The sequence below is a fragment of the Salvelinus namaycush genome, chromosome 16 (genome assembly GCF_016432855.1).
Source record: "Salvelinus namaycush isolate Seneca chromosome 16, SaNama_1.0, whole genome shotgun sequence".
Classification (NCBI taxonomy): Eukaryota; Metazoa; Chordata; class Actinopteri; order Salmoniformes; family Salmonidae; genus Salvelinus; species Salvelinus namaycush.
In genome coordinates, this window is record NC_052322.1 from 33858511 (window position 1) to 34002689 (window position 144179).

Here is a 144179-nt window from a genome sequence, read left to right on the forward strand (position 1 = left end):
GGAATTTAGCTGCACTTTGTCTCCATAAAGGTACTGTAGCAGCAAAAGGAAGAGGGCATACGCGTGCATATCCTTTTGAGGAAAACAGTCAACTCAAAAATCCGCCTCAGACTGACTTATTTATAGATTCAGCACTAGAGTCTGGCAAAGCTGGAAAGGGAATTAAAGACCCCAGTATTTTATCTTGGCTTGGAACATTTTGTTTGTTCATCCAAACCACCAAGCTGAAGATTTATTACATATTTTTTTGAAGTGTGAATAGATGTCAAGTCTTACTGGACCTTCTCACAAAAAAAGTCAAGAAGAAGCCACTGTATCTAGCATAGGATATAGAATATGTACATGAAAAAGGTCTTTACACAAAAACATAAAAGTATGGAATATGAATAGTTGTTAATAGTTCTTTATTTATTTATTTTTTAAATTGTACATTTAATTAAAGAAGAAGCCAGTGTATCTATATAGCATGGCATTTGAACATGGAATAATATTAGGCTATGTCATGTTAATGGACAAGTGTAAATACTATACGTGTGAAATTGTCTGTTGCAAGAGATGGTCCAGTGAAACTTGACAAAAAAGTAGGCTATCTAAAGAAGCCACTGTATCTACCATGGAATATGTACATGGAATATGTCATGAGACAAGAACATGAATGTATAGAATATGAAAACTTAAAAAAAAAAAACATTTACGCCTACATTGATGTGTGAAATTAAATGCTTATTAATGTGAACCTTGTCATAAAAATAGCTTGAAATTTGAAATTGATTATTGTTTCTCCTTTGTGTGTATTACATTATTCTGTTATAATATTAACAATCTGGTCACCTTGTAGACTATATGTCAACGCCAAGTATTTACACGCATTTCTGGAATACATTGTCAGGCATACGCATTATTTACATGCATTTCTGGAATACATTGTCAGACATACACATTATTTACATGCATCTCTGGAATACATTGTCAGACATATACATTATTTACATGCATCTCTGGAATACATTTTAAAGCATTACATGTATTTGAGAAAAAATGCAAATGTATCTACATGTATTTGAAATGTATTTGAAATACTCACACAAAATCTGAATAAGACCAGGGGCCATATGTGTATCAAGCCTCTTAGAGTAGGGGTGCTGGTCTAGGATCAGGTACCTTCTGTCAATGTAATCGTATTTATAGTGATCTAAAAGGCTAAACTGATCTTAAATCAGCAGCACTGCTACTTTGAGATATTTGATATGCCTACATACGCCCCCCAGCTCTTGACTCTCACAGACGCAAATGTACCCAATGCCTCCATGATACTCCTCTCCTCATGACTTCAAACGGATCCCCCCAGGTAAAATTGATCCAAAACAACGACAATAAACGAATCTAGGGATTTCTTAGTTTCCATCACAACTTTACTTATTTTGTTTCCTTTCTTTTTCATGACTGTAGGCCACTCATTCTCACTCTCTGTACACTCAACTTAACATGTCCCGCCATCAGTTTCGAACAGAACATACAGTTGAAGTCAGAAGTTTACATACACTTAGGTTGGAGTCATTAAAACTAGTTTTTCAACCACTCCATGAATTTCTTGTTAACAAACTATAGTTTTGGCAAGTCGGTTAGGACATCTACTTTGTGCATGACACAAGTAATTTTTCCAACAATTGTTTACAGACAGAATATTTCACTTAAAATTCACTGTATCACAATTCCAGTGGGTCAGAAGTTGACATACACTAAGTTGACTGTGCCTTTAAACAGCTTGGAAAATTCCAGAAAATTATGTCATGGCTTTAGAAGCTTCTGATAGGATAATTGACATAATTTGAGTCAATTGGAGGTGTATCTGTGCATGTATTTCAAGGCCTACCTTCAAACTCAGTGCCTCTTTGCTTGACATCATGGGAAAATCAAAAGAAATCAGCCAAGACCTCCACAAGTCTGGTTCATCATTGGGAGCAATATCCAAACGCCTGAAGGTACCACATTCATCTGTACAAACAATAGTATGCAAGTATAAACACCATGGGACCGCGCAGCCGTCATACCGCTCAGGAAGGAGACGAGTTCTGTTTCCTAGAGATGAATGTACTTTGGTGCGAAAAGTGCAAATCAATCCCAGAACAACAGCAAAGGACCTTGTGAAGATGCTGGAGGAAACAGGTATTTATATCCACAGTAAAACAATTCCTATATCGACATCACCTGAAAGGCCGCTCAGCAAGGAAGAAGCCACTGCTCCAAAACCGCCATAAAAAAGCCAGACTACGGTTTGCAACTGCACATGGGGACAAAGATCGTACTTTTTGGAGAAATGTCCTCTGGTCTGATGAAACAAAAATAGAACTGTTTGGCCATAATGACCATCGTTATGTTTGGAGGAAAAAGGGGGAGGCTTGCAAGCCGAAGAACACCATCCCAACCGTGACGCACGGGGGTGGCAGCATCATGTTGTGGGGTTGCGTTGCTGCAGGAGGGACTGGTACACTTCACAAAATAGATGGCATCATGAGGGAGAACAATTATGTGGATATATTGAAGCAACATCTCAAGACATCAGTCAGGAAGTTAAAGCTTGGTAACAAATGGGTCTTCCAAATGGACAATGATCCCAAGCATACTTCCAAAGTTGTGGCAAAATGGCTTAAGGACAACAAAGTCAAGGTATTAGAGTGGCACTCACAAAGCCCTGACCTCAAACCTATAGAAAACCTGTGGGCAGAACTGAATAAATGTTTGAGCAAGGAGGCCTACAAACCTGACTCAGTTACACCAGCTCTGTCAGGAGGAATGGGCCAAAATTCACCCAACTTATTGTGGGAAGCTTGTGGAAGGCTACCCAAAACATTTGACGTTGAACAATTTTAAAGGCAATGCTACCAAATACTAATTGAGTGTATGTAAACTTCTGACCCACTGGGAATGTGATGAAAGAAATAAAAGCTGAAATTAATCATTCTCTCTACTATTATTCTGACATTTCACATTCTTAAAATAAAGTGGTAATCCTAATTGACCTAAAACAGGGAATTTTCTACTAGGATTAAATGTCAGGAATTGTGAAAAACTGAGTTTAAATGTATTTGGCTAAGGTGTATGTAAACTTCAGACTTCAACTGTACGTTTCCGCCATCTATTTTTTAATTTAATTTTATTCAACAGTAAAATGCAAAACACAAAATACAGAATAGCCAGAGGGATTACACAAAGAAATAAGGAAGATAAAAATATTGAAAATCAAATACAGACATGTAACGGATACATTTTTTAAACTTTTTTTTTTGCATACGTTTTAATGATTCTAAATAGTTTTCCAAATCAGATTTTTTTTTTAAATAAACGGCTTTTTCTTCATAAAATGTGATTTTTTTGTGTGAAATGTTTTCCTAATAAAATAAAGAGATTTATGACATACTGACGTTTAATTGTGGAATCGGTGTAGTACAATGTCAAACTTAGATATTTCTATGGTTGTATGCATTTTGTTGCCAATATATAGTTTCACATCAATCCAGAACACCTCACTATTTAAACATTTACAAAATAAGTGTTCAATAGATTCAGTTTCTAGTTCACAAAAACTATATTCACTGGTAAAATCAGGTATATATTTAGAAATCAAGCTATAACACGGAACCCAAACCGGCTGCGACATCGTGCATACATTTATTTTGTCCCTCTACACCAAACGCGATCACGACACACAGGTTAAAATATCAAAACAAACTCTGAACCAATTACATTAATTTGGGGACAGGTCGAAAAGCATTAAACATTTATGGCAATTTAGCTAGTTAGCTTGCACTTGCTAGCTAATTTGTCCTATTTAGCTAGCTTGCTGTTGCTAGCTAATTTGTCCAGGGATATAAACATTAGGTTGTTATTTTACCTGAAATGCACAAGGTCCTCTACTCCGACAATTAATCCACACATAAAACGGTCAACCGAATCATTTCTAGTCATCTCTCCTCCTTCCAGGCTTTTTCATCTTTGAACTTATATGGTGATTGGCATCTAAACTTTCATAGTATTACCACGACAACCGGCAACACAATTCGTCTTTCAATCACCCACGTGGGTATAACCAATGAGGAGATGGCACGTGGGTACCTGCTCCTATAAACCAATGAGGAGATGGGAGAGGCAGGACTTGCAGCACGATCTATAAACAACTCAATGTTTATATCCCAGGACAAATTAGCTAGCAACAGCAAGCTAGCTAAATAGGAAAAATTAGCTATCAAGTGCAAGCTAACTAGCTAAATTTCCATACATGTTTAATGCTTTTCGAACTGTCACCTAATTAATGTCATTGGTTCAGAGTTTGTTTTGATATTTTAACCTGCATGTAGTGATTGCATTTGATGTAGAGGGACAAAATAAATGTATGCACGATGGCACACGCGCGCAGCTGGTTTGGGTTCCGTGTTATTAGCCCTTGGTAACGCAGATGCTCGTTGACGAGCGCGAGCAGTGTGGGTGCAATAATTGAATAACAGATTTCTAAATTTATTTTGCAATGCTGGCGCACGCGACGAGAGCGGTGTGGTCAGCCTATATTACACGGGTAGAATCTATGGATAATCTTAAAGGTGATCTCCTTTACTTTATTGGTCACCATACATTTGTGTGGAGTGAGTCAAGCACCGCGCCAGTTTAAATGAAACGATTGAAATCCCCCCCAAAATATATATCCCTTATTAAACTATTGTTTAATTTCTTATCTAGTAAACCTATGCCATTCACCTGGATATTGCTTACATTAGATGTTCCAAAATATGCATTATTCTGAAGTAAGATTTTATCCCACTAGGTATAGCTTTTATAACAGTGTCATATTCCTTGCTTGAAACCTCGAAGTTGTATATTTCTATAAATTCTCTCTGCTTAAATAGATTCCCACGAATACTAACTAATTGGCTGACAAGGACAATCTTTTACGAGAACCAATTACGGTAAAATAACATCTTGTTTCTATGTAATATCGACCCATTATTCCATATAAAACATTTATGAGGTGAAAAGTTCTGTTTATACAGCAAAGACCAGCACATTAAAGCCTGTTTGTGAAAAGCCACCAATTTCACAGGAAGTTTACCCATGTGAGGGATTTGTCTGTGGTACTACATTTCCCATCAACCACCATTTGTATCTTGTACTCTCAGCTGAGTGATCTGACAGCGACCGACCGCTTCTTCCCCAATCGCTCAGCAGCCGGGGAGAGGCGAAGGGCAAAGGAACAGCAATCATGGAGCAGTTGTAGGGGATAATGGACAAGCCTCCCCTTTCGGAAGAAAGCAAAGAAACCAAAGCTACATGACCGAAAACGTAATTCCCAAAGCGGCAACGAGAAACACTAGAGTATCAATCATGCAGTTCAAATACAGAAGAATCGAATAATCTATTCCAACGAAAGGGTTCTCCGTGATCCTTCAAGGTTGGAACCGCTTCAAGCCGTCCGGTCCCCACATTGTAAGTCGCTGGCGCTTCGGCCGCGGTTGATCGATCACCATCGTCCATAGTATGTCCGTGGAGGACCAGCGCTATTCCGACGCGATGCGGGTGCTAGAGGCCGGACCGGAGTGGCTACGAGCCGAGATCGAGCGCCTTTCCCGGGAGCTGAGTGAGACTACCCATGAGAAGATCCAAGCGGCGGAGTACGGGCTGGCGGTGCTGGAGGAGAAGCAGCAGCTGAAACAGCAGTATGACGACCTGGAGATCGAATACGAGACCGTGCGCCAGGAATTGGACATGCTCAAAGAGGTAGGCATATAAGTAGTAGTCTTTTACTGGTGTCTATTTACTGCATTAAATGTACAGTGCTATAAAATACAATCGATTTTATGTTTGCATGAATGATGCTTATTTATTATTGGCAGCTGTAGGCCTAGCCTATGATATGTCCTGAAATGCCGTTTTTTTAAACATTCTATTCTGACCAGTACTCCCCACCCCACAAGGTCAACTGTAAGGGGTGAGGAGATGATGACGTATTTGTAACCTTGCCTCATGCTCTATCAGTGATTCCCCTGGCCTCTGTGGGTGCATTGATATTCTTGCCATACTGCCTCTTCTCTCTAGCTCCGTGCTTAGTAATATTTGCATGCCCATACAGTGTTTGCTGTGTATAGTCATTTTCTGTGGGATTTGAAATGTGAACTCTAATACATTGCACCGCTGAAATAGTACTCTGATGAAGATGAGTTATCTGACCAATGCTGAAAGTTTTATCATCACAAATGTATTTGAGTAATGGTTATCCACTGACACCCTGCTTATTAAGTGCTTTGATAGTCTATGAAAAGCGCTGTAGAATTGTAATAAATGATTATTATTAATGTGTAACTAATTAAAAAGTGGACATTCACTCCATTGCTTTTGGTTGATATGGTTTCATTTCTAATTTACACACACATGAAAGCTTTCAAATGCTCATTAAGACAGTACTCTTACTAAAGCAGTCTCCCAAACCAGAGGACCTGAATGATCTGGTATTTCCAGTACGGTTTGAAAGAGGCGGGCATGTGGTTTTTGAATTTTGAAAGTTCCCGCCTGAAAAGAGGAAGGATGAGTAACTTATTAATGGAGGAAACTAAAGGAGTTCCGACCATTCAGGAATGGGAGGAATGCTGACTGTTCGTCAGGGCAGGGAGACAGGATAAAGGACTGTCCTGTGTTTCCAAACTGTGAAAACCCCTTTTCCCACTTAAATTTCACATGCCAGTCCTAGATCTCTCTTCCCTTTCCTGGCAGAGGTTTCAGCAGCCTTGTGATTTTGATTAGTAGAGAGAGAGCAGGGTAAGAAGTGGGTTAGGGAGTAAGAGAGTCAGAGGGAACCGCTGCAGCGGCTGAACAGCTCACGTGTCCCAGGGCAGTTTGGTAGAAAAAGGGGATGCCCTTTTTAGCACTGAGGAGATTTCTTCCCAGAGCGTCACTTCATGGCCTGGATGAGTCGCTTCCTGCTATGTGGAATCCATTTCTGAGGGGTTCCACTAGTTAGCACAGCCACAAAGTCAGATTCCACAGCCAAAAAGTCCACATTGGCTACAAACATGATCTTTTTGGTTTAAGGTTAGGGTTACATTTGACATTTATATTTTAGACATTTATCACGACTTACAGTGGTGATTACATACATTTTGATACTTATTTTAAGGTTTAGAAATACAATTGTAATAAGATTAATTCTGGAAATTGGTGGGGTTTATGACTTTGTGGGTATAGAAGCTAGTGACGACTCAGATCTTACATCCCTCTTTCGTCCCACATGACTAGAATAGACCAATTATTCGTGCTCAGTGGGCCAGGTACCCCATGATGCTGCACTCCTCCTTGCCTTGCTTAACATGTGCACAGCTCCCTTGGGTGTGTGAATATGTGAGTGGGATGAGGATTGAGATGGAAAGAGAAAGAGAAAGGGAGGGAGGCAGAGAAAGAGAGAGGCAGAGAAAGAGATAGAGGTACCCTTGGCTGAACAGATATGACGCAGTAAAATCTGAAGGAAATTAGCTCATTGTTTCTCTCTATCCCCCCTCTCCTCAGTCTTCTCTCCCATTTTCTTTCCTTCCCTATTGCATGTCTCTCTTTCTCTCCCCCTCTCTCTCCCCTTCTTCCTCTGTGCATAGTGGCTGGGTTTTAGAGAGGTTTTCTTGGGGCTGTCTCAGAAGCCTCTCTTCTGTGTTCCCATGCATTCCCCTGGCCAGAATCTCAGAATAACAACATGAAACCTCTGAATAGAGGAAACAGACTGGAAACAAGCAAGAATGGTAACCATGGCAGTAAAAGAGAGAGAATGGGATAAACTGGTTGCTCCTAGATACAGATGGAGTGCTTTTGTTTTTCTTCTGCTTTCTTGATTATTTTCCAAGCCAATAATTGTTTCAAAAAGCAGTCTGAATCACTGCATTTTTGTCTGACTTATGAAGTTAGTGACCCGTTGACTTAGTCACTGATATGGTGTAATGAACAAATGTCCAATATCCACTGTTTGTGCAGTGATTCTGGTTTGATGATCAGTCAAACTTTGTCCATTTGGAAATCAGTTCATTGTTTGTCTGGCTGCCATGTGTGGGCCTATTGTAGATATTGATATTTTTTTAAACCTTTTATTTAAGTAGGCAAGTCAGTCAAGAACAAATTCTTATTTACAATGACGGCCTAGGAAAAGTGGGTTAACTGCCTTGTTCAGGGGTAGAACAACAGATTTTTACCTTGTCAGCTTGAGGATTTGATCTAGCAACCTTTTGGTTACTGGCCCAACGCTCTAACCACTAGGCTACCTGCCACCACATTTGCATTGAGTCATGCCTGGATCCGAATGGTGTGTCGAAATTGAATTGATATTTTGCCATTTTAGTGACTACCCTCGATGTAGCCTAGCTAAGGAGATGACATCATTGCCATGATAAATGTGTTTCTTCCTCTCCGCTTGGTAGATGAAACAATGGTTTTATTACTGCCAGTGTTAGATGTATGGTCAAGTCCTGGCTGATACTAGCCTTCTGTCCAACACTACTTTTTTAGTATTAGAAATCCCAGAGTGCAAAGAACCTTGGTGTGACCTTGGAAAACACCCTGTCATTCTCTGCGAACATCAAAGCAGTGACTCGCTCCTGCAGGTTCATGCTCTACAACGTCTGTAGAGTACGACCTTTCCTCACACAGGAAGCAGCACAGATCCTGATCCAGGCACTTGTCATCTCCCGTCTAGACTACCGCAACTCTCTGTTGGCTGGGCTCCCCGCTTGTGCCATCAAACCCCTGCACCTTATCCAGAATGCCGCAGCCCACCGGATGTTCAACCTTCCTAAATTCTCCCATGTCACCCTGCTCCTCCGCACACTCCACTGTCTTCCAGTCGAAGCTTGCATCATCTTCCAGACCATGGTGCTTACCTACGGAGCAGCAAGAGGAACTGCACCTCCTTACCTTCAGGCTATACTCAAACCCTACATCCCAACCTGAGCACTCCGTTCCACCACCTCTGGTCTCTTGGCCGTCCCACCCTTACGAGAGGTCAGCTCCCACTCAGCCCAGTCAAAGCTCTTCTCTGTCCTGATGGAACAAGCTTCCCCCTAAAGTCAGGACAGCAGACAGCAGAGTCTCTACCATCTTTGGAAAACGTCTGAAACCCTACCTCTTTGAAGAGCCCAGCTCGACGCCCCCGACGCCCCCCTCCCTACTTCTCTTTTCCCACTAGCACGGACTTTGCTGATAAATACTTTGCTGAGGGAAAATGTACATGATACGATTGCAATGTGTTGTTGTTTCACCTAGCTATCTTAAGATAAATCCATTAATTTTAAGTCGCTCTTGATAAGTGTCTACTACATGACTAAAATGTAAAAATGTTTAATGTAAGAAATGTCCCATCTGTGTAGCCATTAACCACAATAATAACCAGAGGGCAGTGATATCCGGGGATTGTTGTGTTGTCTGGTCTTGTACCTTTAGGGTTAAACGTTGGCCGTAGGTCATTGGTCAAGGTTTATTGTAAAAGGTGACTCTAAAAGGAAAAACATTTCCCCTCCCCCTCCTCCATCTTCCCCCTCCCCCATCCGCCCTACGCTTTCTCTCCCAGCCCTCCTCTCCCTCTGTGGTGGTGTGTGGAGGCAGGAAGCTCTGTTATCAGGAAAGAGGACGGGGAAAAAACAGATCCCTTTCCACTCTGACTTCCTTTAGTTCGCTGTGGGATAGCAGCTGGATACCTGGTTAACATGGTCAGAGACAAGAGAGGCCTGTCTGACTGGTGTCTAAAAATACACCTTATCTATATCTGTGGGAAATATAATAATCATTCAAAATGTCTTCATATTTCATATTATACAGGAAGCCTGAATTGAATTATCTGTAACAGAAGAGACGAGTTGTTCTGTTGAAACAAACTCTTAGCTCACATGGCCTCTAGAAGTACAGTGCACTAATGCAATTATAGGTCTTCAGTCACAATGGGTTGTCTGAATTCAAATAGCTCATTTATTTTTGCCTGCCACTGTGTGTTGAGTTAGGGCAGTGCTATTAGTAGCAATTCTGGTTTACTGCTATTAGTTTTCTTTAGCGACTGCAAACGGTCTAGCTGACCTCTACAAACAGAATGTTGGCTGTCCTTTGTCTCTAGGGGTATTTAAGACTGTTGGACTACTGTCTAGTCAGGTAAATGTCATGTTGAATGACCATTTTCTCTGGAGATGGTTGTACCTGGTTACTATTTACCCTGCTGAATACCATGTTTGGTTTTCCTTTCTCTTTGGCGGTCCTCTCTGAGGACTTAGACAGGTCGGAATAAAAGACCTGGAAGATTTATACCGTACTGTCTGTCCAACACTGAACCCTGTCCAGATGACACACACACTCAGCCTGTGTGTATGTCTCTGTGTGTGCACGTAGTTAATATTTGTTGCGTGTTTAAAATGTTTTTTTTTTACTCTTTTGTTCCAATCTGGGTGGAACAAGCAGGTCAGAAGTCATCTTTGGCAGTGAGCAAAGTCCAGCTGCAATGGTGTACAGTAGGTCAAACCCCGGGGGCAGTCAACGACAGACCTGAAGAAGAGGACACACACACTAGTCAACACGACTTGGGAGGCAGTGTGCCTGTGAATAAGTGTGACTGAGGCTGCTGCTGCAGAATGGCATATAATGGAACATGAGAGACCATCCATGAGGCTATAACTATGGATGGATTTGATATAGTATATTTTGAGGATATTTTCTGTTTTTCTATAGGTCCATCCACTGAATACTTACATGTTTTCCCCCTCATGTTGTTTTCACGTTTTCTAGTAGACAGTGTTCTAGGAATCCTCCTGCCCTCCTAATTGCTAGTCGCCCTGACTTACTGTTCCCATCCTATTCCATAGGACTCATAGCTATAACATAAGGTTGCGATCTCTCTGTTTGGCTTTGCTTTTGACTCTTGTCATTGTTTGTGAGTGAGTGGACTGGTGGCAAGCTAACTTTCCCTCCCTAATCTTACACCCACCTCACAGGGGTAGAGGGTGCTTACTGCTTGGTGACTGTTGCTAGCTACCCATTGATAGCCCATAGCGAGGGGAAGTGGGTGGCAGTCTGAGCTAGCCGCTACGGCTACGCTGGATTAGAGTGTCCATCTGTTGTCCAGTGTGACCTACATCCTGGGTCACTTGGCTCCCAGCCCCTGTGAGGTGTTTTGGGGTGTTTCTCAGTAGTTTAAAGTGGATTCCTCTCCTCATCTCCTTTCCGTCATCTCCTTCGTCTTCAATGATCAGATCGTATCAAAACACAACATGCATTTTTTTTCATATTGTAGGTTTATAAGAGGAGGTTTAGTACTTCCTTTAGTTCTATAAAGTAATAAAGGAACTCACCACCCTGTGATGTGAAGACTGTGGACTTTCACCTCTTACATTAACCATTTACACTCGTGGGAATTAGCCTATATGGATAGAAATGTTTCTTACTGAAGAAATATGAAAAGCATATGCCCAACAATGGTAGCCATTGAAAGGGAACAGTTTGGATATTATGGGGAAATGATTAGACCAAAAGGTGAGGACAACAGTTCACTGGACACAAGACTGAATCCAATCATTACACTATTGATTTTATGTGCATTGTACATTTAATTTGTTGATATCGAAATCTGAAAATACTCAGGAAATATTCAGTAACATGATAAGACTATTCTGTGGGGTAGGTGCAACATAGGACAAAAACACTACAAGGCTTTGAGTGACAGGACTAGCTGGTGTCTCCAAGTGGACACAAACCTCCAAAGTGTGCACAACTCCTAAGCAATTTCAATTCACTTTTATGACGTAAAGAAGAGTTTTCAACTATAAGGTACTTTTTTGAGCTCCTAGCTGTGCCGTTGAGGAACTAGAGCAAGCACACCTGTAGTTGTTTCATTTGGAACACAACCCTGCATCCCCGCCATCACACAATTATTGTTGTTGTTTATGGAATCCAAGAACGGTCCATTAGAAATCGCAATCTGGGTTAGGTGGGAAAGATTTAAAAGCTTCTTCTGTTGCCAACATGATTAGCTAAGTTATAAAATACGATCTTAGTGTTAGACTTTCACAAGGCAATTTAGAGAAACAGATGGTCATTTTGGTGCACATAGAAAATAGTCATGAGTGCATTGAGGTGCATGTGCCCCGGCAAATTTTCTGCACAATGAACAAACAGGCTCATTCTGTTCAGGCCAATCCAGGGTATGACGCCATGTCATCTTGTAACTGTACATCAAACATAGTGATCATAAGCGTTGACATTTGATATGACTTGAGTTTTATGATTTGAAAATGTAAAGTACACATTTGGACTCACAGGTGTTTGACTTGGTTGTATGACGTCAAAGCACTATTTATTATAATCTTCAATGTCTTACTTTCAAAATACATCAAGCCATCTTAATTTACAGCATATCCCTCACTCAGACAACAAAAAAATCGCAAATGTTACCCAATTAGCCCAAAACTGAAATGTAGATTTCCTCAACCCCAATCTTAATCATGACTATTACAGGGATGAGTGGTCAGGGGAAACTTCACTGATTGTGGCATGTTTGTCTTGTGGTGAAGTTGAGGCATGATGTGACATTATCTCAAGCAACTGTTGCTGTTACATGTAGTATCTCTAAATCACCCAGAATGTCACAAGGTTGACCGAGTGGCCATAAAGATGTCAGCATTCTCTAATTATTATGGGACCAGACAGCAGACCCATAGCCTTCTCTTTCCTTCTTTTTCCTTCTCTTTCTGGCTCTTTCTTACAGACCTCTCTGTAAGTCAACACACAGTTGTCATAACAAAGGCAAGTGTTCTCTGGGTTCTTGTGGCATTGCGGGGGGTGTCATTCAGCCATTCTCACTCACTCACTCACTCACTCACTCACTCACTCACTCACTCACTCACTCACTCACTCACTCACTCACTCACTCACTCACTCACTCACTCACTCACTCAGCTGTGGAATTCTCCCTGACAATCGGAGTCCAAGACAGGGTTAAGTTTAATAAAAACTGTCCGCTCTGTCCTTGACTCGCTGGTCTTTGTGTGCCTGAGCTCGATGGGGTTAACAGGTCTTGGGTGTCACAGACGAAGGGAGAGTGAAACGCTCACAGAGGAGAACAAAATACAGATTGAGAGAGGCGTCCCTTTGTGGCCATATTTGAAAGGACAGGTCACTTTTAAATGCCAATTCACTAACATACAAATGTCCTTCAACAAAGATGTTTGGTGTGACTTTAAATTCTTCCACTGTGTTTGACCTAGGATCCCCATTGGATCAATTTTAAAAATAGGAGGAGGATAACACAGTCCCATCTGCTGCCTTATAAGGGAAGAAATGTCGGAAAGTTTGATTGTAGTCCAACGGTTGGATTGGGCTCTGGTAGTAGGGAGTGTTTGTCTGGTGTGTTTGCCCCAGTATGGAACCCTGATGGTGGGGTTGGTCAGAGATGGACAGGGCCTCCCTCCCTGGAGCCATCAAACCGTGTGTGTTTGATGGGGATTCTTCTCTAAACTATGTCCCTCCTCCTGCCCTCTCCCCGTATTGTAGAGGGTATTTTAACAGGCCCTTTCATCTGTGGCGGCCCTGCGCCGGACATCCACTCCGCAATTAAGGGGTAATCTTTTCTAAATGGCACTAAATAAAGTCCCAAATCCCCTCCCTTCTGGGCCTAAGAGGATGAATCCCAGCCACTGTGCTCAGGGCTTACGGAGGTCTGGGAGCCAGGCCAGAGCCCAGCGACACTCCACGCTCAGCCCAGGGAAGGGAGGGCCTGTCTGGGTGCTGCTGCCTGACACTCCCCTGCCCTCCCCTGCCTGGTGCTCTCCTGCCCCCCCTGTGTGGAGCTGTGTTTGTCTCTTCTTCAGTTATGAGGTTTGGTGTAGGTGCGTCTCTGGTGGGAGGGTTAGTCAGGTGAACTGTTGCTGTTTGCTTTGGGAGACAGCAGCCATGACATCAGCAAGAGTAAAGGTTTAGAATTTCAGGTGCCTGGTATTATGTTTCAAGTGCCTGGTATTTCCAGGGTATAACTGTCTGTTAGATCACTTCTCTGGGTTTTACTGTAGTGCAACACACATGATGGACAGCATGTGGAGACTGACTGCCCCCTTGCCTAGCTAAGTATATAGTACCCAGGATGATGTCATTACTGACTGCAGTGGAAGCTCTCTCGCCACGATCAGATATCAAGTAGCTTACCTGTGTCTCGTCAATATCCCTCTCACTGGCCAAGTCTCAGTCTTATCAGACTTGGTGTGGTAGAAGTTCATGTTCATGGGGATTTTGACTCACTTCAGCCACTGTTTCTAAACACATGCCCTGTTGAGTCCGCCACCTCTCTGTTGTGGTGGGAGCCATGGTGGGGCCATGCCCCCCGCCCCCAGGATGCCACCCTAGAGCGGGTTAAATCCCAGACCCCCATCTGCCCTCTCTAGTGCAGTATGGACCCCAGATTACAGTATCGGGCCATATTAGCTGTATTTAGCTTTCGGAGGGTATTAGACTGAGGATAACGGCAATTTGGGTATTTCCTCAACCACCCGGAGTACCCCTGGAATTCAGGAGGGCATAAAGAGATGTGATCTGATTGACTGTTTGTGTGTGTGTTTGTGTGTGTGTGTGGACTGGTGATTGTTTCTTTGGACATTGGATCGAGGCAGCTCTGAATTAATGATTCCAGTCACAGTGCATTGAGAGTAGCAGTACAGTGGCCCAGCAGGGTCATTCTTCCACTAGTGTAATCCTATTAGTGGAGCACTATGGCCAGATCAGGCTATAAGTAGAGGATGAGGTCATCATGGCGGGCCTGAGATCCTCTGTCACAATGTTAGGGTTTAAACAGAAGAGCTCTGGTCTCTGTGTACGACTGACATTCTCCTGCCTCCTCCACTCATCGCCTTCATAAATCCCTCAACACAAAGAACCCAATGTGTGTGAATGGGCCATCTGAGACCATGTGTGCATGCCTGTGTCCGTGTATGTTACAGAGTTGGTGCTGTAAACTGACGGAGGGGAGCCTCTCATTCCTCTCCTTCCCCACTTCTCCCCACTTCTCCCCTCTCTCCTGTCCTCCTCCTCTTTCTGTTGTTCTTTATCTCTCTGTCATCACATTCTGTCCGTTCCTCAACTAGCTGATTAGGCTAGACGTTTTGTCTTCACCACAGAATGTACTCTTCAGCACATTTTTTATCTAACTTGTGTCTCTTAATTGTCTCTCTCAAATGTGTCCTATATCAATGATTGTGCTGATGATTATTATTACACATATTCTGAGAGTGAAAGGCTTGTTAGTCCCATGATTTTCACTGGTGTTCAGCTAGACACTGGTTACTATCACTGGTGTTCAGCTAGACACTGGTTACTGTCACTGGTGTTCAGCTAGACACTGGGTACTGTCACTGGTGTTCAGCTAGACACTGGGTACTGTCACTGGTGTTCAGCTAGACACTGGGTACTGTCACTGGTGTTCACTTAGACACTGGGTACTGCCACTGGTGTTCAGCTAGACACTGGGTACTGTCACTGGTGTTCACCTAGACACTGGGTACTGTCACTGGTGTTCACCTAGACACTGGGTACTGTCACTGGTGTTCAGCTAGACACTGGGTACTGTCACTGGTGTTCAGCTAGACACTGGGTACTGTCACTGGTGTTCAGCTAGACACTGGGTACTGTCACTGGTGTTCAGCTAGACACTGGGTACTGTCACTGGTGTTCAGCTAGACACTGGGTACTGTCACTGGTGTTCAGCTAGACACTGGGTACTGCCACTGGTGTTCAGCTAGACACTGGGTACTGTCACTGGTGTTCACCTAGACACTGGGTACTGTCACTGGTGTTCAGCTAGACACTGGGTACTGCCAGTGGTGTTCACTTAGACACTGGGTACTGTCACTGGTGTTCAGCTAGACACTGGGTACTGTCACTGGTGTTCAGCTAAACACTGGGTACTGCCAGTGGTGTTCAGCTAGACACTGGGTACTGCCAGTGGTGTTCAGCTAGACACTGGGTACTGTCACTGGTGTTCAGCTAGACACTGGGTACTGTCATTGGTGTTCACTTAGACACTGGGTACTGTCAGTGGTGTTCACCTAGACACTGGGTACTGTCAGTGGTGTTCACCTAGACACTGGGTACTGTCAGTGGTGTTCACCTAGACACTGGGTACTGTCACTGGTGTTCACCTAGACACTGGGTACTGTCACTGGTGTTCACCTAGACACTGGTTACTGTCACTGGTGTTCGGCTTAGATTCACTTAACCATACATACTATTTGTACTTGCACTGACCCTCACCTGGTTATGTAGTGTTTCTGGAGATAGGCTCTCTATTCTCTGCCTGGTCAAGAGTAAATGCCTGTCAGTGTCAGGGTGGTTATGTGATGCTGTTTCTGCAAGTATACTGTATGTTATATAAATGGATCAGATGTGTGTGTGTGTGTGTGTGTGTGTGTTTACTTGACTCCCGCCTGCATAGTTCCTTTTATGAAAGTGTATGGATTAACTCTATTATCGGATCGCCATCAAACCCTGTTTATGCTCTCTGCCTTGCCAAGCGCTCCAGGCGACCTGAGATACAGTAGTTTAGTTTACACCCACACACCCTTAACGGATCCAGGGAAACAGCCTTACCACCCTACCCCGCTCCTCCCTGCTTGTTGTGAGCAACACTGTACCTTCCCTCTCCCCATTTTCTGATTTAAGGCCTACAGTGCATTCTGAAAGTATTCAGACTCCTTGACTTTCTCAAAATGCAGTTACGTTACAGCCTTATTCTAAAATCGATTAAATACAAAAAAATCCTCATCAATCTAAACACAATAACTCATAATGACAAAGCGAAAACAGGTTTTTAGAAATGTTTGTAAATGTATAAAAAAAATAAAAAACAGAAATACCTTATTTACATAAGTATTCAGACCTTTTGCTATGATACTTGAAATTGAGCTCCGATGCAACCTGTTTCCATTGATTATCCTTGATATGTCACTACAACTTGATTGGAGTCCACCTGTGGTAAATTCAATTGATTGGACATGATTTGGAAAGGCACACACCTGTCTATATAAGGTCCCACAGTTGACAGTGCATGTCAGAGCAAAAAACAAGCCATGAGGTCGAATGAATTGTCCGTAGGGCTCCAAGACAGGATTGTGTCAAGGCACAAATCTGGGGAAGGGTACCAAAAGATTTCTGCAGCATTGAAGGTCCCCAAGAACACAGTGGCCTCCATCATTCTTAAATGGAAGACGTTTGGAACCCCCAAGACCCTTCCTAGAGCTGGCCGCCCGGCCAAACATTGAACTCGTTGGCCTAAATGCCAAGCGTGACGTCTGGAGGAAACCTGGCACCATCCCTACGGTGAAGCATGGTGGTGGCAGCATCATGCTGTGGGGATGTTTTTCAGCAGCAGGGACTGGGAGACTAGTCAGGATTGAGGGAAAGATGAACGGAGAAAAGTACAGAGAGATCCTTGATGAAATCCTGCTCCAGAGCGCTCAGGACCTCAGACTGGGGCGAAGGTTCACCTTCCAATAGGACAACAACCCTAAGCACACAAGATAATGCCAAGATAATGCAGGAGTGGCTTCAAGACACGTCTCTGAATGTCCTTGAGTGGGCCAGCCAGAGCCCAGACTTGAACCCGATCGAACATCTCTGGAGAGACCTGAAAATAGCTGTGCAGCGACGCTCTCCATCCAACCTGACAGAGCTTCAGAGGATCTGCAGAGGAGAATGGAAGAAATTCCCCAAATACAGGTGTTCCAAGCTTGTAGCATCATACACAAGAAGACTTGACGCTGTAATCGCTGCCAAAGGTGCTTCAACAAAGTACTGAGTAAAGGGACTGAATACTTATGTAAATGTGATATTTCAGTTTTTCATTTGTAATAAATGTGCAAACATTTCTAAAAACCTATTTTAGATTTCTCATTATGGGGTATTGTGTGTAGATTGATGAGGGACAAAACGACTTAATCAATTTTAGAATAAGGCTGTAACGTAACAAAATGTGGAAAAAGTCTTTATCAAATGTCATGTCTCTGCTTCAGAGCCCGACAACAAGACATCTTTCTTGCCCCCAGCCCTCCTCAGAGGTTAAGATAAGAGAGATAAGGCCATACTTCAAGGGCATCTCTAGAGGCATCAAGTCTCAACCCTGCTTGGCCTCCTCACTCCTAACCCATGGCGTCTTGACTCCCTCCGTCCGCTCTCTCTCAGCTACCTCCCTGTTGCTCCTCACAGCTCCTTCCCTCTATTGAATTACAGTCCAACCATGCATCCTGTTTACCTCAACACAGCCCTAGCTGGTTAATTATAGGAGTACGGAAGCAGCTGAAATATGGCTCTATGGACCAGACCGGACATCTTTGAGAGAATAGGAGGTACAGAGCAGAGGCATAGAGTTCATTAAAATCCCTGTCCACCCCCTTTATGTTTTGAATACTGAAGATGGTAGCCTGGCTACCCATACACATTGCTCCGTCCAAACGCCACACCCACAAACGTTTCATCCCCAAAATGAATGTATTGCGATAGACAGAGCAGGGGAATTCAATACCGTATGAGTCGTCAGACAATGAAGATGAGTGTTTGTGGAAACAATGTGTTGGTTTTCTCTCAGTGGGGTGTTTAAATACACTGTTTCCTGTTCTGACTATCGCCAAGGAAACGGAGGATACCTACCACTCTGAGCTGATGCTGTGATGTGGTCCTTAACCAGCATCTACTAATGTGTTCTAATTTAACACACATATACTCACGCTCTAGTATGTGGATGAATGTGCTAATGACCTGGCTATTACACACGTGCTCAGTGCTGTATGAGAGATTGGATCCGCCTCCCCTCCTGAGCCTCTCCCCCAGGAGAACACCCTCAGGGCATATAGGGGGAGAATTGGCCCTGATGGTGTATAAGAGGTCCCCTTGGGGTACGGGAACATGCCCAAAAACAAAAGAGGGGCACGGGGGGAGGGGGTATTATTAGCATAATACATAGCGCAGGGATAATTATGTTTATTGCATTAGTTGACACATACACACACACACACACACACACACACACACACACACACACACACAGGTGTGACCAACCCCACCCCTATCTTCAATCGAGGGGCTCAGACATGGAAAGGAGAGCTTATATTGGGATGAGGTGTCAGACTCAGTGATGAAATACCTCCGTTAATTTATGCATCCATCCATCCATCCATCTTACACTGCAGTCTGCGGCTCACTGTTTGAATGACCATGTTGAAGAGCTTGGGGGCACTGTGTGTATAGTGTATCTGGGTGGGTCCATGGTTTGCCTTCTGAGTCCCACCACACTACCAGACCCAGCTCCACTGGGCCACCCTCTCATTCCAGGCTATGGCCCCAGGCCTTCTGTTAACACCCCCCCCCACCATCCCTCTCCCCCGTCTTCCACCAGGCCCTCAGTGAAAGTAGGCCAGTCAATTTGGGTCCTTTCTCACTCCCTGAATATCTCCCCCAGTATCCTCCTTTCTCCGCCTGGGTGGGTGTGGAGCTTGGGTGGGTGTGGAGCCTGGGTGGGTGTGGAGCCTGGGTGGGTGTGGAGCCTGGGTGTGTGTGGAGCCTGTGTGTGTGTGTGTGGAGCCTGTGTGTGTGTGTGGAGCCTGGGTGGGTATGGAGCCTGGGTGGGTGTGGAGCCTGGGTGGGTGTGGAGCCTGGGTGGGTGTGGAGGAGAGCGGACCATAGTCAGGGAAACCCAACTGGAACACTGCTATATGTGCTATTGTATGTCAGACATGTAGGAGGGGAGGCAGGGAGGGATGGTGCTAGAAAATGGGTGAAGCAGGAGGGGTGGATCAAGACCGATCACAAGGGACTAGGAAGGGGTAAGGGGATTGTGTGTGTTTTGGAAAGGAGGGTAGGTATGGGGAGATTGTAATTGAATGTGTGCCAGTCTCTCAGGGGTCCTTGAGAACTGGGACTAAGAGATGCAGTGATGGAGAGTGGGAGAGGGGGTGGGGTGGCAAGGCCCAGTGCCAGGCTTTCCTGTGGGAACCAGCCTGCTCTCTTTTAGGTGTGAATAGAAGAGAGCAAAACCCTGCTCGGTTACACCAGAAGTCTTCCTAATGAGTTTAAAGAGCCACGACTCAGAAGGGAAGTGCTTAACCATTGTTAGGCTGTGTTAGGAGGGATATGTGGCCTGCATTTGCACTGTATTTCTCTCCCAAGTATTTCACTGCATTGTGTATGTTAGAGTTAAAGTATATTAAGGTAGACTAATGATGAGATATCCATCATTTGACAGAAAGTCAATGCAGTTCTTGGAAGTGAACATCCATGCATTTCGCTTGGACTAATTTCTCACTCAAAGGATAGTGTGCATATGAAACCCAGCAATTTGTCATTGTAATGCAGAATGGTTAATGCATGTGACATTGTGTCTGTCTGTGTCTGTCTGTCTGTCTGTATGATGGATTGGGTCTCATATGGCAGGGCTGTACCTTCCTGACCTGACAATTAACCCCACTGGGAGAGAGGGCAGGAGTGACTAGCCCCCCACACCCAGAGACCAATTACTGCTAGTGGGAAAGGGGTCATTATTCTCTGTCTGTGGTGGGGGGGGGCTAGCCAAGAGACTGGGTTGGTTGGGTGGGTGGGTTAGCAGATAGGAATTGGGGTGGATCGGTGTGGAATCGAGGGTGAGGGGTTGATGGGTGTGGAATCGAGGGTGAGGGGTTGATGGGTGTGGATTATTTATTTTTTCACCTTTATTTAACCAGGTAGGCAAGTTGAGAACAAGTTCTCATTTACAATTGTGACCTGGCCAAGATAAAGCAAAGCAGTTGGACACATACAACAACACAGAGTTACACATGGAGTAAAACTAACATACAGTCAATGATACAGTAGAAAAATAAGTCTATATACAATGTGAGCAAATGAGGTGAGATAAGGGAGGTAAAGGCAAAAAGGCCATGGTGGCGAGGTAAATACAATATAGCAAGTAAAACACTGGAATGGTAGATTTGCAGTGGAAGAATGTGCAAAGTAGAAATATAAATAAAGGGGTGCAAAGGAGCAAAATAAATAAATACAGTAGGGGAAGAGGTAGTTGTTTGGGCTAAATTATAGATTGGCTATGTACAGGTGCAGTAATCTGTGAGCTGCTCTGACAGCTGGTGCTTAAAGCTAGTGAGGGAGATAAGTGTTTCCAGTTTCAGAGATTTTTGTAGTTCGTTCCAGTCATTGGCAGCAGAGAACTGGAAGGAGAGGGGGCCAAAGTAGGAATTGGCTTTGGGGGTGACCAGAGAGATATACCTGCTGGAGCGCGTGCTACAGGTGGGTGCTGCTATGGTGACCAGCGAGCTGAGATAAGGGGGGACTTACCTAGCAGGGTCTTGTAGATGACCTGGAGCCAGTGGGTTTGGCGTCGAGTATGAAGCGAGGGCCAGCCAACGAGAGCGTACAGGTCGCATTGGTGGGTAGTATATGGGGCTTTGGTGACAAAACGGATGGCACTGTGATAGACTGCATCCAATTTATTGAGTAGGATATTGGAGGCTATTTTGTAAATGACATTGCCGAAGTCGAGGATCGGTAGGATGGTCAGTTTTACGAGGGTTTGTTTGGCAGCATGAGTGAAGGATGCTTTGTTGCGAAATAGGAAGCCAATTCTAGATTTAACTTTGGATTGGAGATGTTTGATGTGAGTCTGGAAGGAGAGTTTACAGTCTAACCAGACACCTAGGTATTTGTAGTTGTCCACATATTCTAAGTCAGAACCGTCCAGAGTAGTGATGCTGGACGGGCGGGCGGGCAGGTGCAGGCAGCGATCGGTTGAAGAGCATGCATTTAGTTTTACTTGTATTTAAGAGCAGTTGGAGGCCACGGAAGGACAGTTGTATGGCATTGAAGCTCGTCTGGAGGTTAGTTAACACAGTGTTCAAAGAAGGGCCAGAAGTATACAGAATGGTGTCGTCTGCGTAGAGGTGGATCAGAGACTCACCAGCAGCAAGAGCGACATCATTGATGTATACAGAGAAGAGAGTCGGCCCAAGAATTGAACCCTGTTGCACCCCCATAGAGACTGCCAGAGGCCCGGACAACAGGCCCTCCGATTTGACACACTGAACTCTATCAGAGAAGTAGTTGGTAAACCAGGCGAGGCAATCATTTGAGAAACCAAGGCTATCGAGTCTGCCGATGAGGATGTGGTGATTGACAGAGTCGAAAGCCTTGGCCAGGTCAATGAATACGGCTGCACAGTATTGTTTCTTATTGATGGCGGTTAAGATATCGTTTAGGATCTTGAGCGTAGCTGAGGTGCACCCATGACCAGCTCTGAAACCAGATTGCATAGCGGAGAAGGTGCGGTGGGATTCGAAATGGTCGGTAATCTGTTTGTTGACTTGGCTTTCGAAGACCTTAGAAAGCCAGGGTAGGATAGATATAGGTCTGTAGCAGTTTGGGTCAAGAGTGTCCCCCCCTTTGAAGAGGGGGATGACCGCAGCTGCTTTCCAATCGTAGGGAATCTCAGATGACACAAAAGAGAGGTTGAACAGGCTAGTAATAGAGGTTGCAACAATTTCGGCAGATCATTTTAGAAAGAAAGGGTCCAGATTGTCTAGCCCGGCTGATTTGTAGAGGTCCAGATTTTGCAGCTCTTTCAGAACATCAGCTGACTGGATTTGGGAGAAGGAGAAATGGGGAAGGCTTGGTCGAGTTGCTGTGGGGGGTGCAGTGCTGTTGACCGGGGCAGGGGTAGCCAGGTGGAAAGCATGGCCAGCCGTAGAAAAATGTTATAGAAATTCTCAATTATAGTGGATTTATCTGTGGTGACAGTTTCCTATCCTCAGTGCAGTTGGCAGCTAGGAGGAGCTGTTCATATTCTCCATGGACTTTACAGTGTCCCAGAACCTTTTGGAGTTCGTGTTGCAGGAAGCAAATTTCTGCTTGAAAAAGCTAGCCTTGGCTTTTCTAACTGTCTGTGTATATTGGTTTCTAACTTCCCTGAAAAGTTGCATATCACAGGGGCTGTTCGATGCTAATGCAGAACGCCACAGGATGTTTTTGTGTTGGCTAAGGGCAGTCAGGTCTGGAGAGAACCATGGGCTATATCTGTTCCTGGTTCTAAATTTCTTGAATGGGGCATGCTTATTTAAGATGGTGAGGAAGGCATTTAAAAAAAATAACCAGGCATCCTATACTGACGGGATGAGGTCAATATCCTTCCAGGATACCCGGGCCAGGTCGATTAGAAAGGCCTGCTAAGGGCCTCCCGGGTGGCGCAGTGGTCTAGGGCACTGCATCGCAGTGTTAACTGCGCCACCAGAGTCTCTGGGTTCGCGCCCAGGCTCTGTCGCAGCCGGCCGCGACCGGGAGGTCCGTGGGGCGACGCACAATTGGGCTAGCGTCGTCCGGGTTAGGGTGGGTTTGGCCGGTAGGGATATCCTTGTCTCATCGCGCTCCAGCGACTCCTGTGGCGGGCCGGGCGAAGTGCGCGCTAACCAAGGGGGCCAGGTGCACGGTGTTTCCTCCGACACATTGGTGCGGCTGGCTTCCGGGTTGGAGGCGCGCTGTGTTAAAGAAGCAGTGCGGCTTGGTTGGGTTGTGCTTCGGAGGACGCATGGCTTTCGACCTTCGTCTCTCCCGAGCCCGTACGGGAGTTGTAGCGATGAGACAAGATAGTAATTACTAGCGATTGGATACCACGAAAATTGGGGAGAAAAGGGGATTTTTTTTTTTTTTTTAAAGACACAAAAAAAAAAAAAAAAGGCCTGCTCGCTGAAGTGTTTCGGGGAGCGTTTGACAGTGATGAGTGGAGGTCGTTTGACCGCTGACCCATTACGGATGCAGGCAATGAGGCAGTGATCACTGAGATCTTGGTTGAAAACAGCAAAGGTGTATTTGGAGGGCAAATTGGTTTAGATGATATCTATGAGGGTGCCCGTGTTTACGGCTTTGGGGTGGTACCTGGTAGGTTCATTGATAATTTATGTGAGATTGAGGGCATCAAGCTTAGATTGTAGGATGGCTGGGGTGTTAAGCATGTCCCAGTTTAGGTCACCTAGCAGCACGAGCTCTGAAGATAGATGGGGGGCAATCACTTCACATATGGTGTCCAGAGCACAGCTGGAGGCAGAGGGTGGTCTATAGCAGGCGGCAACGGTGAGAGACTTGTTTTTAGAGAGGTGGATTTTTAAAAGAGAAGTTCAAATTATTTGGGTACAAATGTATTTATATAGCCCTTCTTACATCAGCTGATATTTCAAAGTGCTGTACAGAAACCCAGCCTAAATCCCCAAACAGCAAGCAATGCAGGTGTAGAAGCACGGTGGCTAGGAAAAACTCCCTAGAAAGGCCAAAACCTAGGAAGAAACCTAGAGAGGAACCAGGCTATGAGGGGTGGCCAGTCCTCTTCTGGCTGTGCCGGGTGGAGATTATAACAGAACATGGCCAAGATGTTCAAATGTTCATAAATGACCAGCATGGTCAAATAATAATAATCACAGTAGTTGTCGAGGGTGCAGCAAGTCAGCACCTCAGGAGTAAATGTCAGTTGGCTATTCATAGCCGATCATTAAGAGTATCTCTACCACTCCTGCTGCCTCTAGAGAGTTGAAAACAGCAGGTCTGGGACAGGTAGCACGTCCGGTGAACAGGTCAGGGTTCCATAGCCGCAGGCAGAACAGTTGAAACTGGAGCAGCAGCACGGCCAGGTGGACTGGGGACAGCAAGGAGTCATCATGCCAGGTAGTCCTGAGGCATGGTCCTAGGGCTCAGGTTCTCCGAGAGAGAGAAAGAGAGAATTAGAGAGAGCATACTTAAATTCACACAGGACACCGGATAAGACAGGAGAAGTACTCCAGATATAACAGACTGACCCTAGCCCCCCGACACATAAACTACTGCAGACCTGGATAGTAGGACAGAACTTTGCAGGCTATCTCTGCAGTAGATTGCAACACCGCCCCCTTTGGCCGTTCTATCTTGTCTGAAAATGTTGTAGTTAGGGATGGAGATTTCAGAGTTTTTGGTGGTCTTCCTAAGCCAGGATTCAGACACGGCTAGGACATCCGGGTTGGCAGAGTGTGCTAAAGCAGTGAATAAAACAAACTTAGTGAGGAGGCTTCTAATGTTAACATGCATGAAACCAAGGCTATTACCGTTACAGGGTATAGGAGTGGAGCTAGGCACTGCAGGGCCTGGATTCACCTCTACATCGCCAGAGGAACAGAGGAGGGGTAGGATACGGGTACGGCTAAAAGCTATGAGAATTGGTCGTCTAGGACGTCCGGAACAGAGAGTAAAAGGAGCCGGTTTCTGGGGGCGATAAAATAGCTTCAAGGCATAATGTACAGACAAAGGTATGGTAGGATGTGAATACAGTGGCCAAGGCATATTGGCATTATACAGTGGACAAGGCATATTGGCATTAAGGAGAGGCATGCTTTGCCGAGTGATCATAAGGGTCGAGTGAGTAGTGAGGTTGGTTGGGGTCACGGCGATTCAGACAGCTAGCCGGGCCATGGGTAGCAAGCTGGCAGAGGATGGAGGTCTGTTTTTAGCCACCTCGTGCGTTTCCGTCGGTAGATTAGTGGGGTTCCGTGTGGTAGAGGGGACCAATCCAATTGGAATAGAGGGTGAGGGGTGGATGGGTGTGGAATAGAGGGTGAGGGGTGGATGGATGTGGAATAGAGGGTGAGGGTTTTGGGCCATAAGCGGGCAGAGAGAGGGAAGGAAGGGATTTGGAATGAGGGATACATCGGGTGAGTGAATAAATGAGTTAGGAGGTGGGGATGCACAGGAAGGAGGCAAATCTGGTATATCGTTTACCCCTCTCCCCTCCCTCCCTCCCTCCCTCCCTCCCTCCCTCCCTCCCTCCCTCCCTCCCTCCCTCACCCTACTCCCTTCATCACCTCCTAATTGATTAGACATGTCTGAGTAGTGATATATGGGGCTGTGATGATGAAGGAGAGGTCTCGTATACAGTATTCATCTAATGTAAGATAATGCAGATTAAATGACAGCTCTGGTTTGATTTTTAAATGATATCTGTTAAGTACCAGCTCAACCCCCCCCCCCCCCCCCCTGAATGAGCCTGTGCTGCACTGAGCGTCTCTGATATGAGTCATGATATCAACACCAGAGACAGGCTCTGATATGAGTCATGGTATCAACACCAGAGACAGGCTCTGATATGAGTCATGGTATCAACACCAGAGACAGGCTCTGATATGAGTCATGGTATCAACACCAGAGACAGGCTCTGATATGAGTCATGGTATCAACACCAGAGACAGGCTCTGATATGAGTCATGGTATCAACACCAGAGACAGGCTCTGATATGAGTCATGGTATCAACACCAGAGACAGGCTCTGATATGAGTCATGGTATCAACACCAGAGACAGGCTCTGATATGAGTCATGGTATCAACACCAGAGACAGGCTCTGATATGAGTCATGATATCAACACCAGAGAAAGGCTCTGATATGAGTCATGGTATCAACACCAGAGACAGGCTCTGATATGAGTCATGGTATCAACACCAGAGACAGGCTCTGATATGAGTCATGGTATCAACACCAGAGACAGGCTCTGATATGAGTCATGGTATCAACACCAGAGACAGGCTCTGATATGAGTCATGGTATCAACACCAGAGACAGGCTCTGATATGAGTCATGGTATCAACACCAGAGACAGGCTCTGATATGAGTCATGGTATCAACACCAGAGACAGGCTCTGATATGAGTCATGATATCAACACCAGAGACAGGCTCTGATATGAGTCATGATATCAACACCAGAGACGGGCTCTGATATGAGTCATGGTATCAACACCAGAGACGGGCTCTGATATGAGTCATGGTATCAAAACCAGAGACAGGATCTGATATGAGTCATGATATCAACACCAGAGACAGGCTCTGATATGAGTCATGATATCAACACCAGAGACAGGCTCTGATATGAGTCATGATATCAACACCAGAGACAGGCTCTGATATGAGTCATGATATCAACACCAGAGACAGGCTCTGATATGAGTCATGATATCAACACCAGAGACAGGCTCTGATATGAGTCATGGTATCAACACCAGAGACAGGCTCTGATATGAGTCATGATATCAACACCAGAGACAGGCTCTGATATGAGTCATGATATCAACACCAGAGACAGGCTCTGATATGAGTCATGATATCAACACCAGAGACGGGCTCTGATATGAGTCATGGTATCAACACCAGAGACAGGCTCTGATATGAGTCATGATATCAACACCAGAGACGGGCTCTGATAGGTGCGCCTGATGTATGCAGCTTTAGAATCAGTGCCCTCCCTTGAGAGAGTTTCCTTTCCTCATGGTCAATTGTAGATTTAGCAGCCAGACAATAGACTGCATAAATAACCTCTAGAGGACAGGCCCCTACAGCTGCTTGCCTTATTTTCTATAGACTGCTACATATAAATATCCTCTAATATATTATACAGATGATTCCTTACTATTCAATAGACTGGATTAAAACCACTACTAGAAAAAAACATGCCCCTCCCTTATTATTCAATAGACTGTATGTATTACTAGTTTAACCCATCCGTTACATACATTTCTGTTGAGACCGGAGGCAAACAAGCAGAGAAAATTGCTTGGAGATATTTGGGTTCCCTCCTTTGCGTTGCGAAACAGCACCCTGGCAGAATAACTGCTTTTTCTCTGGTAGGGAGAAATAACACAAATGTTTTTCTGGAGACTTTTAACTTCCAGTGTTTTTTCTATGTAAATAAACCACTAACTCAGTTCAGGTCGAACCTGTTCAGAAAACTACCCTACCTCCTCACCTCACATACAGTGCATCAATCTACACACAATACTCCATAATGACAAAGCAAAAACAGTTTTTTTTTAATGTTTGCACAATAAAAAATTCACTGAAATATCACATTTACATAAGTATTCAGACCCTTTACTCAGTACTTTGTTGAAGAACCTTTGGCTGAGATTACAGCCTTGAGTCTTCTTGGGTATAACGCGACAAGTTTGGCACACCTGTATTTGGGGAGTTTCTCCCATTCTTCTCTGCAGATCCTCTAAGCTCTGTCAGGTTGGATGGGGAGCGTCGCTGCACAGCTATTTTCAGGTCTATCCAGAGATGTTGGAGAGAGGCTGGGCCACTCAAGGACATTCAGAGACTTGTCTCGAAGCCACTCCTGCGTTGTCTTTGCGGTTTGCTTAGGTTCGTTGTCCTGTTGGAAGGTGAACCTACGCCCCATTCTGAGGTCCTGAGCGCTCTGGAGCATTTAAAAAAAATCAAGGATCTCTCTGTACTTTGCTCCGTTCATCTTTCCCTTGATTCTGACTAGTCTCCCAGTCTGTGCCGCTGAAAAACATACCCACATCATGATGTTGCCACCACCGTGCTTCACAGTAGGGATGGTGCCAGGTTTCCTGCCGTTTGGCAGGAGGGCTGTTATGTGCCTTTTACTGAGTAGTGGCTTCCGTCTGGCCACCCTACCATAAAGGCAAGAAGTTGTTTGTGCTGATGTTAAAGTGAGGGCCGTTGTACAAAACATGTAATCAGCAATTGGATCATCTCTAATGAATCAGAGTATCAAAGCCAATTAGTATTTCCTAAACGCTGCTTTGCACACATGTTCAGGCTCTGGCCCAACCCATCAGTTTCTGGGACCAATCAGAACTCTTTGATTGGGTTTGCATTCGAGAAGTCATCGGGAATGAGATTAAATCCAGACTCATCGTGGAGAAGAAACGTTAGTGGGCGTGGTATTAGGCTGGAGCAATGTAAATGGGTAGACAGGCAGGGCTAATAGGCCCCGCTGCTAAGATCCACCCACAGATAACAACGTATTAAAAAAAGAAAAACGTGTTTTAATGCAGAGCTCTGTTGGTTAGTGCCACGGCAAAGTCCATAATGAGTGCTTTTACCCTGTAATAACACAGTACTACTGACATACTGAGGCCCAGCCCGATACAGATGCAGACACTGTCTCTCTCTATCATCTAGTACAATAACAGTGCAAGGTTCTAGGTCCTTCCATTGCAGGTGTTTCACTAAACTTCCAATTGACACATTTAACCTTTCTCCTCTTCCCTTTGTTGTTGCTGTAAAATAGAATGTGTTCTCAGCTTACTAACCTGGCAATATAAGGGTTAAACATGAAGATAGCACACTGACAGAATCGCTAACACAGCTACTAGTAGTACATTCATTGAATAAGAAATTAGGCCTTGGTGATTCTCTCCAATCACATCTGATTATAGCACTAATCAGACTTAAGTGGATTGCCTGAGAGCCACAGTAGTCTATTCCCTTTGTTGAGAGGAGGCACATAGATATATACTGTTCTGTCAGCTGTGTAAAGGGCCTCCTGAGTCTGATTCTAGTACAGAGACACTGTATTGTGTGTGTGTGCGTGTGTGAGCGAGTGAGTGAGGGGGTTTCATTCCTCCAGCCTCTCTCTCTGCGTCTGGCATTCTCCATCTAACGTGACCCTCCAGCCCTTCTATTATAGAGAAATTATGGGGGGGGAAATCAATACAGTTACGTATCGCAATATTATATTGATATTTGACTCCAAGTATCGATTTGTAAAAATAAAGACATTTAAAAAATAAATATATATATGTTATACTGTAGGCAGTGCTAGTTGGCTGTACCTGCGCCAAAACTCCTGTATTTTTCATCCTATAGCTTGTTCTTCATCAATAGTGAGCCAACATGTTTTCAACACTTCTATTTCCCTGACTGATCAAAACTTCTCTCATGGCTCTCTCTTTTCTTTCCGTGAGCAATATGTTTGGAACATCAAATCGCAACACAATTGCAGTATCGTATCGATAAGAATCGCACCTTACTATCGTGATAATATTGTATTGTGAGGTCCGTGGCAATTCCCAGCACTACTCTGGAGGTGTGCACACTCCCGGGCCTGCAGTAGTAGCTGTTTTTAGGGAATGAAGTTCAGATGTCTCAGCCCCCTCATCTTCTGGCAGTTTAATCTCATGATGAGGAGAGGAAAACACAAAAACACTTTGATCCCCAGCCAGATAAAACACTTTGATCCCCAGCCAGATAAAACACTTTGATCCCCAGCAAGATAAAACACTTTGATCCCCAGCCAGATAAAACACTTTGATCCCCAGCCAGATAAAACACTTTGATGATCCCCAGCCAGATAAAACACTTTGATGATCCCCAGCCAGATAAAACACTTTGATGATCCCCAGCCAGATAAAACACTTTGATGATCCCCAGCCAGATAAAACACTTTGATGATCCCCAGCCAGATAAAACACTTTGATGATCCCCAGCCAGATAAAACACTGCTGATCCCCAGCCAGATAAAACAATTTGATGATCCCCAGCCAGATAAAACAATTTGATGATCCCCAGCCAGATAAAACAATTTGATCCCCAGCCAGATAAAACACTTTGATCCCCAGCCAGATAAAACACTTTGCTGATCCCCAGCCAGATAAAACACTTTGATGATCCCCGGCCAGATAAAACAATTTGATCACCAGCCAGATAAAACACTTTGATGATCCCCAGCCAGATAAAACACTTTGATGATCCCCAGCCAGATAAAACAATTTGATCCGCAGCCAGATAAAACACTTTGATGATCCCCAGCCAGATAAAACAATTTGATCCCCAGCCAGATAAAACACTTTGATCCCCAGCTAGATAAAACACTTTGATTATCCCCAGCCAGATAAAACAATTTGATCCCCAGCTAGATAAAACACTTTGCTGATCCCCAGCCAGATAAAACAATTTGATCCCCAGCCAGATAAAACACTTTGATCCCCAGCCAGATAAAACCCAATTCTGCTGTTTGTCTGTGAGTTTCAAAGCTTTAGTGTGCGTTTGCCTGTTGTGTCTAACCTCTCACACACTGCTTCCCTAGGCTCTTTGGTATAGTTTTTCTTCCCATCACTGTGTGTTTCGAAACCCCAGCAGTACTGAGAACTCTAAACACTGTCTGGAGGAAGAGCGAGCCCCAACATGGAGCACCAGGTGCTGGAGTACACCTGACTGCAAGGCAAATAGGACAAATGAAAATGCGCAATAGCAAGTGTGTAAAAAGTGTGTGCGCGCATGTGCATGAATAATAGCCCAATGGCTCTTTTCAGTGCAGAGAATCAATGTGGCTTTCTGCCAGACAATAGCTAATGTCTTTGCATCCGTTTATCTCGTTTTCTCTCTCTCTCCTTTCCCCTTTCTCTCTCTCTCACTTTTCTCTCTCCCTTTTCTCTCTCTCTCCCTTCCCTCTCTCTCATTTTCCTGTCTCTCCCTTCCCTCTGTCTCCTTCTCTCTCACTCTTGGAAATTATGATTCTCTCATTCTGAAACAGGTCCGTACAATGAAGGACCTCGTCGTTAATCAGATCATCATCGTTTTATCTCCTGATAGATGACTCATGTCTGGATCTGCTGAGAGTTGGAGGGAAAATATGTTACTTGATTTCTATCTGTAGAATTGTATGTACTATAGAACAGGCCCAGTTGTCACGGTAACATAGCCCAGATCACATGTTTTCCATGTGACATGATGAAAGCCTACTGAAGGTGTTCCATGATGAAGGAGATGAGGTTTGAACTATAGGGAATGAACAGCGTTAACCATGTTGTGATGTGAGGAATCTACTTTCTGCATTTCTCTCTTTCTCTCTCTCTCTCTCGCTGGTGAGGAGGCTCATTCAGACAGAAGTGATAATTAGCTCTCTGTCACTCATTAACACGTTGCCATTGGCTTTGAGATCACTGTAGCACATCAACCACCAGTGCCACTGCTCTCTGGGTACATGAGTAGCAGAACCACACATATCCATGTGAAAGGCTTAACATTCCTCACCAAGGCTTTATAGGAGTAGCATGCAGATGAGGGAAAAACAGGGTCAGCTCTTTTGTTTAGCAATAGAAATGACCTCAGATGCTGTCAGAGGGAATGAGGGAATGTGAGAGAACCTTAAGTGCCAGGGTCAGTGTGTGTATGTCCATTATGAAGAACACACTTGTAGAAATCCATAATTGTAAGCATTTGGCAATGGGCACTAAATATAGAAACTGCAGACACACCTCGAAGCTGTGAGAGGTAGAGAAAAAACTGTCTGTGCAGTGCTCCGGGAATGACAGAGAGAGGCAGAGAGGAAGGAAGAGAAAGAGCGAGAGCGAGAAAGAGGGAGGATGTTTCTGTTTGTGAATTGTGATTCACGAAGCAGGAAGAACCACTGAGTTGCACTGTTTTTCTCTTTAACCTTGTCTCGTATGAATCATCCTGAACCATCCGCTGGTGAAACAGAATGTAAGCTTGTGAGATCAGGATGGTTTGTACGAGGCTAGCTATAACCTCCCCTCTCCACTGCTCTGTTCTGAAGACACTCATAACCCTGAAAAAATGTTGCCTTTAGCCAATGTGTGATTTGGTTTTGTGTATTAGAGGGCCCACTCTATGTATGGGCCACGCATGCGTATCAGGGGCCCCTTTTGCGAATAAGCAGATTACTGCTAACATGCGCTAATTGAGTGACTGTCAGTGACTGACATAACAAGTGGAAAACTGCTGATACACAACCACATTCTGAGGGCCCTAGTTGCCGTGGGGCCCTACGCACAACGCATAGTCTGCGTATACGTGCACTGAAACACAGAGCAGTCTTCAGGGAGCTGAGGCACTGCAGAGGCATGCAGGGTCAAGTCACTGATTATTATCAACTGCTATGTGACTGACTGCCTGTCTGAGTAACCAGTACAGGCCCTCTCTCTCTCTCATTATATAACACTACTACCTCTGTGTGTGTGTGTGTGTGTGTGTGTGTGTGTGTGTGTGTGTGTGTGTGTGTGTGTGTGTGTGTGTGTGTGTGTGTGTGTGTGTGTGTGTGTGTGTGTGTTACTGTATAAACTGGTTAGTGTGTGTGTGTGTTAAATACAGTATTTAACTGGTTTAAACCTGGTTGTCAGTATTTTTGTTTCCATAATCAATCTAGTTGAAGCTATGTTTATCTTCAAATCTCTCTGTCTCACTCTGTTGCTGGTCCAAAGGTCTTGGTGCCTACTGTACCTTCTCTCTCACGTTTCTGGGCTGTACTGTGGGTGGTGGTGGTGGCCTGATGGGTGTGTTGTGTGTTGTGCCCTGCCAGCGTGGTATTGCCCTGTGAGCGTACCCAAAGGTGTCTTATCGGATACAGCCAGGGTGTGTACCATTCGTTTAGCTATCAGAATCTGGCATAGAGATACTGTCATAGTGAACAGTCCTGGGTTTGTTGTTAAGCTCATTTGGCAATTTCTGTGTTATTTTTCTGCAGTACAGCAGTGTGTTTGTGTTGTGTGTTGTGTGTTGTGTGTTGTGTGTTGTGTGTGCTGACTGACCAGTCACTAGGTCAGTGTGCTACTCACATTCATCCAGCCCCTGTGGAGACTGCAATGTAGGGGCCAGAAAACACTTAGATCGTCCTTCCTTTACTCTGTCTCTGTCTCTCAGAGACAGAGACAGAGACAGAGACAGAGACAGAGACAGAGACAGAGACAGAGACAGACAGAGACAGACAGACAGACAAGGGGAAATAGAACAAGAGAGAGAGTCTCTCTCTCTCTCTCTCTCTCTCTCTCTCTCTCTCTCTCTCTCTCTCTCTCTCTCTCTCTCTCTCTCTCTCTCTCTCTCTCTCTCTCTCTCTCTCTCTCTCTCTCTCTCAATTCAATTCAATTCAATTCAATTCAATTCAATTTGCTTTATTGGCATGACGTAATAATGTACATATTGCCAAAGCTTATTTTGGATATTTACAATATAAAAATAAAAATGAGAATCAAAATTGACTACAGTAACAACAATAACCAAGTGTCAAAATAACCATACATTCAACAATAACAATAAGCATACAGTAACCCTGAAAACATGTGCAGGTTGATTGGTTTGTCAGACACTGTCCCTCAACTTATCTCTCTCTCTCTCTCTCTCTCTCTCTCTCTCTCTCTCTCTCTCTCTCTCTATCAATAACATTTTAATCTCTTTCCCCTTGCTAGCTTCCTTTGATGTCAATATTGTATTTTATTTGATTAATTAACTTTTTCCAGATCTGGGTTCTCTTTCTTGCTTTTTGTACTCTCTCTCTTGTTCTATTTCCCCTTGTTGTTTATCTCGGTCTGTCTGTCTCTTCACCAGTATTGTTCAGGGACAGTACATGGTCAGTACAATCACCATGGGTCAGTGAGTTCCGAAGGCTTACAGCATAGCCAAGGTCAGCCGCCTGACCTCTGGGGCACCATGAGAGTTATTTAAGATACTCCTCAAATAGGCAGGGTTTAAGACGTTTTCAGAAGATGGGCAGGGAATCTACTGTCCTGACTTTAGGGGGAAGATGGGCAGGGAATCTACTGTCCTGACTTTAGGGGGAAGATGGACAGGGAATCTAATGTCCTAACTTTAGGGGGAAGATGGGCAGGGAATCTACTGTCCTGACTTTAGGGGGAAGATGGGCAGGGAATCTACTGTCCTGACTTTAGGGGGAAGATGGGCAGGGAATCTACTGTCCTGACTTTAGGGGGAAGATGGGCAGGGAATCTACTGTCCTGACTTTAGAGGGAAGATGGGCAGGGAATCTATTGTCCTGACTTTAGGGGGAAGATGGGCAGGGAATCTACTGTCCTGACTTTAGGGGGAAGATGGGCAGGGAATCTACTGTCCTGACTTTAGGGGGAAGATGGGCAGGGAATCTATTGTCCTGACTTTAGGGGGAAGATGGGCAGGGAATCTACTGTCCTGACTTTAGGGGGAAGATGGGCAGGGAATCTACTGTCCTGACTTTAGGGGGAAGATGGGCAGGGAATCTACTGTCCTGACTTTAGGGGGAAGATGGGCAGGGAATCTACTGTCCTGACTTTAGGGGGAAGATGGGCAGGGAATCTACTGTCCTGACTTTAGGGGGAAGATGGGCCGGGAATCTACTGTCCTGACTTTAGGGGGAAGCTTGTTCCATCAGGACAGAGAAGAGCTTTGACTGGGATGAGTGGGAGCTGACCTCTCGTAAGGGTGGGACGGCCAAGAGACCAGAGGTGGTGGAACGGAGTGCTCAGGTTGGAATGTAGGGTTTGAGTATAGCCTGAAGGTAAGGAGGTGCAGTTCCTCTTGCTGCTCCGTAGGTAAGCACCATGGTCTGGAAGATGATGCAAGCTTCGACTGGAAGACAGTGGAGTGTGCGGAGAAGCAGGAGGACATGGGAGAATTTAGGAAGGTTGAACATCCGGTGGGTTGCGGCATTCTGGATAAGGTGCAGGGGTTTGATGGCACAAGCGGGGAGCCCAGCCAACAGAGAGTTGCGGTAGTCTAGACGGGAGATGACAAGTGCCTGGATCAGGATCTGTGCTGCTTCCTTTGTGAGGAAAGGTCGTACTCTACAGACGTTGTAGAGCAGTGTTTCTCAAACTTGGTCCTCAGGACCCCAAGCGGTGCACATTTACTTTTTTGCCCTAGCACTAAACAGGTGATTCAAATAATTAGGGCTAGGGCAAAAAACTAAATGTGCACCGAGATTGAGAAACACTGTTTTTGAGCGTGAACCTGCAGGAGCAAATCACTGCCTTGGTGTTTGGAGAGAACGACAGGGGTTGTCATTCAGGGCCATTTTGTTGTTGTATGTTTGTTTGTGATGGAAGATGGAGGGGATAGCAGTGTGGGGTTAAACAGGAGTTTAAGGATCATCACAAGGTCAGAGATTGGAGAAGCTGATCCAAATCTGAATAGCATTGATCCGGATAGTGTGGGCTCCAACAGGGTTTGGCCCTGAGGCAATGTTTGTTAAAAGAACTGGAATCGATTAGTTCACCACAGGCCTTTCTCAGTGGACTGCAGCAGTGCATACACATGTAGAGAGAGAACAGATAAGAGGCTTAACTTAGTCTTCTGCTAGTTTGATCTTCTGCTTCTGAAGGTCTTGCTGTATCTCTGGAGGATCTCTCCCTTCTTCCAACCGCAGTGTTGGCCCTGATCAACCCCCTCTAACAAGAAGCCTGCTTCTCTCCCATTGGAACATGAGGGAAAAAATAGAATATCTCAGACAGCTGGAGTTTAGTTTGACACCACAGGCTCTGCTTCTTAAAGGTTTAAAATATTGATTTGTTTAAACCTGGTAGAGAGCATGAAGAGCAACCCGTTCCCTTTCTACTCTGCTCTATAGTTACAGGTTTAGAGGAAGGTGGTGTGTTTGTGAGTGCGAGGGATGAGGGATGAGGGGATGATGGTTGTTGGAGTAGAAGATTGAACTCTTTGACCCTGCCCTCCCTAGTACCCTACTCTAACCTGCCCTCCCTAGTACCCTACTCTAACCTGCCCTCCCTAGTACCCTGCTCTAACCTGCCCTCCCTAGTACCCTACTCTAACCTGCCCTCCCTAGTACCCTGCTCTAACCTGCCCTCCCTAGTACCCTGCTCTAACCTGCCCTCCTTAGTACCCTGCTTTAACCTGCCCTCCCTAGTACCCTACTCTAACCTGCCCTCCCTAGTACCCTACTCTAACCTGCCCTCCCTAGTACCCTACTCTAACCTGCCCTCCCTAGTACCCTGCTCTAACCTGCCCTCCCTAGTACCCTACTCTAACCTGCCCTCCCTAGTACCCTGCTCTAACCTGCCCTCCCTAGTACCCTACTCTAACCTGCCCTCCCTAGTACCCTACTCTAACCTGCCCTCCCTAGTACCCTACTCTAACCTGCCCTCCCTAGTACCCTGCTCTAACCTGCCCTCCCTAGTACCCTACTCTAACCTGCCCTCCCTAGTACCCTGCTCTAACCTGCCCTCCCTAGTACCCTGCTCTAACCTGCCCTCCCTAGTACCCTACTCTAACCTGCCCTCCCTAGTACCCTACTCTAACCTGCCCTCCCTAGTACCCTACTCTAACCTGCCCTCCCTAGTACCCTGCTCTAACCTGCCCTCCCTAGTACCCTACTCTAACCTGCCCTCCCTAGTACCCTGCTCTAACCTGCCCTCCCTAGTACCCTGCTCTAACCTGCCCTCCTTAGTACCCTGCTTTAACCTGCCCTCCCTAGTACCCTACTCTAACCTGCCCTCCCTAGTACCCTACTCTAACCTGCCCTCCCTAGTACCCTACTCTAACCTGCCCTCCCTAGTACCCTACTCTAACCTGCCCTCCCTAGTACCCTACTCTAACCTGCCCTCCCTAGTACCCTGCTCTAACCTGCCCTCCTTAGTACCCTGCTTTAACCTGCCCTCCCTAGTACCCTGCTCTAACCTGCCCTCCCTAGTACCCTACTCTAACCTGCCCTCCCTAGTACCCTACTCTAACCTGCCCTCCCTAGTACCCTACTCTAACCTGCCCTCCCTAGTACCCTACTCTAACCTGCCCTCCCTAGTACCCTACTCTAACCTGCCCTCCCTAGTACCCTACTCTAACCTGCCCTCCCTAGTACCCTACTCTAACCTGCCCTCCCTAGTACCCTGCTCTAACCTGCCCTCCCTAGTACCCTACTCTAACCTGCCCTCCCTAGTACCCTACTCTAACCTGCCCTCCCTAGTACCCTACTCTAACCTTCCCTCCCTAGTACCCTACTCTAACCTGCCCTCCCTAGTACCCTACTCTAACCTGCCCTCCCTAGTACCCTACTCTAACCTGCCCTCCCTAGTACCCTACTCTAACCTGCCCTCCCTAGTACCCTACTCTAACCTGCCCTCCCTAGTACCCTACTCTAACCTGCCCTCCCTAGTACCCTACTCTAACCTGCCCTCCCTAGTACCCTGCTTTAACCTGCCCTCCCTAGTACCCTGCTCTAACCTGCCCTCCCTAGTACCCTGCTCTAACCTGCCCTCCTTAGTACCCTGCTCTAACCTGCCCTCCCTAGTACCCTGCTCTAACCTGCCCTCCCTAGTACCCTACTCTAACCTTCCCTCCCTAGTACCCTACTCTAACCTGCCCTCCCTAGTACCCTACTCTAACCTGCCCTCCCTAGTACCCTACTCTAACCTGCCCTCCCTAGTACCCTACTCTAACCTGCCCTCCCTAGTACCCTACTCTAACCTGCCCTCCCTAATACCCTACTCTAACCTGCCCTCCCTAGTACCCTACTCTAACCTGCCCTCCCTAATACCCTACTCTAACCTGCCCTCCCTAGTACCCTACTCTAACCTGCCCTCCCTAGTACCCTACTCTAACCTGCCCTCCCTAGTACCCTACTCTAACCTGCCCTCCCTAGTACCCTGCTCTAACCTGCCCTCCCTAGTACCCTACTCTAACCTGCCCTCCCTAGTACCCTACTCTAACCTGCCCTCCCTAGTACCCTACTCTAACCTGCCCTCCCTAGTACCCTACTCTAACCTGCCCTCCCTAGTACCCTACTCTAACCTGCCCTCCCTAGTACCCTACTCTAACCTGCCCTCCCTAGTACCCTGCTCTAACCTGCCCTCCCTAGTACCCTACTCTAACCTGCCCTCCCTAGTACCCTACTCTAACCTGCCCTCCCTAGTACCCTACTCTAACCTGCCCTCCCTAGTACCCTGCTCTAACCTGCCCTCCCTAGTACCCTACTCTAACCTGCCCTCCCTAGTACCCTACTCTAACCTGCCCTCCCTAGTACCCTGCTCTAACCTGCCCTCCCTAGTACCCTACTCTAACCTGCCCTCCCTAGTACCCTGCTCTAACCTGCCCTCCCTAGTACCCTGCTCTAACCTGCCCTCCCTAGTACCCTGCTCTAACCTGCCCTCCCTAGTACCCTACTCTAACCTGCCCTCCCTAGTACCCTACTCTAACCTTCTCTCTGAGCTGATGTATAGCTTTAAATCAGGTGGTCTTTGGGCTTAAATAGTTAGTAGTCAGTCATCCTGACCAGGAACTGTGTCTAGGATCATAAATGATCTGACTAACAAAAGAGTCTGTCTTAACTATTGAACAATGGAGGATTTGTTTGCTGATCTGTTGGCCAATCAAATTCTCCAATTTCCTGGTTGTCATACTCAGTCCACATTTTTAGGAACCTGCTAGTTGATACCAAACACAGGCCTCTGTCTGCACCAGATCTTTATTTCCAGTAACTAGAGTTTCAAGTTTGTGTGATTAATTAATTAGAAATCTTACTCATGAGAGTCCAAACAGAAATCATTAGCCGTACGAATCTCCTACCCTTTGAAGATTAGTCACAAGTTTCTCTCTCATTAGACGAGTAATCATATCCCCTGTGATTCTGTCTGTTATAGAAAGGGATGGAACAAGAGATGGTGAGAAAGAGAAGCAGACAGATGGAGAGGAAGGTTAGAGATGACACCACATCTGCCTCCTCAGAACATCACATGATGATGAAGCTAACTGTGATGATGTGCCTTGCGGACTGCCTGGGGTCCTATAGGGATCAGAACCCAGCAGGAAGTCTGGTTAGATCCATCCCATAATATATGAGTTAATGTGGAATCAGACCCTGTACACTGCAGAGGGCCAAACCTCCTGAGGCTTCTGTCTTCTCCCATTCAGCATGCTGGAGCTTGTATCTTGTTTTCACATGGTACCACATAAATCTGACTGATTCTTTCTCTTAAGTGTCAGTTGTCACGTACCATACAGATATTTGTGTGGTATCATGTATGCCCATTTTATTGGCCATATCACAATGTGCTAATTCCCACTCACATCCTCTCACAGTTAACTAAAACATATGGTGCTGTATTGAGGTGTCTGGGATTCCGCATTAAGATTTGGATTGCGTGTGCACCTACCTCCCCACCCCCCCTAAAAAAAGTTACCAAACACGTAGGGGTTGAGATTAAGGGGCTTGGATCAGCAGAATTTGGCTGGGTGCCCCCCGTTTGAAGCCTGCCTGCCTGTCCCCCCGGTCAGTGTCCCCCCCCCAATCCCCACCACAAACACCCAGATTATAGTGATAGGATTCCCCTACTTTCTGATTTGGTTAATCCCTACTTTTAATGACAATCTAATCAAAGATGGTTGATGAGGTTTGGGTGGAGAGGGGGGCTAGATTTGGGGCACACTGTATGGTGTGTGTGGTAGAACTCATAACGTATGGATACATTATGTAGACGGACTATAAATCTGGTCATTTATCATCTATTATGGTATCCCAAGGTCTATGAGCTCAGTGTTGAGTCTGTGTGGACACCTAACGCAATGCTGGCCTTCAGAGGGGCATGTAGGGACATGTTCATAAGAGACCTCCAGTTCCATGAGGCCTGTGTTTACATTCTTCTAAACCATAAGCCTCTCCAGGCCTGTGGGTATGTGTGCTAGCTAAGGTGTAGGTGGCCTGAGCTCCTTGACTTCTTGTTCCATGCTACAGCCAGAACCATTCAACCCTTCTAGAGTCATTCCAGGCTTCCATTGAAAGCATACCGTTGTTCTCAACCAAAATGTTTATCTGATCAACGATGCCATCTACTTTCCTGCACCCTCTATCTCTCCCCAACACGTGAGATGTCCATCATGCACTAGACATGATGTCATTGTCATGTCTGGCTGTAACCGCTGAACTAGTTCTACACAGGGTTTTTTCGTCTTTAACTAGGTCAATTTCATAATTGTAATTTTAAAGTGCAGATTTCCTTTTTTCTCTATAGGAAGGAATTACTGGGATTATTATAGAACGCAGTAAAACTAGAAAATCCATCCACAGTCACGTGCGCATGTGTACTGTAGAGTGAATGTGTAGAGTGTGTGTACTGTAGAGTGTATGTGTAGAGTGTGTGTACTGTAGAGTGTATGTGTAGAGTGTGTGTACTGTAGAGTGAATGTGTAGAGTGTGTGTACTGTAGAGTGTATGTGTAGAGTGTGTGTACTGTAGAGTGTGTGTACTGTAGAGTGAATGTGTAGAGTGTGTAGTGTAGAGTGTGTTTAGTGTAGAGTGTAGAGTGTGTGTGTAGTGTAGAGTGAATGTGTAGAGTGTGTGTAGTGTAGAGTGTATGTGTAGAGTGTATGTGTAGAGTGTGTGTAGTGTAGAGTGTAGAGTGTGTGTGTAGTGTAGAGTGTATGTGTAGAGTGTGTGTAGTGTAGAGTGTGTGTGTAGAGTGTGTGTAGTGTAGAGTGTATGTGTAGAGTGTGTGTAGTGTAGAGTGTAGAGTGTGTGTGTAGTGTAGAGTGAATGTGTAGAGTGTGTGTAGTGTAGAGTGTATGTGTAGTGTAGAGTGTGTGTAGTGTAGAGTGTGTGTGTAGTGTAGAGTGAATGTGTAGAGTGTGTGTAGTGTAGAGTGAATGTGTAGAGTGTGTGTGTAGTGTAGAGTGTATGTGTAGAGCGTGTGTAGTGTAGAGTGTAGAGTGTGTGTGTAGTGTAGAGTGAATGTGTAGAGTGTGTGTACTGTAGAGTGAATGTGTAGAGTGTGGGTAGTGTAGAGTGAATGTGTAGAGTGTGTGTGTAGTGTAGAGTGTATGTGTAGAGCGTGTGTAGTGTAGAGTGAATGTGTAGAGTGTGTGTAGTGTAGAGTGAATGTGTAGAGTGTGTGTAGTGTAGAGTGAATGTGTAGAGTGTGTGTAGTGTAGAGTGTATGTGTAGTGTAGAGTGTATGTGTAGAGTGTGTGTACTGTAGAGTGTATGTGTAGAGTGTGTGTAGTGTAGAGTGTATGTGTAGAGTGTGTGTAGTGTAGAGTGTAGAGTGTGTGTGTAGTGTAGAGTGAATGTGTAGAGTGTGTGTACTGTAGAGTGAATGTGTAGAGTGTGTGTAGTGTAGAGTGAATGTGTAGAGTGTGTGTAGTGTAGAGTGTAGAGTGTGTGTGTAGTGTAGAGTGAATGTGTAGAGTGTATGTGTAGTGTAGAGTGTATGTGTAGTGTAGAGTGTGTGTAGTGTAGAGTGTAGAGTGTGTGTGTAGTGTAGAGTGAATGTGTAGAGTGTGTGTACTGTAGAGTGAATGTGTAGAGTGTGGGTAGTGTAGAGTGAATGTGTAGAGTGTGTGTGTAGTGTAGAGTGTATGTGTAGAGCGTGTGTAGTGTAGAGTGAATGTGTAGAGTGTGTGTAGTGTAGAGTGAATGTGTAGAGTGTGTGTAGTGTAGAGTGAATGTGTAGAGTGTGTGTAGTGGAGAGTGAATGTGTAGAGTGAATGTGTAGAGTGTGTGTAGTGTAGAGTGAATGTGTAGAGTGAATGTGTAGAGTGAATGTGTAGAGTGTGTGTAGTGTAGAGTAAATGTGTAGAGTGTGTGTAGTGTAGAGTGTATGTGTAGTGTAGAGTGTATGTGTAGAGTGTGTGTAGTGTAGAGTGTATGTGTAGAGTGTGTGTAGTGTAGAGTGTAGAGTGTGTGTGTAGTGTAGAGTGAATGTGTAGAGTGTGTGTACTGTAGAGTGAATGTGTAGAGTGTGTGTAGTGTAGAGTGAATGTGTAGAGTGTGTGTAGTGTAGAGTGTAGAGTGTGTGTGTAGTGTAGAGTGAATGTGTAGAGTGTATGTGTAGTGTAGAGTGTATGTGTAGTGTAGAGTGTGTGTAGTGTAGAGTGTAGAGTGTGTGTGTAGTGTAGAGTGAATGTGTAGAGTGTGTGTACTGTAGAGTGAATGTGTAGAGTGTGGGTAGTGTAGAGTGAATGTGTAGAGTGTGTGTGTAGTGTAGAGTGTATGTGTAGAGTGTGTGTAGTGTAGAGTGAATGTGTAGAGTGTGTGTAGTGTAGAGTGAATGTGTAGAGTGTGTGTAGTGGAGAGTGAATGTGTAGAGTGAATGTGTAGAGTGTGTGTAGTGTAGAGTGAATGTGTAGAGTGAATGTGTAGAGTGTGTGTAGTGTAGAGTAAATGTGTAGAGTGTGTGTAGTGTAGAGTGTATGTGTAGTGTAGAGTGTATGTGTAGAGTGTGTGTAGTGTAGAGTGAATGTGTAGAGTGTGTGTACTGTAGAGTGAATGTGTAGAGTGTGTGTATGTGTAGAGTGTGTGTAGAGTGTGTGTAGTGTAGAGTGAATGTGTAGAGTGTGTGTACTGTAGAGTGTATGTGTAGAGTGTGTGTACTGTAGAGTGAATGTGTAGAGTGTGTGTAGAGTGTGTGTACTGTAGAGTGAATGTGTAGAGTGTGTGTGTGTGTAGAGTGTGTGTAGTGTAGAGTGAATGTGTGTAGTGTAGAGTGTAGAGTGTGTGTGTAGTGTAGAGTGAATGTGTAGAGTGTGTGTACTGTAGAGTGAATGTGTAGAGTGTGTGTAGTGTAGAGTGTATGTGTAGAGTGTGGGTAGTGTAGAGTGAATGTGTAGAGTGTGTGTGTAGTGTAGAGTGTATGTGTAGAGTGTGTGTATGTGTAGAGTTAATGTGTAGAGTGTGTGTACTGTAGAGTGAATGTGTAGAGTGTGTGTAGTGTAGAGTGAATGTGTAGAGTGAATGTGTAGAGTGTGTAGTGTAGAGTGAATGTGTAGGGTGAATGTGTAGAGTGTGTGTAGTGTAGAGTGAATGTGTAGAGCGTGTGTAGTGTAGAGTGAATGTGTAGAGTGAATGTGTAGAGTGTGTGTAGTGTAGAGTGAATGTGTAGAGTGTGTGTAGAGTGAATGTGTAGAGTGTGTGTGTAGTGTAGAGTGAATGTGTAGAGTGTGTGTAGTGTAGAGTGAATGTGTAGGGTGAATGTGTAGAGTGAATGTGTAGAGTGTGTGTAGTGTAGAGTTAATGTGTAGAGTGTGTGTAGTGTAGAGTGAATGTGTAGAGTGTGTGTAGTGTAGAGTGTATGTGTAGAGTGTGTGTAGTGTAGAGTGTGTGTAGTGTATCTGTAGGGTGAATGTGTAGTGTGTGTGTAGTGTAGAGTGAATGTGTAGAGTGTGTGTAGTGTAGAGTGAATGTGTAGAGTGTGTGTAGTGTAGAGTGAATGTGTAGAGTGTGTGTAGTGTAGAGTGAATGTGTAGGGTGAATGTGTAGAGTGTGTGTAGTGTAGAGGGAATGTGTAGAGTGTGTGTAGTGTAGAGGGAATGTGTAGAGTGTGTGTAGTGTAGAGTGAATGCGTAGAGTGTGTGTAGTGTAGAGTGAATGTGTAGAGTGTGTGTAGTGTAGAGTGTAGAGTGTGTGTAGTGTAGAGTGAATGCGTAGAGTGTGTGTAGTGTAGAGTGTAGAGTGTGTGTAGTGTAGAGTGTAGAGTGTGTGTAGTGTAGAGTGTAGAGTGTGTGTAGTGTAGAGTGTGTGTAGTGTAGAGTGAATGCGTAGTGTGTGTAGTGTAGAGTGAATGCGTAGAGTGTGTGTAGTGTAGAGTGAATGCGTAGAGTGTGTGTAGTGTAGAGTGAATGTGTAGAGTGTGTGTAGTGTAGAGTGAATGTGTAGAGTGTGTGTAGTGTAGAGTGAATGTGTAGAGTGTGTGTAGTGTAGAGTGAATGTGTAGAGTGTGTGTAGTGTAGAGTGAATGTGTAGTGTAGAGTGAATGTGTAGAGTGAATGTGTAGTGTAGAGTGAATGTGTAGAGTGTGTGTAGTGTAGAGTGAATGTGTAGAGTGTGTGTAGTGTAGAGTGAATGTGTAGAGTGTGTGTAGTGTAGAGTGAATGTGTGGAGTGTGTGTAGTGTAGAGTGAATGTGTGGAGTGTGTGGAGTGTGTGTAGAGTGAATGTGTGGAGTGTGTGTAGTGTAGAGTGAATGTGTGGAGTGTGTGGAGTGTGTGTAGAGTGAATGTGTAGAGTGTGGGTCGGGGTCAGAGAGGAGAGTAAAGGGAAAGGGGGATACCTAGTCAGTTGAACAACTGAATGCCTTCAACTGAAATGTGGGGGGCTGCCATAATCGACATCCACATCTTCGGCGCCCGGGGAACAGGCTTAAAGCAAGGTCAAATGTCTGATTGACTCAGGCGAATCCAGACATGGGGATTGTAGTCCAGCTGAGAAATTTAAATCTCTGTCGGATAAATCACTGCTGTTGGGCATTGGAAATTAAATATGTAATGGAAGGATGAGTATTATTTTTAGAGCGAGAGAGACACAGGGAGCGAGAGAGAGAGAGACACACAGGGAGCGAGAGAGAGAGAGAGACACAGGGAGCGAGAGAGCGAGAGAGACACAGGGAGCGAGAGAGCGAGAGAGACACAGGGAGCGAGAGAGCGAGAGAGACACAGGGAGCGAGAGAGAGAGAGAGACACAGGGAGCGAGAGAGAGAGAGACACAGGGAGCGAGAGAGAGAGAGACACAGGGAGCGAGAGAGAGAGAGACACAGGGAGCGAGAGAGAGAGAGAGACACAGGGAGCGAGAGAGAGAGAGAGACACAGGGAGCGAGAGAGAGAGAGAGACACAGGGAGCGAGAGAGAGAGAGAGACAGAGAGAGAGACACAGGGAGCGAGAGAGAGAGAGAGACAAAGGGAGCGAGAGAGAGAGAGAGACACAGGGAGCGAGAGAGAGAGAGAGACACAGGGAGCGAGAGAGAGAGAGAGACACAGGGAGCGAGAGAGAGAGAGAGACACAGGGAGCGAGAGAGAGAGAGAGAGAGAGACAGGGAGCGAGAGAGAGAGAGAGACACAGGGAGCGAGAGAGAGAGAGACACAGGGAGCGAGAGAGAGAGAGACACAGGGAGCGAGAGAGCGAGAGAGACAGAGAGAGCGAGAGCGACACAGGGAGCGAGAGAGAGAGAGAGACACAGGGAGCGAGAGAGAGACACAGGGAGCGAGAGAGAGAGAGAGACACAGGGAGCGAGAGAGAGAGAGAGAGACACAGGGAGCGAGAGAGAGAGAGAGACACAGGGAGCGAGAGAGAGAGAGAGACACAGGGAGCGAGAGAGAGAGAGAGACACAGGGAGAGAGAGAGAGAGAGAGAGAGAGACACATGGAGCGAGAGAGAGAGAGAGAGAGACACATGGAGCGAGAGAGAGAGACACAGGGAGCGAGAGAGAGCGACACAGGGAACGAGAGAGAGAGAGAGACACAGGGAGCGAGAGAGAGAGAGAGAGACACATGGAGCGAGAGAGAGAGAGAGAGACACATGGAGCGAGAGAGAGAGAGAGAGAGACACATGGAGCGAGAGAGAGAGACACAGGGAGCGAGAGACACAGGGAGCGAGAGACACAGGGAGCGAGAGACACAGGGAGCGAGAGACACAGGGAGCGAGAGACACAGGGAGCGAGAGACACAGGGAGCGAGAGACACAGGGAGCGAGAGAGAGAGACACAGGGAGCGAGAGAGAGAGACACAGGGAGCGAGAGATGGAGACACAGGGAGCGAGAGATGGAGACACAGGGAGCGAGAGATGGAGACACAGGGAGCGAGAGATGGAGACACAGGGAGCGAGAGATGGAGACACAGGGAGCGAGAGACTCCTAACCTAGAGTCTCTCTGTGTAGTTGGACATTTCTGAACGGGCACTGTAAAAGGGCTGCCTCGTGGTCTATTAAGAAATTAAGGCCAAAGTCCAGAGAGCGGCAACCATTAATAGTGAATAAACACTCCGTCACCCACCCCAAGCCACTAAAGACCAATAGAATCAGTGAAACAAAACAGACTAGTGAATACAAGCCGTCTTACACTGTCACACTCTACACTATGCAGGTTGACGTTTATTGGGATTAATCTTGTCCTGGAGGCAGAGCTGAAGGAGTTCCACTAGATGGCCCATATACAAAGTCAAAATTATATATCGTAAAAAATCATGAAACAAAAATGTAAGGTTAGCAGTGTGGTTAGGGTTAAGGTTAATTTTAGGTTTAAAATCAGATTTTCTGACTTTGTGGCTATGCCAGCTAGTGACTACCCTGAAGAGCTACCTCCAGTACATGAGTCATCCCAATAATGTCCAACCTGCTGACACTCCAGCCTCGTGTCCCTGAGGTAGTAGTCATCTTCCCTTTCTAAACTCCATCTGCTACTTTCAATCTGGGGAATTTGGATGATTTCCTCATTTGATATGCCTGTACTCCTAAATGACCTTAAGAGCATTAGACTAAATTCTATAATCAGAGAGGGATGGTGGTATTTGTCCAGGGGGTTTCCTACAGCCTAAATCTTCTGTTTTATTAGAACTGCCTTCTTCTAAGTCTCTGGTGAGCATGTGGAGCGGGGAGGAAGGGGGAGGGAGAGCAGTGAGGTCGGTAGGGGCAGGAGAGGAGAATGATGGCGGGATAGAGGCGGGACAGGGCGATGACGGCGTCCAGATGGAAACTGCTATGACTGAGTGGTTCTCTCTCCAGGGTAGACTATTTTAGGAGGCAGGGTTATTGGTGCAACACTTCTCTCTCCTCTGTTCTGTCCCCAGCTGAACCTCAGCTGTAAAAGTAGGCTCATTTCGAAATGGCAGAAATTCCAAATGGGAAAAATAGCTCATTCATCAAACCCTGACCTCTCTCTCTCTCCAGGCGTTTGGGCAAGTCTACTCCAACCATAAGAAGGTGGCTGCAGATGGGGAAAGCAGGGAGGAGTCTCTGATCCAGGAGGCGGTGTGTAAGGAGGCCTATTACGAGCAGCGGGTCCTGGAGCTGCAGACGGAGCTCCGCCAGGCCCGTAATGTCCTCACCAACACCCAGTCAGAGAACGAACGCCTGGCCTCCATCACCCAGGAGATGAGAGAGGTGAGACGAGAAGAAGAGGGAGAAAGAATAGATTCAGTTGCCACAATCTACTGTAGATACAAGTTTGCATACAGACTAATATACCCCATCTGCACCTGGTATTAAAAATGCTTCCTGATATCTGGATGGGTGTAGCCTCGATGCACAAAAGACATATTGGCTGCGTTCACACTGGCAGCCCAATTCTTATCTTTTTCCACTAATTGGTCTTTTGACCAATCACATCAGATCTTTTCACATCAGATCTTTTTCAGAGCTGATCTGATTGGTCAAAAGACCAATTAGTGAAAAAAAGATCAGAATTGCGCTGCCTGTCTAAACTCAGTATATGTAATCATAACTTGATTGAATCTAGATTTTAGTTAACCATCACTAACCATGACTGGATTAGTTTGTTGGACCATTTGTGATTGGATTTGATAATAGGTATAGACTGGGTATATGAGATCAGATCCTTACAATATGTGCATGAATGCAATCAAAATTACACTCGCACATGCTCAACTACACAATCGCTGGCACACACACACTCTTTCACCTTCACAAATAAAATCAAAGTTGATTTGTCACGTGCACAGGATACAGCAAGTGTAAACAGTAGTTAAATGCTTGCTTGCAAGCTCATCAAGCTCTTCAATTTCTTCCTCAACAATGCAGTTCTATTGCACATCGGAAAAAAATAAATACACAAGAATATACACTGAGTGTACAAAACATTATGAACACCTGCTCTTTACATGAAATAGACTGATCAGGTGAATCCAGGTGAAAGCTAGCTAGCTAAACAATGAACCAGCCCCAGCTAGCAATGAGGAATGAGCCCTGAAGCGGCCCTCTTCCAGGGGGCCAGAACTGATTGAATCGGCCCGGTGTCGGACTCGGCCCAAGTACTCAATGACTGCCCAGAATCGGCCCAAGTACTCAATGACTGCCCAGAATCGGCCCAAGTACTCAATGACTGCCCAGAATCGGCCCAAGTACTCAATGACTGCCCAGAATCGGCCCAAGTACTCAATGACTGCCCAGAATCGGCCCAAGTACTCAATGACTGCCCAGAATCGGCCCAAGTACTCAATGACTGCCCAGAATCGGCCCAAGTACTCAATGACTGCCCAGAATCGGCCCAAGTACTCAATGACTGCCCAGAATCGGCCCAAGTACTCAATGACTGCCCAGAATCGGCCCAAGTACTCAATGACTGCCCAGAATCGGCCCAAGTACTCAATGACTGCCCAGAATCGGCCCAAGTACTCAATGACTGCCCAGAATCGGCCCAAGTACTCAATGACTGCCCAGAATCGGCCCAAGTACTCAATGACTGCCCAGAATCGGCCCAAGTACTCAATGACTGCCCAGAATCGGCCCAAGTACTCAATGACTGCCCAGAATCGGCCCAAGTACTCAATGACTGCCCAGAATCGGCCCAAGTACTCAATGACTGCCCAGAATCGGCCCAAGTACTCAATGACTGCCCAGAATCGGCCCAAGTACTCAATGACTGCCCAGAATCGGCCCAAGTACTCAATGACTGCCCAGAATCGGCCCAAGTACTCAATGACTGCCCAGAATCGGCCCAAGTACTCAATGACTGCCCAGAATCGGCCCAAGTACTCAATGACTGCCCAGAATCGGCCCAAGTACTCAATGACTGCCCAGAATCGGCCCAAGTACTCAATGACTGCCCAGAATCGGCCCAAGTACTCAATGACTGCCCAGAATCGGCCCAAGTACTCAATGACTGCCCAGAATCGGCCCAAGTACTCAATGACTGCCCAGAATCGGCCCAAGTACTCAATGACTGCCCAGAATCGGCCCAAGTACTCAATGACTGCCCAGAATCGGCCCAAGTACATCGGACCTTTTTCGTCTACCGGAATTCAGCCGACTTTGACCGGCATCTTACCAGAATCCCCCCAGAAGCAGCCCGATGCAAATGTAAATAAATGTATACAAAATTACCAGATTAAGTCATTTTAAATATTACTATTATAAATTTTATACATGCAAATTATACCCATCCACAAAAAAACATTTTGTCGGAAAAAACACCATACACCTGGTGACCGTGTCAGCGTGCATGCGCCTGGCCCGCCACAGGAGTCGCTACAGCATGATGGGACAAGGACATCCCGGCCGGCCAAACCCTCCTCTAACTCATGTGCGTCGCCTCATGGGTCTCCCGGGCGCGGCTGGCATGGGTCTCGAACCAGCATCTGTAGCAACATGCAGTGTCTTAGACCGCTGCGCCACTCGGGAGGCTCCATCCACAAAGTTTTTAATGCTTATCAATTGCCTTGCATAAAGTATCAAAATACTAAAATACTACACAGGACTCTTAAAGAATTTCATTTAAATGTTGATTGTATTTTTTGTTCACAGAAACAATGAGAAAATATGGAAAAATAAATATTGAAATGCTAATTATAAAAAGCAGCCCATGTAATCATCTGCCAGAGAGTAGCCCCAATCGGCTCGAGACCCGAGTAATATATTTGAGCCAGATAACTATCACCGGAATCGGCCCGAGCCTCAAGTAATATATTCATTTGGGCCAGATAACTCTCACCGGAATCGTCCCGAGCCCCAAGTAATACATTTGGGCCAGATGACTCACACCGGAATCAGCCCGAGCTCAATCCCCACATCCTAGCCATAAGTAATACTGCCGAAGGCGGCCCAGACACCCACATGAAGTCGGCCCGAGTGCCCCGACTCTCAGCCGGAATCGGCCCAGATCCACTGTGCTAGCTGGGACATAACCCCAACTCATACTACTACCAATACAAACATTGTCATAGCTGTAGTATGAGGACTGTCAACACATACTGAACCGCTCATGTTATAGACAGAAGCGAGCTACATGGCAGACCAATCCAAACTCATCTCCCGGCATTTCTGCCCATCCATTATCTCAGCCAATTATGGCTAGTGGGAAGGTTCCTGTCTTTTTACATGTATAAACCAACAAGGCTTGTAATTTAACAATGGTATACAAGTTTGTTAATAAGGCACATGAAATTTCACATGTTCCAGAAGGTATTTCTGCCCCAAAATAAATGTTTACGTTCAAATGCCTCTCCTGTGAAGTAGCGACGTGTGACATGTGCCTAGTTTCATGAAACGAGTCACATGTATAGTAAATTAAATACTGCAGTAGCTGTTTTCAAAGTATTTCTGTAATTTTCTTTTCATAGCTGGTGAAATAATCGCACAAAGTCAAAGGGAATCCTATATATCCCACCTTGCGCTGCAACACTGCCTGGTTGGGGGCTGTACGCACCTGAAGAGCTGAGTGAAAGATTTATTTTTAGAAACGCTGTGCACAGGCATAAAAGTTGGTTTAATTTACTTACATTGTTAGTAGGTTACATTGTTAGCAGGTTACATTGTTAGTAGGTTCATTTTAGAAAACACTGTACACATGCATAAAAGTTGGTCTAATTTACTTATTGTTAGTAGGTTACATGGCTGGTAAAAATTCTGAGTGGCTTGTACATTTTTAAATCTACCTGCCACAGTGGCTGGAGTACCAAAAATATAATTTTAGGCCAAGATCATTATCAGTAGTGATAAATTAGAGGGATACTGGTGGCAGATGTGTAATCAGGGTTAAAGTGAGTGAGCAGCAGGATAAGTATAATAAATTGTAGCAGCAGATACACATACCTGTACTAGCATTGAAGTGTTCCCAATTAATCAAACTTGCCCTCACTTGCACAATGTACACACCCATATATATTTGCTATACATCCAGATACTGTTTACTGTGGCTACTACACCACAGTTTCAGACTTGCGTGACTGCAGTGCTACCGATAGAACTCTGCTTGGCGTGTCCAGGCAGGACTAATCACACCCTGATGGTTTCAGCCCCTGTGGTGAACTGGCACAGATCAGGCTGATTTAACTAGCGCCATCTTGGCTGTCATATTGATGTGGTCCTGTGACTGCAACCCTGGGGATCTGGGCAGGCCTGAAATGACAGAGGGAGAGAGCAGGGAGTGCTCTGCTGGTGAGTGCTCTGCTGTGGTGTGATGGAGGGAAAGGTTAACAACCACTGCTGGTGAAAGGCAGATCATACTTGAGTATACATTTTTGCCTCAAGGCAAATATATCAGACATTGGCTATAGTACATTTACTGTGGTTACAGGTTACTTGTTGCTTTAGTAATGGGTGAAATTTATGCTGCTGCACTGGGACTCATTACACAGGGTACAGGCACTAGGTCCTGAGACTGGCAGCACGTGCCCATCATCCAGCTCTGGCGTCAGTGGCGTGACTCTCCTCTCACATCAGATCTGGCATTCCTCCCTTGCCTGAGAGCGCCAGCCGTGCCATCCGCCTGCCCTCTTGTCTGCGGAGGGACAGATAAGAGCCAATTATCGAGGAATGTGTATACAGTGAGTGTGTGTGTGCACATGCATGGATTTGCCTGTGTGTACTGTGGGTGTGTCAAGGTTGAGCCAGAGGTGAAGAGATTGAAATAACAAGAGGGGCAGGCAGGTTGAAAGGGGGCCCAGCCCCCCTCGGCAAGGTGGGGAGCTCTGTCTGACACAAAGAGAGGGAGACAGAAAGAGAGGGAGAGAAAGAAAGATAGAGGGACCTTTAGATTGAAGAATTGTGTTCCCTTGGCAGGAGGGATGAAGGGTAGAATAATGAGGAGCGATTTCTGATTCACTGGCTGTTGAGGAGGAACAGGAGAAGGCCAGAGTGTAGCCCTACTGCAATCCAGGAGGGGACAACTTATCCAGAACGCTGCAGGCCGCCTGGTTTTCAACCTTCCCAAGTTCTCCCATGTCACCCCGCTCCTTCGCACACTCCACTGGCTTCCAGTTGAAGCTCGCATCCACTACAAGACCATGGTGCTTACCTACAAAACAGCAAGAGGAACTGCCCCTCCCTACCTTCAGGCTATGCTCAAACCCTACACCCCAACCCGAGCACTCTGTTCTGCCACCTCGGGTCTCTTGGCCTATGGGAGGGCAGCTCCCGCTAAGCACAGTCCAAGCTTTTTTCTGTCCTGGCACCCCAATGGTGGAACCAGCTTCCTCCTGAAGCTAGGACAGCAGAGTCCCTGCCCATCTCCGAAAGCACCTGAAACGCTCAAAGAGTATCGTAAATAATCCTCCTCCTCACCTCACCTCGACCGACCAACCCCCGCCCCCCCCTCCTCTGAACCAACAGACTTTGCTGATAGCTACTTTATTGAGGAAAAGTGTACTTACTATGCCTGAGACCCTAGTTGTCCCACCTAGCTATCTTAAGATGAATGCACTAACTGTCAGTCACTCTAGATAAGAGTGTTTGCTAAATGACTCAAATGCAAATGTAAAATGGGCAGTGTGTAGCCCTAGCGCAGTACAAGAGGGGAATATACAATAGTACACGCTTAGTAAGGTTATTATAGTTTTGTGTTTTTCCATGAATGGCTTTCTACCCCTCCCCACCACCAGCCCAAAACTGCTCCTGTCTCTCTCTCCTGTCCTATTTCTGTAGTTTCTCAAAGTCTTATTTTGTCAACAGAAAATCAGAAAGCATGCTATGAGTTCCCATCGCTCTCTCTCTCTCTCTCTCTCTCAATTCAATTCATATTTGTTTTTACATTACCAAGACAAGTGCAATAGATAAATAACAAAAGTGAAATAAAAAATCCGAAATGAAGAATTAACATTACACTCACAAACGTTTCAAAGGAATAGAATGTCATTTTAAGGCGATGTAACGATGTGCAAATACTTAAAGTACAAAAGGGAAAATTAAATTAAATTAAATTAAATTAATTAATATGGGTTGTATTTACAATGGTGTTTGTTCTTCACTTGTTGCCTTATTCTTGTGGCAACAGGTCACAATATTGCTGCTGTGATGTATTTCACCTAATATACAGTTGAAGTCGGAAGTTTACATAAACCTTAGCCAAATACATTTAAACTCAGTTTTTCACAATTCCTGACATTTAATCCTAGTAAAAATTCCCTGTCTTAGGTCAGTTAGGATCACCAGTTATTTTAAGAATGTGAAATGTCAGAATTATTATATAGAGAATTATTTATTTCAGCTTTTATTTCTTTCATCACATTCCCAGTGGGTCAGAAGTTTACATACACTCAATTGGTATTTGGTAGCGTGGCCTTTAAATTGTTTAACTTGGGTCAAATGTTTCGGGAAGCCTTCCGCAAGCTTCCCACAATAAGTTGGGTGAATTTTGGCCCATTCCTCCTGACAGAGCTGGTGTAACAGAGTCAGGTTTGTAGGCCTCCTTGCTTGCACATGCTTTTTCAGTTCTACCCACACATTTTCTATATGATTGAGGTCAGGGCTTTATGATGTCCACTCGAATACCTTGACTTTGTTGTCCTTAAGCCATTTTGCCACAACTTTGGAAATATGCTTAGGGTCATTGTCCATTTGGAAGACCCATTTGCAACCAAGCTTTAACTTCCTGACTGATGTCTTGAGATGTTGCTTAAATATATCCACATATTTTTCTTTCCTCATAATGCCATCTATTTTGTGAAGTGCACCAGTCCCTGCTGCAGCAAAGCACCCCCACAACATGATGCTGCCACCCCCGTGCTTCACGGTTGGGATGGTGTTTTTCGGCTTGCAAGCCTCTCCCTTTTTCCTCCAAACATAACGATGGTCATTATGGCCAAACAGTTCTATTTTTGTTTAATCAGACCAGAGGACATTTCTCCAAAAAGTACGATCTTTGTCCCCATGTGCAGTTGCAAACCGTAGTCTGGCTTTTTTATGGCGGTTTTGGAGCAGTGGCTTCTTCCTTGCTGAGCGGCCTTTCAGGTGATGTCGATATAGGAATTGTTTTACTGTGGATATAAATACCTGTTTCCTCCAGCATCTTCACAAGGTCCTTTGCTGTTGTTCTGGGATTGATTTGCACTTTTTGCACCAAAGTACGTTCATCTCTAGGGGACAGAATGTTTCGACTTCCTGAGCGGTATGGCGGCTGCGTGGTCCCATGGTGTTATACTTGCGTACTATTGTTTGTACAGATGAACATGGTACCTTCAGGCCTTTGGAAATTGCTCCCAAGGATGAACCAGACTTGTGGAGGTCTAGAATATTTTTTCTGAGGTCTTGACTGATTTCTTTTGATTTTTCCATGATGTCAACTGTGTATAGGAGTTTATCGAAGTTTGATTTGTTTTCGAATTCTTTGTGGGTCTGTGTAATTTGATGAAAATATGTTTCTCTATTATGGTCATACATTTGGCAGAAGTTCAGGAAGTGCAGCTCAGTTTTCACCTAATTTTGTGGGCGGTGTGCACATAGGCAGACCTACCTCTCAAGAGTAGACAGGCTATCTCAATAGCAAGGCTAACCTCACTGAGTCTGTACACAGTCAAAGCTTTTCTTAATCTTGGGTCAGTCACAGTGGTCAGGTATTCTGCCACTGTGTACTCTCTGTTTCGGGCCAAATAGCATTCTAGTTTGCTGTAATTATCTTTTTGTTTTCTCATGATTTGGTTGGGTCTAATTGTGTTGCTGTGATGGGGCTCTATGGGGTCTGTTTGTGTTTGTGAACAGAGCCCCAGGACCAGCTTGCTTAGGGGAGTCTTCTCCAGGTTCATCTCTCTATAGTTGATGGCTTTGTTATGGAAGGTTTGGGAATCGCTTCCTTTTAGGTGGTTGTAGAATTTAACGTCTCTTTCTGGATTTGGATAATTAGCGAGTATTGTCCTTATTCTGCTCTGCATTAATTATTTGGTGTTTTACGTTGTACATGGAGGATGTTTTTGCAGAATTCTGCATGCAGTCTCTCAATTTGGTGTTTGTCCCATTTTGTCTCTCTCTTTCATTCTTTCTCTCTCCTTTTGTCTCCCCCCCTCTCTCTCACCCTTCCTTGTTTAACCCCTCTCCTCAAATCCCTCCATGTTGGGATTCAGCAGATTTGGTTAAACTCTGCGACAGCGTTTTGCTGCTCAAGTATAGCGATTACTCCAGTTCTGGGAGGGGAGAGGGTCTGAAGACCTCCGTCTCTGAGTGAGTTTGACACCCCGTCTGTTTGACCCCCCCGTCTGTTTGGAAAAACGTCTGTTGAGAGCTTAATGAATCCCAACACTTTGCTTTGAGCCAGCTAAAGACTGGTGTTTATTACGGAGATTTGGGCAAAGAAGTCCTTAAGATGACATATACTTCACATGGACTTACGATTTTCGACAGATCCCGGATTCCTCCATTATATAGGCCAGTTGCTACTTGGCTCTGGGACTGAAATTAGTCTTAAGATTGGCTTTCTGGAAACCAGATGTCCTTCTCCAAAATGTAGCTCACATGTTTTTATACTTAGGCTGTGTGATTGAGGTCTAAAATAGGAGGCCCTTCTGAGTAAACACATGAAAACCTCCTGTCTGCAGGAACACAAGAATCAGCCCCCACTTAATGAACACATGAATCCACGTATTCCTATGTACTTACCCCACTTACATCGCTCTTTCGCTGTGAATACAGAGAAGCTGATTTTAGAGCCATATTAATGCTGGGAGCAAGTCTTCAGTAACAAAGTGCTGTTACTGGTGCTCGACTGGTGTCCTTGTGTGTGGCTCTGCCTGCCTGAAGGAGCCAACTCCATTGTGAACACACACACACACACACACACACACACACACACACACACACACACACACACACACACACACACACACACACACACACACACACACACACACACACACACACACACACACACACACACAGGGACTGGTGCAGTGGCATGGTGGGTGGCCAGGGCTAATTGGCTAGATGGAGGGGGTTGGAGTGTAAATCTCACTATGTGCAGGAGATAGTGACACCCCTCCACTGGCACTTTATGGGCACCGGGAGGGGAGGTGAGGTAGCGGGCGGAAGGCGGACAGCGGGTGGATCCAGGGCACTGAGGCTGGCATTGTGATGGGGACTGAGGACTCTGAAAGGAACCTTTGTCAGCTAGCTTTAAAATTAGGCAGCTAGGGAAGGAGGGAGAAAGGGAGAGGGTGGCAAGAGGACCTGGAGAGTGTGAAAGAGAGGAGAATAGGAGAGGGAAATCTGAGAGAGGTTTAATGAGAATAAACAGAGCCCCTAATCGTGATGTGTTTGTTTCTTTTTCTGGGAAATGCTTGGCAAACCTGCTTTAGTCAGGGGGGTGATTTTATCCAAACCTCTGTCAGTTGATCTGTCATGAGACTGGTCACTGTTTGCTTTGCCCCGTGACTGTTGATCTTCTTTATCTATGAGAGATTTGAAATAGAAAAATAGGTAGTCTCTAGACAGCCTTAACAACCCTTGATATAGTACCTGTCTGCTATATCGGATGCAGACATTTTTATGATACATAATTGTGTCAGAAAGGTTCAGGCACCATGTGAGAGGTAATTTTCATGATGTCCCATAGACATTAATGACCAGTGCTGTCAAAATTCTGTTTTTCCTTTGTTTTATATAATATTGTCACAGATGACGAAACTAACATTGTAAAAGTGTGACAAAATGTTATCCATGTTATTTCCTGATTGTATTTTCAACCAGAAACTATCTACACAGGCCCTTCTAATCAACAGGTTTGCATGGGCAGGAGTTACTGCTTTCCATGGTGACATCACCATGCAGTAAATTGGTTATTCTACAAAGGGTTGGTCAAAACAAACATTGTGATTGGTTGAGACGCGTTCTAAGCCATACTAAAAAACCTGTTTAGCACGGGTCAGCCTATGACAAAATGGGAATCTTGTTTTCTGTTACATCTGAAAAATCCCTGTGCATCCACTGTCCCATCAGCCCAGCCAGCCAATTCATTAACTTGATCTCCACTGTAAAAAGCATCTAGACATTATTTCCCAAATGCTTCAAGTCTAACATTTGCTGTCTGTATCTGCACATTTGCAACATTGTTTCAATATTGAAATTCGATCTCCACTGTCCTATTGGGAATTAACCTGACAGTCAAAATTATGAATAAGTATAATTTTTATGGATATATACAAATAAATGAAATACAGCTACGTTGCTGTTATTCTTGCTGCAGTTTGACGTGACTGTGTAAGCCGTAGTTGGCTAGCTAGCAAGCAAGGGAGGAGAGCTGGCCACGGAACATTTAGAACAAACGACTGGGTCACGTTCATAGATATGGAACAAAAAGACTTAACGTCCGGGTCGGGTCTCTGGCAACCTAACCAATAGAATTAACGGCCAGCCGGCTTGGCTAGCAACCGTAGATGTGTCCGGACTAGGCCTATATTTTTGTTGAGGGATGAAATAGTAGCCTATGAATACATTTATCAAAATAATGTTTTTTATTTAATTGGTAACCTGTTGTAGAAAAGCAATTGTACACTCACTTTTTTATCATGGCTGCAGATCTACGGTACGAGGCGGACCACTGCACAGCCGTGCTAAAAAAGTTGTTTGGGACTCCCTCTCGTGTACAATTGCTTTAATAGACCAATAACGAAGACAGTTCCAAATCTCTCTGCCAATAACAGCTAGTTTTCCCTCCCCACTCAGACCACTCCCAGACAGTCCTAGCAAAAATATTGCTTGAAGAATAGTTTTTTGCTAAAAAGTTATTTTTGCCCATTTTAATGGAAATCTATTACTGTAAGGTACTTAATTGTTACCCAGAAATGATTTAATATTGATATAAAAACGTCTGCATTCAGCCTTTGATCACCCACCCTACTGAAACTCTGTGACCTTCTCTGCTCCATAACCATCAATCACAGTTAACCTACTGCTATATTGGTATACTAGTAGTGGCACATGCACTGCTCAGACGTATAAAGCATCTAAAACAGCAGCTGTCTATTACTAGAACTATCTGAGAAAGCCTAGGAACGCCTCCTCCCTCCCCCTCTCTTTCTATTGATCATGTTGAGCATACTGCTAGTATGCAGCATTCATACGTCACATTTAGAAGCGTCTGCCGTCTGTGAGGCCCATCGACACCCAGCCAGTTAGTTGGAGCAGGACGGAATGGGACCCAGAGCCTTGGGCAGTGAAAAGCCACATTTATCTGCCACGGTGCAAGCTACAGTACAGGATTAGAGCCACACAATGGGGCAGTAACACAGATAGGCGGTGCACTGTAATGGCCATGACTCCATTAGACTCTACCTTTAAATAATTCACTCAGAGCCACAGAAATACTTATTCCTTATCACTACACTATTTAGTGTCTGCGGACATGATAGCATAAATCCGTTTACAGTTACCCTGTAGAGGATGGGGATAGACAGTCTTAGTCGTGTAGCCAGCACCTTCCTAATATTGCAATGCAACCCCCCAACGCTCAACACGGGAAACTGTTGAGCGTGAAAAACCCAGAAGCGTTGCTGTTCTGGACACACTCAAACCGGTGCGCCTGGCACCTACTACCATACCCCGTTCAAAGCTTGAATATTTTGTCTTGCCCATTCACCATCTAAATTGCCACATACACAATCCATGTCTCAATTCTCAAGGCTTAAAAAACCTTCTTTAACCCGTCTCCTCCCCTTCATCTACACCTCGTAGACGTTCCATTTCACAAGCTTGTTTATAACTCTTAAATTAGCTGGATTATCGACCAAATGGAAGAGAAGGAGTGAGATAAAAGGATAAGAGCAGGAAGGAGAGGGCATGAGATACTCTGGAGGAGAGAATTGTTCATTCTGATGTGTCATTTTGATATGTTATGTTACCTCTTATTAGGCTGCTATATGTTTAGACTGTAGAATGGCTGCAGCTTTTGAAACTTTTTAACATCCTCAAGGCCAAGAAAGAATGAAGGTTCTAGAATGACAGAAGTTACACTGATGGAGGGTTTTATAATAGAGGAGTAGCTCTTTATAGGAGATGGTGTATGGAGGTAGAAGGATGATGGGGGGGCGGTTCTTTCTTCCCCCTAAATATTAGCTGACATGAGCCCAATATAATAAAGCTCCCAGAAGGCCCTGGGGTATAGGTGTCTTCTACGTTATTGTCTCTCTTCCAGAACTGTCACCATTAATGATCTCCTCCTGGACTATGATAGCGAGAGGAGGGAGGGAGAGAGTGAGGAGGACAAGAGGGGTAAATCAAATCAATATCTAATCAAATCTAATTTTATTTGTCACATGCGCCGAATACAACAGGTGTAGACCTTACAGTGAAATGCTTACTTACAAGCCCTTTACCAACAATGCAGTTTTAAGAAAAATACCTACAAAAATAAAGAGTAACAAATAATTAAAGGGGGGAAGAGAAGGAGAGAGCGAGATGAGAAGGGAATAGAGAGAAAATGTGTGTGAAGGGTAGAAAGAGAAAAAAAGAGGAAGAGTGAAGGGGAGAGTTAGACGGGTGGATGTGGTAAAGAGACCGATACAGATTCTCCCCATTACAGAACAGCTCTAGCTTTGACCTAATGCCATTGACCTTGTGGTAATAGATCAGTTTACAAGGATCAGTCTACCCTGGTGTGAAACCAGGGGCACTAAGCCCTCCAGATGTTCCCTGGGTAATCTTCCCACCCCGCCCCACATACCTCATCCCCCCCCCATTCCCCCCTCTGCCCAGTTCCGTATGTCTCTCAGACTGATGGCTATTTACTGTATAGTCACGAACATTTTAAAAGACCTGTCAGCGATTTTTCTTTTTTTAACTAGGCAAGTCAGTTAAGAACAAATTCTTATTTACAATGACGGCCTACCAGAGAACAGTGGGTTAACTGCCTTGTTCAGGGGCAGAACGACAGATTTTTACCTTGTCAGCTCAGGGATTCGATACAACAACCTTTCGGTTACTGGCCCAACGCTCTAACCACTAGGCTACCTGCCGCCCCGAATGATTTGTAATGATGTTTGTCTTTTCGTATCAGGTTTAAAGGGCCGGACTCTGAAAGTGTGTCACTGATTTAAGCAGTTACTGGCCCAACGCTCTAACCACTAGGCTACCTGCCGCCCCGAATGATTCGTAATGATGTTTGTCTTTTCGTATCAGGTTTAAAGGGCCGGACTCTGAAAGTGTGTCACTGATTTAAGCCGTTACTGGCCCAACGCTCTAACCACTAGGCTACCTGCCGCCCCGAATGATTCGTAAATGATGTTTGTCTTTTCGTATCAGGTTTAAAGGGCCGGACTCTGAAAGTGTGTCACTGATTTAAGCCGTTACTGGCCCAACGCTCTAACCACTAGGCTAACTGCCTCCCCGAATGATTTGTAATGATGTTTGTCTTTTCGTATCAGGTTTAAAGGGCCGGACTCTGAAAGTGTGTCACTGATTTAAGCCGTTACTGGCCCAACGCTCTAACCACTAGGCTACCTGCCACCCCGAATGATTCGTAATAATGTTTGTCTTTTCGTATCAGGTTTAAAGGGCCGGACTCTGAAAGTGTGTCACTGATTTAAGCCACCGGTCCAGCAACACCAAAGTGATTGTTCATGCTGGATCGATTGGGCTGATAGTAAGTCTGCACAACAGCTGTCAGGCTTGCAGCCACGCACTACAGTACATGCTCCAGTACACACACACACACACACACACACACACAAATGTACACTCATACGAATGCACATACATGCTCACGTGCCTATGCATTTTCACACTAACATGACCCCTGGACTCACACCGAAACACTAATTCACATTTATGTGCATTCATGCACGATATCACCCCTCTAGACTTACACACAAACACGACCACACACAAAGGGAAGACTAGAGAGATCAGAGCAACACACCCACCCACACAGTAAAATATATATATTTTTTTTTTATGTGAACTTGAGTGTGTTCGCCCCACTAATGGTTTCTGGGTGTTGAATAGAATGACAATCGCTCCCAGCAATAAGCAGGATGAAAGAATATCTATTTTCTCCCAGATTCTGACTGTAGAATGGGGCTACAGACCTACAGTATTCCTATGGAGCCATAGAATTCTCTGTTTACAGAATCTGTGACGTGGGGGTTGTGATGGTATGTTTGATTCCTTTCCTCTTTCCTCCTGGGGTTAATCCAGCTCTGTACTGGGCTGTTTCAGATTCAACATGGGCTGATGTAGTGACCTTCGCTCTGCAAAGCCTCGCTGTCTCGGGGCATTTCCATTGTCCTCATCTGCTCTCTAGGCTCCTATACAGCTTCTACAGCTTTGAGCAACACTGTTTCACTAGAGATCTGTCTGTAAACAGAGCTGGACAAGGCTGCTCCTTTTATCTCCTCTCCATGTGACAGATAGGCCTAGATCTAATTATAGTCGTGCGGTTGGCTCAGTGTTAAATTCCAATCTCCCTACCATCACATCTAAGTCAATATGACACCAATGCTGATGAAAATTGGCAAATCATCTTGATTGGAGGTGCACAACACACTCCCTGCCTGTCGTCATGATCTGTCAGACCGTTACAGAGAATCCCTATACCAGATTTTTGACAGGGTTGTTAGCATTAGGGTTCTCAGAGTCAAAAGAAAATGGTCAACCTTTACATTTACTACTACTCCAGTAATCACTTCTTTCAATGAAAACAGTTCACATTTCTTGCCCCCATTCGTTTAACGCCTAATGCCTTCTCGCCTTCTGACCAGCAGAAACACAAACAATTATTACAAGACCACTTCTGGTTACCCTCACCGATTCCACAGTACCGAACTCTGTTTTCACCCACCCTGAAACCACAAATGGATCAGCCAAAAGGCAAGGGTCCACTTTTTCCATAAACTTCACTCCTACTGTCACAGACTCATCTTTATCCTGACCCTCGGTGCAAGCCTAGGGCTCTGAGAACTTCACCACCGATACTTCGCCCTCATTCACTTCCATTTCTCCTGTCTTCAGCTCACTCTGCTTACACTTCCTACCATTCTTGTTTAACAAATCATCTCCCATTTTTAACTGACTCAAGCTCACCGTCTTCCTCCCTCTCTCTCTTAGACCCCCTCTGCCTCTCTTTTTCCCTCCATTCCTCCTCCGTATTCCAAGTATACGTTTCCTTATGATAATACTGCACTTCTCCTGACATACATCTTGTTCTTGCTTTCTCAAGGGACGCCATTTAACCGGCTGTCACAATCTCCGTACAATCAGCACGAACACCTCGGGATGTAGCGCTCAACAGTGCATCCCACTTATAAAGCAGCTGCTTCATCTTGATGTTCTTCTTTATCAAAAGCTACCGCAACATTTTTATATTTAAAACAAGCGCGCTCTTCCAACCACCATCCCTGTGTCGATAGCTCACCACATGTGATTCGTGGTGATCTGTGTCCTCCAGCTTGCTGTCATCACCAGACTGTCCATTTACAAATCAATCAATCAAATGTATTTATAAAGCCCTTCTTACATTAGCTGATGCCACAAAGTGCTGTACAGAAACCCAGCCTAAAACCCCAAACAGCAAGCAATGCCGGTGTAGAAGCACAGTGGCTAGGAGAAACTCCCTAGAAAGGCTGGAACCTAGTAAGAAACCTACAGAGGAACGAGGCTATGAGGGCTAGTCAGTCCTCTTCTGGCTATGCCGGGTGGAGATTTTAACAGAACATGGCCAAGATGTTCATAGATGACCAGCAGGGTCAAATGATAATAATCACAGGGGTTGTAGAGGGTGTAACAGGTCAGCACCTCAGGAGTAAATGTCAGTTGGCTTTTCATAGCCCATCATTCAGAGTATCTCTACCACTCCTGCTGTCTCTAGAGAGTTGAAAACAGCAGGTCTGGGACAAGGTAGCATGTCCGGTGAACAGGTCAGGGTTCCATAGCCGCAGGCAGAACAGTTGAAACTGGAGCAGCAGCACGACCAGGTGGACTGGGGACAGCAAGGAGTCATCAGGCCAGGTAGTCCTGAAGCATGGTCCTAGGGCTCAGGTCCTCCGAGAGAGAGAGAGAAAAAATAGAGAGAATTAGAGAGAGCATACTTAAATTCACACAGGACACCGGATAAGACAGGAGAAATACTCCAGATATAACAGACTGACTCTAGCACCCCAACACATAAACTATTGCAGTATAAATACTGGAGGCTGAGACAGGAGGGGTCAGGAGACACTGTGGCCCTGTCCGATGATACCCCGGACAGGGCCAAACAGGCAGGATATAACCCCACCCACTTTGCCAATGCACAGCCCCCACACCACTAGAGGGATACCTTCAACCACCAACTTACCATCCTGAGACAAGGCCGAGTATAGCCCACGAAGATCTCCCCCATGGCACAAACCCAAGGGGGGCGCCATCCCGGACAGGAAGATCACGTCAGTGACTCAACCCACTCAAGTGGCGCTCCCCTCCTAGGGACGGCATGGAAGAGCACCAATAAGCCAGTGACTCTGCCCCTGTAATAGGGTTTGAGGCAGAGAATCCCAGTGGAGAGAGGGGAACCGGCCAGGCAGAGACAACAAGGGCGGTTCGTTGCTCCAGTGCCTTTCTGTTCACCTTCACACCCCTGGGCCAGACTACACTCAATCATAGGACCTACTGAAGAGATGAGTCTTCAATAAAGACTTAAAGGTTGAGACCGAGTCTGCGTCTCTCACATGGATAGGCAGACCATTCCATAAAAATGGAGCTCTATAGGAGAAAGCCCTGCCTCCAGCTGTTTGCTTAGAAATTCTAGGGACAGTAAGGAGGCCTGCGTCTTGTGACCGTAGCTTACGGGTAGGTATGTACGGCAGGACCAAATCGGAAAGGTAGGTAGGAGCAAGCCCATGTATTGCTTTGTAGGTTAGCAGTAAAACCTTGAAATCAGCCCTAGCCTTAACAGGAAGCCAGTATCGAGAGGCTAGCACTGGAGTAATATGATCTATTTTTTTGGTTCTAGTCAATATTCTAGCAGCCGTGTTTAGCACTAACTTATTTATTGCTTTATCCGTGTTGCCGGAAAGTAGAGCATTGCAGTAGTCTAACCTAGAAAAATCATGGATTAATTTTTCTGCATCATTTTTGGACAAAGTTTCTGATTTTTGCAATATTACGTAGATCGAAAAAAGCTGTCCTTGAAACAGTCTAGATATGTTTGTCAAAAGAGAGATCAGGGTCAAGAGTATGTCGAGGTCCTTTACAGTTTTATTTGAGACGACTGTACAACCATCAACATTAATTGTCAGATTCAACAGAAGATCTCTTGGTTTCTTGGGAACTAGAACTAGCATCTCTGTTTTGTCCCAGTTTAAAAGTAGAACATTTGCAGCTATCCACTTCCTTATGTCTGAAACGCAGGCTTCCAGGGAGGGCAATTTTGGGGCTTCACCATGTTTTATCGAAATGTACAGCTGTGTGTCGTCTGCATAGCAGTGGAAGTTAACATTATGTTTCCCGAATGACATCACCAAGAGATAAAATATATAGTGAAAACAATAGTGGTCCTAAAACGGAGCCTTGAGGAACACCGAAATTTACAGTTGATTTGTCAGAGGACAGAACTTGTCCATGTAGACAATCTCTCCAAAAGAATGTGGTGATCGATGTTATCAAAAGCAGCTCTAAGGTCTAGGAGCACGAGGACAGATGCAGAGCCTCGGTCTGACGCCATTAAAAGGTAATTTACCACCTTCACAAGTGTAATCTCAGTGCTATGATGGGGTCTTAAACCAGACTGAAGTGTTTTGTATACATTGGTTGTCTTCAGGAAGGCAGTGAGTTGCTGTGCAACAGCTTTTTCTAACATTTTTGAGAGGAATGGGAGATTCGATATAGGCCGATAGTTTTTTATATTTTCTGGGTCAAGGTTTGGCTTTTTCAGGAGAGGCTTTATTACTGCCACTTTTAGTGAGTTTGGTACACATCCGGTGGATAGAGAGCCGTTTATTATGTTCAACATAGGAGGGCCAAGCACAGGAAGTAGCTCTTTCAGTAGTTTAGTTGGAATAGGGTCGAGTATGCAGCTTGAAAGTTTAGTGGCCATGATTATGTTCATCAATGTGTCAAGAGATATAGTATTAAAATGTGAGTGTCTCCCTTGATCCTAGGTCCTGGCAGTGTTGTGCAGACTCAGGACAACTGAGTTTTGGAGGAATACGCAGATTTAAAGAGGAGTCAGTAATTTGCTTTATAATGATCATGATCTTTTCCTCAAAGAAGTTCATGAATTTATCACTGCTGAAGTGAAAGCCATCCTCTCTTGGGGAATGCTGCTTTTTAGTTCACTTTGCGACAGTATCAAAAATACATTATGGATTGTTCTTATTTTCCTCAATTAAGTTAGAAAAATAGGATGATCGAGCAGCAGTGAGGGCTCTTCGATACTGCACGGTACTGTCTTTCCAAGCTAGTCGAAAGACTTCCAGTTTGGTTTATTAAAAAATATATATATATATTTCACCTTTATTTAACCATGTAGGCTAGTTGAGAACAAGTTCTCATTTACAACTGCGGCCTGGCCAAGATAAAGCAAAGCAGTGTGACAGAGACAACAGCACAGAGTTACACATGGAATAACACAATAAACAAGTCAATGACACAGTAGGAAAAAAAGAAAGTCTATATACAGTGTGTGCAAAAGGCATGAGGAGGTATGCAATAAATAGGCCATAGTAGCGAATAATTACAATTTAGCAGAGTGATAAATAGAGTGATAAATGAGCAGATGATGATGTGCAAGTAGAAATACTGGTGTGCAAAAGAGCAGAAAAGTAAATAAAAACAGTATGGGGATGAAGTAGGTAGATTGGGTGGGTGGGCAATTTACAGATGGACTATGTACAGCTGCAGCGATCGGTTAGCTGCTCAGATAGCTGATGTTTAAAGTTGGTGAGGGAAATAAAAGTCTCCAGCTTCAGCGATTTTTGCAATTCGTTCCAGTCACTGGCAGCAGAGAACTGGAAGGAAAGGCGGCCAAATGAGATGTTGGCTTTGGGGATGATCAGTGAGATATACCTGCTGGAACGTGCGCTACGGGTGGGTGTTGTTATCGTGACCAGTGAACTGAGATAAGGCGGAGCTTTGCCTAGCATAGACTTAGAGATGACCTGGAGCCAGTGGGTCTGGTGCCGAATATGTAGCGAGGGCCAGCCAACTAGAGCATACAGGTCGCAGTGGTGGGTGGTATAAGGTGATTGGTAACAAAACGGATGGCACTGTGGTAGACTGCATCCAGTTTGCTGAGTAGAGTTTTGGAAGCTATTTTGTAGATGACATCGCCGAAGTCTAGGATTTGCAGGATAGTCAGTTTTAATAGGGTAAGTTGGCGGCATGAGTGAAGGAGGCTTTGTTGCGAAATAGAAAGCCGATTCTAGATTTTATTTTGGATTGGAGATGTTTAATATGAGTCTGGAAGGAGAGTTTACAGTCTAACCAGACACCTAGGTATTTATAGTTCTCCACATATTCTAGGTCAGAACCATCCAGGGTGGTGATGCTAGTCGGGCGTGCGGGTGCGGGCAGCAAACGGTTGAAAAGCATGCATTTGGTTTTACTAGCGTTTAAGAGCAGTTGGAGGCCACGGAAGGAGTGTTGTATGGCATTGAAGCTCGTTTGGAGGTTAGTTAGCACAGTGTCCAAGGAAGGGCCAGAAGTATACAGAATGGTGTCGTCTGCGTAGAGGTGGATCAGGGAATCGCACACAGCAAGAGCGACATCATTGATGTATACAGAGAAAAGAGTCGGCCCGAGAATTGAACCCTGTGGTACCCCCATAGAGACTGCCAGAGGTCCGGACAACATGCCCTCCGATTTGACACACTGAACTCTATCGGAGAAGTAGTTGGTGAACCAGGCGAGGCAGTCATTAGAGAAAAACTATTGAGTCTGCCGATAAGAATACGGTGATTGACAGAGTCGAAAGCCTTGGCCAGGTCGATGAAGACGGCTGCACAATACTGTCTTTTATCGATGGCGGTTATAATATCGTTTAGTACCTTGAGCGTGGCTGAGGTGCACCCATGACCGGCTCGGAAACCGGATTGCACAGCGGAGAAGGTACGGTGGGATTCAAAATGGTCAGTGATCTGTTTATTAACTTGGCTTTCGAAGACTTAAGAGAGGCAGGGCAGGATAGATATAGGTCTATAGCAGTTTGGGTCTAGAGTGTCACCCCCTTTGAAGAGGGGGATGACCGCGGCAGCTTTCCAATTTTTAGGGATCTCGGACGATACGAAAGAGAGGTTGAACAGGCTGATAATAGGGGTTGCAACAATGGTGGCGGATAGTTTTAGAAAGAGAGGGTCCAGATTGTCTAGCCCAGCTGATTTGTACGGGTTCAGGTTTTACAGCTCTTTCAGAACATTTGCTATCTGGATTTGGGTGAAGGAAAAGCTGGGGAGGCTCGGGCGAGTAGCTGCGGGGGGGGCTGTTGGCCGGGGTTGGAGTAGCCAGGAGGAAGGCATGGCCAGCCATAGAGAGATGCTTATTGAAATTTTGGATTATCATGGATTTATCGGTGGTGACTGTGTTACCTAGCCTCAGTGCAGTGGGCAGCTGGGAGGAGGTGCTCTTGTTCTCCGTGGACTTTACAGTGTCCCAAAACTTTTTGGTGTTAGAGCTACAAGATGCACATTTCTGCTTGAAAAAGCTAGCCTTTGCTTTCCTGACTGACTGCGTATATTGGTTCCTGAATTCCCTGAACAGTTGCATATCGCGGGGACTATTCAATGCTATTGCAGTCCGCCACAGAATGTTTTTGTGCTGGTCAAGTGCAGTCAGGTCTGGAGTGAACCAAGGGCTATATCTGTTCTTAGTTCTCCATTTTTTGAAAGGGGCATGCTTATCTAAGATGGTGAGGAAATTACTTTTAAAGAACGACCAGGCATCCTCCACTGACTGGATGAGGTCAATATCTTTCCAGGATACCCGGGCCAGGTCGATTAGAAAGGCCTGCTCGCGGAAGTGTTTTAGAGAGCGTTTGACAGTGATGAGGGGTGGTCGTTTGACCGCGGACCCATAGCGGATACAGGCAATGAGGCAGGTGTAGTGCCATTTCCGTTCCAATTTTCTGGAAGCTTGCTTCAGAGCTCAGTTTTTTTTCTGTATACCAGGGAGCTAGTTTCTTATGACAATTTTGTTTTGTTTTTAGGGGTGCGACTGCATCTAGGGTATTACGCAAGGTTAAATTGAGGTCCTCAGTTAGGTGGTTAACAGATTTTTGTACTCTGACGTCCTTGGGTAGGTGGAGGGAGTCTGGAAGGGCATCTAGGACTCTTTGGGTTGTCCGAGAATTTATAGCACAGCTTTTGATGATCCTTGTTTGGGGTCTGAGCAGATTATTTGTTGCGATTGCAAACGTAATAAAATGGTGGTCCGATAGTCCAGGATTATGAGGAAAAACATTAAGATCCACAACATTTATTCCATGGGACAAAACTAAGTCCAGAGTATGACTGTGGCAGTGAGTTGGTCCAGAGACATGTTGGACAAAACCCACTGAGTCGATAATGGCCCCGAAAGCCTTTTGGAGTGGGTCTGTGGACTTCCGTGTGAATGTTAAAGTCACCAAAAATGTGAATATTATCTGCCATGACTACAAGGTCTGATAGGAATTCAGGGCACTCAGTGAGGAATGATGTATATGGCCTAGGAGGCCTGTAAACAGTAGCTATATAAAGTGATTGAGTAGGCTGCATAGATTTCATGACTAGAAGCTCAAAAGACAAAAACGCAGTTGTTTTTTAAAATGTTTAATTTGCTATCATGAATGTTAGCCACACCTCCACGGGATATGGTCACTAGTGTAACCAGGAGGCGAGGCCTTATTTTAAACATTTATTTAACTGTACAAGTCAGTTAAGAACAAATTCTTATTTTCAGTGACGGCCTAGGAGGGTTAACTGCCTTGTTCAGGGGCAGAATGACAGATTTTTACCTTGTCAGCTCGGGGATTCGATCTTGCAACCTTTCGGTTACTAATCCAACGCTCTAACCACTAGTTTACCTGCCGCCTCATTTAACACAGTACATTCATCAGGCTTAAGCCATGTTTCAGTCAGGCCAATCATATCAAGATTATGATCAGTGATTAGTTCATTGACTATAACTGCCTTGGAAGTGGTGGATCTAACATTAAGTAGCCCTATTTTGAGATGTGAGATATCACAATCTCTTTCAATAATGGCAGGAATGGAGGAGGTCTTTATTCCAGTGAGATTGCTAAGGCGAACACCGCCTTGTTTAGATTTGCCCAACCAAGATTGAGACACAGACACGGTCTCAATGGGGATAGCTGAGCTGACTACACTGACTGTGCTAGTGGCAGACTCCACTAAACTGTCAGGCTGACTAACAGCCTGCTGCCTGACCTGCACCCTATCTCATTATGGAGCTAGGGGAGTTAGAGCCCTGTCTATGTTCGTAGATAAGATGAGAGCACCCCTCCAGCTAGGATGGAGTCCGTCACTCCTCAGCAGGCCTGGCTTGGTCCTGTTTGTGGGTGTCCCAGAAAGAGGGCCAATTATTTACAAATTCTATCTTTTGGGAGGGGCAGAAAACAGTTTTCAACCAGTGATTGAGTTGTGAGACTCTGCCGTAGAGCTCATCACTCCCCCTAACAGGGAGGGGGCCAGAGACAATTACTCGATGCCGACACATCTTTCTAGCTGATTTACACGCTGAAGCTATGTTGCGCTTGGTGACCTCTGACTGTTTCATCCTAACATCGTTGGTGACGACGTGGATAACAATATCCCTATACTCTCTACACTCGCCAGTTTTAGCCTTAGCCAGCACCATCTTCAGATTAGCCTTAACGTTGGTAGCCCTGCTCCCTGGTAAACAGTGTATGATTGCTGAATGATTCGTTTTAAGTCTAATACTGCGGGTAGTGGAGTCGCCAATGACTAGGGTCTTCAATTTGTCTGCGCTATTGTTGTGAGGCTTCGGCGTCTCAGACCCCGTAACAGGAGGAGGAGAGACCAGAGAAGGCTCGGCCTCTGACTCCAACCCGTTGCTTAATGGGGAGAACCGGTTGAAAGTTTCTGTCGGCTGAATGAGCGACACCGGTTGAGCATTCCTACAGCATTTCCCTCCAGAAGCCATGAGAGAATTGTCCGGCTGCGGGGACTGTGCGTGGGGATTTATACTACTATCTGTACTTATTGGTGGCACAGACGCTGTTTCATCCTTTCCTACACTTAAATTACCCTTGCCTAACAATTGCGTCTGAAGCTGGGCTTGCAGCACATCCTAGCCATAAGGCGATCATTCTCCTGTATATTATGATTACAGCGACTGCAATTAGAAGGCATAATGTTAATGTTACTACTTAGCTTCGGCTGGTGGACGACCTGACGAACCATGTCCGGGGTGAAAAAGTTGAATGAAAAAAGTTGAGCGAGGCAAAAAATATAAAAAACGGTATTTAAAAAAGTAAAAAACGTAAAGTTGGCAGGTAGCAAAGTAAGGTTAGCAACAAACCGCACAGCAGCACATAGAGTGTCAAGATACTTTGTTTATGACAGAGTTTGTACCATAATGGTTTACGTCACCGCCCTGGGATCTAAAGGTCCTGAGTTCACCTCTCGGAGGATACGTTTTGACCATTCTCTGTCGTGTATAGTTTGGACTCCCCCGCCCATACCAGTCACAACACACACACATACACAGACCGGGGCACACACGCACGGTGTGTACTTATTTTGAATTATTAGATGGCTCTTAAAAGTGCATCGTTGAGTGGCAATGAACAGGGAGTGTGATGTGTGTACTACTTTGCACGTCTTGCTACTACGGAGGAGAGAAAGGTGGAGACTGGAGAGACCAACTCCCAACTCTCAAGGAATACATCATTGCCCTCATCCGTCAGATGCACTCCACCCCGCTCCACTCCACTGCTTAATGGCAGGGTGGGGGATTGTGTTCCCTGAAACGCGTACACCAGCAGATTGACAGAGCCCCGGGCCCCCTCTATGCGCTTGTTTATCTTCTGGTCTCACTGGAACATCTAGCTCCACCATTGTCCCGGGAAACATTCGGATGACCACCTCTAAATCAGCACGTCTGTGTCCCCTTGGTGTATCCTGAGTTGTTTCCACCAAGGTGGATGACAAGGATGTCAGGGGGAGAAGTATGTGGCACAGCCCTCTGTTGTTGCAGAATACCGAGCACCTAATGTAACAGTCAGTAATGTATGGAAATAGTTCATGGATAGGCTACATGTTGATTATTTGTGTATTTTCCAGGAGCTTGCACGATTGTCTTGTTAAAAGAGGTCAGGGAAATGTTTCGCAGCTTACTCCATATTGGCTTAAATAAGCTTCTGGTTGTTCGCTTCCCTCTGGAAAATCAGCTGTTAATATAAATGAAATACTATTAACTACATTATTTCTGCTGACATTTGTCATTGTGTATTTTTACTTTACTTTACAGTATTGCTGTGTTATGCTGAATCATAATGTTGTATAATAATGTTACATAATCACCTTCCGGTGTAAAAAATAAATATGTTTTAAGTGAGAAGCAGGCATTGGTCTGAATCTGAAAAAGAAAGGAAATTCACATGAGCATCACAATGCATACTTCACTAATGCTCGACCAAGGTTTTCTAGCACACAGCTTTGACCTACTACAGTAGCTATGTTGGTCTATTGTACTTCCAACAATAGGTTGCTTAGGATTCAAACCTTCTCAAACAGTCAAATCCATACTCTTCAGCGGGATAATGGACTTTACATTGTCCTGCTATTTAAATCATGTGTATATCATTAGGCTATTGTGAGTTTGTATTATTGTAGCATCATCATCTTTATTGCAAAAATAAATACAAATACACACAACTTTAAGGTACATAGTAATTTGACAGAGGTAAAGAACTGTCCATTGTTCAGAACAGCTATTGATAAAACAGGACCATGTTTGAAAAACAAGTGGATCTGAGCTGATGTCAATATTACACATGTAAACGGTTAGAGAAATCAGGAGTGCAGACAGGCTCTATAGACCTCTATATCTATATGAGTGACTGTGTCCATCACACCACCGCTTGTTGTTATGTTGGGTACCTACTGACCTGATGGTGTTGTCAGTATATAGCAAAGGTTTGCTTTCATATTCTAAAAAAAAGCTTGAAAAGGTAGTGAAATGGAGTAATGTCTTAGTTTTGGGTGGGAAGAATGCAATACATTACCTTGTATGCGGTACAAATCACATTATTGTGAGCCAGACAGTGCTATTATATCAGTAATCCCGCTTCGTGCCATCTGGGAATGTTGTACCTTCTTTTCAGGGAAGGGAAATGGGAAAAGGTAGTAAATGTGGGATTTTCATGGAAACACACACTAGATATCCCATAGTATTAAGACCAAGCCACAGTCTAACCACAGTTTCAAAACCCACCTAATCTACAGCGGTATAAAGCTGTAACCTCTAACATAGTGATTTACCAAGTTATAGAGCTATTTTCAATAGCGGTGATTGTGAAAAGCTCAAACACTTTAGGCACTAACTCAAAGCTATGCTGAGACATGAGCTGGTTAAGACTCAGTATGCTGTCGAAGGCGGTTTTAGTTGTGAAATTGGAGCTATAGATGTGAAAGTGTTCAGTAGAGTTCCAGTATGACTGAATCAGCTCAGAGGAGGGAGCTCTGACCTCTAGAATCTACTGAGCCAGTGCTTTCATATCCTTTACAGCAGCACCCACTGCATCCCATACAGAGAGAGGATTAGACCACAGTCAAGGACTTATCAGAGGACACAGAGATATACACACATACTGTATACTGCACATAAGGCTTAATTTAACACTACAGCTATGCTTGTACTTGTGCACAGTTTGCACACATTAACATTAATGCTCTTAAGTATTATCCAAACACACACACACTCCCCAGTTTGAGGTTTGAGTGTGTGTGTCTGAGTGAGGCAGTTGGTGTGTGCCTGTAGTGACAGCAGGCAGAGAGTCTTCATAAACTTCATTAACATAAATCTCTTTATGTTAATCAGAGACCTCCCATTGACAGGGTCCTTAATGTGGGACGTCAAATGTCAACAAAACCAGAAACCCCCAGGGGAGGGCTCTGTCATTCGTCTGAGTAAATATTATTCACGTTTTATGGCAGCCACACACTCAGCCACCATAACCCCCGCTGTGTAACTACGGCTCACCTTTTCTGTCCGGCAGAATTGCAGACACCCCTTCACGCAGTCCCCGAGGACCTCTGCATGGTCAGTGATGGCGGGAGCAGAGTGGGCTCTTACGGACAGCAGGGTGGAAGGTCAAAACCCTCGTTTGCATCCTAATCAGTTTGAGGAGCCTCTTAATCAGTTTGTGTGGTGGTCTGTATTCATTAAGGCCAGACAGCACTGACCCTCCAGCTGAGGCAACTGACCCTGGACTGGAAGAGACCGTTCCATATTACTTAGACTGGACCACCTGGCTATCTTTGTCTATCCTGAACATGACAAATCACTGTAGAGAAAAGGGAGACAGACCTGCACTGTAGATTGTGCTAACATAGATTTAGCCTGCTCCTGGACTTAAGTAGTTAACTATTTTACAACATGATGTTAGATGGCTCCTCACCTTGATAGTAGTCTATGGGCCAGGAGAAATTGTTCTTTAAACAGTCACTACAATCTTCAGCTAACTTTAGCCACCGCTAGCTAAAAGTATATGGAAGTGATGGGGGCATGACCAAAATCACCTGAAATCTACTCAAATAAACTCCATATTTGGTTTGATGTTACTTCAAGGTGATTTGGACATTAAAAAAAAGTTATGTTCACATGCCCCTATCATTACCATTGATTTTTAGCTAGTGGTGGCTAAAGTTAGCTGAAGTTTGTAGTGGCTGTTTAAAGAAAACCGAACCATGGATTACAATTTCTCCTGGCCCATAGACTACTATCAGGTTGAGGAACCATCTAACATCATATTGTAAAATAGTTAACTACTCCTTTAAGTCTCTACTCTGGAACTCTCTCCATTGAACATGCTCTTAAGTCCAGAAGTAGGTCTGTGTCATTGAGATTGCTTTATTTTGACTCTGTGTGCAGAAATGCTCAGGCCTGCAGCTGTGCTCTGTTAATTTGAGCTTTCTGAGAAATGTCAGTGGTGTCACTGCTAAATGTGTTCTATAGGTGAAGGAATTACACTGCTGAGTGTTGTTGATAGGGTCCAACTAAATGAGTCAGAATGTCTCATATGGAGCTTAGGTCTTGACTTCAGCACAGCCGTCATGTCATTTACATTTTACAGATAAGCAGGCAAGAGCCCCTTCTACATTCCAACTTGTCTCATTATAGTCAGTATATTTCAGTCAGCCTAACCCTTCACTTACTGTGCAGCCTTAACCTGGCTATTTAAGCGTAGCCTACCATTCAAGTGTGTTTTTAAGTACTAAAAGACTGTTAGAGGAATGTACACCAGAGCAGGGAAATACACAGACATTTAAGTGTACTGTAAAGTCTATAGACTGTAGGTAATGGTTTAGCCACTGTAGTGGTATGGCGATTGTATCGATTCCTTCCTGCCTTCCCAGCTGGAGATTCCGAGGTGTAATTACAATGTAGTATTATCGTGATTGGTGTGATCTGTATTGTAGATCATGCATTATTCATCAATGCACCAATACCAGGATTTTCACACAGGCAGGATAGACTATGCCCACGCTCATTATACATGCACACAACTTCATGAATATTCATGAGTCTTCATCCAACCATCAACATCAATCGGGCTATGCGCGTAGTGATTAATTATTACACAGAGATAATGAGGAGCATGTACTTCCTTCAACGGGGATTTAGCATCGCTCTGAAAACATGCTAACGGTGGAAACACATTTTTCTACAGATATAATGGTATCTGCAAGCTAAGATAGTAATTGCATAGTAAGTCCTATTAGATGGGTAATGGAGAGTAATAAAGACAAATTGGTTGATTAAATTGGTTAAATTGATTAAATTGGTTAAACTGATGAGTCAAATTACTGAGATGTTTTCATAGAATGCATTTCAAACTTTCACACACACGCACACATACTCCCTCAGCACCTGTTCTTAAAGATAGTGACCCCTCTGATTTGTGACTGGAGTGACGTGTGTGTTGAGGGACAGTCCTTTTTCACCTTAACTCGGTCACCTGAAAGGATTAGAGGTTGTGTGTCACGCTACACACATGCACGAATAATCAAAGAGACCCCACTGCATGGCTGAACTCTCAAAATGAATGGATTCATACACTGATAACTGCATAAAACGGGTTGCACATGCTCGCTCTCAAAGTCACACACATATACATTCAGAGCAAGCACCACACACACGCCTTTACTGAGTATCTCCTTACTGTAGAGCTTTTATGTAGCCTAACCTTCAGACTTATGTTTCCTGCATTTGTAAGCGAAGGGGCGACTGGCTGGGATGGGTAGTGATGGGGGATGACAGGGGAAGGTTTAAGGGGTGGTAGGGGAGGTATTCGAGGCCAACGGAGGGGAAGGAAGGGGTATGAAGGAGGACAGACAGGGGGACAGAGAGAGACGATGAGGACACAGGCTGGCTGCTCTGCAGGGCTTACAGTATCTGATCCTGTTTGCTTTGAGCCTGTCAGCCTGTCATCGGAGGAGGGGAACAGGGAGTTATCTCTGAGTTCTCTCTCTCCTCTCTTCCTTCGTTACATTCTTACCTTCAAGTGATTAATGGAGACAAGGCCAAGCTCACTGCAAGTTGGGAGATGCTGCATTCAGCTGTATCTGTATTACAGTAAGCATGTTAATCTGTCAGGTATTGATAACACATGCTAACATCTGTACTACATCGAGCTGCTCCGACGTCTTTATGTGTCAATACATGTAGGCTACTCTACTCAAGTCTAACATACAGTGCCTTCGGAAACTATTCAGACCCCTTGACTTTTTCCACATGTTGTTACGTTACAGCCTTATTCAATTTTTTTTATCCCTTTCTCTCCATCCCTCCCTCCTCTTCTCCCTCTGTCCCTGTCCTTCACCCCTACAGAATATCCAAGTGGTGGAGCTGCAGCGGACTCGTCTGCGTGATGACATCAAAGAGTATAAGTTCCGGGAGGCACGTCTGCTGCAGGACTACACAGAGCTGGAGGAGGAGAACATCTCCCTGCAGAAACAGGTTTCCGGGCTCAAACAGACCCAGGTGAAGAGCAACACCACTATACCGGGGAGAGGGGGGGGGGTAGCTAGGTTGGGACATGGGGATGTGGGATAGTAAGGAGATTAGGTAAGGGAACATCATTCTGAAGAAACGGGTCTCTTTGCTCAACAGAGGGATGGGGTGGGGCTAGATGGGATGGGGGAAGGGAAATGAGATGAGATCAACCCATCAAGCATTTCACGGTAAGCATTTCACTTTTGTATTCGTCTCATGTGACAAATAACATTTGATTTGATCTTTACATCACAGGAGGTTGGTGGCACCTTAATTGGGGAGGATGGGCTTGTGGTAATGGCTGGCGCGGAATAGGTGGAATGTTATCAAATACATTAAACACATGGTTTCCTTGTGTTTGATGCCATTCCTTGCGCTCCGTTCCAACCATTTTTATGCACCGTCCTCCCCTCAGCAGCCTCCACTGCTTTACTTGCACTCTCTTGCTTCTGTAGGCTACTCCTCCACTCACACTTCATTATGAACCCCTCCTCACTGCGTATAGCTGAATCTGCTCTTGAGGCTCAGTTAACCCAGGCTCTCTGAACCTAGGCTTTGCACTACTGTCTACCACACACCCCAGTCTATGTGCAACTCACAGTTGTCCATGTATACACACCATAGACCTCTGTCTGTCTGCACTCTCCAGTGTCTGCTGCTCACATCGACCTGGAATACACTGATTTAATTCAGATTGTAGAAACCACACTCAGATTTAATAAAGAGATAAGCCTTTATGTGGAGACCTATTTGCACCTGGAGAGAGAAGGAGCGTGTCTGAATGTGACACAGTTTAATGTAGTGTTTCTGGTAATCCCGACTTCTAGCCAGTTTTCCCTCTCCTTAGGCCACAGAGACGGAGAGAGATGCGGTGTTGCAAAGCAAATACTCTGAGTTTAATTCACACCAATGGCAAGAGTTAAACCAGACACAAAATATAAGAGAATTTACAAATAGGGGATTTCCTTTCGAAATAGTTTTTTTTATGTGGGAACTGCTAACACTTCACATGCCGCATATCCAGGGATTATGTTTGTTAAATTTAAAGGCATGATTTTAAAACAGAAGGCTGTAGGCTATAGTATTAATTGGCAAATGTAAGATTACAGTACCAAATCCTATTTAAATGAAAAGGCAATTTTGCACTTTTAAAAGCCCTCTTTTTATGGTGACAAAATGAGTTGATTAAACCAGTATGGTTTCCTATTTCCATTTCCCCTATATAAGCCCACCTCTATGCTTTTATTAACACCTACCTGTCTGTCCCGCCCCTACAGGTGGAGTTTGAAGGTCTGAAGCACGAGATTCGTCGTCTGGAGGAAGACACCCAGTTCCTGAACAGCCAATTGGAGGACGCAATCCGCCTGAAGGAGATCGCCGAGCGACAGCTAGGGGAAGCCCTGGAGACCATCAAGACTGAGTGTGAGCAGAAGGCCGCCCTGAGGAAAGAGCTCTCCCACTACATGAGCATAGGAGACTCTATGTACCACAGGTACATACACAATCAAATGCACCAATTCCATCTGTAACACCTCATCCATCAAAACCCTGTACAATATAATAAAAAGCATTATGAGAATAACTGTGAAATTCATGTTATCATGTTCTGGTCCTCTCCCTCTTCCCAGCCCCCTCAGCATCTCTCTGGATGGGCTCAAGTTCAGCGACGACGCAGCCACGGAACCCAACAACGATGAGGCTCTCCATGGTTACGAGAATGGCTTCAGCAAGCTTGCCAACGCCATCACTGAGGACAACCGTGCGTCCACGCCCAAGAAGGGTGACCTGTTCCGCCCCGTCCCCAGCCTGGTAGATGACCTGCTGAGTGAACTCAACATCTCTGAGATCCAGAAACTCAAACAGCAGCTGCTGCAGGTACGTAGACAGTTAATTTGAGTATGACTGTGCATGAGAGGGATAACAGTCAGGAATATCCAGCTGCTGCAGCTATAACCATAGTGTTTCAATCATTCAGTGAATCTGTTACACTGTGTATGATATGAATGAATGTCAAGGTTTGAAATTACTCATTGATATTAAAATGTTCAAAACAAAATTTGATATCTTCAAAGCCTACGGCAATGTCGTAATTTGTTAAGTTCGTCGTGCCCAGTACCCTCGGTCACCCTCGTAATTCAAATGTTTGTTGGGAGTGGGCAGTAGAAGAATGAACTATTGACTGCACACTGTGTGTAGACTCACTTAATATACACTTTCCCAGTGTATTTGAAGGCCCAGTCTACACACACTAACATACATGTAAATTAGTTATGGCGATCCTATCAATATTCTCTTCTGAGATCCAATAACGGTGTACATCAGAGTGACCTGACCAATGCAGTTAGCTCCTATTCATAGCCTAGTGGTCAAATAGGAGCTAAGTGCAATGGTCCGGTCACTCTGAGGAAGACGTTAGTCACCTGTTCTCATTCTGTTCTCATCCTGTACAATGGATTAGTGTGAGCTAAAAACAATGATCTGCCTTTTATGTTGAGTGCTCCAACTGCTTTCTGCCATGAATTAGTCCTTTTAGAAGTGTTTCTTTGTAAGCCCTTCTCATGATTTTTGTCATTGTTGTTGAGCACCCCTCCTTTCCTGTTTGCTGAAGCGAAGGCCCACCCGAACGCTGTACATCAATCTTCCCCCGCAAGGGGTCCAGAAGGATATTTATTCAATAGTAGAGCTGTTGAGAAGGCTCAATCGATCCCTTGCTGATTCATTAAGTGTCATTGGTCCAGACAAGCCAAAGGGAGATCAAAGTCAATTACAGCATAGAGTCAAAAGCAATAAAACACCATAGAACTCCAATACTTTAAGTTTACACATAGCAAATACTGATGAGGGCTTTTCTATCATGTACTGTAGATCTCTGTATAGCCTCATCAGATCTTAGAGCCTACATACAGTACCATCCATTGGAATCAGAACGATTTCCTTGACTACTCTAGAAGCCAAGCCTCTTGTTGGAATGTGAAGTTGGTCGGTCGACTCGGTCAGTCAGTCAGACAAGTGTGTCCAGTGGCTGCACGCCCCTCCCCCCCCCAACCCCCGGGAGGCCACACACATGAGGCGCCACCACCGGTGGATCTGCCATCTGTCAGAACATCAGAATACCACAGCTGTCTCCATGGTTACCAGTGTGTACTGGTTGGATACCTGTGGGTGAAAAGACTCAAGTCCCCCCCAACACATCACAATGAGGTTGTCACCAGGTTGCCTCTAGGTTACCATAGCATTGCCTTGGTATGAGTACCATGGCATTTAACCCAATCCGGTCCTTTGATACTGAATTTCTGAGGCAGCAGCAGGCCTTAGTGTTCAGCATTAAGCCAACATAGTGTCAACCATCCCTTTGGGTCTCCTCCACTGGCCGGAATTGCAACAGGGAAACCCAAAACTCTACTCAATAATTCAACTGCTCTGATGCCATTCTCTCTCCTCATCCTATCAATCACAGACCGATTAATCAATCCCAGACATCCGCTCGCAGCAGGTCACCCTACTCTTCAGTTACAGCAGAATCAATACTCCCACTGTGCAATCAGATCCAAAATGGCTACCGTGGGAGTATGATTCTCACTCATGCGAACCAGTTGCCCTTTTACACAGTAGGCCTAGTGGCCCATATGCCTTTTACACATTTAGGTCACGTCCATCTGCATTAGAGGATGGAAGATGAGTCCTAGCTGTAAGCAGCAGGCATCTTTAATATGCCAAACATCTACTCTGAGGAAATAATTTGATTAAGACACTCCTCAAGCTTGGCATTACCAAGATGCTTGTCAAGGTCATCAACAAAAATTAGGGAGGGGGACAGATTGAGGGTGGGGTATGGTAAGGGGGGGCGGGGTATGGAATCATCACATAATAAAGTTTGTATATACTTTACTTAAAAATACAGTATGCTGAGAGCTAAAAGTTCCTTTCCTGACTGTTCATGTCTAAATATTCTAGATAGATATTTATTAAACCATTTCCTCCTTTTGAGTCCTGTCATCGAGACATATTCATCCCAGCTGAATAACAGAGTAAGATGAACAGTGATACTCATCTATTATTGACTCACCATCAGCCCCTGAAAATAGCTGGGTGCCTCCGAGGCCTGCACTACTCTGTGTGAGTGCTTGTGTGTGTAAATGGACCCAGCTCTGGTCCCTCTGCCAACACAGAGTTGAACCCATTCCAGACTTCTCCAAGGTCACACAGGCTCTGAATTGGCACAGAGACACACTGTCTTTGGTTACATACGTAGTGTCCTTAGTGAGTCCTTCAAACCACCAGAGATGTTATCTGTTATATTGAAAAACAGCCACCATCATCCTTCAGGACATTCATTTGCATTAGGTAGTCTGAGACAGAGAGGTGTAGAGCAACACAAGGAAATGGGAAGATTATGTCTGCATAATTATGTCTGAATTCTAATGTTTATCAATTGTCTCAGTCACTTTTCTGTCCAGACACTTGCCTTACCAACTTAATAAATCTGTCTTATGTTCTGTCTCCCTCGTTTAGATGGAGCGTGAGAAGGTGTCTCTGGTGTCCACGCTGCAGGACTCCCAGAAGCAGTTGGAGCAGGCCCACGGTGCCCTGGAGGAGCACCAGGACAAGGTCAGCCGTCTCACCGAGAACCTCAACGCCATCCGGAGGCTACAGGCCAGCAAGGAGCGCCAGTCAGCCCTGGACAATGAGAAGGAGCGCGACAGCAACGAGGACGGGGACTACTACGAGGTGGACATCAACGGACCCGAGATCCTGGAGTGCAAGTACAAGGTAATTGAACATGTATACACACACATATACTGTATGCACACACAAGCACACACACACGTTTGTTTTACTATCCTTGTAGGGACCAAACAATTGATTCCCATTCAAAATCCTATTTTCCCTAAACCTAACCCCTAAACCTAACCCCTAACCCGGGGCGGCAGGGTAGCCTAGTGGTTAGAGCGTTGGACTAGTAACCGAAAGGTTGCAATTTCAAATCCCTGAGCTGACAAGGTAAAAATCTGTTGTTCTGCCCCTGAACAAGGCAGTTAACCCACTGTTCCTAGGCCGTCATTGAAAATAAGAATTTGTTCTTAACTGACTTGCCTAGTTAAATAAATGTAAAAAACAAGTTCTAAGCCTAAAATAGCCCTTTTCCTTGTGGGGACCGGCTAAATGAATTGTCCTTGTTTTACTATCATTGTGAGGAATTTTGGTCCCCACAAAGATAGTAAAACAATACACACACACACACACACACACACACACACACACACACACACACACACACACACACACACACACACACACACACAGAGGGAGAGAGAGATGTTGAAGCTATTCCTGAAACTCTGCCTCTGATGGGCTCAGGTTGCAATGTCGGAGGCAGGTGAGCTAAAGGAGGAGCTGAAAACCCTGAAGGCAGAGTACCAGTCCTGTCAGTCACACTACGAGGAGGAGCGAGGCCGTCTGGAGACTCATGTCACAGCCCTTGGAGAGAAGCTGGCCTCTCTGGAGAAGACCAGCCACGTGGAGAGACAGGAGAAGGCCAGGCTGGAGAAGGAGCTGCGCAAGGTGAGAAAAATATTTTTCTTTTTGTGTTATATTGGTGAAATCTGTAGTAGATTTTTTTTAAACTTTTCTCTGTGTATGAATTGTGTATATATTTTTTTCTCATACTTGCAAACCAGTTTTCTCACTAATGACTGGTTTATTAATTGATAAAGTGTGTCTCTTTCTATCTGTAAAGGTGAGTGACGTGGCGGGCGAGTCCCAGGGCAGCCTGAGCGTGGCGCAGGACGAGCTGGTCACCTTCAGCGAGGAGCTGGCCACACTCTACAACCACGTGTGCATGTGCAACAACCAGACTCCCAACCGCGTCATGCTCGACTTCTACAAGCAGGGAAAGGGCGGGCGCACCAGCCCTGAGGGTCGCGGACGCCGCTCCCCCATACTGCTCACTAAGGGCCTGTTTCCCGTCCCCGACGCTGCCGACAGCGCCTTGTCCCCTGTCTCCTCTCCCCCCTCGCCCCGGGAGCCAATGAACGTGTACAACCTGGTGGCCATCATCCGGGACCAGATCAAGCACCTCCAGCTGGCGGTGGACCGCACCACAGAGCTGTCCCGTCAGAGGATGGCCTCTCTGGAGCTAGGCACAGTGGCTGATAAGGACAAGGAGGCCTGCATGGGGGAGATCCTCAAACTCAAGTCCCTCCTCAGCACCAAGAGGGAGCAGATCGCCACCCTGAGGACCGTGCTCAAAGCCAACAAACAGGTCAGATACTGAATCTCTCTGTTTGTATCTCCCTCCCCTCCCCTAATAATCAAAGTCAGGAGACTGAGGCAGGGAGGTGGCTGTCTGAAACGTGTTCAGCTGTCACAGCAAATGCACTGCAGCTAAAAGTCATAACAAAACACCATGTAGAGACAGCTGGTGGCTGTGGGTTTGTGTCCATGTGATAGAGTTAGGAAAAGATGAATGCTCTCTAAAGCAGACACATCCTGCCAGCCCAGAGCCCCAGTCTGTGTGTGTCCAGTTGCTGGTATTTGGTATTTTATTAGGATCCCCATTATCTGTTGCAAAAGCAGCAGCTACTCTTCCTGGGGTCCACATGAAACATAATACAGAATGACATAATACAGAACATCATTAGACAAGAACAGCTCACGGACAGAACGACATACATTTTTAAAAAGGCACACGTAGCCTACATATCAGTACATACATACAAACTATCTAGGTCAAATAGGGGAGAGGCGTTGTGCCGCGAGGTGTTGCTTTATCTGGTTTTTGAAACCAGGTTTGCTGTTTATTTCAGCAATATGAGATGGAAGGAAGTTCCATGCAGTAAGGGCTCTATATATTACTGTACTTTTCTTGAATTTGTACTGGATTTGGGAACTATGAAAAGACCCCTAGTGGCATGTCTGGTGGGATAAGTGTGTGTGTCAGAGCTGTGTGTAAGTTGACTATGCAAATAATTTGGGATTTTCAACACATTGATGTTTCTTCTGAAAAGAAGAAGTCTGGAGTTGGTGTCAGCTCTTTGAAGACGGTGTGTTCCTCAGCTCCTGAACCTGTGGAAAGACTCTCAGATGAAAGCCTGTCTTAAAAAGACACACTTGTAGTCTTTAAATCCAGCCAGCTCCCCAATGAACTGCTGTGCAAGTAAACCTTCAGAGGTCACAGCACTAAAACGGACTATAATGACATAAATCTGCAGGAACAAGACTCAAAATGACCTATTGCAGTTGGTCTGACCCGTTGTTGTGTTGTGTCCCCCCTGCAGACGGCTGAGGTGGCGCTGGCCAACCTGAAGAGTAAGTATGAGAACGAGAAGGCCATGGTGACGGAGACCATGATGAAGCTGAGGAATGAACTCAAGGCCCTGAAGGAGGACGCCGCCACCTTCTCCTCACTCAGGGCCATGTTTGCCACACGGTAAGAGGAATACGCTATCACACTTCCTGTTTAAAACACATTAGGAACACACTATCACACTCCTAGTTTAAAACTTACGTTAAAAACAAGTTATCTCGCTCCTTGGCCACACAGTAAGAGAGTAGTCAACGATGCTCCAAGAACAGATATTTACATATGCTCTCTCTATATACAACGGTAACAGATTCATCTGTGCACATGAGATCAGGCTTGAGACTTTATGTATTCTTTATGTTTGCCACACTACAAGACTCAAAATGGCCAGAAACAAAGAACATTCTTCTGAAACTCGTCAGTCTATTCTTGTTCTGAGAAATGAAGGCTGTTCCATGCAAGAAATTGCCAAGAAACTGAACATCTCGCACAACGCTGTGTACTGCAGCACAAACTGGCTCTAGCAAGAATAGACTGACGAGTTTCAGAAGAAAGTCATTTGTTTCTGGCCATTTTGAGCCTGTAATTGAACCCACAAATGCTGATGCTCCAGATACTCAACTAGTCTAAAGAAGGCCAGTTTAATTGCTTCTTTAATCAGAACAACAGTTTTTAGCTGTGCTAACATAATTGCAAAACGTTTTTCTAATAATCAAATAGCCTTTTAAAAGGTTAAACTTGTATTAGCTAACACAACGTGCCATTGGAACACAGGAGTGATGGTTGCTGATAATGGGCCTCTGTACGCCTATGTAGATATTCCATTAAGAATGTGTCATTTCCAACTACAATAGTCATTTACAACATTAAAAATGTCTACACTGTATTTCTGATCAATTTGATGTTATTTCAATGGGCAAAAAATGTGCTTTTCTTTCAAAAACAAGGAAAACTCTTTGACTCCAAACTTTTGAACGGTAGTGTACATATCATGTATTTAGCATGTTCATGTTTTAAAAAGCTTTTGCCATGAGATTAAATGGAAAGATTGATTGTCCAAAACACCTGTCCATCTGGCCACTTTTAATAAGTTAACCTACCAGTAACACCACAGAGACACCATCCTAACACCACAGAGACACCATCCTAACACCACAGAGACACCATCCTAACACTACACTCACAACAAGGTCAATCTCTGTTTAACAGCACACGCCCTATTTACCATATGGTAACGACGTGTCCATAACATGCTTTTAATATCACACAGGTTTAATAGGAGTGTTGTTTTTCTCTGTGAATCTGGGCCAGTGGAGGATGGCCATAAGATGGACACATCTCTAATCTGTATGATAATAATGCTATGACGGAGAAGCAGTGTTTTTGACCAAGTGTATCAGATGATGGGGCTACGTTAAAACCCCTTGTTGGCTAAGTCTGCTGATTCCCATAAGAAGCAGGCCAAAGGGTTACCCTTATAATCCCTACCTCAGTCTAGACTGGATTACTACCTCAGATACACTGTACTGCACTACAGTCTCAACGTAGACTCAACGTAGTCTTACCGTACAGTAGTCTTCCTCCTGAAGGAGTGTGTGTGTGTGTGTGTGTGTGTGTGTGTGTGTGTGTGTGTGTGTGTGTGTGTGTGTGTGTGTGTGTGTGTGTGTGTGTGTGTGTGTGCGTGCGTGCGTGCGTGCGTGCGTGCGTGCGTGCGTGCGTGCGTGCGTGCGTGCGTGCGTGCGTGCGTGCGTGCGTGCGTGCGTGCGTGCGTGCGTGCGTGCGTGCGTGCGTGCGTGCGTGCGTGCGTGCGTGCGTGCGTGCGTGCGTGCGTGCGTGCGTGCGTGCGTGCGTGCGTGCGTGCGTGCGTGCGTGCGTGCGTGCGTGCGTGCGTGCGTGCGTGCGTGCGGAGGTTCTATGTTTTGGGTGGATGGGTGTGACAATGACTATGAGTATTGTTACACATGTGTACAGTATATTCATGTACTGCACATTATTGTGGTACTTTTTTTGCTCTGATCTCCCCTCTTCTCCTGCAAACCTCCCTGGACCAGATGGCGACTCTGAGGCAGTCTCTCTCTGTCTTTAAGACTCCCCAGCTTACAGCAAAGCTCATGTCACGCTGTGCTGAAAGTAGAGGAGAGAGGAGAGGAGGGCTGCGCCATCCACAGAGAGTGTGTAGTCAGCACCCCTCATCTTTAAAGTAGGGTAATGCTATATCTTCACTACCAGTCCATTAGCTGGTGTTACTGAGAAACTCTATATAGCTGCAGTAGCTAATCGATTAGCATGGTGGAGAAAACTGTCTTCCTCTGTAAATATTTGTTTCTGTTGTCATAACGATTTGGTGCAATGCAGGGCCAGATGGTCTGATGATACAGGTGTTAAACCACCCCTCTGAAGACATGAGAGGAATTCAGCTCTCACTGAGCACCTCAGAGGCAGCCATTTAGAAAATAACTGACATTGTGCTTAGAATAGCTAGAACCAGAGATACTGTATGTAATGACGAGATGGTCTTGTCTCCATCCTAACAATGTGAGTCGTTGTCCCAAAGGCAGGAAGGCAGGCGGTCTACTTATCGGTCTGCTTATCATTGTATTTTGACGTGGACCCTCTCGCTTCGCCTCTACCTCTCTGCTGGCACTGAACAATCAGTGGTTTCGAACCTAGTGGCCGTTAAGAGGTAGTGGCTATTAGTAGCAGAACGAGGGTGTTAGATACTGTATGATACAGAGGAAAAGGGCAGCACCAGAGAGGGGCATGTTAAATGTTTATTTCCCTGGTCTCCATCCTTGTCCTCCTATGCTGTTGTAAGAGACTGAAGATGCTGATAACACAACATAACTAAACCAAACATAACATAGCTCAGCTCTGCTCTGGGGGACTCATGAAATTGGCCCTTAGCCTCCCCCTCAGTCTTAACCTTGTATGGTGATTGTTTTTGTTATTCCCTATATAGTGCACTATAGGGAATAGGGAGCCATTTCGGACACGGCCTCAGTATGTTCGGGGCTGTGTTCAGCCTGGGTATTGGTGGTGGTGTTCGGGGCTGTGTTCAGCCTGGGTATTGGTGGTGGTGGTGTTCAGAGCTGTGTTCAGCCTGGGTATTGGTGGTGGTGGTGTTCAGGGCTGTGTTCAGCCTGGGTATTGGTGGTGGTGTTCGGGGCTGTGTTCAGCCTGGGTATTGGTGGTGGTGTTCAGGGCTGTGTTCAGCCTGGGTATTGGGGGTGGTGTTCAGGGCTGTGTTCAGCCTGGGTATTGGTGGTGGTGGTGTTCAGAGCTGTGTTCAGCCTGGGTATTGGTGGTGGTGGTGTTCAGGGCTGTGTTCAGCCTGGGTATTGGTGGTGGTGGTGTTCAGAGCTGTGTTCAGCCTGGGTATTGGTGGTGGTGTTCAGAGCTGTGTTCAGCCTGGGTATTGGTGGTGGTGGTGTTCAGGGCTGTGTTCAGCCTGGGTATTGGTGGTGGTGGTGTTCAGAGCTGTGTTCAGCCTGGGTATTGGTGGTGGTGGTGTTCAGGGCTGTGTTCAGCCTGGGTATTGGTGGTGGTGGTGTTCAGAGCTGTGTTCAGCCTGGATATTGGTGGTGTTCAGGGCTGTGTTCAGCGTGGATATTGGTGGTGGTGTTCAGGGCTGTGTACAACCTGGGTATTGGTGGTGGTGTTCAGGGCTGTGTTCAGCCTGGATATTGGTGGTGGTGGTGTTCAGGGCTGTGTTCAGCCTGGATATTGGTGGTGGTGCTCAGTCACTATACTGTCTGGGGCCTGCTAATTTGGCCCTATAGAATGATGGTGGGGCAGGAGGAGAAGGGGTGGAGGCCTCTTTGAGAAACTTTAAGAGGCAGATGGCCACGACTGACCCACGTTTCCCACACTCCCCCCTTTTCTTCCCTCCATCCCCTCATCCGTCCTCCATCTTCACAGCAACACATCCTAGAGGGAGAGAGGGATGGAGGGGTCTTTCATTTTAGCTTCTCTACAGGGACTTAATTTGAGTCTTTCTCATGAAAATTGCATTTTTGACATACTCTGTCGAGTTAAAGGTAGATTTTTGGATTTCTGAGACTTTCAGTGGACTGCCTCAGTTTGGAGTGTGTGGCCTCAGAGTGAGGGAGTTAGAGTGAACAGAGTGAGGGAGTTAGAGTGAACAGAGTGAGGGGGTTAGAGTGAACAGAGTGAGGGGGTTAGAGTGAACAGAGTGAGGGGGTTAGAGTGAACAGAGTGAGGGGGTTAGAGTGAACAGAGTGAGGGAGTGAGACTGAATAAATGTGCAAGTCTTTGTGAGACCCTTTTGTATAATGCAAGCTCCCAATGTGTGTGTGTTTGTGCGAGTGTGTGCGCGCTGTGGTATCAGTTTACAGTAAGACCCTGGCTCTTACATTCCTAAGACATGTCTGGACATGCCTGCTCTCAGCAGCCCTCAGCGCTATACACACAAGGCAAGACTAATGATCAGACCAGCACCTGCAGTTAAATCATACAAGCACACACTCTCATTCTATACTTAACAAAAATATAAACGGTATATGTAAAGTGTAGAAAAAAGGAGGAAGGGAAGCGGTGCTAAGATACTGTACACAATAGTAGGTTTTGGTAGACAGAAGGTACTAAGGTACACAATAGTAGGTTTTGGTAGACAGACGGTACTAAGGTACACAATAGTAGGTTTTGGTAGACAGAGGGTATTAAGGTACACAATAGTAGGTTTTGGTAGACAGAAGGTACGGTACACAATAGTAGGTTTTGGTAGACAGAAGGTATTAAGGTACACAATAGTAGGTTTTGGTAGACAGAGGGTATTAAGGTACACAATAGTAGGTTTTGGTAGACAGAAGGTATTAAGGTACACAATAGTAGGTTTTGGTAGACAGAAGGTACTAAGGTACACAATAGTAGGTTTTGGTAGACAGACGGTACTAAGGTACACAATAGTAGGTTTTGGTAGACAGAGGGTATTAAGGTACACAATAGTAGGTTTTGGTAGACAGAGGGTATTAAGGTACACAATAGTAGGTTTTGGTAGACAGAAGGTATTAAGGTACACAATAGTAGGTTTTGGTAGACAGAAAGTGCAAAGGTACACAATAGTAGGTTTTGGTAGACAGAAGGTACGGTACACAATAGTAGGTTTTGGTAGACAGAAGGTACTAAGGAACACAATAGTAGGTTTTGGTAGACAGAAGGTATTAAGGTACACAATAGTAGGTTTTGGTAGACAGAAGGTATTAAGGTACACAATAGTAGGTTTTGGTAGACAGAAGGTATTAAGGTACACAATAGTAGGTTTTGGTAGACAGAAGGTACTAAGGTACACAATAGTAGGTTTTGGTAGACAGAAAGTGCAAAGGTACACAATAGTAGGTTTTGGTAGACAGAAAGTGCAAAGGTACACAATAGTAGGTTTTGGTAGACAGAGGGTATTAAGGTACACAATAGTAGGTTTTGGTAGACAGAAGGTACTAAGGTACACAATAGTAGGTTTTGGTAGACAGAGGGTATTAAGGTACACAATAGTAGGTTTTGGTAGACAGAAAGTGCAAAGGTACACAATAGTAGGTTTTGGTAGACAGAAGGTACGGTACACAATAGTAGGTTTTGGTAGACAGAAGGTACTAAGGTACACAATAGTAGGTTTTGGTAGACAGAAGGTGCTAAGGTACACAATAGTAGGTTTTGGTAGACAGAAGGTATTAAGGTACACAATAGTAGGTTTTGGTAGACAGAAGGTACGGTACACAATAGTAGGTTTTGGTAGACAGAGGTGCTCTTTGGTAAAAGGGACAAATTGATCATCAAAAAAAAAGGAGGGCCAAGGCACTCTTTATATAATGAAATAAAATTACTTTATTTGTATGGCATGTTCTGCTACATGGCCTTCATAAGGGGGTACTCCCTGACGAACGCCATGCAGCCGAAACGTGTTGCCGAAACGCGTCAGCATTTTTAATCTTTGTTTCCACTGAACATGCCATACGAATAAAGGCATTTTAATTAGCTACATGTAAAGTGTTGGTCCCATGTGTCATGATCTGAAATGAAAGATCCCCAACATTTTCCTTACATACAAAAAGCACATTTCTCTGAAATGTTGTGCACAAATTTGTTTACATCCCTGTTAGTGAGACTTTCTTCTTTGCCAAGATAATCCATCCACCTGACAGGTGTGTCATATCAAGAAGTTGATTAAACAGCATGATCATTACACAGCTGCACCTTGTACTGGGGACAATAAAAGGCCACTCTAAAATGTGCAGTTTTACAATGCCACAGATGTATCAATGCTGACTGCAGGAATGTCCACCAGAGCTGTTGCCGGAGGATTTAATGTTAATTTCTCTACAATAAGCCGCCTCCAATGTCATTTTTGAGTATTTGGGAGTACGTCCAACCGGACTCACAACCGCAGACCACGTGTAACTACGCCAGCCCAGGTCCTCCACATCCAGCTTCTTCACCTGCAGGATCGTCTGAGACCAGCCACCCGGACAGCTGATCAAACTCTGTCTCTGTGTTTCTGTCTGTAATAAAGCCCTTTTGTGGGGAAAAACTAATTCTGATTGGCTGGGCCTGGCTCCCCATTTGTGGGACCTGGCTCCCAAGTGGGTGGGCCTATGCCCACCAATGGCTGCGCCCCTGCCCCCCAAAAATCCATAGATTAGGCCCTAATTAATTTATTTCAATTGACTGATTTCCTTATATGATCTGTAACTCAGTAAAATATTTTAAATTGTTGCATGTTGCGTTTATATTTTTTGTTCAGTATATCTTTGTCTTCCTCTGATTTCCATCTTGTTCTTAATTTCATTGTTGGTTATGTTATTCCTTCTTTCTATCCCCCCTTTTCTGTTCCCACATAGCCAGAGAACAGCTGAGGGGAGTCTGTTGGTCTGAGTACATAGTCCATGTGACAAACAAATGAGCTGTAGTGCTGTGTGCCTGCACCGCATTTGTCAGTATGTTTAGGGCGTGTGCGCCTGTCTGTGTAGTCCATACCCTCCCTATGAACGCCTCGTCATATTTCATTCAGCGCATGTGTGTGGGTGTGGATATGAGTGAATTCCATGCACATGTGTATACTCTGTGCGCATATGTGTGTGTGCAGTGAGCCTGTGTGTGTGTTTTCGTTACCCCTGGCTTCTATAGATCATCTGAGACGTGGAGTCTCTGTTCCTCACTACTCTGAATGTGGAGACTGTTGTTCTACAAAGGGCCAGCCGCCCCCCAGACACCCAGGGCCATTGTGGCCCGCCACCCCTCTCTATCAGGCCAAGAAGGGCCCCATTGTAACTCCTCATTCCCAGAATGGAACCCTGTATTTTTTCCCGGGAAAACCCACGCCCTCTTACACCCTCTCCCCAGCATGGCTAGTCCATCTTAAAGGGCACTGCGTCTCCTGGGAGCCCCCCTCACCCCCATTCACCATCTCACACTGGGTCAAATTAAACTGCACTGATCCCTATTGTCTGGGTGTGTGTCCCACTGGGAATCAGACTGCAAGCCCACAAGGGGGGGGGGCTGTGTTTGTGTATATAGGGGAAGAGAGGAGTGCCCATGTGCAATAACACAACACCTCAACGGGCCAATAGTGAGAGACTCAATAACAAAATGAGGTCTTATGTGAACAATAAGAAGAGGCTTTCAGGCATTGACTGGGGCAATGGTAAAAACTACAACAGACCTCAGCAACATGGTTGTCGTTTTATAGATTGTTATTGACACTTGGAATTGTAGAGGAAAACATTCCAATCCGGCAGATCGAACAGGCAGTGTTTTTTGTCGCATGGTTTACATTCAGAGTAACCTGGAATTCCTTTGATAGAATTCAGTGCCAGGGAGTGTTCTAATTGCAGGATGTGTGGAGACCTGCGGGCAGGATTGAGGGAGTGCTTTGAGATGCCATTTCTTTGGTGCCAATGTGAGTCAGGCTAAAGGACAGCTGGGGTGGAAGGTAGGACGCAGATATCTCTGCAGAGGTGTGGCTAACATCATTACTGGGGAATGTCAATGTCATCACAGATAGCTGTGTCAGCAGCATTGAAATGGGACTGAGAGAGAGAGAAAAGGGAGAGAAAAAAGTGACAGCAGGTAGCGAGAATAGAGGAGTTTGATAGAAGGCTAGAGAAAGGCAGGGGGAGGGAGAGAAGAGGAAATAAGAGAAAGGATGAAGGAAGGATGATAAATGAAGGAGGGGATGACAGAGAGATGATGGAGAGATGTAATATGAGGATGCAGGGAAAGGAGAGAGAGGGTAAAAGAGAAAATGGCATAATGAGTAATAATGAGAGAGGAGGGGTTGAGCAGATTAGAGACAGTGATATGAACCCCTGCCTCTACATTCTGGGCAGCATGACCTAGTTTTTCACACCTGCCTGGCTCTAACACACTCACATCCACACACACCAGATCACAACGGTATAGAAAGGGTAGAATTAGCATCACAGCACGAGATAGAAAGAGCGAAGGAGAGAAAGGCTAAAGAAGAGTAGTTCATATCTTGGGCTATTTCCCACTAATGTGAGAGATTGCATGTTATATTACATTGACGCTAGAGAAAAGGTGAAGACAGATTAATATAAAAGAAGCATCAGAGATAGCGAGAGGACAGTAAATCTAGGTCTGTGAGCTCAGAAGTACATTTGAAGTCGGAAGTTTACATACACCTTAGCCAAATACATTTAAACTCAGTTTTTCACAATTCCTGACATTTAATCCTAGTAAAAATTCCCTGTCTTAGGTCAGTTAGGATCACCACTTTATTTTAAGAATGTGAAATGACAGAATAATAGTAGAGAGAATGATTTATTTCAGCTTTTATTTTTTTCATCACATTCCCAGTGGGTCAGAAGTTCACATACACTCAATTAGTATTTGGCAGCATTGCCTTTAAATTGTTTAACTTGGGTTAAACGTTTTGGGTAGCCTTCCACAAGCTTCCCACAATAAGTTGGGTGAATTTTGGCCCATTCCTCCTGACAGAGCTGCTATAAGTGAGTCAGGTTTGTAGGCCTCCTTGCTCGCACATGCTTTTTCAGTTCTGCCCACAAATTTTCTATGGGATTGTGGTCAGGACTTTGTGATGGCCACTCCAATACCTTGACTTTGTTGTCCTTAAGCCATTTTGCCACAACTTTGGAAGTATGCTTGGGGTCATTGTCCATTTGGAAGACCCATTTGCTACCAAGCTTTAACTTCCTGACTGATGTCTTGAGATGTTGCTTCAATATATCCACATAATTGTTCTCCCTCATGATGCCATCTATTTTATGAAGTGCACTAGTCCCTCCTGCAGCAAAGCACCCCCACAACATGATGCTGCCACCCCTGTGATTTATTGTTGGGATGGTGTATTTCGGCTTGCAAGCCTCCCCCTTTATCCTCCAAACATAATGATGGTCATAATGACCAAACAGTTCTATTTTTGTTTCATCAGACCAGAGGACATTTCTACAATAAGTATGATCTTTGTCCCCATGTGCAGTTGCAAACCGTAGTCTGGCTTTTTTATGGCGGTTTTGGAGCAGTGGCTTCTTCCTTGCTGAGCGGTCTTTCAGGTTATGTCGATATAGGACTCGTTTTACTGTGGCTATAGATACTTTTGTACCGGTTTCCTCCAGCATCTTCACAAGGTCCTTTGCTGTTGTTCTGGGATTGATTTGCACTTTTCGCACCAAAGTACATTCATCTCTAGGAGACAGAATGCGTCTGCTCCCTGAGCGGTATGACGGCTGCGTGGTCCCATGGTGATTATACATGCGTACTATTGTTTGTACAGATGAACGTGGTACCTTCAGGCGTTTGGAAATTGCTCCCAAGGATGAACCAGACTTGTGGAGGTCTACAATTGTTTTTCTGAGGTCTTGGCTGATTTCTTTTGATTTTCCCATGATGTCAAGCAAAGAGGCACTGAGTTTTAAGATAGGCCTTGAAAAACATCCACAGGTACACCTCCAATTGACTCAAATGATGTAAATCAGAAGCTTCTAAAGCCATGACATCATTTTCTGGAATTTTCCAAGCTGTTTAAAGGCACAGTCAACTTAGTATATGTCAACTTCTGACCCATTGGAATTGTGATACAGTGAATTATAAGTGAAATAATCTGTCTGTAAACAATTGTTGGAAAAATTACTTGTGTCATGCACAAAGTAGATGTCCTAACCGACTTACCAAAGCTATAGTTTGTTAACAAGAAATTCATGGAGTGGTTGAAAAACGTGTTTTAATGACTCCAACCTAAGTGTATGTAAACTTCCGACTTCAACTGTATCTCTTCCAGTCTTGCACCTCTCCATCCCTTGCACCTCTCTCGTTTTCTCCCTCTCCCTTCTTCTTCTCTCTCTCCCTTAGCCCACTCCTTAGGTGATGCAGGAGGGACATTTCCTCCTTTGTGCGTGATCTATTATTAACTCACTCCGTGCTCAGACTCCTCATATTGTCATGCAGACAGACAAACTGAGGCACACGGTAGAGCTGCATTCAGAATGAATGTTAATCACAACCATAGAGTTTTTAGTCCTCATCAGCATAGACCACATGAAAACCGGGAACATATTCAAATGGGCTGTATGTTAGGCTAATAAACTCTGCATATATTACCATACTGTGTTTGGATATTAGCAGCACAAAGTGAGTCATGTGTAGCTGGGCCTTGAGATGAACAGTGTACCGTTTGGTGAAGGGGGGGGGGGGGCTGTGAATAGTAAATACATCTCTACATTCTCTATTGTCTCAGTGAGGTCTTGTGGGGGTGAAAGGAGTTCTTGTTGTTCTTACAGGATGACGACAGTTTAGTTGCTTGGGGAGATGGAGAGATAGTCTGGTGAAATGACAGTGCCTTAGACTTCAAGGTTCTGGTAGACACCTTAAGGGCTCTATCTGGTGGTGAAGACAGGCACTGGGGACGTAGGTCAAAGGTCAAGGCGAATATAGGTCAATACGTGTTTCTTGCATTGGTATTCAGAGGGCTCAAAGGGCAGTGAAATCTTTCAGAAATGGCCACAGACAATATGAATAGTCTGAATTGACTATATGACTATATGTCTGTATGGTTCACTACCCACGGTAGTGAACCATACAGACAAAGTCCCTGCAACACTGTACCTTTGGCTGTTTACAGTACAGGTTGCTACTGCCACCTACTGGATGGCCAATGAAAATGTCACAATTGTCATCTCTGGTGTTCAAGTTCAAAGACTGGAATATCACTTACTTTGGAGACCAATGCCTGATTCTAATGTGATCTCGCTCTCTCTCTATCCCTCTCCCTCTCCCTCTCTCCTCCTATCACTCTCTATCTCTCCTCCCATCCCTCTCTCTCTCTCTCTCTCTCTCTCCATATCCCTCTGTCTCCCATCTCGCTCTCTCTCTCTCTCTCCCTATCCCTCTCTCTCTCCCGTTTCCCTCTCTCCCCCATTTCCTCCTTTCTCTCTCTCTCTCCCTATCCCTCTCTCTCTCCCTATCTCTCTCTCTCTCTCCCCCGTTTCCCTCTCTCCCCTGTGTCCTCCTCTCTCTCTCTCTCTCTCTCTCTCTCTCTCTCTCTCTCTCTCTCTCTCTTGCAGTGCATGCTGGGAGTTTTTCGGAGTTTGAGTGTTTGGTGTGGATGGTTAATGCAATATTTGTTTTAGCGGTATCCACAGTTTTTTCAAAGTTAGGGTGGAAGAGGACAGAGTAAGTTTCCTGGGGTTTGGAAGGTGTGGTGTGCGCGATGGCTTCTCAGCCTAGCGCGGAGGAGACGCTGTCGATACGGCATGGATTCAGGTGTGTTCCTGAGAATGGAGTTAAGGTGGAGGAGGTTCTGCTCGCGGTCGGTGTACAGGTAGGAGCTGAATTTATACATTCTGCTTCTAGAATAAACAAAGCTGTGGTTGTGTTCATGAAAAGAGCAAATTTGGTTGGTAGGCTAATTGCTAGTGGAATATTTGTAAGGGGTGTGTTGGTGCCAATTTCACCTCTCTACCCCTTCGACAAGAGTGGTAGTTGCAAATTTGCCTCCGTTTATTACGGATGATCAAATCAGGAAAGAGCTGAGTCGTTTTGGTAAGTTTGCTAGCGGTTTCCGTGTTCTGTCGGCAGGTTTTCAGGCAGATGCCGTTAAGCACGTTGTTTCATTCCGGAGGCAAGTGTTTATGTTTCTGAATAACAATGAGCAACAGCTAAATGTGCATTTTAAAGTGAGGCATGGGGAGGAGCTCTATGCAGGGTTTGCCAGCACGGATAGTCTATGGTGTTTTGAGTGTAGGGATTTGGGGCATAAGAGCTTTGCGTGCCCACATAAAGGCCATAGACAAGGTGAGGGTACAAGCGCCAGTGGGGGAAATCGAAGTCAACGTGCAGGGGTTAATGAGATGCAGACAGCAGAGGCTGGGCGTAGTCATGCCAGGGATGGTGGTGTAGATGAGGCTGGACCTAGTCATGCCAGGGATGGTGGTGTAGATGAGGCTGGGCGTAGTCATGCAAGAGATGGTGGTGTAGATGAGGCTGGGCCTAGTCAGGCTAGAGATGGTGGGGTAGCTGAGGCTGGGTCTAGCCATGCTATGGATGGTGGGATAGCTGAGGCTGGGTCTAGTCAGGCTAGAGATGGTGGGGTAGCTGAGGCTGGGTCTAGTCAGGCTAGAGATGGTGGGGTAGCTGAGGCTGGGTCTAGTCAGGCTAGAGATGGTGGGGTAGCTGAGGCTGGGTCTAGTCAGGCTAGAGATGGTGGGGTAGCGGAGGCTGGGCCTAGTTATGCTATGGAGGGTGGTGTAGATGAGGCTGGGTCTAGTCAGGTTATGCTAATGGATGAGGAGAGTATAGTGGGGAAGTGTAAGAGACTAGGGGGGAGGAGGAGGGTGTCAAGCGGAAAAGGAAAAAGGGTGTGGTCAAAGGCACCATGGAAACTTTGCCTGGTGCTGGGGGAGATGCCCTGACCAGAGAGGAAGGGCAGGTGGTCAGGATGGGAGATAGAGATGAGGAAAGTGAGTGTGAGGAAGAGCATGAGGAGTTATTTTTTTCAGACTCCTCTTCAATGGGCCCAGAGCTGACAGCCAGTCAAGCAGAAGGGGTCAAAGTACACATTGGGGGAACTGACAAGGTTCCTGAATGAGACCAAGGGGAAAAAAGTTAATCTTGAGGCTTTTTTTTCTGATCTGAGAAAGTTTGTAAGATCAGTACAACATGCTATGAAAAATGAGGGGCATGGTGTCCTCTCACCCAAGAAACGGTTTAGGTTGAGGAAGTGGGTCACAACAGTGCGTAAGAGTCTACCTTCAGACACTGTTTAGATGTATAGTTTCTTTCTGACACTGGGGCTTTTTGAGCTTTGCTTTTGGTCTCTTTCTTTGCTGGCTTTTTTCCCACTTCTTATGGAGACTCTTCCGGTCGGCTCGCTCAATATAAATGTGGGAAAGAGGAATGTGTTGGGTGAGTATGTAAAACAAAAAAAAGTACAGGTGTTGTTTTTGCAGGAGACACATAGTGATGTGTTGAATGAAGTCGATTGGGGGCTCTGGTGGAAAGGGGCAAGTGTGTTGAGCCATGGGACAAATTTTAGTGCAGGGGTGGCAGTCTTTTTTGCACCGGGTCTGTCTGTAAAATTTTGCTCCTCAAAGGAGGTGTGTAGGGGTAGGCTGCTTGTTGTAAAAGCAGAAATGAACAACATGGGTTTTGTCTTTATAAATGTGTATGCGCCTAACACAGGGAGAGAGGGGGGGGTTATATTTGGGTCTTAGACAGGAGCTCTCACAGGTAGCACCTGAGGAGACGCTGGTGGTCGGAGGGGACTGGAACTGTACAATGGATTTTACCAAAGACAGAAATGGGGAAGAGCCTCATTCAGTGTCAGTGGGAGTGTTAACCTCTCTTGGGAACGTGAGACGTTAGCGTCCCACCTCTTCAACAGCCAGTGAAACTGCTGGGCGCCAAATTCAAACACAGAAATACTCATTATAAAAATTCAGAAAACAAAACATATTTTACAAAGGTTTAAAGATTAACTTCTTGTGAAACCAACCACGGTGTCAGATTTAAAAAATGCTTTACGAAAGCATACCTTACGATTATTTGAGAACATAGCCCAGCAGACAAATCATTACAAACAGTAAACAGCCAAGTAGAAGAGTTACACAAGTCAGAAATAGAGATAAAATGAATCCCTTACCTTTGATGATCTTCATATGGTTGCACTCAGCAGACATTCATTTACTCAATAAATGTTCCTTTTGTTCGATAAAGTCTCTTTATATCCAAAAACCTCAGTTTTGTTTGCGCGTTTTCTTCAGTAATCCACAGGCTCAAACGCAGTCAAAACAGGCAGACAAAAAATCCAAATTGTATCCGTAAAGTTCATATAAACATGTCAAATGATGTTTATATTCAATCCTCAGGTTGTTTTTAGCCTAAATAATCAATCATATTTCAACCGGGACAATAACGTAGTCAATATTAAAGGTAAACAAGAAAGGCACTCTCTCGGTCGTGCGCATGAAAAAGCTCTTTGACACTTTAGGGTCCACTCATTCAGACTGCTCTTACTTCCTCATTTTTCAGAATACAAGCCCGAAACATTTTCTAAAGACTGTTGACATCTAGTGGAAGGCATAGGAACTGCAATTTGAGTCCTAAGCCAATGGATACTGTAATGGCATTGAATAGAAAACTACAAAACCCCAAAAGAAACGACTTCCCGAATGGATTTTTCTCAGGTTTTGGCCTACCAAATCAGTTCTGTTATACTCACAGACACTATTTTAACAGTTTTGGAAACTTTAGAGTGTTTTCTATCCACATCTACCAGTTATATGCATATCATATCTTCTGGGCCCGAGAAGCAGGCAGTTTAATTTGGGCATGCTTTTCATCCAAAATTCCGAATGCTGCCCCCTACCCTAGAGAAGTTAAGAGACATCATTAATCAGTTCGACCTAGTGGATGTTTGGAGAACTAAACATCCCAACACAAGACAATATACATTGGTGAAGGTTTTTGGGGCTAGGGTGAGTGCAGCCCGACTTGATCGATATTACATGTCTTGGAATCAGAGCAATAGGATGTTGGGCGCTACTATTCTCCCGGTGGGGTTTTTGGATCATCACATAACCATGGCTCGGCTGTCTATTTCACCAGGGCCCCGGCTGGCATCCTATTGGAAGTTCAATGTAAAGCTCTTACAAGATGCCACTTTTTGCTCAGGTTTCCAGGCCTTTTGGGAAAGGTGGGGCAGCGAAGAGAGGAGTATGAGTCTGAGTCAATGGTGGGATGTGGGAAAAGTCCAAATTCGTCTTTTCTGTCAACAGTACACAGCTCTCATCCTCAGAGGCTAGGAGAGTATTGGGGGAACTAGAGCGTTGTATTATTGAGCTGGAGGTAGAGATGGTGGAGCAAGGCAATGTAGGCCTCCAGGCTAATTTAGCTGAATTACGTAGGGACCTGGGTAGTTTTTTCCAGGTTAAAGCAAAGGGAGCACTTGTAAGAGCTAGGTTCTCCATGCTCAAGGAGATGGATGCACCCAGCTCCTTCTTCTTTGGTTTGGAAAGACAGAGCGGTGAAGCCAAGGGTATGCATTGTCTACGGCTGTCTGATGGGCGGGTGACCTCTGTGGTGGGGGAGATGCACGAGCAGACTGTGGAGTTTTATACTGAGTTGTATAGGGCAGAAGTGTGTGATCCTATGTGTGCTCAGGTCTTGTTCGCAGGACTCCCTAAGCTCTGGCAGAGGCCGTAACCCAGATGGACTCCCAGTGGAGTTTTATAAAAAAAATTGGGGAATAATTGGACATGACTTCTTTTGCGTGTTGCGTGAATGCGTCGGGGTAGGAGAGTTGCCGATGAGCTGCCGTCGGGCGGCTCTGACTCTCCTGCCCAAAAAAGGGGACTTGTGTGAACTTAAGAACTGGAGGCCTGTGGCATTACTCTGTGCGGACTACAAGATATTTGCCAAGGTCCTCTCTAACAGATTGAAGTCCCATTTGGACTCGATAGTACATAAGGACCAAACATATTGTGTACCGGGACGCTCCATCGTGGACAACTTGTTCTTAATCAGGGACATGTTGGACTTGTCGAGAGGTTCTAATGTGAACTTTGGACTGGTCTCTTTAGATCAAGAGAAGGCTTTTGATAGAGTGGACCATGAGTATCTGTTTAATGTGATGTTTGGGTTTGGGAATAGTTTTTTGACCTGTGTGAAGCTGTTGTATGCTGGGGCGTCATGTATGGTCAAGGTGGGAGGGGGGCTCAGTAGGCCAGTCTGGGTGAGACGGGGCATTAGACAAGGATGCCCTCTATCTGGGCAGTTATACACACTAGCCATTGAGCCTTTTTTGGGACTGCTATGCAGGAGACTGCAGGGAGTGTGCTGGACAGGCATGGATGTGGTGACAGGCATAGCAGTGTCAGCATATGCAGATTATGTTTCTGTGATGGTCAGGGATGGTCAGGATATGAAGGCACTAGAGACTAGTCTGAAGGTGTACAAGGGAGCTTCTTCAGCTAAGGTGAACTGGGGCAAGAGCAAAGCTCTATTATGTGGGGCATGGGGGGATAGGGCCTCTCCTCTGCTTCCAGGGGGTTTGCAGTGGGGTTGTGAAGGGCTTAAAGTGTTGGGGGTGTACCTGGGCTCGAAGAAGTTGGTCAGGAAGAACTGAGAGGGGCTGTCACAGGCAGTGGTGTCAAGACTGGCCAGGTGGAGGTGGCTCCTGTCCCAAGTGTCATATAGAGGGAGGGTGCTGATAATCAACAACCTGGTGGCATCTTCCCTGTGGCATAAACTGGCTGTCCTCAAACCCCCCCCGGTCTGCTTGCAGACCTGCAACGCAAGCTGGTGGACTTTTTCTGGTTGGTCCATCACTGGCTGAGGGCGGCAGTGTTGTACATGACCGTCCACGAAGGAGGACAGGGCCTGGTGGAACTGGAGAGCAGGATGGCTGCTTTCCGACTAAAGGCGGCGCAGAGACTGCTGTACCATACTGATGTTGGCTGGAGGGAACCAGCATGCGCGCTGCTGAGGAGAGCTGGCGGATTAGGGTTGGACCGGCAGCTGTTCCTCATGAAGCTGGAGAGGCTGAGTACAGCAGGTCTCTCAGATTTTTACTCTGCAGTGCTGAGGGCCTGGCAGCTGCTAAGGCCCACACGAGAAGGGGGTGTGGAGCCTGGGCTGTGGGTGTGGGAGGAGCCTATTTTCCTCAACCTATCCATCCCTTTGAGATCGGTTCAGTCAGCCACCCTGCAGAGGCAACTGATGGCAGCGGGTTTACAAAGGCTGGGTGACCTGAGACTGCTGGGAGAGGAGGGGTGGAAAACCCCGGAAGTCTTGGCACAACAAACAGGAATAACGTCTCTTAGGCTGCTAGAGAGATTCCTGGAGGTCCAGGAGGCACTGTCTGAGCCGGTAAGGGGGGTGTTTGAGCGGCCAAAGGGGGAGGGGCCACCAGTGTTTTCGTCACTGCAGGTGACGGCAGAGACTGGAGACTGGCAGGGGGGTCTGGAGGACTTGTTAGATTTTAACACTCCGAGCCTGGAGGAGTTTGAAGAGGTTGGAGGTAAAGCCCTCTACAACCTCTGTATTTAGGTAAGGAACATTAGGAGCCTAACAGGAGTGAAGGCACATCAGTGGCAGGGGGTATGTGGGGCGGAGAGTATGGTGGGTTTTAGATGGAGGGGGCTCTACAAACCCCCAGTACCAAAGAGGTCAGGGGACCTCCAGTGGAGGGTTCTTCATGCAGCCCAGGCCACTAACAGCTGGTTGGCACGGGTTGAACCGGGAGTCGGGCAGGGGTGTCCTTTCTGTGTAATGAAAGAAACTGTGATTCATGTGTTTTCTGTGTGCACCAGGTTAATGCCATTAATGTCTCTGTTGGAATGTCTCTGTGAGAGGTTGGGGGTGGTTTTATTGTTGGGATGTTTATAATGGGATACAGGTATTCGATTAAGGAGAAGGCCAAATGTGTTTTGTTGAATTATCTGTTTGCTCAGGCGAAGTTTGCTATTTGGCTAACAAGGAGGAACAGGGTCAAAGGTGGGGGGATAACAGACCCTTTACTATTGTTTAATGGGATGGTTTCTGCATGCATTAGGGTTGAGTTTGAGTCCTATAGAATGATAAAAAGTGTGGAGATGTTTCAGGAGATATGGTGTGTTGGGGGGCTGTATAGCTGGGGAAGATGTATTGGATATACGGTTGTAGAAGTGGTAAGGTTTTTTGGTTATTGTGATGTTGTGATGTTGGTTTGTATCATGTGGTAGATGGAAAGGTGAGTATGGTACATGTATGCAGTACAGGATATATTTTGGTGTTTTATTTTTAAGGGGTGGTGAGTTTTTTTAAATGAAATGAGAAAGTTTCAGTAAAGAAAGACAAAAAGTCAAGTCTCTCTCTCTCTCCCTCTCTCTGTCTCTCTCTCTCTTCCCCTATCCATCTCTCCCTCCATCTGTCTCTCTCCTTATCTCTGTATCTCTCTCTCTCTCTCTCCTTCTCTCCTGTAGCTGTGATGAGTATGTGACTCAGCTGGATGAGATGCAGAGACAGCTGTCTGCGGCGGAGGATGAGAAGAAGACCCTGAACTCCCTGCTCCGTATGGCGATCCAGCAGAAGCTGGCCCTGACCCAGCGCCTGGAGGACCTGGAGTTTGACACCGAGCAGACCCGCCGCGGAGGCAAACCAAAAGCCAAAACCACTAACGGCAGAACCACTAACGGGCAGACCAACGCCGTCAACAACCCCCGCATAAGTCACGGCCTCACCTGTGCCGGGATCGGCCGCCCCAACGAGCCCAACGCCATGCCCAACTGCATCCGTGGAGGCCCTGTGGTCTTCTGCAGCGAGAAGTACAAGATCTACTGCGACTGAAGCGGCTGCGTTGTCAGCACGGGACTGCTGTGTACAGAGGGGAGGAGCCCGAGGCTCTCCCCTGCATTAATGTTAAAGAGCCCCACTATGCTCGCTTAGCTCCCTGCCTGCCCAGCCTGTAGTCTCATAGGGCCTGGTGTGTGTCTAACCTACAGTACATAAGTATGCCCATGGCCACGTATGGCCGCTCACGTCTGCTAGTGTAAACGCTTAGGGGAATGCAGATGTGTATGTACAGTACAGTGTGCACTAGAAGTTTGGGACTGTTTTAGACATAATGTATGGCATGTGGATAGGGTCTCAACCGGCCGCCGGTGGGCTTCTGTGGATATTATGGGGTGCTGTACTTATGATGATGTAAAAGGTGGCAGCATTTGTGCTTAGTGTGTTCTGAACCCCCTGAGTGTGTTGCCTGGTAACTGTAATGCACTTAGGGGGTGGGGACTTGGGAAGAGGGTGTCACTTTAAGGGGTCATGTGACTGAAGTTGACATCCTCTCCTTGTGTTGCTCGTCTGTTGGCGTTGGTGCTCCTTCGATAAAGCCCCCCATTCTCCTCTCTCTCCTGGCCCCCCAGGACTGAGCCAGCCCAGCAACCCGCTGACCAATCAGGTCGCTCTTTAATGTTTACATAAACAAATGAAACAAAACAATATGCAAACTCCCCCTGCTGTTGCTTAGGGGAGTCCAGTGTGATTTGCTGGGTTTTCTAACTGAATTTCAAAACTCTCAAAGCGGGTTGGCTGATGATTAGTGATGTCGGAGGTGGGTGATAAAGGAGCACCTAAGACCACAGGTGTTTAATTTCAGGATTCATTCAGGCCAATCGCATGGCATTGCAGCTGAGAATGCTACTGAGCTTTTAACTGTTTTTCTATGTAAAAAGGTGTGTGGCACAGCACAAGCTATGTACTACAGGGCTCTACATTTTAACCAGAGCACTTATTTAACGTCTGCTGAAAGAAACGGAGGGCTATTCCATGTGACCCAGTATATGTCATATTGGTGTTCTTTCAGAGCCATGTTACTAGAGAACGAAAGCAAGACGAAACGATCTCTACACCTAAATTAAGTGCACTTCAGAATAGGTGCCTCAGGTTCTAACTTCTATTAGAAAAGGATATAATAACTGTGAACAGATACAATATAGTTTTGATTGATGGTGATTTTTGTAACATCAGTAAAGATCCTAAAAGAGCACAAAAATCAATGGCACTCAGATCCGGATCATAATTCTGCAAACAAAACCGACAACCCTCGGCAAAGTGCCTGTCGACCCAAACACTTGATATCAACTATATCTATCTATGGATGTAAAGCCCTGTCTTTGTGTCTGTCAGCCTAATGCTCATCTCTCCCTCTATCTTCTTTCCCTCTCTTTTTGGAGGCCCTTTTAAGCTCTCAAATGAACTATGTGTGGTTATGTGGCTGAAAACCCTGTCCTCCTCCTCATGTCTCTAACCTGTGTCTCGTCGCTTGGTTGTCATGACAACCCCTCTCTCTCTTTTAGATTGTCAGCAGCTTGCTCGCCCTGAAACGCCACTCTCCCTTTATGTGGGGGAAAAACTGAATATTATCAGGTAACGTCCTCACGCGTATGCGTGTTCTGAACCCTGCGTGTGTGCGCGTGTGTACGTGTGTGCGTGTGCGTGCGTGTGCGTGCGTGCGTGCGTGATATGTGAGTGATCTCAACTCCGGCACTGTGTAGGTATGTTGTTTTCTGAAAATATTGCAAATGGAGGGTAGTTCATTTCTGAGATGCTCTTTGTATGCAAGAGGACAAACCAATATACTGTCTTCATTATCCCCCAAAAAGCTTTAAACCTTGCAAGCTTGTGCCAGGCAGATTAAAAAATAAAGAAATAAATGAATGTGAGGCTTGTGTTAGATAAATCCATGTTGTACATAACCACACATTGTTAGCTTTATGATGCTAAAAGCAGAGTTGATGCCAGGAAATCCTTGAAGATTAATCAAATTATGCTTTTTCTACCAGTAACATATAAAAAACTATATATTCTTAATGATATGATTGTAATCAGGTTAGAATCTTCTAGGATCCTCCTAGGCCCCCTCTCTCTGGAATAGAGAGGGAGAGCTTTCGTTCCTCCGAACGAGGGACATCCCCAACCCTGCTTGAGTTGAGTATGTGCTGTGCTGCCCTACGAGGCCTTTAGACACACAACACAGTATGGAGACTGTGTTCACATCAGACAAACACCTCCACTGAGTGAAAATCACTCTTCGGTTATTGTTCCACTTAAGTGACAGCGATAGATTCACTCTTTGTTTATATCAGTTTGCGCTGAGTGTAGAGACTAGGAGAGGACAGAGGAGTAATACTAGTGTTTAAACGATGCTGGTCATGAATTTGATACTGTGTTTGGAGACATGGGTTCCAGGGTTATTTGAGGGAGATGCTCTAAACCCTTGGTGATTCAAAAAAATGATTCCTGTTTTTATATGAGGTTTTTGTTTAACTACTTTGTCTCTAACTGTGGAATCTTACCAGTGGACATTGATTCAAATTAGTTGACCCTCTATCCCTCTTCCCTTGTTTCAGCTCTTTGGATTCACTGAACAATAGATAGATTTAATAATCCAGGATGTGATTGTGGCTAGAGAGACCCCCCCCCCAGTTCTCTTGGTCTAGTTTGAAATCAATGTCCGTTTATCTGATGTCATCAATAGAATTCCACCAGAATTAAGCTCCTCCTACCTCTGTCTGCAGGCTCTGCCCACATCAACGTTGAGTTCTCTCACACGCTCTTAATTAGATTTTTGATTGGTTGAGAGCCTGCATGCAACAAATAAAAAAAACATCCCCGTTCTCATTAACCTGCATGCCATTTGGGAAAAGCCCTCCTATGACTGACCTGGTTCTGGGGTATGGTTTAAACTCTGGGGGGGTCTATGTTTTGGAGGTGTCAAAGGTCATAGTACTTGTGAGGTCATCGGCTTCTTGCACTTGCTTGTCTTTCTCAGGCAGTAGTGCTTTTACATCAGCTCCTCGAAAACATATTGACATGATGTTGATATGACAGAGTCTGCTTCAAGACAACTAACCCAGTTTGCACCTACCTGTAGTTAGTAGCTACTATAACTAACTGGGGCTTCGGCATTCATCTTTTTACTCTTTCTTATTTCGTGTTTTTGATTGGAATGGCATCATTACTGACCAAGTTAATGTCTAAATTGACCAATAAGGCAAATTTTTATGATTTCTATGTTTCTTCATTTTGTAGTAATTTAATTCTGCCCGGATGAGGATCCTCCAACTCAGGATCCTCTAACACTGCCGACGTCACATTCAGTGTTCCTGAAAACAGCTAGCCCTAGAGGCCAAAATTGTAAAACCCGACCAAACAAAATCTCTCATATGAATATGAAATATTCCTCCAAGTTGCCCTTTAACTCACTATACAGCATGATCTATATGTCCTCTATGGCCTCTGTAACCTATATGACCTCTAACCTCTATGTCCTATGTGTGGGAATGAAAGGGTATTTCACATTTCCTAGTGCTGCTGCCGGAAGACGATGCTCACAAGTACAGTGAACTCTGCCCTCCTAGTAAAATGATGATCAGAGTTTGTGATTGTTTGAGTTATCCCTCCCATGAGAAGCCAGGGGAGTCGGGGTTTTCCTCAATGTAAATCAACAAACAGTTATGTCTGGTTTGATCTTTTTATTTTTTTATATATATATTTTCTTTAACCTGTGCACTTTTATTATAGGATTATAACTTTATATTATTAACCTAGGAAAGGTTTAGTGCTATGGTTTGTGAGTTATTTAGTCAAGTATACACATATATGAATAGGAATATATTTCCTCCTATATGTTGTCTCTTTGTATCATCCATAGAGACCATTTACTCTCCTAGAGCCACACCGCAAACCAGAGTCCTACTGTTAAGATTCTGAGAATTTATCTAACTGAATAAGCATCCTTTTATTGTTATGTCTCATCATATTATTATTATTATTATGCTGTTGGTTTGATTTTATGTTTGTTCTGCTGCCATGTTCTAAATCCAGGGTGAGCAAATTCTGGGGTTTTCATGTATTTATTATTCCTAGGAATAGTTCAAAGATAACGCGGAGAAACTTGACGACACTCTGATTCCAAAAATGGTAAGAAGTTCTTGGGGGAAGAAATGGAGTGAAAAAATTATTTAGGTTTTTCCAGCTTCTTACCAGGGTGTTACACTGATAAGGGATCACTGGCTCACAGAATTCTCTGCAAGTGCAACGATTAAATTCCAAATTGGAATTGTTTCATTCTCTCTTTATTTATCGTGCCAAATCTTGGTACATCATTTAGGTTTGAAAAGAATCAAGAATCAGAAAGAAAGACAAGTCGTACATCAGTGAGAAAGGTATAGTTTGGGGCCGGGGCTTTCTGTCCTAGCGCTGCCCAGGATTTGTTTTGGGTCTGTTTTGTTCTTCGTTCTGACCAGTCGTGCCTTTCATTGTTTCAAGGGAGAATCGTAGTCTAGTATTTTTTGTTTGTTTTTTAGGTGAGGAGGTTTGGGTTTAAAACTACTTTGTGAGCACCAATAAATGCAAAGATGAGCCCTTTTTGCAGGGGTGAGATGATAGTTTTCAAATTAGCTCAATTCAATTGATATTGTGTTGAATTCTGCAGGTCAGTGATCCTAACAGAAAATTCAGGGGTATTGAGAATTTTTATTTTTATCAAACTGGGAACCAAAATAAATCCCTTTGGCCTCCTATTGAACAAAATGTTACAAACACCACTACTGTGTTTTGGGTAGATCAGTGTTCTATTGGAAACATCTAGGTGATCTCGAACTTTGTTTGGTTAAGGTAATGTGCTATCAATAGTATTGTTGGCAAATGTGCAGGGAGCGCATTTTGTCTTTTGTTTGTCCATTTTGAGTTTTTATCTTATTTTTTATTCTTGAAACTTGTTTTTATACATCTTATTAAAGTGTTGTGATTTCAGAAACAGAAAACAGATTTTGCATCAACAAGCTTGAATTGTGCCATTATTGCCAATGCTTGTTTGTTGAGGCGTAAAAAGTTATCAATACGGTTGGGAAGCAAAAACAAAAGAAGAAAATAAAGTGCAATTTTTATGCTGTTTTACAAGGAAAATAAAAGTTTTCTGTTTACTGGATGCAATAGCACTGTGATAATACACTAGCTGTGTAACTTTATATTGTCATATTGTGTTTCAGTATTGATCCATATTGAGTTTGATACCTTTATATGAAATAACGACTTCATCTGTATGTTGGTATGTATTTGAATTGTTATGCAGTACGGTATTCTTCTCAATAATGTGCATTATGATTAGTGGCATATTCATTACAATTTAATGTCATATGCATGTTCATCAGTCATGGGAACCTTTACACAGAATCGAAAACAAACCTATAACTTTGAAGATGTTGAAAAAATTATGAAATAACTGAGTTTAGTCTAATGTAATACTGCTGAACTAATCCTATGAAGTGTTGTTTTCCTATAGAGAAGTGGTATGTCTGTGTAAAGGTAGTCATACTGGCTAAAATCAATAAATGTGACTAAAAAGACACGGTGTCCTGTGTGTATTTTCATTACTGTGTTAAGTCAGCAATGTTGTGCTGCTATTTTTATTGACTTGGCCAAAGCTTTTGATACAGTAGATCATTCCATTCCTGTCGACCGGCTAAGAATTATTGATGTCTCTGAGGGGTCTTTAGCCTGGTTTGCTAACTACCTCTCTCAACGAGTGCAGTGTATAAAGTCAGAACATCTGCTGTCTCAGCCACTGCCTGTCACCAAGTTTGTACCCCAAGGCTCGATCCTAGGCCCCACGCTCTTCTCAATTTACATCAACAATATAGCTCAGGCAATAGGAAGCTCTCTCATCCATTTATATACAGATGATACATCTGGGGCGGCAGGTAGCCTAGTGGTTAGAGCGTTGGGCCAGTAACCGAAAGGTTGCTAGATCGAATTCTGAGCTGACTAGGTAAAAATCTGTCGTTCTGCCCCTGAACAAGGCAGTTAATCCACTGTTCCCCGGTAGGCCATCATTGTAAATAAGAATTTGTTCTTAACTGACTTGCCTAGTTAAATAAAGGTAAAATAAAAAAAATACAGTCTTATACCCAGCTGGCCCCTCCCTGGATTTTGTGTTAAACACCCTACAACAAAGCTTTCTTAGTGTCCAACAAGCTTTCTCTGCCCTTAACCTTGTTCTGAACACTTCCAAAACAAAGAATGCCCCTCTCCCTACAGGTGTGATTACTACCTCTGAGGGTTTAGAGCTTGAGGTAGTCACTTCATACAAGTACTGGGGAGTATGGCTAGACGGTACACTGTCCTTATCTCAGCACATATCAAAGCTGCAGGCTGAAGTTAAATCTAGACTTGGTTTTCTCTATCGTAATTGCTCCTCTTTCAACCCAGCTGCCAAACTAACTCTGATTCAGATGACCATCCTACCCATGCTAGATTACGGAGATGCAATTTATAGATCGGCAGTTAAGGGTGCTCTCGAGCGGCTAGATGTTCTTTATCGTTCGGCCATCATATTTGCCACCAATGCTCCTTATAGGACACATCACTGCACTCTATACTCTTCTGTAAACTGGGAATCTCTGTATACCTGTCGCAAGACCCACTGGTTGATGCTTATTTATAAAACCCTCTTAGGCCTCACTCCTCCCTATCTGAGATATCTACTGCAGCCCTCATTCTCCACATACAACATCCATTCTGCCAGTCACATTCTGTTAAAGGTCCCCAAAGCACACACATCCCTGGGTCGGTCGTCTTTTCAGTTCGCTGCAGCTAGCGACTGGAACGAGCTGCAACACATTCAAAGACTCAATCATGGACACTCTTACAGACATTTGTGGCTGCTTTGCATGATGTATTGTCTCTACCTTATGGCCCTTTGTGCTGTTGTCTGTACCCTGTTTTGTGCTGCTGTAACAGTATAACTTTAAACCGTCCCCTCGCCCCGACTCGGGCGCGAACCAGGGACCTTCTGCACACAACAACAGTCACCCATGAAGCGTCGTTACCCATCGCTCCACAAAGGCCGCAGCCCTTGCAGAGCAAGGGGAAACCCTACTTCAAGTCTCAGAGCAAGTGACGTAACCGATTGAAACGCTATTAGCGCGTACCCGCTAACTAGCTAGCCATTTCACATCCGTTACACTCACCACCCTTTCGACCTCCTCCTTTTCCGCAGCAACCAGTGATCCGGGTCAACAGCATCAATGTAACAGTATACCTTTAAGGCGTCCCCTCGCCCCGACACGGGCGCGAACCAGGGACCTTCTGCACACATCAACAACGGTCGCCCACGAAGCATCGTTACCCATCGCTCCACAAAGGCCGCGGCCCTTGCAGAGCAAGGGGAAACACTACTTCAAGTCTCAGAGCAAGTGACGTAACCGATTGAAACGCTATTAGCGCGTACCCGCTAACTAGCTAGCCATTTCACATCCGTTACACTGCTACCATGTTGTGTTGCTACCATGCTGTGTTGTCATGTGTTGCTGTCATGCTATGTTGTTGTCTTAGATCTCTCTTGTCGTGATGTATGTTTTTATTTAATTTATTTTTATTCCCAGGCCCCCGTCGCCGCAGGAGGCCTTTTGCCTTGTGGTAGGCCGTCATTGTAAATAAGAATTTGTTCTTAACTGACTTACCTAGTTAAATAAAGGTAAAATTATTTTATTTTTTTAATAAATAAAGACAAACTCTCCCACTCTAAGTAAATGAACAGTTAACTGTGGAGCCAGTCCAATGCTGCAGGCTTCTTTTTCTCCGGAAGATTCCCAGCTGGGAAGCAAGGGGCGAGGGAGAACTGAGGGGGGACTTCCCAGCTGTCTGTAGTCTCCATGACATGATCAAATGTCACACTATGCACAAAACTCTTCCACCCCCACCTTCCGTCTGGCTCCCTCTCTTTTCCCGCTCTCCCTGCACTCATCGTCTTCCCTCTTCTACCTCCCATTTTCCATCTTTTTTTGTCCTCTACCTCTCCCCCGTCTTTTTTTCTATTTTACTCTCTAGATAAATCTATCCCTCTCTTTCATCGTTTCCTTTCTTTTTCTGTCCTTCCCCTATTTCTTGTCTGTTATTTTTCTGCTGTGTATTAAGGACATACAAACGAACCCTGTGAGTCTTGACCTCTCAACACCCAGTCACTTCCTGTCCACGTTCCATTAGGACCAGTTTCCATGAGCCATAAAGACTTGCCCTGTTTGTCCGATCATGCAACAGTTTTATACCACATATGGCAGGTTTTATATGGCAAGAATATGTAGAGCTCTTTGTTTAAGAAAATAAGAATTTATACAAAATACATACACAGATACAAAATATCTGGCCACGACTCCATCATCAAGTTTGCTGACGACACAACGTTGGTAAGCCTGATCCACCGGCGATGAGACAGCCTACAGGAAGGAGATCAGAGAACTGTCCTGTCAGTGTGGTGCCAGGACAACAACCTCTCCTTCAATGCCAGCAAGACCAAGGAGCACACCCCCATCCACATCGACGGTGCTGCAGTGGAGAGGGTCAAGAGCTTCAAGTTCATCATTGTCCACATCACTGAGGACTTAACATGATCTTCTCACACCAGAACTGTCGTGAAGAAGGCACAGCTGCGCCTCTTCTCCCTCAGGAGGCTGAAATTATTTGGCATGTCCCCTCAGATCCTCAGGAACTTTTACAGCTTCACCATTGAGAGCATTTGGACTGGTTGTATCCCCGTCTGGTATGGCAACTGCACAGTACGGAAGTCCCTATATAGGGTGGTGCGGACAGCAGGCGGATCACTGGGGGCGAGCTCCCAGCCATCCAGGACGTATATGCCAAGCGATGTCTGAGAAATTACCGAAGAATTGCCAAAGACTCCAGCCGACTGACTGTTCTTCCTGCTCCCGTCCCGCAGGTGATACTGGTGCATCAAGGCTCAGACAAACAGACTCCTTAACAGCTTCTATCCCCTTGCCATAGGACTGTTAAATGGTTAGCAACTACTGCTCTCCTTCTCCCACAGACTATCCACACTGACTCTATGCCCATCCACAGGTCTCTACCCACTCAGACATAATCTACGATTCTGCTAAAATGATTATTGATTAAACTTATTACTCCATTACATTGTTGTCCTTTGATTATTGATTGCCATAACCATTATTATTTATCTATTTATCCTGCTATTGGTCACTATTACTCCTGTTTACGTGTATATATTACCATTAGTTCATTACCTTAAGCCAGTGCTTCTCAATTATTTTCTGTTACGCCCCCCCCCCCCCCCCCCCCCCTAGGAAGAAGTAAACATTTCGCGCCCCCCAACTCTCCGCCGCGACTGTAAATAGTATAATTTGTCTATAAAATTGTTATAAGTACACCTCTGCATAACATTGTATCCTTATTAGCATTAAAGAAAACAAAAAAAGAAAAAAGAAAGAAATATAGATCAACTTACAACAAAGAATAACTTTATTAACATTGTTTTTTAGTCTGTAACAGAAAAGACTTAAAGTGCATCAATTTGCCTGAAATTTAAAAAAAAAAATTCAAGCCTTATTTAAACTGTAAACATTTTTTGACCATTTGATACTGAAAAATTTCATTAAATATAATCAATAAATAATAATACATTCAAATTGATCAGCAACATTAACTCAGGAGCACAATATATGAAACACTGACCTATAAAACAAAAATGAATAAAACAATTTGTGCTGATTTTTTAAAAATCAAAATGAGGAAGTCATAGTTTTAATTTTTGCAGCACTTGCGTCATCCAGCATCCAGTTTTTTTTTGCACTGAGCAATTTGGTACGCCACCTTATATGATGCCAGCAGTGCTCGCTGGTTTACTGAAGTAGCATTCACAAAGCGGGACGATTCTTGGCAATATTCGGCACGTTTTCGCTGAAAAAAACTCAAGCGGCTTATCAGCGTGATTGGGGTGTAATGTCTTTAAGTGACGCCTTAATTTATTTGGCTTCATGCTGTCCGCTGCCAACATTTTTAGACACAGTAAACATACCGGTCTTTCCTCGTCTCCCACCGTAGTCACAGTGAAGCCAAGCGCTACATACGCGTCGTCATATTTCCTCGTCTTAGCTTTCGGGAGACTTACGTTTGTCTCATTATCTCCGTCTCTCTCCGCCTTTCTTTTCATCCCTGTTAAATATTTTTCCATGGTGTCTCTTAAGGGTTTGTTATCTGCACTTCATATCTCCTGCTCTGTGCTGTGTGCTCTTGTTCGGTGCAAAAAAAAACTACTCTCTGCGGCAAAAAAAAGCATGTTCCCCGGGGTCACACGCGCCCCCTCTGGCATCGCTCCGAGCCCCCCCATGGGGGCGCGTCCCACTATTTGAGAAGGACTGCCTTAAGCAGTGGCAACCCGTCATTCAGGGCAGGTGGGGCTCTTTAATTAACTTCTTATGGCTGCAGTCCAAGTAACGGGACCGATATGACAACAGCCAGTCGAAGTGCAGGGCGCCAAATTCAAAAACCAGAAATCTCATAATTAAAATTCCTCAAACATACATGTGTTTTATATCATTTTAAAGGTAATCTTGTTGTTAATCCCACCAAAGTGTCCGATTTCAAATAGACTTTTCAGCGAAAGCACTACAAACGATTATGTTAGGTCACCACAAAACCACAATAAGCATAGCCATTTTTTCCAGCTAAAGATAGCTTCACAAAAACCAGAATAGAGATAAAATGAATCACTAACCTTCGATTATTTTCATCAGATGACACTCATAGGACTTCATGTTACACAATACATGCATGTTTTGTTTGATTAAATTCATATTTTTATAAAAAAATCTGAGTTTACATTTGAGGCGACTAGATTCACTAGTTGCAAAAACATCAAGTGACTTTGCATAGCCACATCGTTTCAACAGAATACTCATCATAAATATAGATGATAATATACACATGGAATTATAGATATACCTCTCCTTAATGCAACTGCTGTGTCAGATTTAAAAAAAACTTTACGGAAAAAGAAACGCACGCTATAATCTGAGACGGCGCTCAAAAGTAAAATACCACAGCTGCAAAGATGGCGTCAACATAAACACGAAAATACATGATAAATATTCCCTTACCTTTGATGATCTACATCAGAAAGCACACCAGGAATCCCAGGTCCACAATAAATGTTTGTTTTGTTCGAAAAAATCCGTTATTTATGTCCAATTGTTAGCGCGTTTGGTATACATGTCCAAACGCTAATTCTGGTCAGCTTTATATCGGACAAAAACTTCAAAAAGTGAAATTCCCGGTCGAAGAAACATTTCAAACTGTTGATATCTGAATTACTGGAGAACTGAGACCAAGTAGAGACTCTGGACGAAGTGGATCAGGTATGGCAAAGGCAGTTTATTCAGAGGTAAAGATATCTGGTAAAGCGTGCACGGACTCGTTCTGTCTGGCTCATAGGGAACCGTCGGAAGAGCCCCGAAACATTGTGTGCAGTTACATTTTATACATTGTCTTGACGTAGGTAGGTTCCGGTAGTCTGTGCTCCTGACTGGTCGATGAGGGTTGAGGAAAGTCCCGACGCTGTTGCTGTGTAGATTACGCTCCCTCACCCCAAAGACTGAGGTCAGACAGTTTCTGTAATACTGTCTGAGCTATTCGCACCTGTTATACAATGGCCACTGTTCGCTCAAGGCTAACCACAGCTTCCCAGCTTCTTATCTGAGCTAACTGTTACTTCCAGCACACACACACATTTCAGACTGCTTGTTCATATCTTATGCTCAGATACATTTGTTGCAATTTCAGGCTGTGGCCTCATGGTTAGACAAAGCACTGGTAAGAGTAGAGACTAATGGGAAATGCAGTAGTTATAACAGGTTCTAAGTAGTTATAACAGGTTCTAACAGTTCAACGCTGTTAATTAAGGATATTATTTATTACAAAACTAAGTACTGAATCAATCATTAGGATGTTTTTAACATATATCTTCAATAAAGTTCCAACCGGAGTATTCTTTCTTGTCTTGTGAGCAATGGAACGTAGGTGACTTCCATGAAGAAAAAGCATGATCAGAAAATGGCTGCTTGATGGACACCTGACTGATTCTGCTATCATTCACTCCCACAACACCACAGAAGTCTCATTATAATTTCTATTGATGGTTGACATCTAGTGGAACCCCTAGGCAGTGCAACATCATTAATAGCTCAAGGGGTTTTCATAAGGGATTCTGGTGAATACATACAAAGCTCAGATTTCTCACTTCCTGTTTTGATTTCAACTCAGGATTTTGCCTGCCATATGAGTTCTGTTAATCTCACAGACATAATTCAAACAGTTTTAGAAACTTTAGAGTGTTTTCTATCCAATACTAATAATAATATGCATATATTAGCAACTGAGACTGAGGAGCTGGCCGTTTACAATGGGCACCTTTTCATCCAAGCTACTCAATACTGCCCCTGCAGCCATAAGAAGTTTTAAGACCCACATCCATAGCAAAAATAAATTAAATAAAATAAAAATATATATGTCACGCCCTGACCTTAGTATTCTTTGTTTTCTTTATTATTTTGGTTAGGTCAGGGTGTGACAAGGGGTGGTTTGTTTAGTTTTGTCTTGTCTAGGGTTTTTTGTATGTCTATGGGTTTTTGACTAGTCTAGGTAGTTATATGTCTATGGTTGCCTAGATTGGTTCTCAATTAGAGGCAGCTGTTTATCGTTGTCTCTGATTGGGAACCATATTTAGGCAGCCATATTCCTTGAGTATTTTGTGGGTGATTGTCTATGTATTAGTTGCTTGTGTCTGCACTTAATATATATAGCTTCACGTTCGTTTTATTGTTTTGTAAGTTTATTCAGTGTTATTTGTTAATAAAAGTAACAATGTATTCATATCACGCTGTGCATTGGTCCTCTCTTTCTACAGACGACGAACGTGACAATATATATATTTTGTTGGGGTGGCTTGCCTGTTTTGCATGTTATTCTGGCATTAATACGAGTTATATATCAGTTTGCAAACAATGTAAAATATATATATTTATCATTGAGTTAATAAAGCTGCATACAAACATGGTCTCTTTTCTGTTTTCTTGAGTAAGGCAGCTCCAAAATGCAGGTGTTTCAGCCTAGCTCAGTGCTTTCTGTGGTGGTGGGGCAGAAAATAGGAGCGTTGTGCCGTGAATGGCTCAGTCTTTTGTCACTCATGGGGACACTACGTCACCAGTCCTTACTTAGTAAGGGTAGACATCAAACATTCTAGTCCTCTGGGTCCTCTAGTCCTCTGGGTCCTGCCATATAGTTACATTAGTATTGCCCTTCCAAGAAAGCTCAAGGTCATTGGCCACAGATAAAATTACATCAAATCATCACGGAGTCAATCACCACCTTCCGGAGACACCTGAAACCCCACCTCTTTAAGGAATACCTAGGATAGGATAAAGTAATCCTTCTACCCCCCCCCCCCCCCCCCCCCTTAAAAGATTTAGATGCACTATTGTAAAGTGGTTGTTCCACTGGATATCATAAGGTGAATGCACCAATTTGTAAGTCGCTCTGGATAAGAGCGTCTGCTAAATGACTTAAATGTAAATGTAAATGTAAATCATGCTATATGTACAGTAGCTTTGATTGGACTGATCATGTCAACATCATACTTTAAAAATCTTAGCTAGCAGTCATCATCATGAATCAAGTCGACAATCTACTAACAAATCCTTTTTAATCCTTGTCATGTGAAGATAAATCATAGATAAAAACGTATCGGTGCTCATCGGCCATTGGACATAAACATTACACAAGAAGTTGGAAATCGCAAATTCAACAATGAGTGGTTTGGAAGAAATCGGTGACAGTGGTTAACCGCAAGCATTGCAAAAGGGAAGTCGGGAATAAACGAGCTCAGACTGGGAAAATATGTTTTGAACGGTCATCCAACTCGGAATTGTAAATCTTTCTCTTTCCTTGATTACAAAATGTTCCCATGAATGACCGCCGCGCCACCTTCCTGTTCAAGTGAGCACATCACAACAAGGTGAGTCCAAAAATGTATTTTATGCTGCTGCATAAATGATGTAATATGCCAGTGAGATAGTATTACATCTTAGTTACAGTATACATAAGTGTATGTTGTGTAGTAAGCTGTTAGTAGCCCATGTGCCTCACCCTAATAATTTGGTATATTTTCACCTCTTAATTTCGCCTAATGTTACTGTTCTGACTCTGTGGTATACATGTAGCCTAGAAATTTCATCATCTAATATTGTAAGAGCTTTCATTGTCTGCTTATATGTCCCCTTTATTTATCCTACGGTTTTGACTTGGTGTACAGGGTAAATACTGTAAGAGCAGCCCATGTTCTGCATTCTGTTGCTGCATTTAAAAACTGCTAAACACATAGTTATATTTACAACGTCTATCTTAGCTCGCTCCTTAATGTCTTAATCGAAATTACGGAATGCCTCTTATCCGCTCATCGTTCCCTCATGTCATACTTTGTACATCTCAATTGTCAGTAGAAACCACATTTGTTTAAGCAAGTCAGTCATATCAGCTATGTTTTTAAAAAAGGCAGTATATGAGGCTGAATGAACTGTTTTGCTGCCAGACAAGGCTCCGCTGATAGCCAGGTGTAGCGGTGGTAAGGATTCACTCCATGGTGCTGAAAAGAAAGCTCTGCTGTTGGGACAGCTTTATGTAGGCCCAAACAGTTTGTGGGCTCCGTTTGTCACCGTTATAGTGCAGTTAATGTATTGTTTAGTGTTGTGTTGTGTTGTGTACTCCCCCAAAAACTTTTTGGGGGAGTTTGCCCCTCCAAGATTTACTTGCTATAATCGCCACTGACTTTAAGTATTTATATATTTCTGCTACCATCCACTTTTAAGCCCTGTTTACATGTAAACTAAGTGTTCAAAACATGTATTTCCATGACATAGACTGAGCAGGTGAATGCAGGTGAAAGCTATGAAACCTTATTGATGTCACCTCTTAAATCCACTTCAATCAGTGTAGATGAAGGGGAGGAGACAGGTTAAAAACTTCTCACGAGTCACAAACCCGGATCCGGGATCCCCCCATCAAAAAAGCTGACTAGCATAGCCTAGCCTAACGCGACAGGGATATCATATAATATAATTTTCATGAAATCACAAGTCCAAGACACCAAATAAAAGATAAACATCTTGTGAATCCAGCCATCATTTCCGATTTTTTAAATGTTTTACAGCGAAAACACAACATGTATTTCTATTAGCTAACCACGATAGCAAAAGACTCAACCGCATATTTTCACCATTTTTTTACCGCATAGGTAGCTATCATAAATTCGACCAAATAAAGATATAATTAGTCACTAACCAAGAAACAACTTCATCAGATGACAGTCTTATAACAGATTTATTGTATAGCATATGTTTTGTTCGAAAAATTTGCATATTTCAGGTATAAATCATAGTTTTACATTGCAGCCACCATCACAAATCTCACCAAAGCAGCTAGAATAACTACAGAGACCAACGTGAAATACCTAAATACTCATCATAAAACATTTATGAAAAATACATGGTGTACAGCAAATGAAAGACAAACATCTTGTGAATCCAGCCAATATTTCAGATTTTTTAAGTGTTTTACAGCGAAAACACAATATAGCATTATATTAGCTTACTACAATAGCCAACCACACAACCGCATTCATTCAACGCAAAGGTAGCGATAGCGAAAAAAACAGCAAAAGATATAAATTTATTCACTAACCTTCACAAACTTCATCAGATGACAGTCCTATAACATCATATTACACAATACATATATGGTTTGTTCGAAAATGTGCATATTTAGAGCTGAAATCCGTGGTTATACATTGTGAAAACGTAGCAACTTTTTCCCAGAATGTCCGGATATATTTCTGACACTCACCTAATCTGACCAAATAACTTATCATAAACTTTACTAAAAAATACATGTTGGACAGCAAATGAAAGATACACTAGTTCTTAATGCAACCGCTGTGTTAGATTTTTAAAAATAACTTTAGTACGACATACAGCTTACGTTATAGCGAGACAGCGCCCAAAATCAGGGCGGAAAATATTACTAAACATTTTCAACAGAAATACGAAATAACATCATAAATGGTTCCTACTTTTGATGAGCTTCCATCAGAATGTTGTACAAGTTGTCCTTTGTCCAGAATAATCGTTGTTTGGTTGTAGAATGTCGTCTTCTCCTGTCGAATTAGCAACCAAAGCTAGCCATGTGGCACAAACGTGCCCAACTTCACATAACGCAAAGAAAAGAAAATGCTGAAAAACGCAATAAACTGATATAAACTGATATAACTCGGTTTAAAATAACTACTTTATGATGTTTTTAACACATATATCAAATAAAATCAGAGCCGGAGATATCTATCGTCTATACCGAAAGCTTTTCAGAACGCAATCTGGGGGTCCCTTCTCGCGCCTTCCAAGACAATGAAAAATCTGATCACGTCATTCCAAAAGCTCTTGTTCGGCCTCAGATCAAGCTAGACACCCCATTCCACCTCTCACTGCCTCGTGACATCTAGTGGAAGGCGTATGCAGTGCATGTAGATCCATAGATTTCAGGCAAATTAATAGGATGGCCCTGGAACAGAGCCTCGATTTCAGATTTTTCACTTCCTAACAGGAAGTTTGCTGCAAAATGAGTTCTGTTTTACTCACAGATATAATTCAAACGGTTTTAGAAACTAGAGAGTGTTTTCTATCCAATAGTAATAATAATATGCATATTGTACGAGCAAGAATTGAGTACGAGGCAGTTTAATTTGGGAACGATTTTTTACAAAGTGAAAATAGCGCCCCCCTATTGACAAAAGGTTTTAAAGAAGGATTATTAAGCCTTGAGACAATTGAGACATGGATTGTGTATTTGTGCCATTCACAGGGGGAATGGGCAAGACAAAAGATGTAACTGCCTTTGAACGGGGTATGGTAGTAGGTGCCAGGCACACCGGTTTGAGTGTGTCAAGAACTGCAACGTTGCTGGGTTATTCACGCTCAACAGTTTCCCGTGCATATCAAGAATGACATCCAGCAAACTTGACACAACTGTGTGAAGCATTGGAGTCAACATGGGCCAACATCCCTGTAGAACACGTTCAACACCTTGTAGAGTCCATGTCTCGACGAATTGAGGCTGCTCTGAGGCCAAAGGGGGTGCAACTCAATATTAGGATGGTGTTGCTAATGTTTTGTACACTTAGCGTATATCCCATTACCAGTCACATTATATGTATAAACCCACCTCAACCACTGCAGTACCCCTGTACATGGAATAAGGTACTGGCACTGACCTGTATATACCTGCATTCTATTTCTTTCACTCTCATCATAGTTATTGTGTGTTTTTTATTTGTACTTAAAAATGTTATTCTGTTCTATTGTTATCTATAGTATTATTATTATTATTATTATTATTACCTAAGGTATTATGATTATTATCTATAGTATTATTATTATTATCTATAGTATTATTATTATCAATAGTGTTATTATTATCCATAGTAGTATTATTATCCATAGTATTATTATTATCTATACTATTATTAGTGTTATTATTATCTATAGTATTATTATTATTGTTATCCATAGTATTATTATTATCTATAGTATTATTATTATTATCTGTAGTATTATTATTATCTATAGTATTGTTATTATTATTATTGTTATCCATAGTATTATTTTTCTTGTCACTGCATTGTTGGAAAGACCTCTCAAGGTAAGAATTCCACTGTACTGTTTTACACCTGAGCACGTGGCAAATAAACATACAACCTACAAATGATAAAAGAAACGGCCCCATTCAGATGCTGGCATTCTACAAAAAGGAGGACTTATTTTCAGTGTATAGTGTGCCTAATCTGATTATAATGTCCGTGACAAATGTATAAATTGCATTTTTAGAGTTGCACTGCAACCAACCACCGTTCAATTCTCATGAATAACCATCTGACAGAAGCAGAAGGGAAACAAAAGGGCCATTGATTACGTTTTATATAATCTCTCCCTTTTTGTCTTCATCTCCGCTGTGTGCGTGTGTGCTTGCGTGCATGCGAGACAGCGAAAGATGGTGGGAGAGAGGAGAAAATGCTGCAACGCCTGATTTCCTCCTCTAGTTCTCTCTGTAATGGGGCGATGATGAGGATGACTGGCTGTGTGTCTCTGTGGTGGTGGCCAAGGAAGCCAACAGGTACTGAACACATTCTGTCACATGAAAAGCAATGTGTGTAGCCAACAGTGAGTGTTATGTCTGAGTGATGGAAGAAGTGCTCTAATCAAGACAATCAATGGGTTTGCGTGCAGGGCTCAAACATAAAAACTATTATACACAAATAATCACATACAACTAGGCTACAGTGTACAGCGTACCATTTACCAATAAACCACAGTACATACCAGAGACTGTCTGAACATTCCTAAAGCTTGCCCCAACTGAAAAAGGTCTGAGTTGCAGAATCAGAATACTATGGCAGCCGAATTCTGATCCCCCCCACCCCACACTTATTGGTCTTTTGACCAATCACATCAGATATTTTCTCATCAGATCTTTTTCAGAGCTGAACTGATTGGTCAAAAGATCAAATAGTGAAGCAAATATAATTATTGGACTGCCTGTGTTAATGCAGCCTATGAGAGGTCACTCCATTGTCATGAAATCTCCCCCATTTCCTGTTAATATCATATGAAGGAATATGGGTCAGTGGAGTATGTTCTACCCCACTGCTTAGGTGGTATGATTGTACCAGAAACAGAATGCAGGTGAGACCATCTTTTCACAGTGGTTTTTGCAACTGTTGCAGTATTTTCTCTGACCACTTGGTGTCAAGATAACACTGACAAATACAGCGGTAACCAGCGACCGTTTGAATCTGATGATATTCTTCATTCTTGCTTGAGTTGAGTTTATTCTATTTTTACAGGGACAGTGCACATTAATCAACGTTTCAGTAAAAGTGCCGGTTTTAGCCAGCCGGCTAATTTTCAACCGCAGTCCCTGGGCAGCTTGATTTCTATTTTCCAAGTGTGTATGCGTGTGTGTATGTGAGTGTGTATATGTTGGTGAGTGTGTATATGTTGGTGACTGTGTATATATTGGTGACTGTGTATGTGTTGGTGACTGTGTATATGTTGGTGACTGTGTATGTGTTGGTGACTGTGTATATGTTGGTGAGTGTGTATATATTGGTGACTGTGTATGTGTTGGTGACTGTGTATACGTGGGTGAGTGTGTATATGTTGGTGAGTGTGTATATATTGGTGACTGTGTATGTGTTGGTGACTGTGTATATGTTGGTGACTGTGTATGTGTTGGTGATTGTGTATATGTTGGTGAGTGTGTATATGTTGGTGACTGTGTATATGTTGGTGACTGTGTATGTGTTGGTGACTGTGTGCTGCTGAGTGGGGTTACTAAACCTTATCCTAACACAAAGAGCCCTCTCTCTTTTTCTCTCTCGCTCTCAGCCCATCCTATCATGTGATGAGATTAACACACGAGGACCCTGAAGGAGCAGCATCATGTGATGAGATGAACACACGAGGACCCTGAAGGAGCAGCATCATGTGATGAGATGAACACACGAGGACCCTGAAGGAGCAGCATCGTGTGATGAGATGAACACACGAGGACCCTGAAGGAGCAGCATCGTGTGATGAGATGAACACACGAGGACCCTGAAGGAGCAGCATCGTGTGATGAGATTAACACATGAGGACCCTGAAGGAGCAGCATCGTGTGATGAGATGAACACACGAGGACCCTGAAGGAGCAGCATCGTGTGATGAGATTAACACACGAGGACCCTGAAGGAGCAGCATCGTGTGATGAGATGAACACACGAGGACCCTGAAGGAGCAGCATCGTGTGATGAGATGAACACACGAGGACCCTGAAGGAGCAGCATCGTGTGATGAGATGAACACACGAGGACCCTGAAGGAGCAGCATCGTGTGATGAGATGAACACACGAGGACCCTGAAGGAGCAGCATCGTGTGATGAGATGAACATACGAGGACCCTGAAGGAGCAGCATCGTGTGATGAGATGAACACACGAGGACCCTGAAGGAGCAAGAACACATCAGGTGGTCCACAGAACCCTGATTAACAACAGAACACACATTCACACACACACATACACCACACAGCTGAATAGACAGCAGCACCATGTCTGCCTCCTGTGGCTCTGACTGCTGCACACACGCACGCACACACACACCTAAATGGCTGCTTGCTTCGCATTTAGAGCTGGACTGTATCTTCCAGTCTGCACAGAGGACATTCCACACACAGCAGCTCTGACTAACTGTATGACCTCATCCTCATCATACACCAAACATTCCACACAGTCTGGCGGGACAGGGGTGTGTCTTCTCACCTAGGCTTATGAGAGAAATGGATACCCCAAAAGTGAGCTATCTCTCTGAAATCTGTAGGTGTAATCCCAAAATATTTTGCTATGTGCATTGAAATCCTGAAAAACCATGCCTACAAACTGATCAGCAGGAGACTTTACTTTCAGTTCACACTCTATGTTGAGTGACGTGGTTCCATAACAGAGAAGGTGTGATTTCCAATTGGTGTGAAAGAAGTTGATGGCCCAATTCACACCTTCCCTCCTTTCTCCCTCCTCTCTCTTCTCTCGCTGCCTTCCTTTCTTATTTCTCCAATTACCTTCACTTCTCTGACTCCCTCCCCCCATTTTCACTCTTTCTTTATTTCTGTCCTCCCATCCTCTTTCCTTCTTTCCATCTCCCTCCCTCTGACTTTCTCTTTCCCTCTCTCCCTCTCTCTCCTTCAGTGAATGGTGTTATTTAGCTCTGGTCTGTGGTTGTGACTGTCGGAGCCCCCAGGGGACCGGAGGATGTTGTCGAATGGAACTGTGGTTCTGCATTCTTTGGGCCAGCATGGGTGGTACTGACTGGCTGGCTGACAGCTCTCTACATAGACTTGTAGAGGCACGAGCAGGAGCCCCAAGCTCCAACTAATGGTGCTTTTCCATTGAGACTTATCCCCACCCCAGTGGGTCAGCAGTGTTTTACATTGATGAATGTTCTGGTGTTATTGTTTCCATTAGGAGTGTGACACTAAAGACTTGTAGCGAGCAGAATCAACAACCTCTGCCTCGTTCTAGACTGTTGCCATTGTTATGTAAGTGACAGAAGGTTCAAGCCATCCACAAAAATACTTGGCCTTTTAGTTTCAGTAGCAGCATTCTCAAAATGATCCTCCTAAAATGTATTTTTGTTTTACTGTATGTTACCCTGCTATTTATACTATTAAGACTTGCATCTAATTAAAATACTATGTGAATGAAATGTGTTATTTTACATTCATTATTATATGATTTTAAATATATACATTTTTTTTCTCTGCTTGGCCTTTGTGTCTGGTATGGCAAGCTACAGTAGCAAAACACAGACTGCAGGAGAGAGAGAGAGAGAGAGAGAGAGAGAGAGAGAGAGAGAGAGAGAGAGAGAGAGAGAGAGAGAGAGAGAGAGAGAGAGAGAGAGAGAGAGAGAGAGAGAGAGAGAGAGAGAGAGAGAGAGAGAGAGAGAGAGAGAGAGAGAGAGAGAGAGAGAGAGAGAGAGAGAGAGAGAGAGAGAGAGAGAGAGAGAGAGACTGCATCATCATAAATGTTTTCCTATGCCTTTGCAAACCTACTGTACAGTACACATTGGCTTTGTAGACATTAAAATGAATTAGAACTCAGGGGGTCATACCGGCACCTCAAACTGTCAGACTTGCCAGTTTTATCCTGAGGAGTCAATGAACAATAGGTCATAAAGCAGAAATAGCAAAAGTATTTGACATTATGTCAAGCGACTTGGCTTTCTGCTGCTATTCCTTTGAATAGTAACTCACAGAGACAGCCGACAAGGTGTATTTAGTGTGCTGAGAATTAAAAAGGAGTCAACACTGCTCATTTATGGGAGAGAGACAGCCTGAGCAACGACATAGAAATGTCAGTTCATATTTGTGTTTGTGTATTTTCCCCTTTGCCATCATGGACGATACAGTCAGGCGACTGAAGAGAAGCTCTCTCAACTCCAACGATAACCATTAATGCAGTGATGGAACAAAACCCAGCGACCCTTAGACAAATGGCCAAATGGAGCACGGATGTAGGTCTACAGTGATGCTCATTTTAGAATGTGTACCATTATAATAACCTTGCTTAACAGTCAAAACAGACTCATGTTTTAGGATAAGGAGAATTAAAGGCACAACAATCTGTGTTTCAACAGCCTGACCCTGCCACTTTGTTTGGTAGAGGCCGGAAGGGGCTGGGTGGGGACTGACAGTCCATGAGATTGACATAATAGTTTGTTTAAACATATTGAAACACTGTTTAGAAAAACTGAAAAACATAACCAATGGTAAAACAACCTTAGATGTGGGCTTATAATACAGTAATACCGTTGTAGGCTACTAAGAAATATAGTTTACAAGTATATTTCTACAAAACTCAATGGGTAGACAATTGAACAGCAAAATAAACTCTATTTTGTAGGTTATTGTGTAAAATATTTTTTTTTGTTTTTCTCTAAAAGAACAAAGCAAAGGCAATAAACACAAAATTATGAAAACTCATAGTCCGATTATATTTTCCTACTGTACTCAATGAATAACCAGGGTAGTTTTGAGCGCGCCTTACACCAGCTAGCGTGAACGCGCAGCTCCTTCACAACGGCGGAGTTGAGCTCAGAGGAAGGAATAGTTTTGCTGCAAGGAGGGCAGAGCCGTGAGGAGTGAATGGATCAGTGCACTAATGCAGGAAAAACTCTTCGTGGAAACCCTTCTATCTCCGTGAGAGAAGCACTACTTGCCCGTTATGTTCTACTGTGGAGGCTAGAGCGTTTTGCCAAGAGAAGGGAAAAAGCAGCGGACTTCGAGTCGGGACACTCCTTCGTTTGAGTTGCCTGTAACGTTAGCTCGTCCGGGGACTGTTTCCAATCTCCTTTGAGCCTAGCATCGGAGAAGGAGGGTTCAGCCAAGCAGGACAACTGTCGGCAAGATGCAGGGGGTTTCGGCAACAACTGGTAAGCCAGTTGGTTGGTTAGGCTACTTTATATTTTTGCCGCTCTGAATAGAAACTGTGTTTTGTTTTGGGGGGTTGTCTTGAAGTATCCATTTCAAGTGCGGTGCGGTGCTACAAAGTTACGCGGGGGGGATGGGGGGTGCTGCTGCTGCTACTACTACATGTGGCAAAAACCAGCTCCTTATGGCGCAAACTTCTCCTTTGTATTGTGAGGAGTTGTTGCATTATCCCTTATTATAACTTTAAAGCTATGCAGTTTGTCTGTGAGAGAAATACGACCTCCAACAGCAAAGGATTGTTGTTATTAGTAGGCTGCATAGCAGCATATTTACCTTTCAATGACATGTCACACACATAACACACACACACTTTCAAGGTCGTTGGGCAGCTGACGAGACAAGAAGAGGGGTAAATCGGTACCAAACCCCACGTGGGAGCAGCTCTGACGTCACCATTGCCCCCGTACCACTCACCCAGAGGCATATGCTTCTCTCAGCCCTTCTCTCAGCCCTTCTCTCAGCCCTTCTCTCAGGCCTTCTCTCAGGCCTACACACACACACACACACACACACACACACACACACACACACACACACACACACACACACACACACACACACACACACACACACACACACACACACACAGCACAGCTCCACAGACATGAATGTATTCTTTGTTGTAAAGTTCCCTCATTTTATTCTATGTGTTTTGTCTGATTATAGTTATTAGGCTACAGGGAAACCATTGTATTGAATGGAGGGAGACAGGAGGAGGATGGGAGGATGTTTGAGATGAGGATGTTAATATGACATGTATCTGGTGGACAGGATGTTGAGGGGAGTTATAGACTGAGATATGATAAGCATGACGAAGATGGTGATGGTGATTATGATACATCCATAGCTGTAGAGGTGAGGTGGTTTCTGATGTGTGCTGCTGAAGATTATGAATGGAGATGATGGTGCAGACGATGATGATAAGGATTACAATGATGAAGATGGTGATTACAATGACTTATAATTATGATGATTATGATGAAGTTGAATGATATGCAGGCTGCTATCTGGTGTGCAGGATACAGTCCGGATCTGGTGTGCAGGATACAGTCCGGATCTGGTGTGCAGGATACAGTCCGGATCTGGTGTGCAGGATACAGTCAGAGGCTGACGCTGATACATGGTGTGTGTATAAAGACTCTGTGTTCTAACTCTCCTCCATGTGAATCCCTCATGGTGAGGAATGTGATTAGGCTGGAGGAGAGTGTCTATAGACAGAATCTAGGATAGGATGAGAGCAGCCTGGCCTCAGGAATGACATTACAACGGAGAGGGAGAGAGAGGTGTTTGTGTGTGCGTGCACATGTTGACGTACGTGTGAGAGATTTATTTTCTCTGTCTCTTAATATAGAGTTTGGTTGTTTGTTTAGAGGTGACCACAGATGTGTTATCACACAGTTGTAACAGGCTGTTTAGAGGTGACTACAGATGTGTTATCACACAGTTGTAACAGACTGTTTAGAGGTGACTACAGATGTGTTATCACACAGTTGTAACGGGCTGTTTAGAGGTGACTACAGATGTGTTATCACACAGTTGTAACAGGCTGTTTAGAGGTGACTACAGATGTGTTATCACACAGTTGTAACAGACTGTTTAGAGGTGACTACAGATGTGTTATCACACAGTTGTAACAGGCTGTTTAGAGGTGACTACAGATGTGTTATCACACAGTTGTAACAGGCTGTTTAGAGGTGACTACAGATGTGTTATCACACAGTTGTAACAGGATGTTTAGAGGTGACTACAGATGTGTTATCACACAGTTGTAACAGGCTGTTTAGAGGTGACTACAGATGTGTTATCACACAGTTGTAACAGACTGTTTAGAGGTGACTACAGATGTGTTATCACACAGTTGTAACAGGCTGATTAGAGGTGACTACAGATGTGTTATCACACAGTTGTAATAGGCTGTTTAGAGGTGACTACAGATGTGTTATCACACAGTTGTAACAGGCTGTTTAGAGGTGACTACAGATGTGTTATCACACAGTTGTAACAGGATGTTTAGAGGTGACTACAGATGTGTTATCACACAGTTGTAACAGGCTGTTTAGAGGTGACTACAGATGTGTTATCACACAGTTGTAACAGGCTGTTTAGAGGTGACTACAGATGTGTTATCACACAGTTGTAACAGGCTGTTTAGAGGTGACTACAGATGTGTTATCACACAGTTGTAACAGGCTGATTAGAGGTGACTACAGATGTGTTATCACACAGTTGTAATAGGATGTTTAGAGGTGACTACAGATGTGTTATCACACAGTTGTAACAGGCTGTTTAGAGGTGACTACAGATGTGTTATCACACAGTTGTAACAGGCTGTTTAGAGGTGACTACAGATGTGTTATCACACAGTTGTAATAGGCTGTTTAGAGGTGACTACAGATGTGTTATCACACAGTTGTAACAGGCTGTTTAGAGGTGACTACAGATGTGTTATCACACAGTTGTAACAGGCTGTTTAGAGGTGACTACAGATGTGTTATCACACAGTTGTAACAGGCTGTTTAGAGGTGACTACAGATGTGTTATCACACAGTTGTAACAGGCTGTTTAGAGGTGACTACAGATGTGTTATCACACAGTTGTAACAGGCTGTTTAGAGGTGACTATAGATGTGTTATCACACAGTTGTAACAGGCTGATTAGAGGTGACTACAGATGTGTTATCACACAGTTGTAACAGGCTGATTAGAGGTGACTACAGATGTGTTATCACACAGTTGTAACAGGCTGTTTAGAGGTGACTACAGATGTGTTATCACACAGTTGTAACAGGCTGATTAGAGGTGACTACAGATGTGTTATCACACAGTTGTAATAGGATGTTTAGAGGTGACTACAGATGTGTTATCACACAGTTGTAACAGGCTGTTTAGAGGTGACTACAGATGTGTTATCACACAGTTGTAACAGGCTGTTTAGAGGTGACTACAGATGTGTTATCACACAGTTGTAACAGGCTGTTTAGAGGTGACTACAGATGTGTTATCACACAGTTGTAACAGGCTGTTTAGAGGTGACTACAGATGTGTTATCACACAGTTGTAACAGGCTGTTTAGAGGTGACTACAGATGTGTTATCACACAGTTGTAACAGGCTGTTTAGAGGTGACTACAGATGTGTTATCACACAGTTGTAACAGGCTGATTGGAGGTGACTACAGATCTGTTATCACACAGTTGTAACAGGCTGTTTAGAGGTGACTACAGATGTGTTATCACACAGTTGTAACATGATGTTTAGAGGTGACTACAGATGTGTTATCACACAGTTGTAACAGGCTGTTTAGAGGTGACTACAGATGTGTTATCACACAGTTGTAACAGGCTGTTTAGAGGTGACTACAGATGTGTTATCACACAGTTGTAACAGGCTGATTAGAGATGACTACAGATGTGTTATCACACAGTTGTAATAGGCTGTTTAGAGGTGACTACAGATGTGTTATCACACAGTTTTAACAGGATGTTTAGAGGTGACTACAGATGTGTTATCACACAGTTGTAACAGGCTGTTTAGAGGTGACTACAGATGTGTTATCACACAGTTGTAACAGGCTGTTTAGAGGTGACTACAGATGTGTTATCACACAGTTGTAACAGGATGTTTAGAGGTGACTACAGATGTGTTATCACACAGTTGTAACAGGCTGTTTAGAGGTGACTACAGATGTGTTATCACACAGTTGTAACAGGATGTTTAGAGGTGACTACAGATGTGTTATCACACAGTTGTAACAGGCTGTTTAGAGGTGACTACAGATGTGTTATCACACAGTTGTAACAGGCTGATTAGAGGTGACTACAGATGTGTTATCACACAGTTGTAACAGGCTGTTTAGAGGTGACTACAGATGTGTTATCACACAGTTGTAACAGGCTGTTTAGAGGTGACTACAGATGTGTTATCACACAGTTGTAACAGGCTGTTTAGAGGTGACTACAGATGTGTTATCACACAGTTGTAACAGGCTGTTTAGAGGTGACTACAGATGTGTTATCACACAGTTGTAACAGGCTGTTTAGAGGTGACTACAGATGTGTTATCACACAGTTGTAACAGGCTGTTTAGAGGTGACTACAGATGTGTTATCACACAGTTGTAACAGACTGTTTAGAGGTGACTACAGATGTGTTATCACACAGTTGTAACATGATGTTTAGAGGTGACTACAGATGTGTTATCACACAGTTGTAACAGGCTGTTTAGAGGTGACTACAGATGTGTTATCACACAGTTGTAACAGGCTGATTAGAGGTGACTACAGATGTGTTATCACACAGTTGTAACAGGCTGTTTAGAGGTGACTACAGATGTGTTATCACACAGTTGTAACAGGCTGATTGGAGGTGACTACTGATGTGTTATCACACAGTTGTAACAGGCTGTTTAGAGGTGACTACAGATGTGTTATCACACAGTTGTAACAGGCTGATTGGAGGTGACTACAGATGTGTTATCACACAGTTGTAACAGGCTGTTTAGAGGTGACTACAGATGTGTTATCACACAGTTGTAACAGGCTGTTTAGAGGTGACTACAGATGTGTTATCACACAGTTGTAACAGGCTGTTTAGAGGTGACTACAGATGTGTTATCACACAGTTGTAACAGGCTGTTTAGAGGTGACTACAGATGTGTTATCACACAGTTGTAACAGGCTGTTTAGAGGTGACTACAGATGTGTTATCACACAGTTGTAACAGACTGTTTAGAGGTGACTACAGATGTGTTATCACACAGTTGTAACAGGCTGTTTAGAGGTGACTACAGATGTGTTATCACACAGTTGTAACAGGCTGTTTAGAGGTGACTACAGATGTGTTATCACACAGTTGTAACAGGCTGTTTAGAGGTGACTACAGATGTGTTATCACACAGTTGTAACAGGCTGATTAGAGGTGACTACAGATGTGTTATCACACAGTTGTAACAGGCTGTTTAGAGGTGACTACAGATGTGTTATCACACAGTTGTAATAGGATGTTTAGAGGTGACTACAGATGTGTTATCACACAGTTGTAACAGGCTGTTTAGAGGTGACTACAGATGTGTTATCACACAGTTGTAACAGGCTGTTTAGAGGTGACTACAGATGTGTTATCACACAGTTGTAACAGGCTGTTTAGAGGTGACTACAGATGTGTTATCACACAGTTGTAACAGGCTGTTTAGAGGTGACTACAGATGTGTTATCACACAGTTGTAACAGGCTGTTTAGAGGTGACTACAGATGTGTTATCACACAGTTGTAACAGGCTGATTAGAGGTGACTACAGATGTGTTATCACACAGTTGTAACAGGCTGTTTAGAGGTGACTACAGATGTGTTATCACACAGTTGTAACAGGCTGATTAGATGATCCCTCCTTGACAGCCACTGACACAAGAGTCAACAGAAATGCCCTCTACTCGTTAGGACCTTTCACGTGGGTTTATTTCAAAGTGCACACTAAATGACAGAGTTATTTTGAGAACCATAACATAGAGATCTATCTTAATTTGATCACCCTGTTGTCGCAGAGAATTTTCCTGTGATTCAAATCGGCCTGGTGATTTACATGAATTCACTGAAAACCTGTGGCTCTCTCTATCTCTTGCTCAAATGTTAAAGCACCTGACAGAATAAATGTCCTACTACTGTAGGTCCTACTACTGCCACATTCAAATGTACAAAAATGTATCTGAAATGCAGCCATACTCATCAACAACTGTCGTTTTATATAGCTTAATAGCACAAAATAAATATTAACCTCCACTATGACATAAAAGTGTATCAAACTATAGCCCACTGCAGCCTGTCAAAACAAATTTCCTGTTAGAAATTATATATATTTTTAGGATAATCAATTCCTCCTGCTAAAGGATTGTTTTACTCCTGCAACGAAACTGGTTCAATTAAAGGGGAACTCCACACAAAAACTATATTTTGGTATTTTTTCCATTAGTCCACTGTTAATACAGTCCCAAATGTTTTGCATGTCAGCAGTCAAGTTTTCAAGATATTGGACTTTCAAAAAGCAAAGTGTCACCGGCCACATCATCATGAGTGGAGTTCCTCTTTAAGATCAGACATCTGTAATATTAGACAAAGGAAATTTTAGCACAGAGATGAAATGATATAGCTCTTACAAAGAGGAAGTGTAGCCTGCAGACTAAATGGGAGACAGAGATGGTTGGAAAGAGAGAAATAGTGATAGAGGACTATAACAGAGGTAGTTGTGGAGGTGAACTGTAGAGAGTATGTTTGTTGAGGGTCTCTGAGGAGGGATCGATCGGCTCTCCTCCCGGCTCCCGTCCGCCTGCCAGTCTGTCTTCTCTGTCTTCTCTCTCTCACAGTTCTCTCTCCCTCCCACATGTCTATCTTTTTCCCTCTCTCTCAGACCTGCAGACCTCTCTCTGTCTCTCTCTCTCAGACCTGCAGACCTCTCTCTGTCTCTCTCTCTCAGACCTGCAGACCTCTCTCTGTCTCTCTCTCTCAGACCTGCAGACCTCTCTCTGTCTCTCTCTCTCAGACCTGCAGACCTCTCTCTCTCTCAGACCTGCAGACCTCTCTCTGTCTCTCTCTCTCAGACCTGCAGACCTCTCTCTGTCTCTCTCTCTCAGACCTGCAGACCTCTCTCTGTCTCTCTCTCTCAGACCTGCAGACCTCTCTCTGTCTCTCTCTCTCTCAGACCTGCAGCTATCTCTCTGTCTCTCTCTCTCAGACCTGCAGACCTCTCTCTGTCTCTCTCTCTCAGACCTGCAGATCTCTCTCTGTCTCTCTCTCAGACCTTCAGACCTCTCTCTGTCTCTCTCTCTCAGACCTGCAGACCTCTCTCTGTCTCTCTCTCTCAGACCTCTCTCTGTCTCTCTCTCTCAGACCTGCAGACCTCTCTCTGTCTTTCTCTCTCAGACCTGCAGACCTCTCTCTGTCTCTCTCTCTCAGACCTCTCTCTGTCTCTCTCTCTCAGACCTGCAGACCTCTCTCTGTCTCTCTCTCTCAGACCTGCAGACCTCTCTCTGTCTCTCTCTCTCAGACCTGCAGACCTCTCTCTGTCTCTCTCTCTCTCAGACCTCCACACATTTTCTTTCCCAGACCTCTCACTCTCTCTCTCAATTCAATTCAAGGGCTATTGGCATGGGAAACATATGTTAACATCTCTCTCTTTCTCTCTCAGACCCCCCCCCCCCCGTACTCCTTACTGTTCACATGGGAAGACCAGTTCAGGGCCCTCTTAGAAAAGTGGGTGTGGGTGTGTGTTCGCACGGAGGATGTTCATGAAGAATTACCAAAAATAAACCACAACACAACATAGCATTGGGTGTGCTATCTAACCCTAGCCATCCTACAATCTAAGCTAGATGCCCTCAATCTCACACAAATTATCAAGGAACCTACCAGGTACAACCCTAAATCCGTAACCATGGGCACCCTCTTAGATATCATCCTGACCAGCTTGCCCTCTAAATACACCTCTGCTGTCTTCAACCAGGATCTCAGTGATCACTGCCTCATTGCCTGCGTGGGTAATGGGTCCGCAGTCAAACGACCACCCCTCATCACTCTCAAACACTCCCTAAAACACTTCAGCGAGCAGGCCTTTCTAATCGACCTGGCCCGGGTATCCTGGAAGGATATTGACCTCAACCCGTCAGTGGAGGATGCCTGGTTGCGCTTTAAAAGTGCTTTCCTCACAATCTTAAATAAGCATACCCCGTTCAAAAAATGTAGAACTAAGAACAGATATAGCCCTTGGTTCACCCCAGACTTGACTGCCCTTGACCAGCACAAAAACATCCTGTGGCGTTCTGCATTAGCACCGAATAGCCCCCGCTATATGCAACCTTTCAGGGAAGTCAGGAACCAATATACACAGGCAGTTAGGAAAGCAAAGGCTAGCTTTTTCAAACAGAAATTTGCATCATGTAGCACTAATTCCAAAAAGTTCTGGGACACTGTAAAGTCCATGGAGAATAAGAGCACCTCCTCCCAGCTGGCCACTGCACTGAGGCTAGGAAACACTGTCACCACCGATAAATCTATGATAATCGATCATTTCTACGGCTGGCCATGCTTTCCACCTGGCTACCTCTACGCCTGACAACAGCTCAGCACCCCCTGCAGCAACTTGCCCATCCCCCCCCCCCCTGCTTCTCCTTCACCCAAATCCAGGCAGCAGATGTTCTAAAAGAGCTGCAAAATCTGGATCAAATACTTCTCAGATAGAGTTCAGTGTGTCAAATCTGAGGGCCTGTTGTCCAGACCTCTGGCAGTCTCTATGGGGGTGCCACAGGGTTCAATACTCAGGCCGACTCTTTTCTCTGTATATATCAATGATGTCGCTCTTGCTGCTGGTGATTCTCTGATCCACCTCTATGCAAACGACACCATTCTGTATACATCTGGCCCCTCTTTGGACACTGTGTTAACTAACCTCCAGACGAGCTTCAATGCCATACAACTCTCCTTCCGTGGCAACCAACTGCTTTTAAATGCTAGTAACACTAAGTGCATGCTCTTCAACTGATTGCTGCCTACACACTCCCGCCCGACTAGCATCACTACTCTATTCTGAATTAGAATATGTGGACAACTATAAATACTTAGGTGTCTGGTTAGATTGTAAACTCTCCTTCCAGACTCGCATTAATCATCTCTAGTCTAAAATTAAATCTAGAATCGGCTTCCTATTTCACAACAAAGCCTCTTTCACTCATGCTGCCAAACATACCCTCGTAAAACTGACTATCCTATTGATCCTTGACTTTGGCGATGTCATTTACAAAATAGCCTTCAACACTTTACTCAGCAAACTGGATGTGGTCTACCACAGTGCCATCCGTTAAGTCACCAAAGCCCCACATACTACCCACCACTGTGACCTGTACGCTCTCGTTGGCTGGCCCTCGCTTCATATTTGTCGCCAAACCCACTGGCTCCAGGTCATCTATAAGTCTTTGCTAGGTAACGCCCGCCTTATCTCTGCTCACTGGTCAACATAGCAACACCCACCTGTAGCACGCGCTCCAGCAGGTATATTTCACTGGTCAACCCCAAAGCCAACACTTACTTTGGCCACCTTTCTTTCCAGTTCTCTGCTGCCAATGACTGGAATGAATTGAAAAAATCACTGAAGCTGGAGACTTATATATCCCTCTCTAACTTTAAGCATCAGCTGTCAGAGCAGCTTAACGATCACTGTACCTGTACACAGCCAATCTGTAAATAGAACACCCAAGTACCTCATCCCCATATTGTTACTTATCCTCTTGCTCTTTTGCACCCCAGTATCTCTACTTGCACATCATCATCTGCACATCTATCACTCCAGTGTTAATGCTAAATTGTAATTATTTCGCCTCCATGGCCTATTTATTGCCTTACCTCCCTACTCTTCTACATTTGCACACACTGTATACAGATTTGTCTATTGTGTTATTGACTGTACGTTTGTTTATGTGTTACTCTGTGTTGTTGTTTTTGCCACACTTGGCCAGGTCGCAGTTGTAACTGAAAACTTGTTCTCAACTGGCCTACCTGGTTAAATAAATAAAAATTAAAAAATAACTTAGGTTGTTGCCTGAAGCAGCCGAGTTCCTTCCTTCTTTCTGTTTTGTTTTAAGTCTCCTTTAGGGTTCTTCTCCTCTGACTGAGATGACAGAGTCCTTGTCACATTCACTTTACTGTACAGATGACTCTGTCCCTGTTTGACCCTGTTTGCTCTTCTCTTCTGCATGACCACACGAACTCTTCAGTTCTCTCGCTCTCTCTCTCTCTCTCTCTCTCTCTCTCTCTCTCTCTCTCTCTCTCTCTCTCTCTCTCTCTCTCTCTCTCTCTCTCTCACTCTCTCTCACTCTCTCTCACTGTCTCTCTCTCTCAGCTCTCACTCCCTCTCTCTCTCACTGTCTCTCTCTCTCACTCCCTCTCTCTCTCACTGTCTCTCTCTCAGCTCTCACTCCATCTCTCTCTCACTGTCTCTCTCTCTCTCTCTCTCTCTCTCTCTCTCTCTCTCTCTCTCACTGTCTCTCTCTCTCAGCTCTCACTCCCTCTCTCTCTTCCAGGGAGGTGGGTGAATGTGAACATGGGTGATGTCTGTCTGTCTGTCTGTTAGTGGGTCCGATCAGATACTGAACAATGGCTCTGGCACGCCAGCCGTCCCAGCATGCTTTGCAGCGTCTGGCTGTTTACATTATTTATTATTAACAAAAGTGATTGGCTCCGCCTGTGTTTAACCTAGACTGTGTAAACATCACCCCTCCGTGTTAAATAAACACTGAACACAGGTGGTAGAGATAAGAAGAGGAGGAGGAGGAAGAGGAGGGGAAAACATTTAGAAATTTCTCCCATCCAACACTGTCTTTTTTTGTCCCCAACTCTCACACACTTTCTGTTTCTGTACTTTAGCTCTTTCACACTCAGTGTCTCAAACTCACCATGCTTCTTTCAGAGCTTTCACAGTGTTCATTATTTCTTTCTCTCTCTCAATTCAATTTAAGGGTTTTATTGGCATGGGAAACATATGTTTACATTGCCAAAGCAAGTGAAATAGATAATACTTTTTTTTACAGTAAACATTACGCTCACAAAAGTTCCAAAAGAAGAATAAAGACATTAAAGTACAAAAGTGAAAATAAATAAACATAAATATGGGTTGTATTTAGGATTTTCCCAAGGTTGCTGTTGACGCATATCCAACGGAAGTCATTGGGGTCATATTTGTCTCCACTTTTTGTGTATTAGGTTATCAGTCCTTGGTTCCAAATATTGGGGACGATGCCAGAGCTAAGGATGACGTTAAAGACTTTAAGTATAGCCAATTGGAATTTGTAATCTGTATGTTTAATTATTTAATTTAGTATATTATTAACACCACAGGCCTTTTTGGGTTTGTATTGTGTCCTGTAGTTCATTCAATGTAGTTGGAGAATCCAGTCGGTTCTGGTAGTCTTTAATACTTGAATCTAAGATTTGTATTTGATCATGTATATGTTTTTGCTGTTTGTTCTGTGTTATAGGGCCAAAAAATATTGGAGAAGTGGTTTATCCATACATCTCCGTTTTGGATAGATAACTCTTTGTGTTGTTGTTTGTTTAGTGTTTTACAATTTTCCCAGAAGTGGTTAGAGTCTATGGATTCTTCAATTATATTGAGCTGATTTCTGACGTGCTGTTCCTTCTTTTTCTGTAGTGTATTTCTGTATTGTTTTAGTGATTCACCATAGTAAAGGCGTAGACTCTTTGTTTTTGGTTGGATAGGTTTCTCAATTTCTTTCTTTGGTTTTTGCAGTCTTCATCAAAAATTTGTCATTGTTGTTAATTTTCTTAGGTTTTCTGCTTATATTTTTTAAATTTTATCCCCTTTTCTCGTGGTATCCAATCACTAGTAATTACTATCTTGTCTCATCGCTACAACTCCCGTACGGGCTCAGGAGAGACGAAGGTCGAAAGCCACGCGTCCTCCGAAGCACAACCCAACCAAGCCGCACTGCTTCTTAACACAGCGCGCCTCCAACCCGGAAGCCAGCCGCACCAATGTGTCGGAGGAAACACTGTGTACCTGGCCCCCTTGGTTAGCGCGCACTGCGCCCGGCCCGCCACAGGAGTCGCTGGAGCGCGATGAGACAAGGATATCCCTACCGGCCAAACCCTCCCTAATCCAGACGACGCTATGCCAATTGTGCGTCGCCCCACGGACCTCCCGGTCGCGGCCGGCTGGGACAGAGCCTGGGCGCGAACCCAGAGACTCTGGTGGCGCAGCTAGCACTGCGATGCAGTGCCCTAGACCACTGCGCCACCCGGGAGGTCATTCTGCTTATATTTTAAATAATTTGATAGGGAAGCTGAGAGGTCAAAAATAATGTTTAGGTTTTCTACTGGAAAGTTTACACCTTCACTATTACAGTGAAACGTTTTGTCCAGGAAGTTGTCTAAATGGGATTTAATTTGTTGTTGCCTAATAGTGTTTTGTTAGTTTTCCACACTGCTTTCCTTCCATCTATAGCATTTGTTAATATTATTCAGTTCCTTTGGCTTTGATGCCTCATGATTGAGTATTGCTCTGTTCAAGTAGGCTGTGATTTTGCTGTGATCTGGTAGGGGTGTCAGTGGGCTGATTGTGAACAGTCTAAGAGGCTCTGGGTTGAGGTCAGTGATAAAGTAGTCTACAGTACTACTGCCAAGTGATGAGCTATAGGTGTACCTACCGTAGGAGTCACCTCAAAGCCTACCATTGACTATGTACATACCCAGCGTGCGACAGAGCTGCAGGAGTTGTGACCCGTTTTTTTGGGGTTATGTTGTCGTAATTGTGCCTAGGGGGGCATATGGGGGAGGGAATGTTGTCACCTCCAGGCAGGTGTTTGTCCCCCTGTGTGCTGAGGGTGTCAGGTTCTTGTCTGGTTCTTGCATGTAGGTCGCATCAGACTAATACATGTCCCTGGTCCTGGAAATTATTGATTTCCCCCTCCAGGATGGAGAAGCTGTCTTGATTAAAGTATGGGGATTCTAGAGGGGGGATATAGGTAGCACACAGGAGAAAATTTTCCTATGTTAAGACCATTTCCTTTTGAATTTCTAGCCAAATGTAAAATGTTCCTGCTTTTATTAATTTAATGGAGTGAGTTAGGTCTGCTCTATACCAAATTAGCATTCCCCATTGAGTCCCTTCCCTGTTTCACACCTTGTAGTTTGGTGGATGGGATTACCAGCTCTCTGTAACCTATTAGCATTCCCCATTGAGTCCCTTCCCTGTTTCACACCTTGTAGTTTGGTGGATGGGATTACCAGCTCTCTGTAACCTAGAGAGCAACCAGTTGTTCCATTTCCTCTATATCAGTGGTTCCCAACCCTTTACGGTTACTGTACCTTCAACTGAAATTTTCTCTGCCCGAATACCCCTGAAGTACCCCCTCATATGCATTTTACCAGTAAGCCTGTGGTCTCATGAGTCTTCTCAAGTACCCCCTGTGGATAGGCCAAGTACCCACAGGGGTCCTAGTCCCCCTGGTTGGGAACCACTGCTGTATATCATGTTTCTTGTAGGATGACAATGCCTGTATTTTTTATTTATTTAGTGAAGTCCAGGTTCCTGCTATTTAGGCCAAAGGTAGATGACCTGGGGCTGTGGTTGAGGGCGATGACCTTTAGGGTCCTGGCGAAGGTGGACACTGCTGCCTTGTGTAGGATGACCTTGTCATAAAAGGCTGTTCAAGTCCAGGGTGGAGTGGTGGGCCAGGTAAACTTTTGGTTTTGAGGCATAGTCACGGGAAATACCCCTTGAGTGCTGTGGCCACCCTTTCCTGCTGTGTTCTCAGGTTGTTTGTGCCTGTGTGTATTATTATGTGGCTGGGTGACCCTAGTTGGTCCTCAGACAGAAGGTCTGCTGGGTGTTTGGGCACCAGAGTTTAGACACTGTGTTTGGGAAAAAGTGTGTTTTCTTGTATATATTTCCCGTTTGAGTCCATAAGGAGTACAATCTGTGGCTTGTCTATGTCCTCAGTGGGTGTGGGGGAGTTGTTAGGAGGGCTATCAGGGTGGCTGACGGGAGGGGGGGGGGGGGGGGGGGGTGCTCAGAGGGGGTGGGATTCCCTGGGGTCCTTAATTTTTCTGTCCTGCTGTGATGTCGAGGCTATGGTCAGGGTCTGGGGTGGACTGTTCTGCTGGCTTCTCTGACGGGGTGGACAGCTCTCTAATGGGTTGTTCTCTGTCACACACCATCCCCCTCACCCTTTCCTTCACCTTCTCGTCTAGTGCTCTGTTCTTCTCCTGCTCTTTCTCCTGTTGATGTTGTCTCACCACAGTCCAGAGTGCAGACATGTCTCTCTCCACCTCCAGTTCTCCGGGTCTGGTTGAGGGGGTGTTGTTCTCTCTCTCTACCCTTCTCTCTGTCTCTGTCTTACTCCCTCTCTTTGTCTCTCTTTCCCATCACTCTCCCACTCTCTATCACTCAGTCTCTTTACCGTGTTACATTGACTTCTCTAATCTCAGATCAGTGCTATGTAAGAGGAGACCGAGGCTATTTTTAGACAAGTGATATTTCTATTGGATGGCCGGAAGGAACGGGAGCCCATTCCTGGACTCACTGTTTGAATGGACTATAGGATTGTGTGTTTGTGTGTGGTGCATGTGTGTTTGCTTGCGTTCGTGTGTCATGCAGTGTGTGTGTGTGTTACCCTCAGGTGATTCTGCTTGACTGGTGACATGTCATTCATTTGTGACATTCAGAGTAGGGAACATTCAAAACTCTACATCTTACTATTCTATTCAATATAGCACATTTTCAGTCCTAAAGTCCTATCTCTTGTTTGGATCTTTGCTCCAGTTCCAACTGGTCTGATTATATTCATTGAGTACAAAACATTAAGAACACCTGCTTTTTCCATAACATAGAATGACCAAGTGAATGCAGGTGAAAGCTATGATCCCTTATTGATCTCACCTGTTAAATCAACTTCAATCAGTGTGGATGAATGGGAAGAGACAGGTTAAAGAAGGATTTTTAAGCCTTGAGACAATTGAGACATGGGTTGTGTGTGTGCCATTCAGAGGGTGAATGGGCAAGACAAAATATTTAAGTGCCTTTGAACGGGGTATGGTAGTAGGTGCCAGGCGCAGCAGTTTGTGTCAAGAACTGCAATGCTGCTGGGTTTTTTCACGCTCAACAGTTTTCCATGTATATCAAGAATGGTCCACCACCCAAAGGACATCCAGCCAATGTGACTGTGGGAAGCCTTTGAGTCAAAATGGGCCAGCATCCCTGTGGAACGCTTTTGACACCTTGTATATCCCATGCCCCAGCAAAGTTAGTCTGTTCTGAGGACAAAGGGGGGTGCAACGCAATATTAGGAAGGTGTTCTCAATGTTTTGTACCCTCAGTGTATATGTGTGTGTACATTGTATGTGTATAATCCTGCCAGAGGTACAGAGAGAAATTCTGGTCTGTCACTGACACCCAGGTTAATGTATGATTGACAGACGTTGTGTGTGTGTGTGTTACGGATACAGGTATTCTGTGTGTGTATTTCTTTTCTCTCCTTCTCCCCTCACAGGTGGCAATCATCATTCCCCAATCAGTCACCAATCAGTCATCAATCAGAAGATACACCTCCTACTGTTTCCATTACCCTATCACAACCCCTTTCCCCTGGTTTAAAAACCCTGTCAGTTGTTCTCTTTGGAGCTCAATCTCGCTGTCATGCAATCTCTCTGTAGATCACTTGGTTTTGCAACTACATGTCACTTTGTCCGTTACTCTGTGAGTATTGTTTTGTTATGGTGTTTGACTGTTTGTTTGATGGTGGGAAAAGGGGGTACCAAGACAAGTCACCCATGGGCATACACTACCTGTAGGAATACTTTGTCTAAGAACACTAGTTAGAATTGGGAGGACCACCCACTGTATTTTTGGTTAGTTAGCTGTTGTTGAAGTAGGCTAGTCTAGTTTAGGGGTGTTTTTGGATATTTGTTTCTTTCCTTGGGTCCAGCTCAGCCCCTTTTCCTGCCCCCCCCCCTTTACCGTGTGTTTACAAATAAACCCTGAGTGTTTGACGGTAATTTAGTTCTCTGTGGTTATTTCGTTCTCACGGTTACTTTTTCAGTACTATAATTTGCATGAGTTATGTTACGGGTCTCGTTACCATCCCCCCTAGACTGCCGGGCCAAAGGGATTCGTAACTGTGTCCACTACAATTACAGTACCAGTCAAAAGTTTGGACACACCTACTCATTCAAGGGTTTTTCTTTTATTTTTACTATTTTCAAAACTTTGAAATAACACATATAGAATCATGTATTAACCAAGAAAGTGTTAATACCAAAATAAAATATATGTAGATTTGTTTAATACATATCACATATCAGCTTGCAAACAATGTAAAAAATCAAATACAAATCATTGTTAATAAAGCCGGATACAAACTTTTCTCGTTTCTATTTTCTTAATTAAACATACACAACCCCTAGACAATACAAAACACATACATCCCCCATGTCACACCCTGACCTAACTAAAATAAAAAATAAAACAAAGATAACTAAGGCCAGGGTGTGACAGTAGGAGTGGAGAGGTTGTTTGCAGAGTGCACAACCTAGGCTACACAAGTTTTATTTTATTCTATTTATTCATTGTCTTTTGTTTGTAGCGCTCCTGTCAATGTTGAGTAAGGTCACGCACCTGATTATACATAGAAGAATGCCTAGGCTACCTGGCCTGCACACAAATGTAGGCCTATAAATGCTCCCATTTGGGGATCTGATATTATTTCTGATTGTTTTTAACTCACCAACACTGGAAGTTCTCAAAGTATACTGAACAAAAATATAAACGCAACATGTAAAGTGTTGGTTTCATGAGCTGAAATAAAAAATCACAGAAATGTTCCATATGCACAAAAGGCTTATTTCTCTCAAATTTTGTGCACAAATTTGTTTACATCGCTGTTAGGGAGCATCTCTCCTTTGCCAAGATAATAAATCCACCTCAGAGGTGTAGCATATCAAGAAGCTGATTAAACAGCATGATCATTACACAGGTGCACCTTGTGCTTGGGACAATAAAAGGCCAATCTAAAATGTGCAGTTTTTTCACACAACATAATGCCACAGATGTCTCAAGTTGAGGGAGCATGCAATTGGCATGCTGACTTCAGGAATGTCCATCAGAGCTGTTGCCAGAGAAATCAATGTTCATTTCTCTACCTTGCGTTTATATTTTTGTTCAATATAATTTTTTCTCCTCTCAAACAGCAAGTAAACAAAGTCTGTTTTTACATCCACTGAGAATGACGATAGTTCCTCAAAGTAGCCTATTTTGAAAAATCTTTCCAGCTCTTTCCCTTTTGTTAACCAATCAGCTCAAAAGGGTGGAAAAATGTAATGCTCTGTTCCAGTGGAAAGGTCATAAGGCCTACCTGATTACTTCTTATCCCCTGTGCTAATAGCCTACAGCTGTGTCTGTCTGTCCAGAGCTCACTGGCGTGGGAAACAGAATATTTTATATTTTATACAATGTAAGTTTGCTAGTGTGAGCTTCAGGCCTGACCCCAGTTAATATTTGATACAATGTTGTAAGTTTGCTAGCAGAGCTTCATGCCTGACCAATTAATAGTTGATTCAATGTTTCAAGTTCCTTCCAGACAGGCCATGTGTAGCCAATGTGATTTATATGATATTTATTTTTACCAGGATATTTTCTACTTTTGGGCTGCAATGTTTTTATTTGTTGGCTTTATCCAGAGAGGGGTGGATGGATAGGTAGATAGGTAGAGAGAAAAGAGAGAGGGGTGGATGGATAGGTAGAGAGAAAAGAGAGAGGGGTGGATGGATAGGTAGAGAGAAAAGAGAGAGGGGTGGATGGATAGGTAGAGAGAAAAGAGAGAGGGGTGGATAGGTAGAGAGAAAAGAGAGAAGGGTGGATGGGTAGAGAGAAAAGAGAAGGGTGGATGGGTAGAGAGAAAAGAGAGAGGGGTGGATGGGTAGAGAGAAAAGAGAGAGGGGGGGATAGGTAGAGAGAAAGGAGAGAGGGGGGGATAGGTAGAGAGAAAGGAGAGAGGGGGGGATAGGTAGAGAGAAAGGAGAGAGGGGGGGATAGGTAGAGAGAAAGGAGAGAGGGGGGGATAGGTAGAGAGAAAGGAGAGAGGGGGGGATAGGTAGAGAGAAAGGAGAGAGGGGGGGATAGGTAGAGAGAAAGGAGAGAGGGGGGGATAGGTAGAGAGAAAGGAGAGAGGGGGGGATAGGTAGAGAGAAAGGAGAGGGGGGGGGGATAGGTAGAGAGAAAGGAGAGAGGGGGGGATAGGTAGAGAGAAAAGAGAGAGGGGGGGATAGGTAGAGAGAAAAGAGAGAGGGGGGGGTAGGTAGAGAGAAAAGAGAGAGGGGGGGATAGGTAGAGAGAAAAGAGAGAGGGGGGGATAGGTAGAGAGAAAAGAGAGAGGGGGGGATAGGTAGAGAGAAAAGAGAGAGGGGGGGATAGGTAGAGAGAAAAGAGAGAGGGGGGGATAGGTAGAGAGAAAAGAGAGAGGGGGGGATAGGTAGAGAGAAAAGAGAGAGGGGTGGATGGGTAGAGAGAAAAGAGAAGGGTGGATGGGTAGAGAGAAAAGAGAGAGGGGTGGATGGATAGGTAGAGAGAAAAGAGAGAGGGGTGGATGGATAGGTAGAGAGAAAAGAGAGAGGGGTGGATAGGTAGAGAGAAAAGAGAGAAGGGTGGATGGGTAGAGAGAAAAGAGAAGGGTGGATGGGTAGAGAGAAAAGAGAGAGGGGTGGATGGGTAGAGAGAAAGGAGAGAGGGGGGGATAGGTAGAGAGAAAGGAGAGAGGGGGGGATAGGTAGAGAGAAAGGAGAGAGGGGGGGATAGGTAGAGAGAAAGGAGAGAGGGGGGGATAGGTAGAGAGAAAGGAGAGAGGGGGGGATAGGTAGAGAGAAAGGAGAGAGGGGGGGATAGGTAGAGAGAAAGGAGAGAGGGGGGGATAGGTAGAGAGAAAGGAGAGAGGGGGGGATAGGTAGAGAGAAAGGAGAGAGGGGGGGATAGGTAGAGAGA

The 144179-nt window shown here is 44.5% G+C and overlaps 2 protein-coding genes across 2 annotated transcripts in view; both read left to right on the forward strand.

Annotated features, from left to right (window-relative positions):
• Positions 1 to 5183: 5183 nt before the first annotated feature.
• On the forward strand, positions 5184 to 104944 carry LOC120061335 (protein bicaudal D homolog 2-like). Its single transcript, XM_039011082.1, has 10 exons — positions 5184 to 5766; positions 47199 to 47411; positions 76227 to 76379; positions 77669 to 77883; positions 78020 to 78266; positions 80904 to 81161; positions 81750 to 81953; positions 82129 to 82653; positions 83669 to 83820; positions 102144 to 104944. The coding sequence occupies exons 1-10, from the start codon at positions 5527 to 5529 to the stop codon at positions 102505 to 102507; spliced, it is 2571 nt and encodes an 856-aa protein (XP_038867010.1). The 5' UTR covers positions 5184 to 5526; the 3' UTR covers positions 102508 to 104944.
• A 20299-nt stretch (positions 104945 to 125243) lies between these two features.
• The window catches only part of LOC120061334 (FYVE, RhoGEF and PH domain-containing protein 3-like), a 128985-nt gene continuing 110049 nt past the window's right edge, over positions 125244 to 144179 (forward strand). Inside the window, exon 1 of the mRNA XM_039011081.1 lies at positions 125244 to 125596. Coding sequence (XP_038867009.1) covers positions 125572 to 125596 — 25 coding nt within the window. The 5' untranslated portion in view covers positions 125244 to 125571. The remainder of the gene's footprint in view (positions 125597 to 144179) is intronic.

Bases quoted from the DNA above. Each gene is read 5' to 3' on its own strand.
- LOC120061335 (XM_039011082.1), top strand. From the start codon at position 5,527: ATGTCCGTGGAGGACCAGCGCTATTCCGACGCGATGCGGGTGCTAGAG. The intron at 5,767-47,198 runs GTAGGCATATAA...CTCTCTCTCCAG, and splicing joins AATTGGACATGCTCAAAGAG to GCGTTTGGGCAAGTCTACTC. The intron at 81,162-81,749 runs GTAATTGAACAT...TGATGGGCTCAG, and splicing joins TCCTGGAGTGCAAGTACAAG to GTTGCAATGTCGGAGGCAGG.